The 127,374-nt window shown below is 34.5% G+C and overlaps 10 protein-coding genes, 1 long non-coding RNA gene and 1 other non-coding gene across 19 annotated transcripts; 3 read left to right on the top strand and 9 right to left on the bottom strand.

Moving 5' to 3' along the window:
* Window positions 1-12,956: 12,956 nt before the first annotated feature.
* Window positions 12,957-21,790, bottom strand: LOC129886004 (uncharacterized). 2 transcript variants are annotated; one of them, XM_055960509.1, is made up of 8 exons: window positions 21,447-21,790; window positions 21,120-21,258; window positions 20,824-21,019; window positions 18,364-18,437; window positions 15,023-15,172; window positions 14,358-14,643; window positions 13,680-13,913; window positions 12,957-13,591 (listed from the first exon to the last, which is right to left on the bottom strand). In XM_055960509.1, exons 3-8 carry the CDS (start codon window positions 20,968-20,970, stop codon window positions 13,220-13,222), a joined length of 1,263 nt encoding a protein of 420 aa, XP_055816484.1. In that variant the 5' UTR covers window positions 20,971-21,019; window positions 21,120-21,258; window positions 21,447-21,790; the 3' UTR covers window positions 12,957-13,219. The 2 variants fall into 2 exon arrangements, with proteins under 2 accessions (XP_055816484.1, XP_055816485.1); XM_055960510.1 differs by having other exon boundaries at window positions 20,824-21,012.
* Window positions 21,791-22,736: 946 nt separating this feature from the next.
* Window positions 22,737-23,915, bottom strand: LOC129884622 (pentatricopeptide repeat-containing protein At4g38150-like). The gene has a single exon (XM_055958903.1). It carries the CDS (start codon window positions 23,840-23,842, stop codon window positions 22,877-22,879), a length of 966 nt encoding a protein of 321 aa, XP_055814878.1. The 5' UTR covers window positions 23,843-23,915; the 3' UTR covers window positions 22,737-22,876.
* A 2,261-nt stretch (window positions 23,916-26,176) lies between these two features.
* LOC129886003 (NADPH:adrenodoxin oxidoreductase, mitochondrial) lies at window positions 26,177-35,572 on the top strand. Of its 3 annotated transcripts, none has more exons than XM_055960506.1 (14): window positions 26,177-26,307; window positions 27,364-27,561; window positions 27,655-27,759; window positions 28,758-28,871; window positions 28,981-29,034; window positions 29,244-29,360; window positions 30,592-30,701; window positions 30,835-30,908; window positions 31,071-31,132; window positions 32,351-32,549; window positions 33,905-33,968; window positions 34,186-34,253; window positions 34,531-34,673; window positions 34,769-35,572. In XM_055960506.1, the coding sequence occupies exons 2-14, from the start codon at window positions 27,448-27,450 to the stop codon at window positions 34,994-34,996; spliced, it is 1,452 nt and encodes a 483-aa protein (XP_055816481.1). In that variant the 5' UTR covers window positions 26,177-26,307; window positions 27,364-27,447; the 3' UTR covers window positions 34,997-35,572. The 3 variants fall into 3 exon arrangements, with proteins under 3 accessions (XP_055816481.1, XP_055816482.1, XP_055816483.1); XM_055960507.1 differs by lacking the exon at window positions 26,177-26,307 and adding an exon at window positions 26,774-27,095; XM_055960508.1 differs by lacking the exon at window positions 26,177-26,307 and adding an exon at window positions 27,217-27,231.
* Window positions 35,573-36,096: 524 nt separating this feature from the next.
* LOC129886002 (uncharacterized) lies at window positions 36,097-39,524 on the bottom strand. 3 transcript variants are annotated; one of them, XR_008766163.1, is made up of 4 exons: window positions 39,037-39,524; window positions 38,872-38,945; window positions 37,882-38,511; window positions 36,097-37,796 (listed from the first exon to the last, which is right to left on the bottom strand). It is a non-coding gene; the product is annotated as an uncharacterized LOC129886002 (long non-coding RNA). The 3 variants fall into 3 exon arrangements; XR_008766164.1 differs by having other exon boundaries at window positions 36,097-37,991; window positions 38,437-38,511; XR_008766162.1 differs by having other exon boundaries at window positions 36,097-38,511.
* Window positions 39,525-40,053: 529 nt separating this feature from the next.
* On the top strand, window positions 40,054-40,138 carry TRNAM-CAU (transfer RNA methionine (anticodon CAU)). Its single transcript is given in 2 exon segments — window positions 40,054-40,091; window positions 40,103-40,138. It is a non-coding gene; the product is annotated as a tRNA-Met (tRNA).
* A 1,440-nt stretch (window positions 40,139-41,578) lies between these two features.
* Window positions 41,579-45,564, bottom strand: LOC129886001 (uncharacterized). The gene is made up of 3 exons (XM_055960504.1): window positions 44,760-45,564; window positions 43,056-43,496; window positions 41,579-42,189 (listed from the first exon to the last, which is right to left on the bottom strand). Exons 1-3 carry the CDS (start codon window positions 45,256-45,258, stop codon window positions 41,966-41,968), a joined length of 1,164 nt encoding a protein of 387 aa, XP_055816479.1. The 5' UTR covers window positions 45,259-45,564; the 3' UTR covers window positions 41,579-41,965.
* A 2,268-nt stretch (window positions 45,565-47,832) lies between these two features.
* LOC129885999 (uncharacterized) lies at window positions 47,833-60,319 on the bottom strand. Its single transcript, XM_055960503.1, has 14 exons — window positions 59,939-60,319; window positions 59,779-59,863; window positions 57,328-57,367; window positions 56,987-57,235; window positions 55,628-55,727; window positions 55,453-55,527; window positions 54,089-54,187; window positions 53,312-53,428; window positions 53,116-53,231; window positions 52,914-53,013; window positions 52,125-52,483; window positions 50,202-51,948; window positions 49,180-49,317; window positions 47,833-49,046 (listed from the first exon to the last, which is right to left on the bottom strand). The coding sequence occupies exons 1-14, from the start codon at window positions 60,068-60,070 to the stop codon at window positions 48,162-48,164; spliced, it is 4,242 nt and encodes a 1,413-aa protein (XP_055816478.1). The 5' UTR covers window positions 60,071-60,319; the 3' UTR covers window positions 47,833-48,161.
* An 8,296-nt stretch (window positions 60,320-68,615) lies between these two features.
* Window positions 68,616-71,916, top strand: LOC129885997 (MLO-like protein 13). 2 transcript variants are annotated; one of them, XM_055960499.1, is made up of 14 exons: window positions 68,616-68,767; window positions 68,906-68,963; window positions 69,051-69,247; window positions 69,393-69,509; window positions 70,050-70,107; window positions 70,218-70,294; window positions 70,407-70,481; window positions 70,591-70,679; window positions 70,784-70,833; window positions 70,920-70,960; window positions 71,060-71,269; window positions 71,355-71,422; window positions 71,527-71,587; window positions 71,695-71,916. In XM_055960499.1, exons 1-14 carry the CDS (start codon window positions 68,651-68,653, stop codon window positions 71,914-71,916), a joined length of 1,440 nt encoding a protein of 479 aa, XP_055816474.1. In that variant the 5' UTR covers window positions 68,616-68,650. The 2 variants fall into 2 exon arrangements, with proteins under 2 accessions (XP_055816474.1, XP_055816475.1); XM_055960500.1 differs by lacking the exons at window positions 71,527-71,587; window positions 71,695-71,916 and having other exon boundaries at window positions 71,355-71,426.
* On the bottom strand, window positions 71,413-76,838 carry LOC129885998 (uncharacterized). Of its 2 annotated transcripts, XM_055960502.1 has the most exons (6): window positions 76,646-76,838; window positions 73,294-73,569; window positions 72,909-73,145; window positions 72,583-72,800; window positions 72,251-72,497; window positions 71,413-71,839 (listed from the first exon to the last, which is right to left on the bottom strand). In XM_055960502.1, the coding sequence occupies exons 2-6, from the start codon at window positions 73,543-73,545 to the stop codon at window positions 71,831-71,833; spliced, it is 963 nt and encodes a 320-aa protein (XP_055816477.1). In that variant the 5' UTR covers window positions 73,546-73,569; window positions 76,646-76,838; the 3' UTR covers window positions 71,413-71,830. The 2 variants fall into 2 exon arrangements, with proteins under 2 accessions (XP_055816477.1, XP_055816476.1); XM_055960501.1 differs by lacking the exon at window positions 71,413-71,839 and having other exon boundaries at window positions 71,952-72,497; window positions 76,646-76,837.
* An 844-nt stretch (window positions 76,839-77,682) lies between these two features.
* LOC129885996 (nuclear pore complex protein NUP160) lies at window positions 77,683-101,631 on the bottom strand. The gene is made up of 27 exons (XM_055960498.1): window positions 101,261-101,631; window positions 100,031-100,163; window positions 99,655-99,919; window positions 99,336-99,396; window positions 97,444-97,601; window positions 96,266-96,351; window positions 92,296-92,400; window positions 92,066-92,163; window positions 90,810-90,930; window positions 88,789-88,971; window positions 88,490-88,682; window positions 87,798-88,369; window positions 86,016-86,178; window positions 85,074-85,333; window positions 84,806-84,993; window positions 83,564-83,640; window positions 83,125-83,450; window positions 82,883-82,951; window positions 82,485-82,797; window positions 82,247-82,375; window positions 81,817-81,925; window positions 81,661-81,726; window positions 81,426-81,561; window positions 81,228-81,335; window positions 79,245-79,385; window positions 78,157-78,330; window positions 77,683-78,075 (listed from the first exon to the last, which is right to left on the bottom strand). Exons 1-27 carry the CDS (start codon window positions 101,455-101,457, stop codon window positions 78,034-78,036), a joined length of 4,473 nt encoding a protein of 1,490 aa, XP_055816473.1. The 5' UTR covers window positions 101,458-101,631; the 3' UTR covers window positions 77,683-78,033.
* Window positions 101,632-107,172: 5,541 nt separating this feature from the next.
* Window positions 107,173-111,161, bottom strand: LOC129885995 (endoglucanase 25-like). Its single transcript, XM_055960497.1, has 6 exons — window positions 110,467-111,161; window positions 109,574-109,884; window positions 108,769-109,224; window positions 108,488-108,623; window positions 108,230-108,402; window positions 107,173-107,924 (listed from the first exon to the last, which is right to left on the bottom strand). Exons 1-6 carry the CDS (start codon window positions 110,837-110,839, stop codon window positions 107,523-107,525), a joined length of 1,851 nt encoding a protein of 616 aa, XP_055816472.1. The 5' UTR covers window positions 110,840-111,161; the 3' UTR covers window positions 107,173-107,522.
* A 1,965-nt stretch (window positions 111,162-113,126) lies between these two features.
* Window positions 113,127-120,578, bottom strand: LOC129885994 (eukaryotic translation initiation factor 3 subunit C-like). The gene is made up of 4 exons (XM_055960496.1): window positions 120,473-120,578; window positions 120,307-120,369; window positions 118,287-120,068; window positions 113,127-114,247 (listed from the first exon to the last, which is right to left on the bottom strand). Exons 2-4 carry the CDS (start codon window positions 120,328-120,330, stop codon window positions 113,312-113,314), a joined length of 2,742 nt encoding a protein of 913 aa, XP_055816471.1. The 5' UTR covers window positions 120,331-120,369; window positions 120,473-120,578; the 3' UTR covers window positions 113,127-113,311.
* Between the last annotated feature and the right edge of the window lie 6,796 nt (window positions 120,579-127,374).

The raw sequence follows: 127,374 nt of genomic DNA, 5'->3' as shown, positions 1-127,374 counted from the left end.
AGCTTAATTCTTGTTTCTGCTAAAGATAATTATTAGTCATGACAAAATCAGAATTTTCTATATCTAAAAAATCACGTGAATTAATATATATCGGTTAGCCCATTTCAGTAGTTCCTGCTGCAATTGTTGTGTGCAAATACAAAAGTAGTATTTCACGAATGACGTTTTGTATTTTTAGCCCGCCTATATAAATATGTATTTATTCCTCTTTTGTAGTGAAAGCAGGATCAGTTAATTAAACCTCATGGTAATCAACCTACAACACAAAATCCAAAATAATTAACCGATTGATATCAATTTCATTCCAATATTTAATTATTTGAAACCATATGCTGCAGTCACAAAAATGTCCAACAACACTCAAACTGCAACCAAGAAATAAGAGGCATAATAATTATAGAGGTCCATTATCCATAATACTATGCTATTAGTATTATGTTCCCCGTTGCATATCTGCAAGGAAGGGGGAAAAAGTTTAAATAATGAAAAATTGAGTGTTCTGGAAGACAAAATGGGCCAAGTGACAAGTGTCATTTATGATCCTCACAAAATCTTTGCCAAAGAAATTGGGAACACTAGAAAATGGCCTCACAATCACTTTGTCAAATAAATCATCGGCTCAATTAAAACATACATGCAAAACAGGGGCATTATAAGCATAAAATTCATTCGACAGCTCTGGATTTACTAACAAAGCATAAAATCACATTCTCTCATCAACTTGTATCATCACATAGACACATACTCAAGAACAAAATAGCTACATAGGTAGGGAAAGGGAGTCTGACCTCTATTTATAAAGAGTACCTACAAAATTTCTTCAGGCTAGTATAATTACCGGACAATAGATAATACACATTTTAGCAACGGTAATATTAAACTTCAAAATGAAATTGTGGCCACGTACTTTAACACTATTTTTCTTGTCGTGCAAGTTTACAACAACAAACTAAATCATCCAATACCTCAATCCTAGCATCCAAATCTTCGGTAAAGGTTCTTTAAAATGTGAAATTTATAATGTATATATAGATATATATCTTGATGTATAAAAAAGAAAAAAAAAGAGAAACGTATGGAGGTGTGAATCCATACCCTGCTGTGAGCTGAAATATCGAACTGCAATTACACACACTATCTTAAACATTTAACTTCCCACTCTCTTGTAATATTATTAAGAATTACTCGTCCATTTTAATTTGTTTGTTTTAATTTTTTTAAGTTCATTTAAAAAGGAATATTCCTTTTTTTTCAGCAATTCTTTAATTTCAATTTTTCATAAAACATATATAAGATCACGAGATTAAATAATATTTTGATACATTTTACATATCTTTAATCTACAAGATTCAAAAATTTTCTTTTCATTCTTAGTTTTCGTGTCAAATCAAAATCAGACAAACAAATTTAGCATGGGGAGTAATAATTTTCCAAAGAAGAAAGGAAAAAATTTCCAGAATGAACTCTTCATTAAAAACTCTTGTCCCTATCAAAAGAAACACTTTGGGGATTTTACAGGGGAATGAGAGAGGACAGGGAGTCCCCATTGACAAGACAATACAAAATTAGGACATACATCTTCCATATTCTTCATTCTTTTCACTATCTCCCTATAAATCCTAGCAACCCTCCTTGGTAATATTACAAAAGAAGAAAATGCCTTCCAGTTCAACTTTTTAGACTTTGATAATTTGAAACCTCTAAACCTTCCATTCATTTTCTTGATAAGCCAACACCTTCTAGGCCTTATTGCAATTACCCTTTCTTCAACAAGTCTCTCATATCTTCCTTGAAACCCCATCTTCAAAAATACCAACAAAATTTAAAAATAATTTCTTAGTCTATGCAGAAACTAACATTCCCCTCAAAGTATTTATAGGAGAAGAGAAGGAATGCGAGCCGTTAGTTAGCACATGGAGAATCTTGATCTTTGTATTACTTCAAAGATAAAGAAATCAACATAAAAAGAACAGATTTTCTTAGAACAAGTGCATTGCATATAAGGGAAAAAATTAAAAGGGAAGTTAGAGAGCAGAGTAAGGTATGTTACTGACTGCTAAGTAGTTTGCATATATGTATATAAATAAGAAAAGATGCTCTCCTATTCATTTGGACACATGGCTAGCACAATGGATTTCAAGTTTTAAACTAACATAACAGCTCAATGTGCTGCATAGCCACTCATATTCTCTTACAGAGTTTTTGTTTGTTTCTTTTGGTAGTGTGATTAGCAGATGAGATGAATGGAATATCATTGCCATGTGCAATGATTAATGTGGAAAATTTGAAAAATAAAAATAAAAAATGGAATGCCAATGATTTGTTTGGAAGACGTAGAATTTTTGCAGCTTTATATTCAGAAACAAGACAAAGATCTAGTCTTTTTTTTAATGTATATGACAGGGTTTAGTTTGGAAAGTTTCAGTGTATGGACAGAGATTGGTCAAGGTGTAGGAGTTAATCAGTCTAAATTAGATAAGACAACTACATCTTAATTCTAAATGTTGTTTAGTTTAAGGGATTCACTTCTGGTTAAGACTAATAATGTAATTGTGGTCTAAATTACAAATGCAAAGTATGGATTAAAAGGTCATTAAGGGTGGCTGGTTTAGAGGTGAGTTATGCAGGTATTATATTAAGTAATTCCATGTTTGGTAGTTCGTTAGGAGATGTTAATCATGTAAAAAATTAGTATAGTGTTCGGTTTGCAATCTAGAAATCTATATAACTAATACATGTATAAGTTACGAGGGAATCTATGTATTATTTTACGCAAGACAGAAGTTGGAATAACTAAATCCTACATAACTAATACCTACATAAAATAATACATCAATTCCTTCGTAACTAATCTCTGCATAACTCTAACCAACTACCAAACGAGCCCTAAATATTTAAGCTGACTTAATTTGGCTAATGGCTAAGTGATGTCCTGTTTATCAGTGCTTTAGCTCTTCTAACTAGGTTAATCAAAGGCCAATTTGATGCAAAGATTGAATAGCCTTAGCTATATGATCAAGAATGGTCTTAAGTTAGCTAGTTATAAGACTGTCTGGACAAAAGAGTAGGATCCTAGTAATGAGTTTATGTCCAATGAACTGATCTGGAGGAAACTAGTGTAACATAACAAGTAGGTAAATTTCAAGATTTATTTGGTAAAACGAGCTATTACTTCTTGCTAGTTAATGAGGTTTAATTTGGCCTATATTTTAACTCATCCTGCTGCTACTCTCTAATTCTAACTAACTCCCAAGGTTGAGACAACTGTTCTGGTTCTACTCAAATTTCTTCTTCTCTCCGTATCTATGTTTGATACTGGAAATGAGAGTCCTGGTCAATACAATATTTGACGCATGTAATTTTAGTGGGTCGAGTTAAGTGACCCACTAAATTTAATGAAAAAATTATTAAATTGATTGGGTGACTTCGTAAGTGAAATATTAATAGCTGAGTGACATTTGAATTAAGTAATATAGTTATGTGACTTTCTAAGAAAATTATTCTTTAGTTGAGGAACCTTTTGAGTTATTCTCTCTAAAATTTTGATACCATAAATTTCATATGTCATTATACTTTAGACAAAAAGTCCAAAATTTATCCATGACTTATGATAAATGGATGTTATTTTTATGGATGTCAATTGTACGTGGGGTATACTTAAAGTGGGCAAGTTGTACACTTGTTATTTCACTTATCTTGTGGCTATAAAATGACCCTTATCAGTGTAAAAATGGGAGAACACAGAGATATTGCAATTTCTTCTATTTCTCTTTTTAATTAATTTTTAAAATTAGTTTATTTTATAACATCATGAACTTTTATTTTTGTTTTAAAATCACCAGTCCTTATGCTTTGATAGATTTTTTTTAATTTCTAAAGTTTTTTGAAAAGTTAAACTGTTGAAATGAGCTAACTTTTGGCTAACGTAATTGACTCACCATTTGAAAATGGGAGATTTTCCCATTCGACGATGTTTGTGATACAGTCAAAACACCATTTTCCTCTTATTTTCCCCAGTAGGTAATAGGGAAAAGAAGTAACTCTGTAAGACAGCTAGTTAATTATAGATTTTTAATTAACACAACTTTGACCATAAGAAAAGAAAGAAAAACAACGCAATTAAGTTTTTACACTGTCCTTGTCCGTAATGTAGAATACAACGCTGCTTAATTAAGTCTAGCTAGTGTAGAGTAGTTTCTATGCCTTAATTTTTTAAGTCAACTTGTTTGGTTTGATTAATTTTAAATAATATAGTACTCTATATATTAGTTATATTTGGTCAAAGTTACAGCCTGTACAATGGGCTTGATCCTCTTAATGGATTAAAAAGGTGAATAAAATCTTGGTCGTTTAATAAGTATATTGTGGCATTTAATCTTTTGCGTTATGCAATCATTCACTTGTAAATCGGCAAGAAATATATATACCTCTGAGGAATTATATTTTTGTTTTTCCTTATTATCTTTTTTTCCAATTTCATATGAGTTATATACTATAGTCCGAACCAAATCTTATTATTTGATTGTCTGAACTTGGTTCAAAAACAAAAAATAAGACTGAATGGTTTATTCGAAACCCTTTTAAATTAAGAGAACTTGCTCTATTATCATAGCTAATTGGTAATCTATCGTCAGATTAAGATAATTAAAGTAAACTTTAGGAATAAATGATTAATCAAAGAATGAATAGCATATAACACGTGTCTACGGTTAGATCATCATTATTGAGACCTCTAAATAAATAAATAATAATACTAGTATTGTACAAGAAGTCATTCGAGACTGCATGCCTGCATCTTGTTAAAGTCTATGCCAGCTATATTAAATTTAAAAATGATTAATGATCCCCGTCATACTATAGTCACATGGGACTGCTCACTCATCTCTTCTGCTAAAAAAGATACTTCTGCCCTAAAGTATCTTCTTTGTTATAGAACCTAAAGTATCAAACAAATATTGTTCGTTTCTTTTCAAGTCATAGATCATATGTAGGATTTTACATCGATTTGATTTGATTTTTCAGTTTGATTCTAAGTTTTGTAGAACACTCCTTCCTTCACCCCTTAAATCAAATGATTAGAGTTTGATCCTTGAGGGTGGAGAAAATCAGGATAGTAAATACTTTCTTCTTTAATGAGGCTGATGCAACGTGAATCTAGATTAGTCGGGTCAAATGTTAGATGACTATACCAAAATAATTAATATACACCAAACGTCAATTTTATGTGATTAATTATTTGATTAGCTTAGGAAATAAAGGTAAGAGTGATGTGAATCTATATTTAATTATCAATTTTTCACATAGAGGACATAAAGGTAGAAAGACCAAACTTGATTCAGCCTAATGAGCAATCTTTCTTATTCGTCTCACGTCACTCGTCTTAAATTTAATCACATAATAATCAAATCCCTAGAAGCAAACCACTGTCTGATTATTAAAAAATTAACTGCTGGCCATGTATAACTACTAGAATTAATATATAATATAATTATTGCAACAAAACAAATTAGTTCATTGCTTCTTTGGAATTTTTTAAAATAAAAAAATATAAGGAGTAGAGTAAGAAAATCAAAGAAAGAGACAGTTGAGGAATTAATAAGGTTACATGTAAGTTACATGTCCAATCTAGCATAATATAATGAAAATAATTGTCATGCAATGCAATGGAAACTTTGACACGAGAATGTCAACATTACAGTCCCCTCAAGTTTTTGTACGTGGAACGGTTTGATATAAGACATAAAAGTCTATGATCTTAGCCATTGAGTAAATAAATAATAAGTACTAGTTATAATTGAGATAGGTCAAAACCTTATGATATATAAAGTCATGTGCATGCTGTACCATGTGATAATTCCATGCACAATTTACTTATACTAAATATAATCTAAAGAGTGGTGCAAGTTCCAGTTTAGTTCAAGCCTGCTAAAAGAGCATATATCTGCTAATGTAACCTAATACAAAAGATTTCACTATTTGATTGGTAATTGTAACATCAATTATTTGTAACTTGTTTGATTTAAGACATAAACACAAGTCAGACTTACCTTGTCGTTATGCCAACTTTAAAGTGGGACAAGTAACAATTAGCAACTTCGTGTCATTTTTATAGAATACCAAGGGTGTGTGAGGAAAACATTTTCCTTTTCTTTGTTCGGTTGGTCAAAATTTTTAAAAAATATTTTATTAAAAATGAGAAAAATGGTTTATGACGTAAAGAAAATAAGTTCTTCAAATGACATTCTACGTTGACTGTATCATCTCTATCCTCCAACACACTATATCTTCACCCCAACCCGTGTAACCCCCATCCCCACCACCCCTCCCATATTATTTGTCTAGCAAAATGCTTTGAATAATTTTATTTTTCTTATCTATTAAACACAAGAAAATAAATAAAAAATAAATTATTTTAAAAATATTTTCTCAGAAAACATTTTCCTTTATATAAAACGCACGCACCCTAAATCATATTGGGTTTCTTATCGTCTTAGGTATTGGTCAAATCTACCCTAATAAGGTGAAGTAAGATGGTTGAATTTAGATGGAATTTATTAATTATTTCAATACCACATCCAACCTAAAGTCATGTAAATATGTTTGGTCAAAGCTATAAAGTAGAAGTAAAAGCAACAAATTTATCACACGCAATTTGGATGAGAAAAAGGAAGCTAAATGTAGACAAATGACACCACCTCACTATTTATCCTTACAGTTTCATGGTTTTTGGGGGGAGGAAAAATGGACTGAAGCAAATGAATGCCAAGAAATCAGCTAAAAAGACTTACATGGCTACAATTTTTTTAATAATTATGATATTCAAGTCAATGCATCTCAATTTAATTATCTCATTAGATACTTGTTATCTAATCGGCGTCAATACAAGTATCAGATTATTATTTTTCTACCAAAACTTTAGTCTATGAAAATAACTTAACTATTACCAACATTTTCTGTCTCTATTTAAATTTAAACCCTAATCTCTTATAATAATCACCTATTCTGTTGACCATTACGTTATGCTGGAGTTTTTGTTCCTACCTACTTTGTTCAACATTGTATACTAATAGTACTATTTCACTTTCCATAAACCCAACGGCGTTTTAATTTGGGTCTTATTTTCTTTCTTTTCAAATATGCATGCATCTTGTTTTCCTCTTTTCTCAAAGTCACAGAAAAGAAGCTGGGGTAGTGTGATAAATGTCTCCTTTAGCTTCAACCATGGCAGCTTTCCCTAAATTTATAGGAGTACTAAAAAATTTACAGAAACGTTTGGAAAAAGCCTAGATTCATGTGCAAACTTCCAAGAGTAATTAATGCACAAAACCTAACAGTTGGCATCAATCTTTTTCTTGATTCTTCAGCTTTTAACAATTAATTATCACTAATTATCAATTCTGCATAATGACATTCCATACATGATTAAATAATCACAACAACTACTCTTTACAGACGTGATTTTTATGGTCATATGTAAACACAAAAGTCAATCATCTTAACTGCATTTATACAATAGGAAAAATACTCAGCATACATACCTAATGCAAATGAGCAACTAAAGAATACATGAGATTACAGCCTAATTTAACTTCCCATTCAAAATTATGTGATATCAACCAAAAAAAAGAAGAGAACTTTACTAATGTTAATTTATTAAAAGGTAATCTATACAACAACAACAACCCAATGAAATTCACAATGTGGGGTCTGAAAAGGGTAAACTGTACGCAGACCTTACTCCTACCAAGGTAGGACGGCTGTTTCCGAGAGATCCTCGGCTCAAAAAAAGCATAAGAAAAGGTCAGATAAGGTTAAGAAGTTCAAAGCGATATGGAAAACAAATAACGAATAACGCAAATAACGAAAGCGACACAAATAAAATAGAATAATAACAGAAGTAAGAGCACAAGAAATTATAAAATGCTAATGCGCCTACTAATACGGAAGAATAATGAAACTATGTACTAGCCTTCTACCCTAATATGAATCCTCCATACCCTCCTATCTAAGGTCATGTCCTCGTTAAGCTGTAACTGCGTCATGTCTCGTCTAATCACCTCTCCCCGAATCATAAAAAAAATTGGTACCACTTGGCATTTATTTTTTGTGGTCCCAAAGTGTGAGGCATTTTAGTAGATTTCAGATTCTTTACCTACTTTTTCTTTCAAGTTGTTTTGCTTTAATTAATGGTACCATCTTCCAGAACAACTAAAACTGCTGCAGAACAATACATGAACACAACAATTAAGCCTGCGGCCAGAGATTTTGGATTAAATTTTTAAAATGTATGTTCAAAACCATCCATTTGAACATGAAACTTGAGTCCGTTTTTAGATTTTCGGAACTTCTACTCTTTCAAAAAATTCCAACTAAAATATATGCCCAAATATAACTTAAAAGTCTAAAAATGCAAATTTTTAAGTTTCAAAACGAGAGCTAAATTTACTTGAGGACTCCTCATATAAAACTAACACACCAAACAATTCAATTTTTTTGACTGTCCATTCAACTGATTTGAACTATGAATTCAATGCTAGAAATTTTAAAAAAAATTAAAATAACTGATAACGTAGTTAACAATAGAGCTGATCCCATCAATTTTGACTAAGACTAAAAGATATGTATACATACGTAAAAAGCAACTGGAGGAAAAATCAAGATATGGGCATGTTCTGATGTTCATAGTAGCCCATTTTTTCCTCCTCCAGTACTAATTACTAAAGTTAAAACACAACCCACTACATAATTAAATCCTAATTAACAAAAGTTCATAATCCTACCAGAAACAAGAAGATGACCACCCAGTAGTAGTAGTAGTACTATAGTAACTTGAATTTTGAATTCGACGAAAAAACCTTCTTCTTCTATACCCAAAGATTCCATATTTGAGCCTCAACCAAACCAATTTCCTGATTTTTCTTGCTGATCTGAGCTTTACCCATATTACCCTTTTGACTCTAAAGAAGGATTTCTTAATCCTTTCAGTTACACTCTTCTTCCTGCTGAATTGGTAGCTTCTCAAGAAAAGCTGCCTCTTTTCTATGTCTGTGTACCCTGTTTCTGTTCTGAATATGTTCACTGCCCCATAAGGCATCATCTGTTTTAGAGCCATATTATGATCCATACATATAGAGATATACTGCGGTTGAGAGAGAAAGTGTTTGATTTTGTAGTGGAAGAAAGAAGGAAGGCTAGTGGTGGTATATAATGGTCGTAATTTAAGGGAAGAGGGGGGTTGGTTGGAGTCTGAATGCTATGCTCTGTTTTTATTTTAGGTCATGCTCTGCTATCTATTTATTGTTTCTTTACGGATCATAACGCCGTCGTAACGATCTGCCTTCACTTTTTAGCAAGTCCACCTTCTTTTTTTACTTTTCCCATGCTTGTTTGACCTTTTTTTCTTTTTATAAAAGTTTTTAAACTAATGGTGGAATATATTCGATTGGCTTATGCTAATTTCAATTTGTTTTGGTTATTTTTATTTTAATTTGTGTGGCTTATTTTTTTTTATCGTATTTGAATTGGCCTAGTTTAGTTGTTCTTAAACCTAGAATAAACTTTTAAGCAGAATATTTAGGTAAAATTAAAAAATATTTTAAACATTTATTTTTAAATTAAAATAACAAAAATAAGTTAAAATTTTTGACTTATGACTTATAGCGTATAAGTCGTAGACTGTAATTCCATTTAGATTTTTGAGTGTGCGGACATTAATTTTACTGCTAATGTAAATATAAAAGTCCTTTAATATTTCTCTCTAGAATTTGAAAATTAATTTTACTAAATCCACGTCGGGGTTATTGAGAGTGCGAACAAAGTTTATTATTGATAGCTGGAAAAAAAAATACTACTTCCATCCCATTTTAGATGGACATCTTACTAAAAATGTTTGTCTCATATTACTTGATCATTTATTAAATTAAAATAAAATTAATTATTTTTTTCTCATTTCCCTCCTATAATTACTATGCTTTAAAAGTTTAAATAAATTTTGAAAATTCAAAACTTTTTTTTTAAAGGCTAATTAATATAAGCAAATAACAAAATAAAAAAACTAAATAATTAATTAATAATTTTTTAATTATCATGTAAAATAACCGTCTAATATAGGACGGAACTCGGAAGTAGTATACAAATACAATATAGTTTCGGGGAGCCAAAATTACATACACCCTCTTTTTAAGGAAGTCACGTGACAGTTGAGGGTATCGTGGGAAATTGAAAGAAGTATCAGAGAGAGAATCACGTGACTTTTTTGTATGTTTTTGCATGTTAGGCAATTTAAACAGCTAAGGTCTGTTTTTTTCTATTGGAGACGTGGCATAACTCACCTACGTCAGTTACTTTTGACTTACTTTATTTTGTATTTTTTTCTTTTTGTCATTTTTCGGAAAAGAAATATGAAATTTTGAGAATATATTTTCCTTTGTTTTGATTTATTGCAACAGTAATCAAAGCATGATATAGGAGGATCTTCTCCCATTTAATTTTCTTCATTTCATCATTTAACTGTAGCATGCAATTTGAGAATGGCACACGATTTTTATACTATGTATAGTTTATTACACAATAAATGTTCTAGTTCTTCCAAATCTATATTTTATTTTATTTTATTTATATCTGGATTTATACTTGTTCTTTGACTTTTGTGGATAGATTCGTAATTTTAATGCAAAGTTGGAGTTTTGATTATTATTGTTGATATGAATAAATTATTTTTGTTATGCTTATTTTATCACAGTAAATTTCATAAAAAATAAATGAAGTTTATAATTTAAAGGATAAAATAGTAATTTAGAAGAGTTGATCGAGAACAACAGTTGTATCGATCTATTGTTCAAAATTGAAGTAGAAGGTTTGATTTTTAAAATCAAAGTTGGTGACGTAATGAATTTCATCTCATTAAAAAGGAAATGAATTTTACTAGATTAGAGATAATTCTAATTTAATCTATGAATTAAGAACCAAATTTTACTTGTTGTAAAACTCGAGCATTATATGCAAATTTTCCACACGTCGTATCGAACACACCCTAAATGTCTTTTACGAAGTCATGAATTGTAAATTACATGGTCATAGAGGTTTAGGTAATCCAATTATTATTATTATTATTAGGATAATTAAGAAGAGAAATCTTAAGGAAGAATTAGAGTAAAAAGGATTCCTTAAACCAATTGAACTCATATATTTCTTGCAAAGAATAATAATCTAAGATACATAGCAACTCAAGAAAGACAGTTTGGATAAACAGAGAATTAAGATTTTATCAGAATAGGTGTAACCAATCCCTTACATTTGTGTATGTCTTTCAGTACAAGCATTTACAGCAAAACCAAAAATACTAACTTCTACACAAAGAATTGCAGGCACCACTTATCCTAAATTATTATATTTGTTATACCAAAATCAACATAACTTTGTTTGGTCATTTAAAATTCATAAAATAAAATACTATCACTTTAATAATCAAATGGTCACGATAGCCTGAATATGCGTCTTCAAATCCTAAACATGAAGCAATAAAATTAAGCGCTTCCTTAAGCTAATTATAATTAAAAACTAATTATAATATAAGAATATTGAGATCTCAATTTAGTGGGAGCTGCTAGTTTCCTTAAGCGTGAATCATACGATTGCGATTAAAAAGTAAAAGAAGATATCTTGATCCATTCATTAATAATATTAATAATTCAAGAGACGACAAATAGTAAGGATAATCATTAGTATATATAGTATGATGATTGAGGGTATTATAATTTGTTCTAGTAGTAGTTTGTCAATCTTTTGTTCAACCAAAAAGTAAGGTCATTTGTCCAAGTATATAAAATACTTCCATAAGCTTTTCTCGTGCTAGAGTGATGGTATCATCTAACTTACTTTTTCCCAAAAAAAAACAAACCAATGAAACATATAAATAAATCCTCTTGAATAATTGTTTATTCCGTCAAATTTCTAAATTAGCTTATTTTTAAAAGTATTTTTGATGAGAAGCAATTTGTGTTTAACTAATAAATTTAAAATGCAGTTACTATATGTATGAAGAAACTTTTTAAAATGTTTGTATTTTTCTCAAATGCTACTTTTTTTTACTTTTGAAAAGCTACTCTACATAAACACTTATTTTCTCCCCAAAAAACATAACCAAACACCTAAAAAAGGAAGCATTATTTTAAAAAAATAAATAAATACTTTTAGCCTTCTAAAAACTTGATCAAACCGACTATAAGTTGTGGCATGAAACTGTTTGTCAGACAAAAACAAAAAATACGATCTGTGTATCACAATTAAACTGTTTAATTCCTTGAGCAGACATCCACCATATATACCAGAAGATACTGATCGTCTTTCCGTTTTGTTATTCTTTTGATTTCCCACCTTAACAAACAATATGCTCAATTCAATGTGAATGTAAACATATAACCATTTTTCACTTTGATAATGTGTAGTGAGAGCCCTGTTTGGCAGCACCTAAATACAATTATTAAAAACATAAAAGAGGTGTGACGTGGTTACATTTCTGCAACCAAGTATATGGCGTGTGCTATATATTAGTCACGTCTTTGAAAAACAATAACGTGCAATAGAGAGATGAAATGGGTTCTTCTGATATAACATAACACGTGTGTGGTTGTGATGTTAGCTAAAAACTTTTTTTTATCAAAAACTTAGGACCATTTGCAATTCATCCACCTCCAATTGATGACTGACTATTATACAAGGGTTTGACCTAGGCCCTCGACTCCCAAACCATACGTTGAGTGTCTCATAATTCCACTTCTTTATTTTATCGAGAATTTGTTGGAAGGGGGTGGGTCATAAGGCTAAGCTGCTTAACCAAAATGTAAGTGGTACTTATTATTCATCTCCCGTTAGCTCAGAACAACAGTGCAACAATACCCCCACAGATCTAGTGCCCAAAAGCAATACTAAGTCCAATAAGCTAATCATTCAGAATCTTGAGTTAAAAAGCAAACAGTGGATAGATAAAATATGATGAGCTTGTGCTAAACCAAATGCAACATAACTGAGGTTTCTCTAATTACACTACATATGGAAATGGGAACAATCGAAAGTACATGGTAGAAAACTAGCTTTGCCTACATATACAAACTAAGTTACAACTATGAGCTTCACAGCGACATACTCAGGTCGCATGTAACGCTGGCCACATCTAATTCCCAACAAACTAAATTCACACATGGTTGAAAATTCAATGGCATCACCTCGACACGGGATTGGCTGCAGGTACCTTAGATGGATAATTTGAAATGTCTACATCAATCAGCGATAGGTCATAGGGTGCTGAAACATTAGTTGATGCATCCATAAGCAACGAGTAGTTCATTGCCTCCGCTTTCCCTGTTTGCTGGCCTGCAGCAGGATTTTGTGGATTGTTGTTATTAGCAGCAGAGGGAGAGAGACTAGATAATTGTACGTCTTCCTGTTTGTTTCCAAATATGTGCTTGTTTTTCCTAACAGTATCCATCTCTGGGCCAGTTGGGACGAAAGTCCTCGCCCTGTACTTTGTCGCACCCCCTTCTTCAGCATCACCATGATTATAAAGAACATAATCATGATAAGTAGGAGCAAACTGCATTCATGAAAGAAAATAGAATTTGTTAGGACACATGTGGAGTACACATACAGCACGAGTGAAAATGAGCAAGTGTCTATCTTACCTGGTGGACCGTGTCATGGTAAAAGTCATTTAGCATAAGGGCATGTCCAAGGCTAGCGGTAAAACCACGAGGAGGACCAATATTTGCGCCAGCATATTCCTTGTATGGGAAGGCATAAAGATGAGCAAAAGCTGCAATAAGCATCTCAACACAAATTATAAAATTCTGAAACTCAGCAGCTTCCTCGGTATCTTTAATAAGTTCTGACTTTGCAGCAAGAAACACCAGAACACCCTGGCAGAGGAAATTAAAAAGAATGAATATAATACCTAGAAACATCATTCTGTACAGAAAATTGTAATAGATGGAACAAAAACCAGTCAATTTCTGTAATTTCAGTAAAATTTCTGAAAGGAGAAAAAATTGAAGTGGGTCGGTCCCAAAAAGTTGTATCATCAAGTGTAAAATGGAGATGGTAAGATACTAAGATGTAATAGTTTCCAAAAAGTGCAAAGATTCAGTTTTAGGGTACATATTAAAAAGAAAAATGTACCACAGAAAACGGGACAGGGGAAATAATATCATTATTGTTGTTGTTATGGTAATAACAGAATTAAGCTGATATGCCGGATTTGGTGAAACCAAAGAGTGTTCAGTAGTCAAAAACTGAATAATATTTTGCTTACTCGACAGCAAAGTGAGAAAATAACATGTAACTGAGCAAATCTGGGGAATTACCTGCCAGTACGTAAGGAATACGACAGATTTTATAATGATAAACTTTGGCACTGGATTAAATGGACGGAGCAGATCTTTGCATGCCACATAAAACAAAGCCAAGGCATAAAGTGCCATTGAGTATGAGATAGTATATATAATTGTGAGGTAGAGGTATGATTGCCTTGGACTGAAATTTCCATCCTCATATTTTCCTTTTACATATAGTATGATTGTAACGAGCACTAATATGGGCTTGAGAATCACAAACTGCAAACACCCCTGCTTGCACCTTCGGATAAAGCGCCTGCATTGCTTTAACATTATCAGAAATACATTTCAAATAAATAAACAAAATAAACAAGAGATTTAAGGTCCAATCATTTAAATGAAGTAACAGCATTACAACATAGAGACTAACATAATTGAAATGTAAAACAAGGTGACAATAGTTTGGTCATAGATATCAAGGAAGATCACTAATTCAATTGAAATTTATGGAGTCATCTCAAATTCAAGTGTAGAAATGCAATGCATTCAATCACATAAACCATGAAAAATGAGTCTCCTATATAGAACTGTGAGTAATATATATTTTTTTAGAAATGGTTCATGCTGGAGAATTTTCAAAGGAATAGCTCTTCATTGACTAAATAGAAGTGGCTTCATGCATAAGCACAACTTACCCATCCAAAGGAAGCGGAGGAAAGCAGCAGGTCATCAGACACCAATTTGGCTTTAGAATTCGGCCACTCAAACTTAGAACAACAGCCCCTGGGCCACCAACCCATGCCAGGCAGAGTGATAGAAAATTATATATGACCCATGCCTCATATCTGAAAGGAAATTAGAAACTAAATAATCACAATTAACAAAATAATTTCACCATAGAGGTGTCTAGACATAGTTCAAAAATAAAAGATGCACACTCATATAAATCATTCACCAACTATTCCTTTCCACCTAATATATGTTGCGTCAATTTACTAGCACAGAGAACAAAAAAAAGGCTGAAGTTTTTTCCGATGTAGACCATCATATGCAGATGCGACATCATGAAGAATGAAGATAGCTTAAGAAAGGATGAGTAAAGGTAAAATCACATGGAAAACGGTGTGTCAAACAACCTATAATCTCTCGTTGGATTGCAAAAGAATAGAATGCAAGAAAAGCAAAAGGTCCATATATGCAATGACTAGTTGGAAGGAGAACTAGATATGTTGGTACATTTATATGAAGTCGAGTGTTTGCCAAGAATCCTTTTTGTCTGTTTAGAGATTCGTCAATCAATATAGAGATAAGATTGGGGTGTAAGGAACCTTCAGTGTGAATCCGAGTGTTTTAGAAAAGGAACTGAGAAAAACTTAGAATACATTGAAGACTGATGCTGATAATTGTAGTGATCTAAAGACGTGAATTAGACAATAGAATTTTCAAAACTCTTGGAGAGATGGTCTAATTGGATGAATGAGTAAGACAGCGAGAGTAGCTTATTGAAGTCCCAGGAGAGAGTTTTGTTGGATAATAATGAGTGGCAAAGACGCCTATGGTCATAAAGTCTCAGGTTAGATGGAGAAAGGTTCCGTGAGGGTATTTAATTATATTTTAACATTTTCAGTTAAGAGACCTTCTCCCTCAAAAGTTTCACTAAATCGATACTTAGCAGACATCCAGAAAAGTCTGGCTCACGAGTTTTGGATATTTAAGTCAATCTTCTGTCCGAGAAGATGACCCCTCTTCCAAGTCACAATTATTTTACATATCAGCATCTGTCAACTATATCTTGCGTCGTTTTGACAATGTTTAAGGCTTTCCCTGACATTCTTCAAGGTTCTAGGTTTGAGATGCATCAAGCTTCTTGGTTTTTGTTGACTTTATATATCAGTAGCAGTCTACAAGTTGGGTAATTAACTTGACAGCTCAAGTGAATCTTGGAAGTATGAATGCCATATCAGAAAATGTCAACACAGTGTGTGGTTGAACAAAGCATACAGTGAATTTATTCTTCAGCTTAAAGAAGATAAACATTGTGCAATCAATTCGATTTGAATTTGAATTTTCAAATATCATTCAATATTTTTGCAAAGGCTTTATAGCACACAAAGCCATAATGCAAGATAGACACGTATACCAAGTCAAGCAACTGGGCCTGAGGATGCATATCCATATTTCATTGTATAATACACTGTAGACTCAACATCTGAGCATGCAATCAAACTCAATAGGGGAAACCAGTTCCCATTCTACATATATAGGATAAAATGTAGATTTTTTGACATAAGGCACCCAAAGGTATCAATGAAGTGAGGTGAAAACCTTGAAGACCAGGTTCAAATTTTAGCAGTCAAAAAATACAAGGTGATTTCTTACGACCTGCCTAACCTTGTCAACAGAATTACTCGGTTCTTGTGAGAGGTAGCATATATCCGGTAGAATAGTTGAAAGTCTGTGTTTATGTAATTGAGCTTTTGACGTACAACAATCTTGTTGAACTCACAAAACTTTTAACTATTACCCATCTATGTGTGCTGCAAAGATTTAAAAAGTCAACAAATAGAAACTCGGTCATAGAAAGAGGATCTCATTAAGTTAAGAACGGAAAATGGCCAAAAATACCCTTGAACTATGGGAAAAGGTTTTAAAATATCCTCCATCGACCTTTTGGTCTAAAAATACCCTTCTACTCTTCTTTTTGGTCTAAAAATACCCTTCCATCCACCTTTTTGGCTAACTTTAAGCCTTGAAACTAACAATCCTCTTTTTATTTTTTAAAAGTATTTATCATGTGTCATTTTCTTATTGGATGAAATAAAAATCCTACCTCCACTAATTTTTTTCATAATTTATCTAAGCCAAAAATAATATACCTCTTCAAGACCCCAATTTTTTGAAAAATAAATGTAATAGTTTTTTATTGCTATAGCTTTTTCTTATTATTTTTTTATAAAGTTTGTTTTGGGATCATGAAGAGGGATATTATTTTGATTTGGATAAATTATGGAAAAAAATATTTTAAAATAGTTTTTTTATTTGTTGTAGTTTTTTTAAAAAAAAAATTAGTTTTTTATGGTCATCAAGCATGTATATTGTTTTGGTTTGGATAAATTATGAAAAAAGATTGAAAAACTTATTTAAAAAATCTTTTAGTTATACGTATTATTACAAAATAGTTTTACAATAACTATCTAAAAACTATCTTGTAATAGGAAAAAAAATTATTTATTTATTTTTAACTATCTTGTAATAACTAATTTAGTTTAAAATATTTTTTTTACTATCTTGTAATAACTAAAAAATAATTTAGTTATACGTACAACTAAATTTTTTAGTCATTTTATTTATATGTATTGTAAAAAATTTAGTATTATTAAACAGTAAAGAAAAATCAAGCCAAGAACTAAAAAAAATCTAGTCTTTTTATTTTCTGGTTAACCGGATAAAAAATATTCTAGTCTTGTATATCAATGTAGCTTTTTGAAAAAAACAAATGGAAGGGGGGGGGGGGGGAGTTTGTGAAGAGGTATATTATTTTTGGCTTAGATAAATTATGAATTTTTTTTAGCGGAAGTGAGATTTTTATTTCACCCAATAAGAAAATGACACATAATAAATACTTTTAAAAAATAAAAAATAAAAAGAGGGTTGTCAATTTCAAGGGCTATCTATAGTTAGCCAAAAAGGTGGATGAAAGGGTAATATTAGACCAAAAAGATGAGTAGAAAGGTATTTTTAGACCAAAAGATGGATAAAGGGTATTTTTAAACCTTTTCCTATAGTTCAGGGATATTTTTGGCCCTTTTCCGTAAGAACAAAAACATGTAGCTCCACATTATAGAGCCGATTCATGACTACTATTATCCCATCACTCATCAGTATTCATGGCTGCTACTTGTCACAAAAGTTTAGAACACAGAGAGAAAAGGCAGGGGCACCATTCCATAAAGCAACAATGGGCAGTCATATTATAATACCACCAAGGAGAAAAATATGCATTAAGCCGCAAAATACAAACTTGAACAGTACTTACATTTCACGAATGGAATTGAAATAGATGGCTCTCTCATTTAGGATGAGCGACAAGAATGACGTTAATGCATAAACCTGTCAAAGGAGACGTGCAGAATTTTAAACATTAACGTGGAACTTGAAAAAAAAGTATAGCGCAATGAAATATGCAGCTCAGAGTCAAGCTAGTTCAGAAACTATATTTGTAAAGGTCATATACGAAAAAAATTGCATTCTCATGTTACAGAAAAATTAAACACCATAACATCCAGATTTAAGCAAATATCTCTGATTTTAAGATCCATAAAGATTCACAACTTTAATATTCACTACCTGTTGGAGTACATTCAATGCATGAAGCATCTATAGTTTAGCTTTAGTTTGTACTAATCTGAAACAACAATTATAAAAAATTATACTTTAGGGTGCATTTTATTTAAATAAGAGTAACCATCATTTACATTTCAATAATAAGATAACCACCATTCCGGAAACACTCTAGGTGCTGGGGTTTTATTTATTAGTCAACGGCAACTGTTGATAGTACAAGTGCACATTTAGCGCCACATTCAGATTCTGAACTCCATTTAGGAACACTCACAAAATTAATTCCTCCCTTAGTGTACAAAGATCTATGTAACTTAACAACATTAAGTGTTGATGAATTTGAAATCCTACCATGCACATATTTCCTTCTACAACAACAACATAACCAGTCTGATCCCACAAGTGGGGTCTGGGAAAGATAGGTTGTATACAAACCTAACCTCTACCTTTGTGGGGTAGAGAGCCGTTGTTTCCGATAAACCCCCGTCTCAAAAGCCATTTCCTTCTACAACAATTTAACAAATACCACAAAGTTTCCACATCTTCAACACTAGTTGTTCGGCTTTTCCAGATTTAACTCACCTCTACTATCCTATTTAGTCTTTGTCAAAACCTATGGATGATCCACCTCCAGCAGAATGACTACTCTTTTAAGTTTTGTCTAATATTAACAAATGACAATATAAATATGCATCTGTTCACAAATCAACTTGATCCCTACTTTTAACCTACATAATTTAAAATACAATGAGGTTTATTGGTCAACTTGATACCAACACACAGCCAAATTAGGTAACTAGGAGCCGTTTGGATAACTTTTAAGAGAAAGCTTTTTGAAAACAAAAAGAGTGTGCAAAATAAACTTGTTTAGATACTTCTATTTTCTTGAAGACATGTGAGTATTTTATTAGTAGAGGAACTTTTCATTGAAAAAACACATTCAAAACAACAACATACCCAGTTAATCCCACATTCAACCACTTAAATAATTAAAATGAAAATGTCTTTTAAGCACACACTTCTTCAAAACACTTAAACCAGCAAGTTTTGAAAGTTATTCATTAATTCTATTATATTTTTTTTGCAAGATTTCAGAATTGTTCACAAAAAAACACTACTCATTATGATTGCCAAGTCTCAGAAAAGTGTCTGCATATACACTATTCACAGACTAAGCCATCACAGTGTTCAAGCTTCCCCAGCCACAAGAACTAGCTCTCCACAAAGATGGGATCTAGGTGCAGTCATACAATTACAGCCTACTATTTCCCTGTTGGTTTAGTTGTCCCCTCAAGCCCAGCGAAAATATTCATATAACTCTTCACTATTGAAGCCTGTTATAATTGATAGCACAGCAATATAATAATCAAGTCCAACAATTGGATAGCATATAACTTCACATGCTAAAAGCTGATTCCTAAGCCAGAAAACCTCAATCTCAATACTTAAGCACTTTATGCAAAGCATAGGGATGGCTTTTTGATATCCTATGGCTCATAACTACATGAGATTCACCAATCACATGTAGGCTTGTGAGATGTATCAAAAAGCCTAGAGGCAAAGATGAAGACTACATGTGAGGATGGTTATCATGGAAACTGATTTCTTCAAGAAAGAAAAACCTTTGTTTCCAACGATAGCTGCCCAAATTTCTAATCAACTAGGTAAGAAGATGGAGCTATTGAGTTCACATACAATAGATTATATGATATTGATTCATAAATGAGATTGTGGAAAAGAGTATTAAAGGTTGAAAGCTAGCTTGACGGAGAAATGTCACATTCAAAATTACAATTTGAAATCCTGAAAGTTGTATGAAATAAAATGGTGCTAAATATCTTGGAAGGTATGAAAATGAAAACACTGTTGTATAAATTGGAAAGGAGGGAATGATAGAAATAAAGTAAAACTAGTTCCACTGCCATGTGATAAAGAGCTACCATTGATGTCCTAAACATAAGTTTACTCCCATTCCTCGCCACTACAAAGAACTTCTATTGCTCCACTCATACACTGCATCAGCGTCATAGTGGACTGAATGATTAGAAACAGTACGTAGTCCACCCTTGCGCATTGGTTAAGAGTTAAGAGAAAAGAAACACACTAATTTTACTGGTTTGATCAAGAAGAAGAATAAAGAGAAAAAAACACTCACAGGAACCATAAAGATGATGCGGACAATGTATCTTTGATAAGTAGGCTCAGTGTAATTCAAAAGATGCCTGTATATGTGCAAAAGCGCCAGTCCAATGGCACCAACAGTGCAAGGCAGCGCAATGAGGATATAGTATATGGGAGCCATCTGTTCCACAGGCTACCGAGCATCAAACACAAACACCCTTCTCTGAAACCTTAGAAATATAGCGAAATCAATACCATTATTAAAATTTATTGAGTAAACAGATAATAAAAGAAAAGGAATATCCATCTGTAAACCAAGAATCCACTTACAGAACTGAAGAAAGAACTCTTAATCCCTATGTTTACTCACTTCTCTTCTTCCCCAAATAGCAGAAACTCTTGCTACAATTGAATACTTGGCTTTTTACCTTTGATTGGATGTACACCGACCTCGGGACATCGGGAAACCCTAACCCAATAACCAAATGTTAAAAATTGAACTTATCAGGAAACTATTCCGTAAAGAATTACACAACCCATTGAATGTCAAAGAAATTATACAAGATTTCAAAATCCCAACTGGGGTTTACCCGATATATGACCAAAAAAATTTAAAAAAAATAGCGCGTCCGCAGAAAAGGATAAAGACCCACTAACCTTATCGATGCAATCTGGGTAAAAGAAATCAAAGAACAGTGACCAATTGGGTCATTGGGGAATCGTCGGAGAAAGTGAAATTTGATGAATACGACGGAACTATATAGATCTGCGACTCGAAAAAAAAACATATATTAGGCGAAAAGAAAGCGCTGTTAGTGAAATGCTGATTGTGGGACAGGGAAGCAATAATGGCGGCCCGAAATTTATTTTATTAGTAATGTAAATGAAAAAACACAGATCGGTTAAAGCCACAGAAGAAAACTTGCGAAGAAAGGATAAATCTTTTTACAAAAGGATAAATCTTGTTTGTTTTTTTTCCTTCCCAACTGTTTAACTTTTGTTTCGTACAAAAAGACGAGTGGCAAGAGATATATTCGTTGAGTTGTCTCTGATTGGATAATTATATTTAACATAATAAAATCCATTATTAACAATCACTAATCATCCATATTTTTTGTCTTTTATGTTTCAAAGACTTGCTTATTGCTCTATTTAAATTGCAAGCATAAGTATAGAATATTGGGGCTATAAAATAGTTTTTTTTTAAGGGAGAGGAAAACGGTTGTATAGAATAGGATTATTCTTTTTCTTTCTTTTGCACCATTTCAGTTGATAAATTTCCATTCCGCATCATAACTACAGTAATTGGTCGTCAAACTACAAGGATTATGTTTTCTTCTTAAATCAAAGAAAAATATGATAGCTTGGGATCATTAAAACTGCCTACTATAATTGTATAGCAGTTTTAAAAGTGGTAGGGGTTTAATGCTCATCTTCTTATTATGAAAATCACAATCATGATGCGCTGATCAGTAAAGTGATTATATTAAACTTGATGATGTTATATTCTTATGGAAATGAAGAATAAGCAAAGAGGTTTGGATTTTCTTGCTACTTCAAATGGTAGTATAGTAACTATGAATAAGGAGAGGCTTTAAAAAGTCAGATGGGATTTTCAGATAGTGCTTAATTTGATAAAAGATAAAAATGCAAGTAATAACTATACCTAGCATATTAATGTTGTTAAAACTTAAGATTCCCATTGTATTCAACGAGGAAGACGAGTAGAGTTAACCAGCTAGACACTCTCAACTACTTTTCTAACTTTCTGAAACTTGTCTTTGGACAACAATCACAAATTGTGCCTATCCCCTTTGATTCTGACACTTTGTTTTTCCAATGTGTAGCTTTGAAAGTGCATCCGCTGTATTAAGCTCTACGTGTGGGATCAGGAAGAAAGAAAATTACAGCTAGTCTGGATTCTGGTCATCAGACAGTGCCAACAACTAGGAAATCAAATTTCCATAAGCACAAAGTTCCCAGCATTTCTTGTGACAAGCTGTTTCAATATGACAAATACCAAGAACTTTCCAACTACAACAATCTACACAGCAAATTAAATAACCATTAACCAAAAAAATCATCTTTTATTTGCCATAGAAAACCTGCATTATGGTCCTATAAACTAACCCTCTTTTATTCTTCAACACCTCTTTCATCTTGCTCTCTTCAGGCACAGCTCCTTTGCTCTTCACTATCTCCAGTAATTCTGTCCCCTCTTTCTCCATCCCTGCATTCACCAACCCTTCAAAACCACCCAAACAAGTAGCTGCATTGAGCTTCATTCCCCTTTTCTCCACCATCTCCAACACATACTTTTTCGCCTCTTTCACAAATTTCTCTTCTCCACTCTCCGCCAACGACTTGATCAAAACGCTATATGTATAAGCATTCGGCAGCACACCGGATGACAGCATCCGCAGGTAAACCTTGTGAGCCTCCTTTGGCTGCCCTGCATTGGCGTATGCCTCGATCACCGCCGTATGAGCCACTACATCTGGCATTTGGTTCTTGTCCTTAATCTGAGAGAATAGCTCCAAGGCCTCGTGGGTCAACCCATCCCTTGACAATCCGTCGAACATCTTCACTGCATTATTGATCATCCCATCTGAACGTATTTTCTGAAACACTTCTTGCAAGTTTGTTGGGTCTTCGGGTTCCTCAATTACGGGTTTCTTGTTAAATGGGTCGTATGGTGGTGGTAATTTGGATTTATCTATCTGCTTAGTCGACGATTTTGCTACCTCTTTCGTGTCCACCTCAGAATCAGAGTCTTCTGAATCAGATAAGGAGAAATTGACTAAAGTGTTGCGCTTCGGAGGAGCTGGAGTTGGGTTATTCAAAATGGGAGTTTCTGGTGTGGTGGTGGAAAATGGTCTGCTTCTGAATGCGCTAGTTGTGGAGACTGATAAAAAGGACCCTGCTTTAGGAATTCGGGTAGGGAAAGAGGAGTAGTGGAAACGAAGGGCATAAGGGAAAAGCAGTCGGCGAAGTAGAGAGAAGGACTGCGCTGGAGATACGGTGAGCCAACGGGTAATGGTTATTCCGGCCATCGGTGATGTGACTGAGTAGAACGTGAATGTGAATAGTTTTTGTTACCTATTGTATTATATATTGTACGGAAAATGTGTCTAAAATGTTTGAATGAAAATAGTATAAAAATGTCTCGTCTAAAATATCTTTGACATTTACCCTTCAAAAACCATGAGGGGCATTTTTGTATCTAAAAGTGAATGTGAAATACATTTTAGGCTCAATAAATGGATGAAAAACATTTTTGTATCATTTTCAATAGTTCGAGGGCATTTTAAGTCATTTTCTGTATATTTTATTGTTAATTTAAATATAATATTTATTTTATTTGTTATTTAAATTTTTTTGTATCGTAACGTTTAAATCCATCGTAAGATAACAACGAAAAGACCCATTTTATATAACGACCAACTTGGTGTGATTCCATCGTTATCTTAATATTTTCTTCTCATTTTGTCTTTATGTATTATTTAATACTAATTATATTTTATTTTTTATTCTACATTTTCATAATAGCTCTATTCGTACCCTACTTGTAAGTTTATCGTTCAAATCATGAACGCATAACATTATGTAACGACGGAAAACGATATAATCTATCAAAATACTCTATTCATTAAAATAACACAACACTATATGATACAATACAATACATTATGAAACAATACTTAACAACCATCAAACAAATTGTTATGGGCCATTTGGACATAAGTATGTTTTGCCTGATGTTTTAGTGTAAATTCAGACATAGAATTTTTATTTTTTTTGAAGGTGAAATTTATATATTTAGAAAACTACATAAAAAATATTATAAGTCACAATAATTAACAATTTAAAAATTGTAGAAAGTATTTGAAAAAACTATAATCAAAGAAAATATTTTTTAACTGTTCAAATAACGACGAATACAAATAAATAAAAACAAAAGCATTATTTTTTTCCTTTTACCAAAAAGAGGTTCAAGACATTGTTTGGTAAAAATATATGGAAAATACGTAGAGAATACACTTAAATTTGACATCAACTATCTATTTAACACTTAAATTTATCCGATGATCATTTGGCACCTTAACTTGATTATAATGCGTCTCTTAAACACAAGTATCTGATGTGATAAATTGGATCTCTTAATGGATTTTGAACACCTGCAGTCTTATTTTTATTTTGTATTTTTCATTTCTTATTTCGGGAAAAAACTTTAAAATTCAATCACCTCTTTCGACGAGTCATTCGATAAAAAAAAATGTTCACCCCGGCATGAATCCTCCACCTTATCAACAATAATAATAACATAATTAGTGAAATCTCACAAGTGAATTTTGAGAAGGGTATAGTGTAGGTAGACCTTACCCCTGCCTCGTAAAGGCAGAGAGAATTTTTTTTCAAAAGAAGTAACACATATTAAAGCAAATTGAAAAGGAAAACACGTGAGTAATGCAAGTCACAAATAATAAGAGAAGCATGTAGAGAATAAGACACAGTAACCACAACTTTATAAAAAAATAACCTACGCATAATAAACAACATGTAGTAGCAAAAATTAAAGGACCGAAAACTATGAGAATGGTGCTAATACTATTGGTATGCAGGTAGAAACCTATCTCGATGGATAGCGAGACGACACTAAATTACCACTAACCAACCACCCTAATCTGCGACCATCATAACTTTCTATGTAAGGTCATGTCCTTAATAAGCTGAGATGCATCATGTCATGACCAATCACCTCTACCCAATGTTTCTTTGATGTTCTTTTGCCTTTCCTGAAGCTCCTCATAACTAACATTTCGAACCTCCTACATTTGCATTCCTCCTTTTTGTATGTCTAGACTCCAAAATATTTTAATCTTACTTTTCTCACCTTTTCTACCACGAAAATTACCCATATTAATAACCAAAAACGAAATCAAAATCCACCTCAATTTCTAACCGACTGTAGTAGAAAATTCAAAAATATAAAATTTAATTTTACACAAATAGATTATCCAAATCGAAAATCAAGTTTCCAAATAAATTTTCAGACGAACTTTCAGAACCTAAAGAACTGAGAACACATAATTCAAGTTAAATTAAAGCACAAAGAAAATGAATTGAATCCATATATGGTAATTGAAAATTACAAATACTACTAAAAACAAACGAAAAATCGACAGACGAGTACATCTGAACAAAACCAAAGGACGCTTTTAGAAAGCTAATTATTTGTTTTAAAGAATACGACAAAAGTCCATTTATATTTATTTTTTAAAAAAACATACAAATTTCCCTCTCTTTTTTTCCTACTATATTATAGAAGAGTGGGTATATTTTTTGGTACCAAGATGTCTGTTATTAGTAACTTTTTTAATCCATTGAGGGCTTTCTGGTAATTTCAGTTCACAGCCCTAACTCCATCTCATCAATTGTTGAAGAAAGGAGGAGGACAAAAGCTTTTGGCCTCAACTCTTTGCCTTCCATCTCCTTCAGCTACTTCTTCAATCTTAAGGTAATTCGCCGCCTCTCTCTTTAATTTTTTGGATTCAATTTCTTAACTCTTTTCGAGAAATAATTCTTCAAGAAACATCGATCTTCAAACAATAGTCATAAATAGCTTGCTTTGTTTTTTTCTGCAACTTTAGACCTAACTTATAAATGTTATTTGGACATTTATTCGTGACATCATTGATGATCGGAAAGAATCCATAAGTATTGTGGCGGAGTAGTAATTTCATCTTTAATTAAAAATTTCGGCTTTGAGTCTCTCTAGTGCAAAGTATTCTTTGTTAGAGAATATTTTATCCGTAAGTGTAGGACTTTTTTAACACGGTTCTTAATTTAATCGAGTTTCAATGTAAATACTGAACTTCAAATGAAAAATCAGAAGTAATAGATGACTTGAAAGGGCTTCGAAGCAAACTTATTTGAATGACAACTTGATATATTATTAATGTTTTTATGTGCTGCTTTCCAGTTTTTAAATGCCTGCTCTTGCAAACTACCAACAATATATTTTCTCTTGTTACTAAATAAAAAATAGCTTCGGCCAAATCTTTCCTTCATTTGACACTATTCTGTGAGTTGGTTTTCTTGTTCTTTCACTTGGTTTGCCTATCATCGTTTATCTCCCCCAATTTGTCTGTCTCTCTTTCATTCTCCCGCACGAGTCTCATACCCCAACTATACACATTTCCATATTTAGTTAGCTAAATATTTGCTTCCAACAGACAACAGGAGCGAACAATGAATAACTTACATTTTTTCATTTCATCGACCTTGTATTGATAATCTCTTGTTGTAAGTATTCTGCCCCGTCTCTGGCCCCATTACAGCTCTTGTTTCCCTACCTCTCCCACATAATTTTTGACTTGCCTTCTTCAAAATACTTCAGGAGCTTTTCACTAACATGACTGATAGACTTTTGCCTTGAAAGGTATATATAATGCCTTTAAAACTGAGAGAGCAACATGGTAGCAACAAAGCTCAATTAGGTTGTTTACGATAATTTCCCAGTTTGTTTATATGTTAAGTACATCGTAAATGTTGGACATGTTTTTGTAAGCAGCCCTTAAAAGGCTCCTGGTGGGCTTAACTCGTCACCAAAGCAGACAGAGAATTTCTCCATTGCCGGCACAGATAAATTTGGAAGATGGCTGTTTCAAGAGCTCTCAATTTCTGCAGGAGATTCTCCACAGTGTCGTCGGAACCATTAAGCGTTTGCATCGTGGGGAGCGGGCCTGCTGGTTTCTACACTGCCGATAAGGTACAACTATCTCTGCTTTGAACTTTCTACTGTTTCTGATTTTCTGATAATTGTAAGAAGTTGGGGAACTTTATTTTTAGCTACTATTTCCAGGTTTTGAAAGCTCACGAGGGAGCTGAAGTTGATATAGTTGATCGGTTACCTACGCCATTTGGATTAGTCAGGTCCGGAGTGGCTCCTGATCATCCTGAGACGAAGGTCTTATACTTTATCTCGTCTCCTTTAGTGTCTTTTTTTTTTCGGAATAGTGATGGCAATAGGGCAAGATGGCTGGTTGGAAGGGCAGGACAAACCCTAAGAGGGGAGGGTAGTTTAATTCTAATATGGGACATGGTGAGGAGGGCAGAAGTACTTTTGAAAAGTTAATAGCTGGGCGGGGCACGGGCAGGCCAAGAGCAAATTACTGGTATAAGGTGACCCTGAGCTTTTGATGCACTTATTCCGTGCTTGTTGTACTCCAATAGCTGGGTAAACGTTCCACAGTTAGCATATATCTAAAGAAGTGTGCAAGTATAGAAGCAGAAGCAGGAAAGAATGAATAAATCCCCCCGGATAGATCTTGTCACTTGTTGAGACTTTTTTTGCCTCACTCTATACCAGCAACAAACTTTCCGGGTAATAAATTTAGTAATAACTGCTTAAAAATTTGATCTTTTTTTTTCTAAATGCACAAGTTTACATCTTGTTTATATTATTTGTGTAGGCATTATCCCTCTATTTTATTTACATGACATCTTACTATTTGGAGAAGGGAACAAATCTTTTCCAATATTTCTTAAATATTTTAAGTTATAATTTTTTCTATAGTACTTTTTATATAATCCTATCCAAGTATGCCAATTTTGTCTTGAAAAGATTGAGAACCATAGCTGAATTCACATAAAATATTAGACTTTGACCCTCATATTATAAACCCCGTCATTCTTTTCTGGAGACAAGGAGTAGCATATTTTTTATTTTTAAATAACAAACTACCCGTCTTGTGTTTCACTATACGAGTAAAGTGTATTCTTGAGGTGATTAACAGAATGCTTCAATTTGACAAAGAAAGCAACTAACAAGTAATACTCCAGCACAGAAAATCTTGTTGCACGAACCGGAGTGTTGTAAAATAACCTTTTGGAATAGTTTTCATTTTAAAACTTCCTGAAATACTGCTCTTATTAACTCTTAGTTTACCAGAATACTTGCAACAGATTGTGACGAACCAGTTTTCTCGGGTTGCTCAAAATAGACGTTGCTCATTCATTGGGAATCTCTCTCTTGGAGCCTCTGTAACTTTGGCTGAGCTGCGTGAATTATATGATGCGGTAAGACTCTACACAATGATGGGGATGCATTTGATTCTCTTACATTTTATACTTGCTTGGTGCAGTATGTATTATCCGCCAGATTCGAAGTTAATATATCATTTTGCAGGTGGTTCTTTCTTATGGAGCTGAAAGTGATCAAGCTCTAGGAATAACCGGAGAAGTATGTTACTCAACGTGGTGGCTTTGCTGAGTCCCCTTCCTTTATAGTTAGCGTCTTAGGGAACAAATAGTACTGATGATTCCTTAATAATCAATAAAATAAAATAATTACTGATGGTGTCATTTGATCAATCTTGTACCACTATGCTTCTGTTATTTCTTGAAGAAACATAGTTTCTGTTTATCCATCTATCGCTGCATTTCTTGTAGGAGCTAGCTGGGATACATTCTGCCAGAGAATTTGTTTGGTGGTATAATGGCCACCCAGACTGCCGAAATCTGGCACCAGATTTGAAGAGCTCCGATACTGCTGTTATTATCGGTCAGGTATGTCTGTATAATGCCCATAATACTATTTCACGTGTAAGCAGAGTTGCAATTGTGGTAAAATTGTACTTCTAGTCTCTAGACATGTGTATTCAGCTTTTAAAAGAAGCCACTATTTGCTAATAATTTAAATAGCAAATCGCGTGCACCCAAAGGTGTGGCCTAGTGGCCAATGAAGTGGGAGGAGAACCATGAGGTCTCATGTTCAAATTCCAGTGAAGTCAAAACACGCTAGGTGGTTTTGTCCATCTTCCAGTGTGTTGTTAGACAGATTTATCCTATGCCTATGTTGGTGGAGATAGCAGGTAGTGATGGAATAGTCGAGCTGTGTCCAAGCTGCCTGGACTCCATAATCATAAAAAAAAGATGTAGCAGGTACAGGGTACATTATAGAATTGTTGAGGTACACAAGCTGACTCTAACACTACCGTCATTTAAAAAAACTATTTGCTTAAATTTAAATAGCATAGCGAGTCCACTTTTTGGATTAACAATTGTTTTTGGTTAAGATTTAACCAAATCAATGAAACAAGTCCCTATGCCTCCTTTTGGCTTAAGAATAAGCCTACCAAATATTTTCCTCTATTTCTGTCTGTCTTCATGGTTTTGTATAATTCAATCACGACCAGAGGTTACCATGTAGATATCATTTGTTAATGTTTATACTGGGCTAAGGGATGACTTTTGGTGCTTAATTGATAGTTGATACCTACAGTATGTTGCTCCACATCGAATGCTTCACTGCATTAATACGCCCATCAACTCATCAGTTTATAGTCTGAGTTGTCTATGGGAGACATTGGTAAATGCATTATTGCCGTTTGGATTGGCTTATAAGCCGTTTTCAGCTTTTTTTGAGTGTTTGACTGGCCAACTTAAAGTCATTTTGTGCTTAAAATAAGCCCCAATAAATAGTTGGGTTAATTTGGATGAACTTATTTTAAGCAGTTTATAAGTTGAAAACAGCTTATAAGTCAAAAAAAAGAAGTTGGCCTGCACCTACTTATTTTTTTTAACTTATAAGCAGTTTTCAACTTATAAGCTGCTTAAAATTAAGTCAATCCAAACAGGCTACTTATCATAGAAGGTATCTTTCCATTAAATGTTTGTGTTACTTTGAAACAAAATCTTCTCTAGGAAATCACCCTAGAACTTATTTGTTTAGAAATTTGTAGAAGAGTAGGCACAGTGAAATGTAGTTTCTTGCTAAGTGTTTTTCACTTTTGTTAAGGGAAATGTAGCTCTTGATGTGGCGCGTATCCTTTTACGACCAACTACTGAATTGGCAACAACTGATATCTCCTGCCATGCTTTGGCAGCTTTAAGAGAGAGCTCCATTAGGTTTGCCTTTTGCCTTCTTCTTCTTTTTTTTTTCTTTTCGATTCAAGTGTCATCACATGTTGGTAGTTAAATATGTACCAAAAAAAAAGCATTTTGTATTTAAATGATGACGCTTATGCTTGAATATTGTCAGAAAAGTGTATTTGGTTGGAAGACGTGGAGCAGCACAAGCAGCCTTCACGGCGAAAGAACTGCGTGAAGTTCTAGGTAAGTTCGTGGAATTTTTTGTCTGTCTAAGATTGCTGGTTCCAGCTCTTCCCACTTTCATTGAACATGTTATTCATTTTAACTTTACTGTCGCAAGATAATTAAAGCTAGATATTATTTGCGCCAGTAATTGGTTTGTTAATGAAATTTATGTTGCTTCAGGGATCAAGGACCTATCCATTGAAATTCGGCAAGCGGATTTAAGTAAAACCCCAGCAGATGAGGTAAGCCTGCTATCTGTATTACTGTTTAAGGCTCCTAAGAGCTGATGTATAAATTGCAGCCCTTAAAATTTACTCTCTTGTAGCATAATTGTTTCCACTGCTTTTCTTTAGATAAACTCTTTGATCTTTTGAAAGATAAAAACTTGCATCTCCTTTTAGCTTCAACTACCATGTAAAAGAAGAAAGAAAAGAGATGGGGATACAACTAATGGTTCAAAAAGAGAAATAGACCTAATGGTTCATTAACTACAATGGTGAGTTTGATCCGTTAGTGTTTCTGTCTGACTTGTCTTTCCAAATGAAGTAAAAGATAAGTAAATAAAGTGCAAGAATGAGAGTAATGTGCCACGTTGGATCCTGTTGAGAAAAGCGAAGCCTAACTGGTTGAAAATTTGATCTGATGTGTTAGACTTAGGGTCCCAGATGGTGTGAGGAGTTGTCTTCTTACTCCCTCCATTATGATTTGTTTGTCTTTTTCTCCTTTTAGTCTATTTTAAAAAGAATGTCTCTTTCCCAATTTGACCGCTCTTTTCCACATCCAACATGACATATTTAAGGCCACAAGGTTAAAGGACATTTTTGTACCTTACACATTTCTTTAGTTTTAGATTACAAGATCAAAAATCTTCTTGCTTTCTTAAGCTCCACGCCCGGTAAACTAAGACAAACAAATTGAAACAGAGGGAGTATATAGTATTTGGCAAGTTTCACCTCATGAGCTAGTTTCCTCACAATTTCATTTGAAGGTTTGAATATTTCAAAATAAAGGCAGTGCACATCCGTAGAAATTAACTGAAAAAGCAGTCATCAAACAATTGTTCTGATTGTAGGCAAAGGTGGATGACATGTGATTATCATTAAATTTTATCCTGTAAGTTGGCTGATTTATTTCTCATTGAATATTGTATCCTGTATGCTAAAATTGTTACGATATTTAGCATAAAGAGCAGTTGCTGCACTTCAAAAGGTTAAAGGACTATAATGCCAGGGATCAAAATGCTGAACTTTCTAAAGTGCAGTTCTTTTTGGCTTGGATTGCATACGGAAGTTCCAACCAAAAGCTATTTTTTCAATTTTTTGAAGCTAACACCACTTAAGCTTAAGAGGGATTGGTGCACTTTGCTCCAAGAATTTCACATTACTTGTATGCACTATTGCTATGCATAACTTTGGTATCCCCCAAGTTGAGTATTCTGTTCTTTTGTTTTGTATGCAAAGGAAGAGCTAAAGAATAACCGGATTAAAAGGAGAATTCATGAACTGCTCTCTAAGGCAGCCATTCCTGCAACTTCCGTATGCAATCCAAGCCAAAAAGAACTGCACTTTGTTTTCTTCAGGAAACCAGACAGGTTCCTGGAATCAGATTCTAGAAGTGGTCATGTTGCTCGTTTGCGGGTGGAGAGGACAATTCTTAAAGGTAAACTGTATGCTATTTAAGCATGTTAAGAGAAAACTGTATGCTTATAAAATGTCTTGCACTTTTTTGTTTTTTTGGGATATATATGTTCAATAGAATTTTCTGCTTTTACCATTTGTTCTATTTAAACATTTTAGCATGGAGTTGACAGTGTCTGCTGAGGACATTAGACGTTAAGATTTTGTTGATATGATGGGGGAATCTCGCATACAAAACACACATACAAAAGGATTGTTTAATGAGGATTTATGTTTTGTTAGGTATGTATGTATGTGTTTGTGCAAGTCATGTATTTGACTGAGTGTATGCTTGTGTGTACATTTTTTATTGTAGTGTTTCTATATTATTCTCTTGAGATAGAATGTGAAATAAGTGTATAGCAACACATGGATAAGAGCATCTAATATGATTAAAATACTTTTGTGCCTTACATTAACGTAATGCACCATATGCCCTTTTCTTACAAGTTAAATAATTTTATTAATAATGGAAAATCTACCATATACAAGCGCCAAGCGGTATACCAAAAAGTATAGAATTTACACCGTAATATGATGAACGTCCTGATCATCTGTACAAATCCACCTCATGGATGACTAAAAAGAAACTAGAAATGAGTGGCTATTCGTCAAATGTACATAATAATTCTGTATCCCATCAGAAGCTCTCGTATTTCCTTCCTTCCACAGGACCTGCATGATTGCTAGGGGGGCAACATCTTAGGTTCACTGATTTCTCTTCCTATTTCTAAATTTTCAGTTGGAGAATGCCTCCGTCACATATCACAATAGATGTGAGACAGAGGCCAAGGTAATTAATGAAACATATTCGTACCCAATTTCAGATAAAACATATGCTTATACAATGTAAATTCAGTTTTAAATGTAACTAACCAAACGTCTATAAGAATTGCGCATGCACTAATTAACCCAAAGGCATTTTCCATTATTGCCATTTCTGTACAAGAACGCGTGAATGAGTAGTTGGGGCATAAGATAAGAGTAGTTACATGGAGATCCCAGGTCTGTTTTCTAGTTACAACATTCATTATTAGCATATTCCTTCAGCTTTGGTGAGCAGATTACATGTTTGTGGGTGGTTGCATGCTACCTGATGGATTGGTCGAGGTCCATGCAAGTTGGTACATGCACTATAATCTACAATGCTTGTGTGAAAACCAAATAACCCTTTAATGTTTTTTTTGTGTGTGAAGTTCATGCATAAAGCTGCTCAAAAAATGTGAAAGACTTGTCATAGTGTCTGCATTATGTCAGTTATATTTTATAAATGTGCATGTTGAAGATCTTGTTCATGAGAGAGAACTACTACTAACTCTGAACTTTTTCTTCATCCAGAAGATGTTGGCTCTGGGAAACAAATTGCAGTTGGTACTGGACTTTTTGAAGAAATGGAATGCGGGTACACTGCTTTAGTTTTCTTTGTTTCCCTGCATTTAAAATCTTTTCTTCCTTCTACCAAGTCATATAACATGTAAGAAATTGCTTCAGTTCTTGATTTTATTTCATATTGCTGTGGTGTAGGAGAACCCTTTTTTGATTCCTTTTTTATTTGCAGCTAAACCTATCTCTGTACTGAATGTTGATGTGTTGTACACTTGTACTGCACTTGTTTGTAGGCTGGTATTGAAGAGTGTTGGTTACAAGTCGATACCTGTTGATGGCTTGCCTTTTGATCACCGTAAAGGTATGTGATGAAAGCTAAATCATGGCAAACATGTTGGTTGCTCTTAAAGCTCCTCGCCTAAATAGATCTCTCTATAATTTTAAGTTGCCAATTCATCGTTTTTATTTTCTATTTTAGTGATTGCAAATACTTCCATGCACATTAGTGGTTTTGATTCCGTTTTTTATCCCATCCTGTGGAAAGGTGTTTTCATCATTCACATCAATTGCATGAAAGCTTTGATTGCTGTGTGGTCCATCACTCTTGTAAATTAAATGATCTGTGGCTGCTTTTCCAGGTATTGTTCCAAATGTTCGGGGACGTGTGTTAAGTGAAGCCTCTGGAGATGCACAAGTCGAGAAAGGCTTGTATGTATGTGGGTGGTTGAAGAGAGGACCAACTGGGATAATTGCTACAAATCTTTACTGTGCTGAAGAAACTGTAAGTGCATATCAATGACAACCTGGTGCTTTACTATTCCCATCATTATGACCAAGGAATTTTCATTCTAGAATATTAATCATGAGACATAGCAGGTCGCTAGCATATCAGAAGATGTTGAGAGAGGAGTGGTAACATCTGGCTTATCAAAGCCCGGTAGGGAGGGCCTCCTCCAATTGCTCGATAGCAGGAATGTCAAAATTGTTCCATTTGGTGGCTGGGAAAAGATCGATAGTGAAGAGAAAAGGAGAGGGAGTCTGAAAAACAAACCCAGGGAAAAACTTACCACTTGGCAGGATTTATTAGAAGTTGCCACCAAGTGATAAAAGTGTCTCCAGGATGGCAGATTTTACTTATGGTAAAACCTCAACTCTATAACTCTTTCAGATGCGTGCATTGTGATTGACCCTCGGCATTTAGAGGATTGACAGTGCATTCTTTCTAAGAAAACACGAGAAATAATTGGTTACCTTCCAATCAGCTCTGTTTTTATCTCTTCTGGTCCTGGAACCTTACATTGACATGGTGACAGATTCTAACCAGGTGGAGATTAGATGACAAGAGTGTTGTGCTTTTGTAACACAGCCATCATTTGTAAGTTGAGCACTGTAGTTGTATTCAAGGCTCAGCATATGCATTTCAGTTAAAGGGTATTGCAAGGATAGAACGATTCAATCATTCTTGTTTTTGCATTGCTTCCTCCAATTTTTGGTAGTTAGTTCAATCAGATTAAGTGCGCAATTTCTGGGCAACTGCCACAGTGGGAATTGAAGTACTTTAGTTATATAATCATCTCTTGGGCTGACAGTTCAAACTGATATCTTTATGTGTAAAATTGAAGATAATCAAAAACAATTTGTAAATGTAAATGGCCTATAAAATCAATTTTTGCTACTTTACCTGGTATTAACCACGAAAGCTACTTGTTTACCATACATCAACCCATTCAAGTGCATTTGCCTTTTTTTTTGAGCGTTACCCTAATTCTAAAATCCATAACACAATGGTTTCTTCAATTAAAATGAGAGAGGTGCGTTTCATGGTCATACCTTTTCGGATGTTCTTTATTTCATATACGTTCAAACATTGGTCCCTCATCAATTTCAATTTGGAAAAGAAGTTGTTCATATTGAGTAGAGCAATGGTGATCTCTGCAGTCACTTCTATAGGCAATCTAATTTCAACAATAGCATCATATCTTTTATACTAGTTAAATTTCCCGAGTAAGACAATATAAAAATGTTATTAGTCAAGATATCTACATTGTATTTGTATGTTCTTGTAAATTTAAAACTTCTTCAAATCTTAAATTAGTTATCGTATTTTGATTCGAATTAAAAATTTGAGGGGAAAATAAGGAATAATATGGCACCGAAGAACTCGTTCTTGTAGAACTCAATAGAAGATTATTAAGCACTATAGATAACGAGTAAAATTTTGTAGAAAAATATTAAAGCAAACGAAAGTGTGCACTAAAGATAAATATAACACAACACCTTGAATATAAACGGCAAAACTGAACAGAAACATTGGTCAACATGATAATTATTCAGCACGCAGGTAACTTATTTGTATCAAAATCTATTGAAACTCCGGAGCAAATCTATGGTTGGAAAGTTCTTATTATAATAACAGATAATGTTCTCCCAAATAGTGATGATCTCCCAAGGCCAAGCAATTACTTCAATATGTTTTTGAGATGTCAGTAAGATTACTCGCTTCAACTATTGATATGCCAATTTTTTTCTACAATAAAGAAAGGAGATACAAAAGTGGCACAAGCAAAATCATGGTAATGTGATATCATCCTTCTTTTCGAAGGACTCTATTTCATGTAAACATAAAGATAACCAAAATCCAAAATTATAATTATTTAGAGAAATAACACAAAACACTCATCTTACCTGCATGTTCAAGAGTATCTTTGTTATTCTTTTTAGAAAGAAGAAACTATATAGATTACTCGCCACACCAAATTCTCCATTAAATTTAAACAATATAACATATTATTAGATACGTATGAAGGAAGGACTCCTTCTTGGGTTTGTTTCTTCTCTTATGTGCCTTTTGAGCTTCCTTACGAACGTTCTACCCCATACAACGAACTATGAAAATATATAACCACCAATTAAAAAGGAAGTATTCAGAAAAATATTATGAGTATTTTATACAACTACAAAAGGTATAAATTTGTACACAATCATAACACTTAACAGTTAGAGATGCTAAAGTTATGGTATTTTCAAAAGAACTTTTAGCCTTGGTGCTTCTCAAATGTCTTTTCCTAGAATGTTTTTCCCTTGAGCCAATGATTTATTGAAAATAACCTCTCTCTCATTACCTCTGTGGTAGAGCTAATGTCTGCGTACACTCTACCCTCTCCAGACCCTACCGTGTGAAACTACACTGGGTATGTTGTTGTTGTTGTTGTCTCATGGAATGAAGCCACATTCATACATAGATACATAAATATGTAAATATATGACCTAAATGGCAAAATAGTACAATTCTTTTGAGTTGTTCTTAACATGATGGATTAAATTCTTTTCAGGTAAAATAATAGCTAAGTTCTTTAAACTTGCATGTATAACCAGTTGCCTCACACACTTCAATAGTTATTGGGATTATAATGGAAGACATAAAATTTAAATATTGCATCTAGATCATTAGATGAACAAAGCTAAACAGAAACATTGTTGGTTCAGTTTGTCAAATAAGCAATTTTGAAGCTTTTGAAAAATAAATAAACAATTTAAAAGATATCAAGGGAGAACACTGTCCAAGGAGCACCACAGTCGTTTCAAACTGAATACCTCATTTAGGAGCGGAGCATTGCCTCGTTATTACAGCAACTCTCTAAATCAGTTAGCTATGGTCTGGCTCTATCAGTGATTACCATACGGATATAAAAAAGGAGGAGCAAAAGTTATTTTTTGCTGACAGGAAAAGAGAAAGAGACGGAGGGGATACCCACAATGAAGACATAAAAATTGAGAGAAAAGATAAATAAGAATACCGATATGTGTGAGCGACATATAACCTGGCCTAGGAAACAGTCGTAGACAAACACATCAACAACCATTGGCATGACCTGTCTCATTTACAGAGCTTCTTTAATGAACCCTGCACATGCCAACAAATCAGTCATACACCCATAATATTTTAGTTCTTAACAAACATCATGAACCCTTCTATTTATTCAAAGAACCTGCTAGCTTCATGAATAAAACCCCCCATTGTTACATCCTATTAGCAGTGTCCAAAATATCACCACATCAGGTCTAAAATCAGTCTCCACCATTCCAGCGACTCAACATTCTACATTAAAGAAAGAAACAGAAACTAACTACTATTTTGTAGCAAGATGCTGGCATTTAAACTGATAATTGAAAAGACTTTTAAAAGATGGCAAATAAATACATAATGTAGCTTGATTTGAGTCTCAAATATGTGTACATAAACACATTACCCATTTTTCCAAAATCAAATTTACTATAGTTTCAAGAAAGTGCCAAATGTTTCAATCGTAAAAAGTTAAAACACCGCATAAAGCTTATTTTTTATATGTATCATAAATAATTACTGTGATCAAATAGCTACTTGATGACAAAAGTGATAAGAGTGTCGTGGCAATTACAACAATGTAGTGCTGTGAGGTGATACAACACGTCATGGCGGATTTGTGATCCTTACAATCCAAGTCAAAAAGAGATCAACTGATTAATTCAGAGAAATTCAAAACTAGAGCGATATCAACTTATACCTCATTACCCAAATGAAAGGATGGGCAAACCTCAACAGAAGGAGTAGGGACAGAGACATCGTCACTACCTACAGTCTACAATGTTATTTTGATTGTTAGACTTTGTCACAAATTAATATCATGCCTTTTTATCCCAAAATCAGGACAAAGGAATAACCAAAGTAATTTGTCTATTTCCATCTAAAAATTTGTACCGATTGAATATAATTAAGGGCTAACAAATTATGTAAAAAGACATTAAATATTCTCTTAGTTGGTGTACAAACATAGGGCGTCTACGAATTATAACAATTAAATATTTTATCATTAAGATAGCTACTGTTACTTTAGAAGCCTCCGAAAGAAATTTCGACATTAGGCATTGTACTTGAATAGAAGTAGATGTGGACACAAAAAGTTAACCTAGAAATAAAAGGGGGAGAAGGAAGGTATTACCAAGTAATGAATAGTGGTTGATCTTTTACTCCAGTTACTAGGAGAATTATTTTTCTTCGACTTTGAGAGCGAATCTACAATAAAGTGAAGCCAAATGGCCAAAACCTTGAAATTTTGAAATTTTGATGATGGCATGTAGTGATAATACTATACAAAATCGTTTACCTTTAGGAAAAATCAGAAGAGCAAAAATTTATTCCTTCATATGAAGTAGAAAGTTTGGATTTGAAATTTCAGAAGGAATAAACTTTTTACTGTTTGATGGATTTTAGAAAAAGGGGAAAACTTACCAGCTCCTTTTCCCCTTACTTACATAACTGATGTAAGTAATTGAATTCTGATGCAGATTACATGCATTGCAATTTTGATAATGACCTTGAAGTATCTTCAATGATTGGCACTAAAGAAAAGGTGCGGTAGGAAGAAAGGAACACATAAAAGGAAATGGAAGCAAGTTTTTTAATTTGTGGAAGAGAGTTAAAAGACTCCAGGGTTGAGAATTGTCGTTATCAACAGAGGAAGAAGAAGAAATCAGTTCGTAGAATCTGATGGGCAGTCACGAGAGAAGGAAAAATGGCTGTGTTTCTCAAGTAAGGAAAATCATGTGGTTGCTTTTTATTTTTTATCAGTGTAGTATGAAGTGGTGGGATAGTTTAAAAATAGTGACGCTTCAGAGAAAGTTTTATCATTTTAATAATGAAAAAGGGCAAAATTCTAATTTATTAAGAAGATAAATGTTATTCATATTTTGTGATTTGGGTCTAGAATCCTCTTATGTAAGATAAGATATAAGATTAGTAAACCAAATTTCCGTTCTAAAAATAAAATATAAACAAGACTATACAAATAACGTTTGGGGCGGTGGTGGAGTTGGCTAGCGCGTAGGTCTTATAGTGACTTTCTCTTTATTGAAAAATAAATTTGAAACACTTTAAAATAGTTGCCAACACCATTTCAGGAATGACCTCCATCATTGTTGTGCCCGCTCGATTAATGACGAGAAATTAAGAAAATCTTCTGATTTTTGTTGAATGGCCCCGAAATGTTAAACCAACACACACACAAAAAATTGAGAAAATCGTACGTTGAGTGACCCATTCCTTCCCAAGTCAAACTCTGGATAGTGAGTAATTTTTGCAAATCCTAGCTCCTTCATTAAAAACAAAAGGATCGAAGCCAAAAGGGGTGGTGGCGCAGTTGGCTAGCGCGTAGGTCTCATAGCTTCTGAGTAATCCTGAGGTCGAGAGTTCGAGCCTCTCTCACCCCATACTTTTTTTTTCCTTTTAAACTTTTGGCAAATTCGCAGCAACTCCCAAGTCCCACCTTACTCCGTGTACCAAATGACCACTGGGATTACTCTTTTTTTATTCCTCTAGTTCTTCAGGCTTTACCTTTTTCTTTTTTAAAATGTTTTTTGTCTCCTTGCAGCACAGCAAGAGGGAGTTGGGTTGAAACTTCATCAACAAGTTCTGAATATATTTTTTTAGAAATGTCAAGTTTCTGACTTGAAATTTCATTCTCCCTTCATCATGAGTTATATGTCTTTCATGTCTTGGAAACACCAAATTATTGCATAGCATGTCGATATTACAGGTTTAGATTATACGTAGATTGATTATTGATACGTCTTGACAAACATTCTTTCATTGAGCATATGTTACTCTAATGACTCACTTTATGCAATACAATCTTGTCATCATATGCCAGATTTTGCTTCTAATCTCTCTTTGAGCCTCTATTTATACAATCAATATTGCTTTGATATATATTACTTCCACTCCCTGTGAACCACTTATCCTCCTAAAAACTTACCCTATATGTAGTATATTCTACTTAGGACTCATGCATATGTAGCTTAGTCCTAGTCTAGCTAAAATATCTAGTAGCCAAAGTATCCTAAAACTCTACTTGCTTGGTGTGTTGTAGTTAGAACACTGCTAGTTCTGTATGTATAAATATAGGCATCCATGTACACTATATTATCAAGCAATATACGATCCTTTCTCCCTCTCTTGGATGTCTGCTTCTACACTAGAATTAGTCATTCCATTCAAATCACCTTATTCAATTTCGATTCGAGCACAATACAGTTTAGAGTTTCAACTTAAGATTTCCCGAGTGTTTGCCTGCTGCCAAACGAGAGCAATTTCCCCAAAACTTGCATATCGTCGCGTAAACATGAAAAATTGGATCATTTGCATTCAGACAAGCAAATAGATCTTGGCACAATCTTGTTCATCCAAATGGGTAGGATTTTTGACTTCCAAAGAAACAAGCATTTTTTCCTTTTCAGTCCCTCTAATTGGAAATGGTTCATGATTGGTTATGAGTTATCTCTGAAGGGTCCCATATATCATGATAAGAAATGGATGTCATTATACCTGCAGGCCTTGTGTTGCTCCACTATGTTTAGCTGGACTTTCTCCATGCGGTTTTTTCTTGGAAGACGTCTGATAATATATTAATTGGATGGATATTATCATGAAAGGATACTTCTCTTTTATATTTTACTTATATAGACATGAAAAGGCACAGAAGAAAGGTGCAGTTCCACTTTGCGACCAAGGAGCAGTCCTTTATTCTTTATTTACCCACCTCATCTAGATTTTTCACAACTATACTTACTGTACCCCGGGGGTTCCCTTCACAGACCATCTACAGAGATGGCATAATTTTACTTTCCAATGGTGGAACTGCCAAATCAACATTACAGAGATTCTCTTTAAAAATTAATAACTGAATAGAAACGTTACATCACAGATTGAAGCACGTACAACATTCCTACTGACCACCTAACGTATACAAACATATACTGATCTGATCATCTACCGAGTTGTGAACAGTACCCAAAAGAGAGATACCAACATGGGGTACAGGCAAAACTGCAGTACAAACTCATGCCACTATTATTAAGTGAACAAACTTAACAGCCTTGAAATCTGATCTGCACAGGCACTAAGCAAAACCTCTTCATTCAGCACCAACAACACCGTTAACTTTGAACAGTATTAACTAGATCATCCAACTTTTATTAGAAGCAAAACTGCAGCGTGAAGCCATGTTTTTTCCCGCAAGACCTAACCTATAACTCTTCTTAAAACCCTATGTGTGCATGTTGGCTGAGCAAATTAACCAATTTTGTTTTGTGAGTGCCAGCACCTGTTGATTCATTGGAGTATGAAATTGGTTGATGTTTACTTGCTTGTGGCAGGTACTTATAAGCAGCTACTGACACACCAATGACAGCAGAGAGCCCTATACAACTCCATAGCCACTTCTTCTGGGTTCTTTTCCTCTGTCGCTGCTTCCGAGCAACCTCTGCAGAATGTTTGAGGTGAAAATTGTCACTCTGATAAAGAAATGACATCACTTGTAGTGCAACATAAGCTTATATTTCAACTATCACATTCAAAATGTAGGAGCTACAGAGAGAGATTTAAAAAAAGTACTGTAGGGGTTATTACTAAAGCTACACTAAATGAAATGGCAGTTTTCGAAAGCTACAATGAACCAAGTAAAGATAATCCTGACCAAGGGTCTTTAAGCCAATAATAAATGAAAGTTACAGTTTTCCCAAGAATTGGTAACCGACAAGGTAGATTGTTCGAAAAAGTTTGATAAAAGTATTCCGCTACATTAATGCTGTAAATCACAATGTCACCGTCTGTACAAGTTGAATAAACCGGCGGCAGAAGCAATAACCCACTCCATTCAACTTTAATCAAGGCAGAGTCTATAACATGTAAGCCAAGCAGTACAGTATCTTTCTCATATCAGATGATGCAGAACCTTAATTGAATGATGGATCTCATCAAACAGATGTGCGTATGACAATAAATGAAGGTTTTGCTAGCTCATAAGAATATTACAACCACAAGTTGTTATATAGCATAATCTATGGAACTAGGGGAAATCGGACATACATTTCATCTAAGTAAAGATGCCTGGTTGATTGAGAAAGACGCCAGCCAAGTGTTTTATGCGAATGCAAGGCACACACTCATCCTAGATGTACTTCTTTTGAATGGGATATAAGATTCTCTCAGTTATAGGAAATTAAAGCTGAAGCAAGCCACAACAATATTAGATATTACGATGAGACCTGTCAGTGCCTGGATGGTAAGGGACATTTATCAGAGTTGTTATAACTAGCAACTAAGTAGAGCAAGAGAAGGAACACCTACCAATGATTTCCTGATTTCTCTGGGACATCTCATGATTTACAGCCTCGTAGTATCGGAGCCTGTCTCTCAACCTTGAAATCTCCTGGTTTTTTGACTCAAGAATTGATTCTGCAGCTAGTTCAGTTTCTGCACGAGCTTGACCTTTCCCAATTGCTTCAGTAACAAATCTTGAGACAACTACTTCCTGATAGAGCTGCTCAATTGAAGCATTATCAAGCTGCATATCACCAATGACATCTGAAGGAGAAGGAAGTGTTAACCCTGCCTGAGATAGAACAGTACTGATGTTCTGCCACTGACATCTCATCATATTAAGAGCATCCTCTGAGGTTTTTCTTCTTTCAATCTCCTCAAGGAGTTTGAGCCTTGTGGCGCGCAGTTCCGATTCAATATTAGGTCCACATGTAGATCCATTCAGAGATGACCCTTCCACAGAGAAATCTGAGGTACCATCATAAAGAAAAGACACTCATCAGACTGTAGGAATTACCTAGGAAACATGATTTTTTGTCTGACAGCTATCATAATAGAGCAATTACATTCATAGTAGTATTGCAGGAACTATCTAGGTAACATGGAATATTTTGTTTGACAGCTGTCAAAATAGAGCATCCTGTCATCAATCATCAGCTTAACTTGGAAAGCATAAACATTACTAAACTGAGCCACAATCATAAGAATATTTAGGATACAACTACATGGCATATTTTGTATGACAGCTGTCAAAATAGAGCATCCTGCCATCAATCATCAGCTTAACTTGGAAAGCATAAACATTACTAAACTGAGCCACAATCATAAGAATTTCAAGGATACAACTTTTAATTTTTTCCAAAGTAATTGAAAGCAAAACATCACTCTCTATTTCATTCTAGTTTTGATTTTTTATTTGATAAAGCACCCCAATTCCAATCTGATACTTAAGTCACATTAGGGGTTCTGTAGAAAGAACAGCTATCATATCAGGATTGTCCTTACACAGCCAGTCTCTAATTAAAACAAATGACTCCTGACATAAATCAAACCTCATCTAAGTGTAGCAACAAGAACTAAGCCTTGAGAACAACTAGTTGGTTTCACCTACATCCATTTTTTTCTTCAATCTTCTTTTGCTCTCAGCTATAATATTGAAAGACTACGCTACGCGTCTGGAGAAAATTTCTCTACATCACAACCTTTCACCACTTTCAATATATTGCCTCACCCATGGATATGCATATCTACACAGGACATGTCCAAATCATCTTTGATAACCTTATTTTATTTTACCCTCTATGTATGCCAGATGCACCTTCGCGAAATGTTCTCACTTCTGTAAATCTTCGATATGTTTCAGCAATATATATCAGGTAGCTGTGACGTAGGCTTAAGGGGAAGAGGAAGGAGGCAGTTGAATTGCTATTCTAGTCAACAATTCAGATTTAGGTGGAAAGATACAACAATCCATTTCTTCTCTTTAACACCCTGTTTATAAACTAGAGCATGTGGTGACAATTTAATCGGAGGGACTAGGCAGAGAGAATAAGCTTTACCTCAAGAATCCTGCTGCCAATGAGATTAAAAAAAATTAAAAAATCCAAGGGTCTCAACAAAAAATCAAACATGTACTTGTAGTTTATTAGTGATATCAACAGATCAACACAGATTTGCTTAATAAAACAATGGAAACAAATATTAAACTGCAAAACAGAATCAAATTTATACCTTCATCTGCATCAAAGAACTCCCCTTGAGCAGACACATAGCTCCGGCAATCAAGCCCTTTCACCTCATTAACACTTCCAATACTTGAAGTATCACATCTCGGATCCAAAAATTCCTCATCTTCCTCAAACAAATTTTCTCCAGCTAACTCCTCTTCCAATTTCAAATCCAAATCAGTCTTCTCGTTAACTTGTTCAACTTCCTCCAATCCATTAAGTTTCTGTTTCGCAAATGCTTCTCCACCTCCACGTCGCTTGTGGTTGACTACATAGGGAGAAGGAGACAGCGAGCCAGAAGAAGTCTCCGGAATCGGAGCTGGTTCAGGAGTTATATACAACGCCGGTGATATAAATATATGATTCGCCGGCGGCGGCGGTGGCTCAATATCCTCCACCACTTTTTCTTCTTCATTTCTCTCGTTTAGCTGTTGCTTTCCATAGGATTTTCGAACACGAGGTTCAAGTAGATTCTCAAAGGCGATTGCTGTATAAGTCGGCATAATATCGATGGAACAGAACAAAACGGAGATGTCGGAGGTGAACAGCTAGGTTTTGGACATCGGAGTTTATTTTTAGAGGGAAAGGAAGAGAAATGTTTCACCGCCGCAACAGCCAACAAGGGTTTGTTTTCTGGAAAAATGAGGGAACAAAAAGGTAAAAAGAAAGAGCAACGTGTTATATGGCGTTTGCTTCAAGTCCAGCGACTTTGGAGTTATGGGGACACGTTTGGTTGTTATATTTACACTAATTTGGCTTCTTCTTCAAGAACAAGTTAGCTTATTCAGAAAATCGTTTTCAAAGATAAATATAAATATTTGTAAAAACTAATTTTTGTTTTCGAAATTGAACCAAAAGATACTATTTTATTAAATTAAAAAATAAGTCAGTTTAACTTTTTACGTGCGTGACAAATTCAGATTTTTCATTTAGAAAATATGAAAAATAAAAGTATAGTGTCTAGAATTTGAACTTAGAATCTCAAAATTTATTTGACGATTCAAAATTATATGCACTAAAAAGTAACAACTTTATATATACACAGTTACTTTTTGCTCGATTTGGATGAACACCTTCGCTCCTCTCTTAAATCCGCCCCTGCAAATAAAATTTTAGGGATTGCTCGATTGGTAAGCACCCTCGTACCTTTAATCTTAAAATCGTTGATTTAAATAACTAAGAAAATAATAAAAAAATGTGACCTCCTTTAAATAAATAAATAAAATGAAACCCATAAATATTTTCTTAAGGACTAATTAAGTGTGGTGAAAAAGCTAAGTAATTAAGTATGCTATTTTTCCTCGATTAATTTTCCAAAGACTTGATTATTAAAAATTAAAGCACACCTAATTCCAGACGCAATGTTTATTTTGTTCTCTGTCTCCACTTCTATTTCTATTTTTTTTTTCAAAATAAAACTTCTATTTAATGTGTCACCGTCTCTTAAGAAATAGGGACCACGGAATACATTTGAAATTTCGTTCATAGTAAAGAGCACACATTTAGGAATTTGTTTCACTCTATTTTTTGAACAAGTAATTTAGCACAATAATATTTACTTTGATAAAGAAAAATTATTAGATCATATCCTTGGACGTATTTATTTATTATTTTTAACGAAAAATAACTTTTTGATATATAATTTAAAGACAAAAAACAGCCTAATAACGCGCTATTAAGCCATTCTGCCCAATCTTTACATTTCATAAATACGATTAGCATTATGCCCAATCTTATTCTCCGCCCATAAAAATGCGATAAGATTCTACAACTACTTTTGTGTCATAGAGTAAACTTTTGTCCCCATTTTGTGCTTTCCCACTTCCCTCTTCCATCCAACTTGAAAGTAAAATTCTCCTACATTTTGGAATCTGTTCAATTTAAAGTTCTCTTTTCCTTATTCTTTTGTCTAATACTAGCTTCTTTGGTGCTTCACATGGGACATCGGGATTTCTACATCCATTTTAATTTTAATGACGAAAGATTGTTTATGTTTATATAAAAGTACGACGTTTTTTTCTATTAAATGTAGAGAGATATGGAGACTGCATCGTAGGCGGAATTAAAATTTGAAGTTTATGGTTCTATATTAATAGTTTACACATATTCATTGCATTTCTTAAGAAAAATAAAAAATTTAGACCAAAGTTACTGAGTTCGACTGAACCTGTTACTCCTATACTAGCTCCGCCCCTCGACTACACTATATTACGTTCCACTAAGAATGAAGATTTTCTCGCTTTTTTGGTAAGCATAAATACGATTGGCAGATAATTCGCAACATTGATTCTCTAAAATATGGAAACAAATGATTAAAGATTTTAATTATTATAGAATAGAGAGATTGATTCTGAGATATTTGAATCACTTGGATTTATTAAAACAGGAAAATAAGCCATCGTAATCATATAACTTTAGTAGAAAACGATAATGGCATGACCAAATTAATACCTGAAATCAGTGCAAGAATACGACAGATGAGAAAGTATTCAAACGTAATCAATTAGCTTAGAACTCAAATTTCATAGTTTGATTGTTTGGTTCAAATTAAAGAAACTCGCATTCAACGTTTGACGTCTATTTTTCCCGTGTACTTAAAAGGAAATGCGCAAGTAATTAGTGCAATGTTAGTTGGAAGACAAACCATAAGGATTCAAAACTGAAGGCCATTTTGAAACTCCAACCTACTGCCTTTTCTTTATTGGGGTCCAACAACTGGTCAAACTTGACCAAAGGCTCGAAAAATGTTGATTAGTTGTGACTTTAATAGAAACTTCCCCATCCAATTTACCAATTTTTGACGATGTCTCTCTTACTTTTTTCCTTTTTAGATATTACTTGACTGGTTCAAATCTCAAACCACATTTTATCGTGATAAAATTGAAATCTGGAGTTCAACTTAAATACCATGAAACAGACAGTGAATAAAGAAGCAATGAAATGCTGAAAAAGTATGCCAAGCTCCTGGAATAGAGTGTCACAACTCACGAGCATGTTTATCCCTAAGAATTTGAACCAAATCAAAAATAAGTTCATCCAAGAAAAAGAAACAGGAAAAAGGAAGCCGCAGCACGAAATAATGAGGGGAATAATCAAATTACAAGAAAACAAAAAGGTTATAAAATCAAGGAAAACGGAGTACAAGATAATGTGGATATGCATAATTCCACCAAATCAAAGAATAAGGATCATACAGGACAAACTTATATTCACAAAACAAACCTAACACCTAATATAATATAACAATCCTATCAACTCGCAGATTCAACTGCAGCATGTGTAGTGCTTTAAGCATATAAACGAGTATAGATATTCTACTCCACAATCAGAAATGTAATGTGAGGAATCCATACCACTCGTACGGCAGAGAATCTGCATGGAAAGGTGAGCTTGTAGTTAGAGAACGTCAAGAAAAATCAATCATTAGACGTTCATCAGGAACACTTGGTTTCTTGTTATCTGTTGCAGGTGGTGGACCCGTGGCTGAAGTTGATGGAACAATTGCGCCAATTGTAGTTGGTTCTACAGCAACTGATGTTGATGAGACTAAGGCCAGATAGTCCGACGGCTTTTCATTCAATGCTAGTGTAGCAGGCACAATTGCTTCAGCAGCAACTGAGGTATCCAAGTTTGATGCTTGGGTTGTACTTGATTCTGCAGGAGCGGCACCGGTTTCTGTCGCAGGTGCAGCACCAGTTTCTATTGCGGGTACAGCACCAGTTTCTGTTGCGGGTACAGCACCAGATTCTATTGCGGGTGGTGCAGCGCCAGTTTCTGTCGTGGGTGGTGCAGCGCCAGTTTCTGTCACGGGTGCAGCTCCAGTCTCTGATGCGGGTGCAGCACCAGAATCTGAGGCAGGTGCAGCACCAGAATCTGAGGCAGGTGGATTACTTGATTCTGGTGTAGTGGAAGCCCCATTTTCTGATTTAGGAGGAACACCTGATTCTGATGTTGCAGCTGTGTTGCTTCCAGCAGGAACAGAAGCAATTGGTGCTGTCCCTTTAGATCCTTCCAGAAGTAGTGGTTTGCCAGGTTGTGGCAAGCCCTGCTTCCCCAAAAGAGGCTTGGCTTGACCGGGATTTGGACCGTATAGAGATGCCATACCAGGTGGCAGTATTTCAATTGGTGGCTTCTTTGCAGCATCTGCCAGACTTGTGAGCTTAGGCCCCTCGAGAGAGGCCAGAAAGGCAGCTGCGGCATCAGTTTTCATTGATGGAGTGTGTTCCATCTCCTTCTGCAACTTTTGGTTCCATGACTGGACCAGGGTTCTCATTGAAGGTCGGCCATGAGCCTGAAAAAATGAGACCATAAGTAACAAATACTAAATCAAGAAATTGAATCTAAAGCAGAAGATGGACACTACTAATTGAAGCACTAACTCATAGGTCAAACACAAATCAAACATTTAGAAAATGAAATTTTACATGTGCATGTAGTACGGCCTCAGCAAGCATCCCAGTTTCCTGCCATGCTTTCTCCATAAGTACATTGTCTCCCAAAAGTGCAGCAGCAAATGCAGCCTCCCGTCCCGCACCAACTGATATCAAGTTGTTTACCAAGCTCTGCAAAAGATTTATTTGTCACTACATAAGGAAATTATACTCTTAAACTCATTTAGTAAATCTACACTGAACCTTGTTATGCAACTGATCCAATCAATCTCAAATTTCACAAGGAACTCCTATCATATAGCAGAGTCGAGTGGAGGGGGGGACAGAATACACTAGAAGCAGAAAAACTGAATGATCCTTTGAGTTTGAATGCTTTCTTGATTCCTTAAGACCAAGAATTATTGCAAAATAATATAATGCAGAAATGTAAATCAATGGTTAATCTTCTAGGTTAAATTAATTTAAATCTGATAGCATATATGATAAATTCAGACATGGGAAAAGTTATTATCAAGGGAAAAGGTATAAAGGAGCCAAGAGCCAGCTAGAAAAATTCAAATGCATATGAGGAATCTGAAACAAAAGCAGAAAAGAAGCAGGTAACATGCTCAATGGCCAGCTGGCCACAGTCAAGAGTTCAAGCTGCCAGAAGATGATGACGAGTTCACAATCAAGCTATTTGTTTGTCTAACTCTACTGTCCAGTTTTGATCCTGTTAGAACACACTTATGCCACTGCCCGGAATTGAAGTACTAGCTAAGGTCCAGTGTTGGTCAATGGATAGGTCACATATTCATTATAGATATGATAGCTCATTCATGATTTACTTAGCTAATTTTAGACCATTTACAAGTTAGGACACTCAATAAGTCCTAACTTAGTTGTAGCTTTTATGTTTTGCACCTCCTTTTATTTCCACATTGTAAAGAGTTTATTTGAGAAAATCAATAAAATGAGCTACTAGGTACCCTGCCTAGTAGATTTACTTAAAAAAGAAAAAGTCAAGTCAATAAAGCCAATTGGAAACAAAATCAGAAACGAAGCAAGTGACATACACTGAGTCGTGTTAACTCCCCATGATTTGCAAGCCGTAAAGCAACACCTCTTAATTCCTGACCTCGTAGAGCTCCCTTTATAGAACCAGCAGCAGCTAATCTTTTAAGTGCTTCACGAGCAATATCAGTTTGTGCTGTAGCATCTGCAGCATCAATGAGTTCCATAAACTCCTTGGCAAATTTAACTACTCCTTGAACAGCTTCAACAACATTTTCCTTTTTCTTAGTCATGTTCATAAGATCGTTCAGATCCAATCCAACAGTTTCTTGCCCAATATCTCTGCTGTTGCTCATGGTTAGAAGGCACTGAAGTGCTCTTTTCAAATCATTACTCTGCAGGGCCAGATCAAACTCTAACCTCTTGGATATTCCAGGTAAATGAAGTGCTTCAGTAGCATAACCCATCCCAAGCATAAATTGCGCTAAATCATCATGATGTTCTCTGCCAAGTCGACTGGCCCATTTTACAGCACTTACAGCATCTCCATAAGCTGCCAAACATCGACAACGGATACCAGGATGGCTAAGGGATATTGCATGAGCACACATGTATCGATCAATTAGCCAAAGAACACCATCTCGTACACCTACAATAACAAGAGGTCCAACTGGACGTGTTTGCTCTGCAGGAAAACGAGTGACAGCTACTGCAACCCCACCACCACCAACTGCCACCTCATTAGCTTTACGAGCTTCCATCTCCTTGAGTACACTCGATGCATCACCATCAACTTTTGACTGTCTAGGTAATGACAGAAATGGAGGAATAGAGGGTGCATGCTGAAAAGAAGCCAATCGCACAACTTGTAGCATTGGGGGTCTCAATGCTATCCTCTCTTGTGGATTTGATTGTTGATTGTCGACTGTTATCAAGGCTAATTCTCCATGTTCAGCAATAGCTCTTGACTGTGCTTCTTTAAGTTTCATTTCCTCTTTTCTTCTTTTTGTTTCTATGTCAATAGGCGCAACCCCGGCATCCACAAAAACACACTCAACGGTAGTAGGTGTAGCAACAAATAATTGCCTTCTCTGCCAAACTGCCCCCGTGGCAAAAGGAATTGCAACGTCCCCCAAGTATCTAAACTGTGGACGCAAGGAACATATGACAATGTGCTGTGGATAACCAAAAGCACAATACTCAACTGTTTGATCCCATGCGGTCCAATCTGGTTGAGGAAGAAGATCACCCACTGGTTGAAATGTTTCCCAGCTGTACAATTGGAAGTTCTGAGGTGCTGCTTCAGCTGCAGATTTTTGAGAACTGTCTTCCATAGTGCTAAATGAAGATACAGAACTACCTCCATAGCCTGATAATGGCATAGATTGAATTGTTGAAATTGCTGTAGCAGCAGCAGCACTAACCCTTCGAGAAGTTCGATAGGCCACACCAAGTAATGCCCCTCCATGCAAGCCAATAACTGGTTCACTCCGGCTTCCCACTGACTTCATTAATACATTTGATGTCCCGTCATCCAGCAATATACGAACTTGAACAGTGGCAGAAGAAGCAGCAGAAGCAGCAGCTGCTGCTGCCTGTGCTGCAGCTGCAGCAGCTTCCTTCGCTTTTCTAGATGAACCTTTTGGAATGATGGGAATTCTAGGAGGAAGTGCAGATTCCAACAAAGCAAACCTATCTCGACAAGTATCCCAAGCCAAAAGCCTTGCACTTCCAGAATCAACAACTGACCAATCGCTGACTTTGTAGATAGAGAAGTAAGGAATATCAGGCCATACAATTGCTAGATACCTGCAAAACATTACCATTCAAAACCTTGTAAAACAGGAAAGTAGAAGTTTAAGAAAAACATTATAGAGATGATGGATGAGGCTTTTAACAATATGAGGCAACAAGACAAATAAAGAAAATGTTGAAGATACTAGATGCCGGCTGCTATGCTAAGCCTGAGTCTGGGAACCACTTACTTCCCAGAACTGCTGACAGAAAGAACTGAGTACGAATCGTGCGGAGGTGGAGTAGTAATATGCTTTTTGGTTTGTTTGACCTGGAGTTGTTCAGGAATCTCTCCTCTGAACCTTCCTGTGTCACTCAAAGACCCATTACTTCCAAGTGCTGGAGCAGTGGTGTTAGATAACTGAAATTGCAACAGCTTCAATTCCCTTTCAACAACATAGACGGCAGTATGTTCACGACTTTCTGTTGGTGTTGGCAGTACTGCTACAGGAGGAAGAGACTTCTGATCAAATTCACAGAGAATAATGCCAATATTGGTTCCAGTAGCTACAAGGTGTGGCTGTAAAGGATGTGCAGCCATAGAATAAACCTACAAGGCCAGAGAGGAAAACATAAAAAAATTGTAGTCTAGACATCTTCAAAATTCAAATAGTTAGATGCCTTCCGATATAGAATCTTAACCCTATAAGACATGATGGAGTGCATAAACAATCCTCAAAATCATCCAGTAGAAGAAACTAGCATAAATTCTTCTTATAAAAGAGATACTGTAAGAATCACTTCTTTTCCATTACAATAGCCGAACTTCGAACAGGAAGGCTTTGCTCATCCAAAAATAATAAAAACATTTATTGGTTATTCATTTTTCCCGTCATCATAGAGTAGATTTAACACTTCAAATTATCAATCTTCCAAAAACTAAGAAGTTGCATAAGGAAAAATAGGTAAGATTTGACAGACAAGATTTACAGCAAGGAAATATTAAGATAAACCACATTGTTTATCTATAGTAGTTTCACCTTCAGCTTCTTGTGAGAGACAAGTAATTGTGGAGGTACTAGTGCAGAAAGTTCACACAATGGCCTTGTAAGAGCAGAATAGGTGGGGTGCTCGACAGCCCTGCAAAGTTGCAAGAGAGTATCATGTTCCTGCCCAAAGAGGGAAGAGTACAAGCAGTGTTAACAATATTCCAACCAAGGGAGGTCTATGAAGTATGCCTACCATATATGGGAATCTTTGACACACGTCAAGATATCAAGGTTGGGAGCCCGTGGGTGGCACCACGATGCCACACTATGACAAGCTAGTTTGGGAACAGGTTTTATTCGACGCAATTCCTGCAATTGGGTTGAAATTAATATTATCAAAATTATTTCCGCTGTGTAAAGCAACAAATCCAACAGATCTAGTACCATACCTTAAAAGAGACGGTGTCCCAGATTGCTAATGTTTTATCAGCACCAATAGTAATGAGCTGTGGTGCATTACCAATCACTCTGGAGAGCTCTACAGCAATAACCCCACCATCATGAGCCTATAAGATATAACACTGGAAGGTCAAGACAAGCTTCAAGGATCTGATAAAAAGCATGCGAGGATTTGCAGTTCAATCAACTGTCATCTATCATTGACTTTCCAGATGCAATCCATGCAAAAGGACCAAGTGGTTAAAATAACGAAATAGAAAATAACAGAATAAATTTTTGAAATATAAAATGACTATGAATGCTATGAAAGATAAAGACTTCTGATAAAATGCTGTTTCTGTGTTAAAAGAGGCAGGGTTGGGCACCAGGAGACCAGTCTTTCTACTCAACTCTTTAAAACTTTTGTATTTTTTGGGATAAAGAAATAAGTTCTATTGATGTTAGGGCAAGAAACACCCATATACAAGAAGTATACCAAAAATTAGTAATACGCTAGGTTTGTTTATGCTTCCTTCTCGTGTCCCTGTGTGTGTGTGTGTGTGTGGAGGAAGGGGGGGGGGGGTCTCCACATCTAATACTAGGAACTACAAGCTGGTAAATAAATGCATTCACATCAAATGGAACGCCAGCCCCATTTATTTGGTCTATTCTTCCACAGACCAAATTTTTTCATTTGTGCTTTTTGCGTCGACAATGAAAATCAATCTTGGTGCAATTAAATTGCAGTAGAAATTTAAAGGATAAAAACTAAAGGAATAAGAAGATACTTTTAAGCTGAGCTTAGGAACAAGCTCTCTTGAATCAAGAGCGTTGTCTGCACTCCAAAGTACAAGCAATCCGTCACTACCACCAGAAACTAGAAGAGACTGCACATACATGATAGCAAAGGAAATTGCAATGAGATATCAAACAGAAATTATTAGAAGTGCAACAGTCCTAGTCATTCGTTTGTGTAAATTATACAAGAACACAAAATTGTCACTTCCAGCAGTTCTGTTTACAGTAACAAATCTCAAGAGTAAAATATCCATATTCATTGTAACAACAATTCGTTTTCTTTTATGGAACTTCAATTTCTTTTTCTCAATTTACATAATGAGAACGGGAAACACAAGAGGCATTCAGATGTTGAATGGATGGAGAAGCAAGCACATATACTTCTATAATCCAATTTCATTTTTTGAGAATGGTAACTTTCTGTAATCCAGTTTCATTTTAAAATGTATTAACTACAAAGTGAACTAGGTACAGAACCATGCAAGCCAAGGACCTTAGATGCATGTTTCCCTTTTTCCCTTACTTCTCTCTGACAGAAACCAATATTATCCTGACAAATTATTTGCTTCATTTAAGATTTTTCTATCTGACAGTAAATGAATTGCCAAGGCAAGAAATACTCAAGAGAACCTAATTCCACTTCAATTGAAATGTGTGAACCACTACATCAAAAACTTTAAGTTGTTACTCGTCAAAACAAATGTCTAAGTTGTTAGATAGAGAATACCCTTCTTCAAGTTGAACTACTTCATTGTAGCCTCAAATTTACTTTCAGCTTTCTGGATTATATCATAAAAACTGGAAAACATACTTTTCACAATCAAGATCTATTCTTATTTTTCTGGGGTACTAACAAGCCTTCGAAGTCTAAAGTGAGATGTGATTCTCAATCTCTTTTGGCTGATTCCTTTGCACAAAGAGGATACATGCAAGCAAATTCCAAGTTTAACTCATACAAAAGCTGCAAACGATGCACTATATGTTGGCCTGAATAGTACCATCTTTTTCTCGAAATACACATTTCAATATCTGTGAGAACTGAGGAGGAAAATTTCAAGCACACCAAAAAAAGGAAACCAACTAGACCAAAACTAACAAAAACCCCTTTCTAACTTCAACTTCAAATACTCTTCCTTTTTTTCAAACTTCAACTAAATCATGTCCAAATACCTACAAACTCCATGTAGTCAAGTATAATCAAGGAGTCACTTTTGAAACACAGCCTATATCTTGAATTGTAGATGGAAACACTAGGTTCCGAATAAAAAGTTGAAGTCCTAAAAAAATTCAAGTCCTACATAGTGTAAGGTAATAAAAAAGGGATCTAAATATCCACTGGAAGCATAACAAGTACCTCGCCAGAAGCAGCTATGAAATTCATCAAACAAGAAATTGCTCCCTTGTGACCTCCTGTGTATCTTCGTGCAAGCTACAGAGAAGAAGCATGGGAGTTATTCATCTACTCATTTTGACAATGAGTGGAACAAATATCAGAAAGACTTGACAAACCAAACATTCTAAAATGAGACCTTCCATGTTATCATTGAAAGAACTCTAATTACACCATCTGACCCTCCAAAAGCCACAAGAGGGCCATCAACAGCAGTTGTTTTAGACAGGAACACCATACTGCAAGAGATTCAAAAGACCAAGCAAATCAAGATAATCAGATATGCATTTTTCCAACATCCATGACCCATAGAACAATTTTTGTAAGCAGAACACTAAACACTAATATGACAAAGAAGTATACATTTTAGCTCAAATCAAAAACCAAATAAACTCTATCATTTATATGATTTATTATCTTTTCGTAGCAATCTCAGTTTCTTAGCAATTCTAACAACTGGTCTGTCATACAACTGGAAGGAATTCCACCATTTTTCAATCAATTCAATGAACCCCTTGACACCCAGCCACATGTTTACAAATTTGAAGAAGACATTCTTCAATTCACCTCTCTCTGCATTCCAAAAAAATTGGGCAACAATCTGAGATGGTTCTGGGAAGAACTCTCTATTTCATGTACTTGAATGTCTCATCCCAGTTACGGTCGATAAAAAACCTATTCTTGAAGCTCTATCGTCAGAATTGTCTGTAAACCAAGTAATTTATCCCCCCATGAAGAGGCAAATCAACTCAAGACAGATCTGGTATCATCTCAGTACACTCTTTTTACTGATTTGGTAATTTAGCATAAAATATCCTACTGATCAGCCATGAATGATAATGCCAAAGTCTTCTTTTCACAACAACCTCTTCCCATAAACATTCCTGGCAGTCCTTGTACCAGGTCCATACACCCCAGTAAAAACCAGTTAAATCATGTTCACCCCGTCTAGTCCCACTGTGTTTATGTGATAAATCATGGATATATAGGATTTTGTTCTCTCCATTATCATCTCTGAAAGTTCCATCCAACTACACAGTTTCATAGTAAGCACATTTAGTGAACTGTTGATTAAGCAAGACGAAGGGGAGCCTTGGAGTAACTGGTAAAGTTGCTGCCATGTGACCAGGAGGACACGGGTTCAAGCCTTGGAAACAACCTCTGGCAAAAATGCAAGGTAAGGCTGCGTACAATAGACCCTTGTGGTCGGGCCCTTCCCGGGACCTTGCGCATAGCGGGAGCTTAGTGCACCGGGCTGCCCCTTTGATTAAGCAATACAAACTTGAGATGCTCTAATTGACTGGTAGTTGGCAACACTGATTCAATCAAATAGTAGCCGAGAAAACTTGATTTCGTAGGAAATGGTAGTCTTAAAAAATAGTTGGAAAAGATAATTTAACTTTTGGGCGGATTCAAGAAGATTAAATTTGCTAAGAACCGTAAAAGTCCAAAAGGCTGGATAACACACAAAAAAGAACTTGATGGATTTAAGACTTGCCATAGAAGTGATCTGTTGTCAAGCTCCTGCTTTGGTACATCGCGACCACGCATCGTCACCAAGTCCAAAAAAATAGCTTTGTTCTCACAACAAATAACAAGAAAATGGCGCCCTTTGGTTGATGCAGCAGGAGAGGTAAAAGTTGAAGTGACATGACCAGCAGCTGCTGCAGACTCGGCAGCAGCAGACCGATTACGCCAGAGTTGCCAAAAGCGTACATCATCATCGTAAAAGCTAACCTGCTTTACACTTGAACCATGCACCAAAATGACATAGTAAGATTCAACAAAGACACTAAGGAAGCTGGAAAAATATGGAAGACCAAGGTAAGCATCCATTACCTCCCACCTCGTATGGCTTCTGTAGGTTTCCCTCTAGGCTCTGCATTCAAATATAAAGAGAAGTTTCAAAAGATAGATGACTACAGACTGTATGATATTCTAAAGGACTACTCTTTTGAAAATGTATCATGCAATATAATTCACTAACATGAATAAAGTGAGGTAATGTGCAAAAAAGATAATGGACTCCTATAGGGTTAGTTAGCCCACTACCCACAACGTGCATTGCGCCTCACTGATTTACTCCAATCTTAAAAGCTCAAATTCATAGAGTGAATATACATTTAACCAGCACCACTACCCCAAGCCACTATAATATAGAATCTCAACTTTCTCAAAAAAAAAAAAAAACATTCTCAAAAAGCATTTAGAATCTCAACATATTCTCACTGATTTACTCCAATCTTAAAAGCTCAAATTCATAGAGTGAATATACATTTAACCAGCACCACTAACCCAAGCCACTATAATATAGAATCTCAACTTTCTCAAAAAAAAAAATAATCATTCTCAAAAAGCATTTAGAATCTCAACATAACATCCAACAGGAAACTAAAACAATAGCATGATCAGCTCATACCCCCCTTACCAATCAAATGCAGTAGGATAAGAGTTCACATTTGCAACATTCACCACTCCTTATGAACATAACTTCTAGTGTATATCAGTTCAGGCTGAAGGATATCAAGTTCTATTACATCAGACATCAATACCTTTCATATGACCTCCTTCCTAATTCCCACTTGAATAATATGTTAACGTATCACCTCTTAAAGAAAATCATATATCAGTCTTTCAAAAGTGAAAGCAACCTTCTCATGAATCTTGAATTCTCACACATTCAAGAGATTTCGATATTGACAAGAATGTTGTTTTCTTCCCACGGAAACCCCACCCTTTTTCAGGCTATCGACCTTCCAAAAGTACTATTAATATCATAGATCCGTATGTCAAATTACTTCCATGGTACATCAACCAATCAACTATGCCTCAATATCAAATTGGCTGGAGTTAGATCAGTTGGTTATATGAATTATATGTATTCATTCCGTTCTTATTAAAATTGAAAAGATTGTCATAGTTAGACTATTTTATGTTGATTCTCAACCTACCGAACAAAACCGACTACACTTTGTGAAGTCACCTGGGCGGAATAACTTGCAAGGCATTACTAAAAAACTAAAAAAGGGAGAGAAAGAGAGGCGTGTGCACACACAAAGAGGGAGATATTGGAGAAGATACTCCCAATACAGACGCTAATGCTATTAAGGCAATGCAAATGGACCATTGAAAAGCCAAACCTTAATCTAATCGCCATCCCCTCTATAAATAGGCCAGCCTAAGGTTTTTCCACTTACTGTATATAATATACAGGTCAGCAAGGATTTGTAACACATGGAACTGAGCATATGAAATGATTCCCCTTAAATATGTATAACCAATCAAAATAATTTGAACAAAAAGTATAAAAACAATTGAAAGAGCTCAGAGAATTCTTTGTACAGTTCTAGGATAGTATCAACAATGATAATTAGTCGAGGTATGTGCAAGTTGGTCCATACATCACAACTATTAAAAAAAAGATATTTTAACACCGGTAGTCTAATTGATCTCCTTTATAGGGCATCATGCCCACGAACCAGGCTATGCTAATCTCAAAAGAAATATCACGTTCTAGTGTATTTGCAACTCTCAAGGGGCAAGCTCGACCTCACCTTTCCCTACTTATGCCAAAATACAAGGAGCTAAGATTTGCCCAAATTTATTCCATCACAATTGCTTACTCTTGCTAAAGTGTTACACCTGAAAATTTAGTTTAAATGTTCGAGATTTGACTTAGGTCTGTGTCAGCATTCAGCTTATCAAGTAAAGGTCTATCTGACACTCCATCAATAAACAACTGAATCAAAACTAAACTACTAAATTCTCTAAATAGAGTGTGATTCCTCTCACTCCCGTAAAGACTACCTTCAATTACTTTTTTTCCTACTAATAGTATTTTAGCTTTCTAACTAATTTGAATTTTGCAAAATGCGGGGCATAATCTTATAGCACTAATAAACTAAAGTCATCAATTTGGTGACTGCCACTAGTCACTTCCCAGCTCCCAATTCCTTTGTCATTATACAATCTGCAGCATACCTGCATAACAATGAGTTCACCAGCAAAATTTTCTTTTGATTGTTTACATTTATGCATATCATTGACATGTCAATCTAAATTGTACCCGTTTTAGCTTACCATCCTATGTTATCCCACATTGTCAGTCCCAAACCCGATTTAAGGAGGAGAGTCAAGTTAAGCTGACCTTCGGCAAAAAATAAATTTTTTAAAGGTGATGCATATACCTGACCCCAATAATTTGGGATTGAAGCATAGTGGTAGATATTGTTAATGCTACTGACATGCCAATCTAACAATAACTAGCAAAAAAAAAATAAGCACACTAACCTGATTCACCCTCGGCAAGCTTTTCCAGTTTGGCACCAACCAAGCGCCGCTCATCAACACCTCCAGGTTTCAGTTCATAAATAATCTGGCAACCAACTTAGATTTATCAATCCAACAAACAGAAAGCAAAATAGCGAAAAAAATTCACGAGAAGAGAAACCTGGCGATGCTCCCAATTCCAAACGGAGACGTGATCGGATGCATCAGCGGTAACAAGCCAAGGATGCGTCGGATGCATCTGAATCTTCACGATCTTGTCATTTGTAGGGCGAAAAGCCCTTAGACGCAGCATATTTTCAACTGTTCCGACAAAATGCAAGCAACAGTGAGATGGATCTGACTATATTGATAGATCTTTTCCGGCGGTTGCTGGTGGTTTTTGGAGTGTTTAGCCGGATCAGTGAAAATGAACAACTATGGTTTAAAAAGGGCCGATTAAAAGGCGTCTTGGACCGGCGAGCGAGAAAGAAGATGAAAATGCACAGTGTGTGTAATTAAAAAAAAAAAGAAAGGAAAATCAACTGTTTAACTGTGCTGCGTGTTAAAAGTTTGCAATAAAAACTTAGTAAATGTTATTTGGATTTAAATATAGCTTTGGTCGTTTGATTTACATATGAGAGGATCATGATAATATAGAGATAATTTATATATGAATTAGTAATGAAAGAATTTTTTGTTTTTTCACTTGGCGTTCATGGATGGAAGTTACTATTATATTATGAGGAGGAAAGTGTAATGCAAAAAGATTTTTTTTTATATATTTATTCCTCAAATTTGAGACTTACTATTAAAGAGAAAAAATTGTTTTAAGTAAGTTAGTAATATTTATAAAAGAATATTTTTGTTTTTAAATAATTTAACCAGACTAATATATGTATTGTTATTTCATATTTTATCATACATAAATTAATTTTATATAACTTATTATATATGAGTTATTTAATATTGTAAATAGTACATTATTGTGCAACGATTAATTTTTCTATGTGCTTTATCTTAAGAATGATGCTGGATGCATAAGTAATTTAGTGTAATTTTTTTTGGATAAGAGGTTAATAACATATATAATTAAGTAGTTACAGATGAAGTACATAACACACTATTCCTATTCGAGTAAGTGATTATAGCAATGTTGTCAAAGCGGATTAACTTATTATCCTATTATGCCTAGAAGGCTTAATTAGTCTAGTAGACATTATTCTATTTATTATCAACCAAGTAAAATGGTTGTCCATTTTATAATAGTGGATAGTCCATTTACTTTTTTAAGTGGGTAAATTGCTCATTAATATTTTCCTCCACTTGTATATATGACTATAAATATAGTCTTATACTTCAATGTAAAAACACACATAAAAAAAAGAGAATCACTACTACTCTCTCTATATTACTACTCTCTCTATATTAATACTTTCTATATATATATATTCTCTTGCTCTTCTTCCTCTATAAAATTGTCAAGTTGGTTAGTTTATAACACATTATCAGCATGAAGCTCTAATTTTTCAGAAAATTAACTTCTATATCAGGTATATCTATTAAAGAAATTTAATTTTAAAGTTGTCTTTGTTACTTTCAAATTAATTTTCATCATGTCAAACTTGTCAAAATTGGAATTTGTGGCACTTGATATTTCTGACAAAAAATATTTGTCATGGGTACTTGATGCTGAAATTCACCTTACCGCTAAGGGTCTTGGTGATGCTATAATTGAAGAAAATACAACATCAAGTTAGGATAAAGCAAATGCTATGATTTTTCTTCGTCATCATCTAGATGAAAGCCTGAAAATGGAATACTTGACAGCGAAAGATCCACTTGAATTGTGGAAAGACTTAAAAGGGAGGTATGACCACCTCAGAGCAACGGTATTGCCAAGGGCTCATTATGAGTGGATGCACTTACGGTTTCAAGATTTTAAAATCGTAATTGAGTATAATTCTGTTGTATTTAGAATAACTTCCCAATTAAAATTATGTTGGGAAACTATAAATGATGAGGACATGTTAGAAAAGACACTAACTATTTTTCATGCCTCTAATGTAATATTACAGCAACAATACCGTGAAAAGGGGTTTTAAAAAATATTTTGAATTGATCTCATGCCTTCTGGTGCCTGAGCAACATAATGCCCTTTTAATGAAAAATCATGAAGCCCGTCCCACTGAAACTGCTCCGTTACCGGAGGTAAATATGGTAAAAGCACATGGCCAGTCTGAAAGAAGACAAAATAAAAATTATGGCTACAATAATGTGCGAGGACGTGGCAATGACAGAAGATGATTTAATAATCGTCGTGGTGGTGGTCAACATAAAAGGGAGAACAATATCAGTTCTCAAAATGGCCCTTCAAGAAGTAACTGTCATCGTTGTGGCATGAAAGGCCACTGCAAAAATGAATGTCGGACACCTGAGCATTTTGTAAGACTTTATCAAAATTCTTTCAAAAGAAAGGCAAATAGAGGTGGTACCTCTTCTTCTAATGCTCGGATAGAGTTACACTTGGCATTCGAAAATAATGTTGAGGCAAGGCCTTTGAATAATGATAATATTGAAGCAAATCTAGCTTTAAGGGATGATGATTTTAATGACCTCAATGATATTACTCATTTGGAGGTTGAAGATTTTTTTAAGGATCTTAATTGATGTTTAATTTCATGTTTTTCAATATGTTGTCATGTACTTCGAATTATTGTGTTTTTACGTTCATGTATTTGAAAAAAAAAATCAGGGCCACATTTTTATGATAAATGTATATTGTTTATTACATTATGCTATTTTATTACATTATGCTATTTTACAATGTTGTAATTAATTACTATTAGTGTGCTATTATTTAATCTTAATATCATATTGTTACTAAAAATAATATTCACCTTATTTAATGTCATTATACTAATTATTTATTCTTGTTGATGTTTTAGACATTAATAATATATAATGATTGTATTATTTTTGCCAATAAACAAATTATCTATACATGATGAATAATATTATATTAATGTTTTATAATTTTATTTATTTTATATTTGTTTTAATACTTATGTATAATATTTATTTAATGTTAATAAGTATATTCTGCCATAAACTTTTTGAATCTCTTTTTAATTAATGAATGTGTGATATTTTGAATCATCATTACTAATGGATGACTAATTCACTAGTAATTATTAATTTATATAAAATTATGTTTATTATTAACGTGTTACACCTCAGTTTGTTAATTCTTATAATTTGATACGTTGGGTTCATATTATCAATCTTTTTTTTTCTGTGTTACAAATTCATTAAAATATAATTTCATAAACTAAATTATTGTAACATTTATCATAATTGAATCCTATAATTTTTTAAAAATTCTAAATTATCATAATTTAACTTTAAAAAAAAGGACTTATGTTTTTCTAACAAAATTGCTACTTATTTTATTTCTTACAATGCATTTTTATTTTATGAAGATAAATAAATTTCTCAGTCTTCAATTGGATTCAAGATGAATAATGGAGATATGTGCCTTTTTGGATAGTGCCACAACTCATACGATATTAAAAGAAAAGAAATATTTCTATCATTTGATTATGAAAAAGGCCTATGTCAATACAATATCTGGTAGTACAAAATTTATTGAAGGCTCTGGAAAAGCAGCTTTATTACTACCTGGAGGAACGATATTGCTAATTGATAATGCATTGTATTGTAGTAAGTCTCAAAGAAACTTGTTAAGTTTCAAGGTTATTCGCCAAAATGGCTATCATATTGAGACTGCGAATAAAGAAAAGGTTGAATACCTTTATATTACTACAATAAATATGGAGAAGAAAATTGTGCACGAAAAATTACCTACACTTTCTTCTTAATTGTACCATACAAATATTGGTACTGTTGAATCACGTGCCATAGTAAACAAAAGATTTACTGATTCTAATGATTTTATCATTTGGCATGACCGGTTGGGCCATCCCGGTTATAATATGATGCGCAGAATTATTGAAAATTCATATGGAAAAATTTTTCAATCTAAGGAATTCTCTTGTGTTGCTTGTTCCCAAGGAAAACTGATTATCAAACCATCAGCAACTAAGGTTGGAATTGAATCCCCTGCATTTCTGGAACGTATACAGGGTGATATATGTGGGCCAATTCACCCTTCATGTGGACCATTTAAATATTATATGGTCTTGATAGATGCATCTACAAGATGATCACATGTGTGCTTATTATCAACTCGCAACATGGCTTTTGCGAGATTGTTAGCTCAAATTATAAGGTTAAGAGCATAATTTCCAGATTATGCAATAAAGACAATTCGTCTTGATAATGCTGGTGAATTTACATCTCAATCATTTAATGATTATTGTATGTTGGTTGGAATAAAAGTTGAGCATTCGGTCGCTTATGTCCATACTCAAAATGGTCTAGCAGAATCATTGATTAAACGCCTCCAATTGATAGCTAGACCATTGCTAATGAGGACAAAACTTTCTATTTCAGTATGGGGGCATGCTATTTTGCATGCAGCAGCACTTGTGCGCATAAGACCAACAAATTATCATGAATTTTCCCCATTACAGTTGGCGTTTGGAAGGGAGCCAAATATATCTCATCTTAGAATATTTGGTTGTGCGGTATATGTCCTAATTGCTCCACCGCCCCGCACAAAGATGGGTCCCCAAAGAAGGTTGAGAATATATGTTGGGTATGAATCTCCTTCTATTATAAAATATCTGGAACCTATGACTGGAGATTTATTTACGGCAAGATTCGCTAATTGTCATTTTGATGAATCAATATACCCAACATTAGGGGGAGAACATAAGCAGTTGAAAAACGAGATAGATTGGAATTCAATGTCGCTATCTCATTTAGATCCTCGAACAAATCAATGTGAGCAAGAAGTTCAAAAGATGATTTATTTGCAGAATATTGCAAATCAACTGCCGGATGCATTTACTAACCTTCCACGGGTTACTAAATCGCATATCCCAGCTGTTAATGCTCAAGTTCGAGTTGATGTCCCGGTAGGATAACTTGTTCAGGCAAATGAGTCTAGGTCGCGCTTAAAATATGGAAGACCATTTGGTTCCAAAGATAAAAATCCTCGAAAAAGGAAAGGAATAAATGATCAAGATGATCATAATTTGGAGGCGAGTGCTCAAGAAGAGCCCAGGGACACAACAAATGGTGATACCACCAAAGAGGTCCAAGTATCTGAAAATAATGAGAATAGAGAAATCTCAATAAGTTATGTCTCGACAGGAAAACGATGGAACCGAAATGATATTGTGATCGATAATATTTTTGCTTATAATGTTGCCACTGAAATAATGCAACAAGATAAGAATCTTGAACCAAAATCTGTCGATGAATGCAGACAGAGAAATGATTGCCCAAGATGGAAGGATGCAATTCAAGTAGAGTTAACTTCACTTGAAAAACGTGAAGTTTTCGGATCAATAGTCCGAACACCTGAAGGTGTCAAGCCAGTAGGGCACAAATGGGGTTTTGTGCGTAAACGAAATGAAAAGGGTGAAGTCGTAAGATATAAAGCACGACTTGTAGCCCAAGATTTTTCGCAAAGACCTGACATTGACTATATGGAAACATATTCCCCTGTGGTGGATGCAATTACTTTCAGGTATCTAATGAATTTGGTAGTTCATGAAAAGCTTGAAATGCACTTAATGGACGTGGTCACTGCTTATTTATATGACTCATTGGACCACAACATCTTTATAAAAATTCCCGAAGGGTTCAAAGTGCCTGAAGCATACAAGGATTCTCGAGAAAATTGCTCAATAAAGCTTTAGAAATCCTTGTACATGTTGAAACAATCAGGGCGAATGTGGTACAATCGTCTTAGCGAATATTTGCTAAAAGAAGGATATAAAAATGATCCAATTTGCCCTTGTGTCTTTATGTGAAGGTCTGGATCTGAATTTGTCATAATAGCAGTATATGTTGATGATTTGAATATTATTGGAACTCCGGAAGAACTTTCAAAGGCAATAAAATGTCTGAAAAAGGAGTTTGGAATGAAAGACCTTGGAAAAACAAAATTTTGTCTTGGTCTACAAATTGAACATTTTACAAATGGGATATTTGTCCATCAGTCAACATATACTAAAAATATTTTAAAGAGGTTTTATATGGATAAAGCACTTCCGTTGAGTACCCCAATGGTTGTGAGATCTCTTGATATTAATAAAGATCCATTTTGACCTCATGAAAATGATGAAGAACTTATTGGTGCTGAAATACCATACCTTAGTGCAATTGGTGCATTAATGTATCTTGCCAACAATTCCAGACCAGATATAGCTTTCGCAGTAAACTTGTTAGCAAGATTTAGTTCTTCACCAACACGCAAACACTGGAATGGAATTAAGCATATATTCAGATACCTTTGAGGTACCATTGATATGTGATTGTTTTACTCAAATGATTCCATACCACAATTGATCGGTTACGCAGATGCGAGATATTTATCTGATCCCCATAAAGGTCGATCGCAGACAGACTATTTATTTACATGTGGTGGTACAGCTATATCATGGCGTTCAACAAAGCAAACTATGGTTGCCACTTCCTCAAATCATGCAAAGATAATAACCATTCATGAATCAAGTCGAGAATGTGTTTGGTTAAGATCAATAACTCAACACATTCAAGAAACATGTGGCCTTTCTTTAACAAAAGACGCTCCAACAATATTGTATGAAGACAATGCTGCATGTATAGCTCAACTGAAGGGAGGATACATCAAAGGAGACAGAACAAAACATATTTCACCAAAATTCTTTTTCACTCATGATCTTCAAAAGAAGGGTGAAATATATGTCCAACAAATTCGTTCAAGTGACAATTTGGCGGATATGTTCACCAAAGCATTGCCAACTTCAACCTTTGAGAAAATGAGATACAAAATTAAAATGCGTCATCTTCGAGATATTAAATTATATTTTCATCAGGGGGAGAAAAATACGCGCTGTACTCTTTTTTCCTTAGTCAAGGTTTTGTCTCACTGGGTTTTCTTGATAAGGTTTTTAATGAGGCAACACTCAAGGCGTATTATCAGATGTGTGTACTCTTTTTCCTTCATTAGGCTTTTTCCCACTGGGTTTTTTCTAATAAGGTTTTAACGAGACACAACATCTATGGATGTTCAGAATAACAATGTATATTATTTTATTTTATTTGTAAAGTTTTAATGAGACACATTTCTCGTAGACATCCAAGGGGGAGTATTATCAACCAAGTAAAATGGTTGTCCACTTTACAATGGTGGATAGTCCATTTACTTTTTAAGTGGGTAAATTGTCCACTAATATTTTCCTCCACTTGTATATATGGCTATAAATATAGCCTTATACTTCAATGTAAAAACACACATAAAAGAAGAGAATTACTACTACTCTCTCTATATTACTATTCTCTCTATATTAATACTTTATATATATATATTCTCTTGCACTTCTTCCTCTATAAAATTGTCAAGTTAATTAGTTTATAACACTATTCCTGTCTTTAACAAGTTGCTTTTTAATTTGTTTGCCTAAAGCTATAATGGACCACTAGATTTTGCAACTTCTTCAATAATAACCTGCACGTAAGAATAATAGTTTCTTAAATTCATCATCAATACCTATTTAATTTTATTTTTTTAAAAAATGAATTCATACTTTAAATTATAATAGACATAATCAAAGCCGATAAAAATAATCTATACACTACAAATCTTAAATTTTTAATCAATGTAATTATAGTCTCCGCATATTTAATTATTTCTACGGCAGATAAACCCAAATGTTTAAAAAATTTGCTTTTTTTTAACATCTATTTTACTACGTATGTATATATGTTAAAGCTCCAAATGTCACGTGTAAAATATGTCAAAATTATTTATATTTACTTAGAATTTAAATTATATATATTGTCAAAGTAAGTAAAATTTTTACACATCACGTTATCCAAATATATCTATGAGTAAGCCTCTTTTAAATGTGCTAATTATAATCTAAAAATAAAGTACGTTACGTGCTATAACATGTAATAATAATCTAATTTGTTAAAAAAATTCTTACAATAACTATGTATTTATACCCTCTTCATTTTCACCCTTTGATTTCCCCTTTGTCTTCCATAAACGCTCAAGAGAGAGTTTTCATCCTATTTTAAAAATTGATATCTCATTTTATTATGTGTTTTACAAGAATAACTTTTATTCTTGCAATATAACTGGCTTACATGTCAACGTAGACATACAAATTTACCTTGCTTTTTGCTAGAAAACTCTTGTAATTTTAATATGATAATGTTATTATATGTTTTATTTGTTTACTTTTTAAAATATCGATATTGTCTACAAAATATCGTGTATGTGTTCCTGCATGTTCAAAGTCTTATTTAATTTTTTAAACTCTACACTAAATTTATACAAATTTTCTCATAAAATGAGAGGAAGAAATAGTACCTTAGGCCTTTGTTTTAAGCAAAACAAAGGTGTCATTTGCTTTTTCTCAAGAGAAGTATACCTTTTTAGAAAGATTTGGTGCAAAGCAAAAATATGTTTTACACACTGTCAGTAATTTCTTGTAGAAGAACTTTGTGAATAATCCAACCTTTTTTAGTTAGCAAATAATATTATTCGAATGAGACTTTGATTTTCTTTTCATTTCTTCTGAAAAAACTTAAATTAATGAAACATTTGTTCTTTGCTTGGTGATCACCTTTAGGTACTTTTAACTTCCTTTCCTGACACTTATGCTTTGCCTTATTTTCAAAAATGCATGTCCAGTACAGTACAATTTCTCTTATAATAATGCTATGAATTTGCATGACTTTACTTCATCAAGGCATGCGTTAAGGTTTAAAAATGGCAGAAAAGTCTGAGTCTCTGGAGTATACACCAACATGGGTAGTCGCCGTTGTCTGCTTCATCATCGTTCTCATTTCACTTGCTGCTGAACGTGGCCTTCATCGTCTTGGAAAGGTTCCTTAGCTTGTCTCTCCTTGTTCGTGTCATATAACAATAGTAATGTGATTATTCTGTTACAAAATAAAGAAATGTGATTTGTTAATTATCTATATTATTGTGTTAATATATATGATATCATGTTGTTGCATACAGTTCTTCACGGAAAAGAAACAAGATGCCCTATTCAAGGCCCTCCAGAAATTAAAAGAAGGTTTGACACATCTGCATTTTAGTCACCATTTTTTTTAAAAACAAATTGAAAATTTATTTATTTATTTATTTGGTGTTGAATTTGCAGAATTGATGCTTTTGGGATTTATTTCATTATTATTGACGGTGTCCCAAGGGGCAATAAGCAAAATATGCGTTCCTGAAAATATTTCAAAAATAATGCTTCCATGCAATCTCAAAGAATCTACCACTTCTAATCATCTCTTCATTGGAAGACATCTTTTAGCTGGATCTAGTGGCGCAGATCATTGTAGCCGCCATAAGGTAATATATATATATACGTTAATAATTATTTCCCTTATTTTCTAAGGAAGAAGATTATTGTTATTTCAATTACAAATTTTAATTGAAAAGTTAATTAGGTAATTTGTGTCTTTTGGAGTAATTATTTTGAGTCTCTTTTGTGTAGGGAAAAGTTCCACTATTATCGTTGGAGGCATTACATCAACTGCACATTTTCATATTTGTATTAGCAGTCACACATGTGATTTTCTGTGCCACCACCATGGTTCTTGGAGGGGCTAAGGTACCTTTTCAAAGAAAATAATTAAGAATTAATTCTTTTTCAATTTCTTCCCCAATTTCCTGAGAGAAACATACTGAGAATACATCTATCAATTCACATTACCAAAAAAAAACCCTAAATTTCTAACAGATATTCAGTTTAAAATTGGCTTGTTCTTAAGGGGGTTTTGAAAAAAAAATCATCGGAAATATTGTTTATGGTAAGGAAAAATACTTTTTCACATCAAATGTTTATATCAAATAAATTGAAATTATCATGATTAAGTAATTTAATTAAGTAAAAGTATCCAGTAATTAACCATAGTTAAGTACTAATAGAAACTTAGCTTATTAAGTCTCATTAGTCAAATTATGTTCATGAATCATGACCTTACATTGGTGTTGACTTTTATTTATTTATTTATTTTATTCAACACTAGTATTGTACTATTGTTTCCTTTGTCAATAGCAATTACATTAATATTCGACCGTGTAATGTAAAATTAACCACTTTAACATTAATTCCTTCTCCTTTCATTTTTTTTTTTTTTGCCTAAAATAGATACAACAATGGAGACACTGGGAGAACTCAATTCAAAAGCAATCGAAACCACATCATGGTATAATTATAATTAGTTAATTATTGTTTGTTTTATATACTTTAGTCTGTAATTTTCCTGGAAAAAAAATTATTTTAACGAATTATTACCATGACATTTTCTATGTGTAGTGCATATTCTCCATATTCAATCATTCGTGGATAGAGCTGGCAACCGTTGGAGGAAGTACGCTCTCGTCAGTTGGACGGTAGGATATTTTATTTATTAAAGATCGATAATAATTATTTATTACTCAGAGAGAAATATAGAAAAAAGTAAGAATTAATTAACGTTTTTTCATGTGTATAAATATAATATAGGTGGCATTTTTCAAACAATTTTATGGTTCAGTAACAAAGTCAGACTATGTTGTCTTGCGGACTGGATTTATCAGGGTAAGCAATATTTAATTCTTTCCATTTATCTTTCATTTTTATAATAAATTACTTTGTGGCAATTCTATGGTTTTAATATGTTGCAGTCCTTTTTTATGTATGATAATAGAAACATTGTCCATCCAATCCTAAGTATAATTTTCACAAATATATATTGAGGACACTGGAGCATGATTTCAAAAAGATTGTCGGAATCAGGTAAATTAACACTATATATACTTATTATAGATAGGATAATAACTTGGTAATTTATATTCAATTATCTTTAATCAAGCTAAATTTTGGAAATTGATCTCGAACAGCTGGTACTTGTGGCTTTTTGTTGTTCTGTTTTTGTTGATCAACATTGCAGGTATTAATTTTTTATCTCAAGTTTTTAATCCTATTATATATGTTTCACTTTGGGAAATGATATTAATGTATGGTTTAAATATGCAGGATGGCACTCTTACTTTTGGATGTCATTTTTACCTCTAGTTGTAAGTGGTCACTTGAATTGAATCGAGTATATGAATCACCATTGTCTGTCCATATCGATTCATTTAACGATATATATATTTTTGACAAAATTTATGCAGCTACTACTTCTAGTGGGAACAAAATTGGAACACATAATAACAAAATTGGCTCAAGAGGTTTCAGAGAGGTCGTCAATAGTAGATGATACCACACCCGTTAGACCTTCTGATGAGTTGTTTTGGTTTCACAGTCCAACTCTTGTCCTTTACCTAATCCACTTCATTTTGTTCCAAAACTCATTTGAGATTGCTTTCTTTGTCTGGATTTGGGTAACTTGTAACTTCTTTCAACTTAACTTAAGAGTCAGTTTTCTTCTTTTCTAACATGAAACTATGTTATTTGACAATTCTGCAGTGTACTTATGGATTCAAATCATGCATCATGGAAGACTTGGGTTTCATTATTCCAAAACTTGTTATTGGGTAAACTCCTCAAATCCCATAGAGATATTTGTTATTCCTCGAGAAACAGTAGTAGTAATATGTTTCTGGCTGAAAGTGACCATGTAAATTTTGTGGTGTGACAGGGTGATTGTTCAAGTTCTTTGCAGTTACAGTACTTTGCCCTTATATGCTCTTGTCACACAGGTAAATAGTTCTTCCACACCGTCTTCTAATATTTCTATCCCAAAATAGAAAACATTCTAATTCACAATGATGATTCTTGAACATGTGCATATTTGACTTGGACACAGATGGGAAGCACCTTTAAGAGAGGAATATTTGAAGAGCAAACAGAAGCTTCTCTGAGAATGTGGGCTGATACTGGCAAAGCTGGTTCATCAACCCAAAATAGAATGGTCACAGAAACACTAGAAAGCATCAGTGTTTCTAACAGACCTGCATTCAATGAAATTCAAGACATCTCATCAACTGTTGAACTTTCTTATCCAAACAAGCCTCATACTACTACTTAATTGTACAGTTACTGGTTTTTCTGAGGGTAAAAGAATAAGGACGAACAATACATTAGTATTTTTTTAAGAGTAAACATGGTTTTCTTTGCACTGATAGAGGGATTGATGTTCATGCTCCCTAATCAAATGTTGTCTTCATTTTCCAATATCAATTAGTCAGGCATCAGCACTAGTTATACAACATTTTTTTTTTTACAATAAGCATCTTACAATTTTCTAGTTACAAATACGGAGGGATACATAAAACATTTCCCTCTCTAGCTCAAATTATTTACACTAGTATCCTCGACGAAGTCCAAAGATAACATTCCTCTTACTACAAAGTTGACCAAACCTTAGGAATTTTGGATTTTTGCATTGGAAGAGCCTCCAATTCTAACCTCCCATGGTTAGAGGTAGGGACTTCGCCATTGTTTTCTTCTTCACTTTCAAGTTGCCTCAGAGTCCTCTTGGCGTAGACTGTGAAAGCCACTGTAGTGACGACTGCTATAATGAATGAAATAACATTATAGACAATCTCAACTGTAGTCAAGTGATGGTTCCCATATTGTACATCCGCAAATGTCCTAATTAGGCGACCACTGCAGACAAATTGCAGGAAAACAGAGTAAGCAATCAGCAAATAAATATGGAAAAGAAGGGAGGGGTGAGGTCTTGGGTATCAACCTGTAGATGTAAATGAAGGATTCAGGAATCATTCCTGCAATAGATCCCCAAAAATAAGGCCAGAACATCATCTTTGTCACCACCACTGCATAATTGAAGACTGTGTACGGAAATGGCGAAATCCTAAATACCGCAACCACACGGAACTGATGAAACCAACTTCCTTCTCCCACCAGTCTAATCATAGCCGCCATGTGAGGCCATCTCTTCAACCATTGCTGCAGATGTAATCAGAAAAACAGTATGAAGTACGATACAAGAAATTACAATACAAGTCCAGAAGACCAATGAAATAATACACTAGACAAGATAAGAAGGTATCTCACATGAATTCTATCTCTGAAAAGCAAGCCAACGAAATATGGCAGGATCATCCCAACTGTTGTTCCAGCCATTATAATAACAAATCCAAGACCGTATCCAAAGATCATTCCAGCGAGCCACATTGATGGTCCAGAAGGAATTAGGAATACTGGAAACAGTGCCAAAGAACCTACAAGTACGAGAGCAAGAACTGGACGACCAAATGCAGTGGCTTCCCAATGTAGGATTGGAAATAGAATCTGTAAAATTTAAGAATGCAAAGATTAACAAGGAACCTAATTTATGCATCTTCTATCACTAGGAAACAGAAGAAGAAAAACAAAATAAATATTGCAAGAGTAATGCACTGGTTAGGACATATGGTGTATATAGATAGAGGCATGATACCTTCTCAAAAAAAAAGGGCGCTCCCCATTTTATGGAAACTAGTATAATTATCACAGTGAAAATACACCATATAATGGCCTTGATCCACCATACAATAGCCTCTTTTCTGGACTGTGATTGGAATTGTGAAGTTCCAACTTCATCTGTTCTTTCATTTCTTATGACAAGCCTCACATACTCACTGTCTTCCTTTACATGACTCTCGTGGACAATATTGGCTTTCTCTGAATCATCAGTTGACTCTGTCATCATTGTTTGACACCAGAAACCTCTGAGCTGAAAAGACAGATACACAAATTAAATATCTACTCACATACACTTAAGATATTCTCATACTTATTCACAATTTTGAAGCCCATATTGCATCATAATAAAAAATAAAAAAGGATGAAGAGGACAAAAAGTTCCATTACCTATCAAGGTAATCAAATGAAATGGTAACTATTAACTAAATCGCAATATGAGCATATTTTTTTACTCAACATGATTCAGATTAGTTCAATTACAATAAGCCCAACAAAATGAGCCGCCAACAAATAGCTGGAAATATGAACAATGCCATTCCACCGAAAAATCATGCGTACATCTGCATAGACAAAAGAAACATACATGTTTCTCTGCACAAAAAACAAAGGGACTAGTATTCTGCTCCATAAAATCCAGTAATGGAACTTATCCAGAAAAAGGAATCCTTTGAAGGAATTCACAGTAGCACCAAGATAAGAGGCATGTCCTAACAGCCTCGACCCCCTTTTAGGAAAGTTGCCCTCCTATTCCCTTAAGAGATCAAGAATAAATAGCAGCACTACGTCCCATAAGTTTAAAGTAGTTGAGGTGGAAAATTTTGGTTTGATATTTCCCTTTCAAGCACCTTCAAGTTAGGTGTTAAAACAGACCTGCTAACATTTACTTGACCAAGAACCAAGAGCATATCATTTCATTATTCGTCTTGCATTAAATAAGTAAGGAAACTGTTAAGAGTGTGGAGACCAATAATTTATACAACTGATTCCTCATGATCTAATGACATCCAACTTTTGAGCCCTCCACACCCACTATCCACCACAATACATGCCAATAGAATGGAAAGGAGGAAAGCTCACACTGAACTTAGCTTATATAAAGTATCATATAAACGAAATGTCCTACACACATATTTATACTTAGCAAACCATTTAAGGTACTATCAAGCAGTCACAATAATTCAGACTTTTGAACAAATTTAAAGATGCTGGATTTAAATGACTTGCTGATTAAAGAATCGTTTTCCCGGAGTCTCTGCCTGAAAGAGAATCAATTTAGCCAAAGCTAAAATATTCTGGACTCCACATTCTATATTCCTTTCTTCTTTTTTTGATAAAGTAAGTGGTATTAATAACAACATCAAGAAGATGCAAGAATTACAAGATATGGCATTTGACCTTACAAAACAAATATGGCTCACTATACAAACTATCTAAGCCAGAACTAGTGAGTTAACAAAATCCTGAAGTTGTTCAATTTGTTTAGTTGATCCAACTTGTATCCTGCTATTAATGCAGAACAACATTCTATATTCCTATAATCTAATAAAGGTACTAAGAAAAGGTGATAACAAAATTTGCTAGGAGGAAGGATATACACGAAACCCTATTTAAAACTTTGACAGGTCAACAATTAGAAACTCTAAACCTCTCAGACTTTAGAGTCCATGGCTCCACGAAAGGCATGTCTGTATGAAGTGGAATGACTAACCAACAAAGAGAATCTGGAACCAGAACAGAACACCAATTGTCCTATTTGAGAAAGTCCAGTGATCATCACATTGACTCTAGTAAGAAACTACAACGAAATGATACTTCAAATTGGTGGACCCTTAAGACAGGTGGGGTTAAAACTAAGTAGGCATTCGGTCATAGGATTTGGGAGCCTGATTTCAAGTTTTGATTTCAAATCAGCGTATGTGAAATCTGCACAAAATTTCAACTTCCACTTCAAACCATGATTTCAAATCCCAAATTCTCCAAAAAGTAGGATTTGGAATTCCAAATTGTGATATTTTAAAGATATAAAATTTGACTCATAAGTTTATATTTTACAAAAGAGGACCCATAAATTTAAATTTTGCAACAGAAAAAAAAAGACTCATGTTCGACGTGAAGAGATTATTCGTACCATCTGGGAGGATTTCAACAAAAGAATAGCTAGCTATTGATTTATTGGACTGATTTTTTGTAAAATTATTTGCATTTGAAAGTTTGTAATAAAATGTAATTGCAAATATTTATTTGTAAAAGATACATGGAAATATGTGATCTATTAATTTGGCACCTTAGCATTAACAACTCTTTAATTCCAAGTACAGACTTTCCACATGACATGTTTAAGACAACAAGACCAAAGGATATTTTGGTACATTAGACATATTTTTAGTTTAAAACCACAAGATTCAAAAGTTTTCTTTACTTTGTTAAACACCATGTCATTTGAAGTGAATTCTTAGCCTATTTATGTATTCTTTCTAGATTCAAAGACCAAGCATAAAATCACAGAAAAAAATAGATTCATAAGTTTGATACCTTGGATAAAACTCGTGTGTAAGAAATATTCGATTGCATATGGGTTGATTAACAATTCACAGATGAAAAAATGGCAAAAAAGAAAGCGTTCACGTCACACCTCTTTTCTATCTTGCATCTATAGTATTTTTACCCTCGTGGATTTCTTTCTCAGTCAATAAATGTTTGGAATCTTGGGTTACTAATTGGTGGAATACTGGGCAATCCGATTTTTCTTGAATAATATTCAAGAAAAGAGTCTTCTAGAAAAGTCAAAATAGGACAAACAAATTAAAACAAAGGGAGTCCAAGAGTTTGGGAAGTTCTGATAGTTTTCACATATTATGCGATTATCATGTTTATAAGCAAAAAATACAAATTGCATCTTCAAACGAAATCTCAACTTCAAATCAACATGATTTCAAATCACTGATTACAGATCATGATTTGAAATCATGTCCAACACTTGTATTCCTTTTAATACTGAATTTCCCACATGATGGGGGAACAATACATAATTTCTGAGCTCCTCTGTACTCATCAAACCAATAATGGAAGTATATGAAACCCCACTCTCTCTAAAATTCATGTTTACCAAAACCCACCAAAAAAACTCATGTTTTAAGTGGCAATTGTAGGATTTCTCTTAATTAATAACTTTAATTTTCACTAAACAAACACATATGCAAATAAGCAGAACCAAAAGACAAAATAACAAGCAAGAAAATAAAAATTAAAAAAAAAAAGAAGAAGAAGTGATTAGAGTGAACCCAGAATCACTGGAAAAGAGTAAAAGGGTTTTCAAGATAAATTACCAGTGACCAGAAAAGGTAAAAGTTTTCCGGCGAATAGTATTTCTGTGAGGCGCCCCTGGTGGAGAAATGCTGGTACAGTGTGTGTGTTGTTGTGCTTTCCTAGGCTTCTTTATTATTCTGCTTTTCGGGAATAAATTGGTTCCGTGAAGGAGTTCCACCAAATATTTTCTTTTTGACTATTTTTTGTTTTCTCTTTTGGCTGTTTAACAATGTTTAATAAATTTTGATAATTAGTTGGTTGGAAAAGTATGAGAGCGTGTATAACGGTAAATAAATTAATTTATTTTTAAATAAGAAAACAAGATACTCCTTGTTTATCTACCATGCATTTTTGTACCCCTTTCACAAATTATTAATTAAAAGTATTTATTTTACTAAATTTTTACCAAGTATCTTTTAGTTGAGCAAACTTGTTAATGATGTAAATGTGACGTCCAAAGAGTTGGGTAGCTTAGTAGCAAAGGTAGACAGCATTTTAATTATTTTTTTTTAATTTATTGGTGGATAATGCTTCTTTATAAAAGGGCATAAGTTATCAAATAATCAAACTCAATTTTGCATCATTCTTTTGTGGCCTACACTTTTTTGCATCCCATTTAATTTAGATATTATAAACTTCATTATTTATGGACTTGGTTAACATATTATATTTATTACATCTGAGATACAATTTTTTTTCCAATTTCTTAGTAATTATTTATATTATAGGTCGTGTCAAAATAATGCTGCGGCTAGCATACTACGCCATGTCATTTGTATTCTATTCAACTCTTCTAGAAGTTGAACGCATAACTTCCACGCCTAGTATTCTGACCTTCAAGCATTATCATTCCTTTCGTGTTAAATATTTAATAGTATTCCAATTAACACGCCTTAATTCTAAACTCAAATTAAGGTGAATTTCTTCCTTCCTTTATATTCATTTTTTTTCAACAAATATATCAAACACTATTGCTTAATAGGTGCAAAACCGATTGGATGTTGAAATAAAAGGCTTTGATTGCATATCTTCTTGTAGAGCTAAGTAAACTTGGAAATAAGTAATCATTTTAAAGAGAATTCACGCACTCGAACATTACATACTAAATGTTAATTTTACAAAATTACATTCATTGAATTAACTATGAGAGGCTGATGAGCTGCCCCAAAATTGGAATTTACACACAGCTTCTTATGTTAGACCAGCAACAAGAATACATCTTTTCATATTATCCCAAGTTTTGGGGAAGGTTGGGGATACAAAAGCTTCAATTTGAACAAGTACATCTCTTCTGCAGATGGAAGAGGTCTCTGTGATTTCTTCAAAATTGTGTCCACAGATTTTGGGTGACCCTTCATCCTGCATATAGCTCACGCAAGCTAACAGATCGGAGAACTGACAGCAATGACTAGGAAACAGAAGACATCACATCATCTGAATCCACTTTAAGCTGAGGATAAGAAACCAAATGGAGATAAGTCGATGCAGTGACATTCAATCTTAAAAAGCTAGTTTCAAGAGTAAAGCATACTTGATGTAGATGATTCATGAGAGTGCCCTGTAACAACTTTTTAAGCTTTTCACTTTGATCAACCATGTGGCCTAGTTTGATAGATTGTTGAAGTTGACACCATAAACGCTCAATCAAAGAATAGGGAAACCAAACTGCAAACGGCCTCTTACGACGAATAATATCAGCCGGTCTCTGCAGGTAATAGAAACAGATGGTGCTGTTAAGAAATGTGCACATAGCCAAGAATAATGCATAAATAATACTAGTGGACAAAGAATCAATGTCGTGAAGTGGTGTTGGTATATAAAGGTGAAATAAAGTGTCTTAACATTTACTATCTTTGTTCACTTTTACGTGTTCATTGTAGACTTTGCACGTCCTTAAGAAACAATAATTGATATGAGTGTTTTACCATAATACCCATATGAACCATTTCCCCTACACATGTGTTCTTGTTGTACTTGTACATAGAACTTTGGATGTGTCATTTACTAATTAAAGTATAAACATTAATGAGATTCAGAGATCTCTGCATGTTAAAAATTCAGTTAAATTTATCCATTAAGGAGTCGTTTGGTGTGAGGTATAAGGTATAATAATCTTGGGATAAAATGTAGGATTATTTTATCTTGTATTGGTTGGAAGTATTAGGTACTTATTGAATTATTTATCCCACCATTTATATCATAGTGATGGGATAAGTTATCCCATATACATGGTGGGATAACTTGTTCCCAACCAAACGACCCAAGTGCTTTTGATAATTTGGAAATTATGTACACAAGAATGTGTATAGCCATCGTACAGAACGGGTGTTTGAATAAAGCCCTACGATGGGAACCTATCTTATCCTTTGGCCTATACTATAATTCAAGAATGGAAACCAATAGGACAGAGAAGTCCTCTCAGAGAGGTGATACCAGTACAATGTTCTTCAGCGTCATCACTAAGTACAGCAAATGACCACAAGTGCTATAGTCTTATACTGAACCTATGCAGGTTACTTGACCGAAACAGCAGCCAAAATTCCAAGAAGACAAATAATAAAAAACCTTACAGCAGCCATTCACAGTCAACTGCTTTGGGGATAAGGATGAGAAACTCACCAGTGACGCGAAAGATTCAAAGTACTCCAGAAGCAGATTAGTCGCTTCAGTATAACGACCATAGTCAATATATAGACGAAACAAAGAAGCAGGGTTTGACTCACTTCCCGCCATTCCCCCACCACTTTTTGCTGGCACAACCTATGTCCAAATAGAATCATCAAAATAAATATTAGACCTTGACTTCACATTGAAGAAATCTAGAAAATCAGCAACACATATTACATCAAAATTACTAAGCCAAAAAAAAGGGCAATTCCGAATCATGTTGCTAAGAATTCCTTGCCACATCCGTGTCGATCAGATGTGGGTGGGGTTCACAAAGAATTTAAATACACTAGCTTCAATTTAGTAACTTCAATAAATGTCGAAATATAAACTTATATTGCTGTAATATACATTTATTTGTTTATCTTATCACCTCTACTCATAATTCTATCATATCCCTGAATCGTAATACAAAATAAATACTACTCTTTAATCAATTTATGATAATGTAATAGTTGTTTTTTTTAGTAAGGTAGCATTAAAGGAGGGATGAAACTCGGATCCATACTCCTGAATCCTAAACTTTATGTGATGCGAAATCTGATCCCTAGATCCGCACATGTATAGGACTACCTGCACAGGAGCAACAAAAGTTCTCCCACACGAGAGCACAAAAGATATTTACTTTTAGGAAGGGGTGGGCAATGTTGCACCAACCAATGTATAGCACTGATTGTGTTACTTGAAACAGTGGTTGCTTTATTGTAGAAATATAACAATTTTTAGACCTTCTTTTAACAACAAAACAGTTAAAAGTGCAATATTAGAAGGTTTAAATTAAAAAACTAGGCCTTAAATTTTTTATTTTTTCTTATAGTTGCAAATAATGCTTCCGAATAAACCAATTTAATAATGAAAACTTATTTTTACCTTTTCACGGCTTTGCAAGAACTAATCTTGAATAAGAAATAACCATGTTAATACATTCTTTTTTGATTTATTTTGAAAATTCAACATGCTTTTATTAAGACCCGTCTTATTCCCTTCTATTGACAACATATTCTAGAAGTTTTTTTTTGGTAGATAATAATTTTTTATTATAATCACACCAAGTTGATGAGAATACTACAAAATGATTCAAAGCAAACATGTATTAGGCACAAAAATTACCTCAACTACACTTAATTTCTTCTTTGTACAGGTAAAACAAAGGAAATTTTCTGAGCCTTTTGAATCACATTCTCGACTATATCAAAAGCCATACAAGTTTTGATGTTCCTTATTGAGAAGCCAATGAACCTTGACTGTCCTTGAGGAGTTAATATTGTTCATGATCCCGTGTTACAAACTCATCCCACGCATATATGTAATTTTTGAGAACCATCCATGATAGCATTCATATTTTACACTAATCACCTTCCTCAATGAGTTTTTCTCAAATGCAAATCTTGATACCTCCTTTCAGAAAAGCTCAATTAAAGGTACAAACCTATGTGCAACCAACTGGCTAGTTTGACCAGAGCTGTGATCTTTCCCAACTAATCAGATGTTTTTTTCTTCCGTCCATCTCATCCCAAAAAAGTCTCTCATCATCTTAATAATAAATAATAGCAATGATGGAAGAATTATAAATGTGGTCATAAAGTAAACACAAATACTCAAGAGTGCTGTCTTAACCAGAACAACTCCACCCCAACCCCCTAACCCCCTCAAAAACACCTTTTTTGACAAGTATTACTTCTTCAACCTTTCTGATCTCTTCACGAACTTTCACTAGACCAGCTACCAAACATCTAATCCCTTGAATTTACCACAAAATATTTTGTAAGAAGGTCAATAATTTTACATCCTCCAGATGATAGGGCTACTTTAGACAACAAAGAAAATAACGGAAAAAGAACATTATACTATATGCAGAGACTAGATGACACTGATATATAACACCTTTGAATATTTGGGCTTAGGCACTCATTTATTAAATGAGTTTGTACTTACCTTGAACATTTGAACCAACCAAAGAGGTAACTCAATTTGAGAATCAGCAGCAAGAAGAGTATCAGCAACAACAACAGGCAATTTAGCATGAAACTTTATGTATTTTTCCTGCAGTGACATTACGGACATCAAAACTGAAAGAAGAGTATATTTGCTTTAAACAGGTAAAATTAGTTATGAAAGAAGGACGAAACGGACGAGATAGAGCTCAAGTGCCTCCCAATGGCTACTGCCTTTAGATTCCTGTGCAGGTGGACCAACATTAGGCGATCCACGGACAACAATCTCATTCAGTGATGAAGTCAAAAGAAGACTTGGCATCCTCTGACCATTCCTGAGTAATAGGCATCAGACACATGTTAAGAAAAAACAGCTGGCACCGAGAGGAATGAGAAATGATCCATATAAAAAAGCAGAATCAAGAATAGCTCACCCAACTGATGGGGCTTTCTTTGGGCAGCATTTCAATGACATAGCTGCAAAAACTCTTTCAAGTTCCCTGAGAGACAACACAAGTATTGCAAGTCAAGAAACCTATGAATCACGGAGGGTTACTCACTTCTCTTGAAGCTACCCAAAAACAATATACCTCTTCAAAGCTGACCCTTTCCAAAATTTCAGAATTACTGTAAATGCCATATCATACAAGCTTGATTCAACCAAAAGGTCAATCACATCATTTGGGGCTGCCTCAATTTCTGAAAGAAGAAAAGCTTTTCAAAGGAAAGTACACAACAAAAGGGAATATTAATTTTGAATCTCATTGTGTTGAGCCCTTCCATTTCATATAAACTGACTAGTGACACAATCTCCCTAGTTTGCACACTCAAGAAAAAAAATTCAATACGATATATGTTTCCCAAAATGACATAATAGCCAGCAGCAAATGAATGAAAATATCAAGATGTAAGCCAGAGAGTATCTCAAGACCTAAGCTTCAAATTTGAAAACATTGAGGTCAGCAAATAAAAAGCGAATTTAAAACTTAGAAACAAGGGAAGACATGGCATCAAACTTACTGGCAAAAGTCCAAGAGATATTTGCCAATGACAGAAAATACTCAGCTGACGTTAGAATGAACTCATTCTCAAGTTTATCAACATCTAAATATGATCTTTGCCTATGAGACTGAGCACCATTACCAGGAGCTGGAAAAGGAGGCAACAGGTGAGACATAACCAAACAAAAGAATGTAGTGAAAGTTTGAAAAAGAAAATGATCTTTAAGGAATCAAATAAATCTTGAAATAGTATTTACACTCTTCTTCCATGGTTATCCTAGCCTTTTTACTTGGATACATATTAGAATAAGTTTCCTCAAGTGGAGAATCAATCCAAGCATATGCAGGATGAACCAGCTGTAGAGCATTGATAGCAGCAGAAAGCCCATTCAGCCTCTCCTGCAGAATAAAGGAACGTCGGTGGGGATCTCGCATTGCACCATGGATTCTTAATTGTGCTGAATACAAGTAAATATAGCTCGCTGCTCTCCGCCAATTATGTCTCTGCATTGCAAATGCATAGAGTAACTTGAACGGGTTTGGCTTGGCTGAAACATCTGAACGCTCAGCCTACAAATTTTAAGATTTAATGTGAGCCTTGTGAAGTTGCAAACCATGCATTAAATCACTTATCGTTAATGAAATGATTACACACCTTCCAAGCAAGCTCTCGCTCCACTTTCTCTGACAAGCCAATAAATGGTAGCTGGCCATCACAAAGAATCTGGATGAAAGGAAACGTAAAAAACAGCTAGCATAAGAGAGCAAGTAATCATTTACAGCGTAAACGGGAAGAATATAGTGAAAAACACGTATAAAAGTAAGGAAGAGAACAGGCGATATAGAATGGTTATATAACGATGGAACAGGAAAGAGAAAAGACCAAGGATACAGAACCTTCACAGCTCCTCGCTCATATAAAACAATTATAAATCGCCTCAGACAAATGGTTTTGCTTTCCTCATCTGGATTTGAAATGATTGCACAATACGCATCATAGTAATAATTTAGATCTAAAGTGAACTTGAAGACATTTGCCCAGAGACGTCCCTTGACAGCAGTTGCTGATTCATCAAGAACACCAGATCCAAGAGCTTCATCAACTTGCTCAAGTGCAGCAAGAGTAAATTGGCAGGCAGCCTCCCTCATGTTATGTTGTTCAAATATTTGCATTGCCCATTGATAGTAATGAAGCTTCCAAGCAGCAGGTGAGACTTGTTGAGCTAGGATACATAGCGGTATGAAGTAAGATCACTTCCTTTTATTTAAAGAATCAAAGATACAGATGAAATGAACAGCATTCTTCTAGAATTACAAGATCTGGCAAAAAACATACAGAAACCAAGGTGTAGCCATCCTGCTTCATTTGGCAAATTTTGCAAAGCCTTGGCAGCTCCTTCCACAGACGCAGCTCTGAAAGCATAAGCATAAACCAGTGAGATCATAAAAGAGCCACTTCAAGAATTTTATTTTATTTTATTGCTAAGTACACTTAAAGAATATTTCCACACAAGAACATGAGAATGTACAAAAGTCATGGCAATCCAAATTTAAATAGGGCTCTAACTTTTTACTTTGTGTGAGCATGTATCTGTGTATCATTTCTTTTATCTTCTACTTCTTCAACTATTGGAACGAGAGAAGGGACAACAAAGATGAACATTATTACCAAGAACAGTGAACCCAACCACAATAAAGGAACGAGTCCGAGTGAAAAGTATATGGTTAGCTATACCCAGAACACCACTCGCGATATGAACAATGTCCAGGAATTCCTTTTGTTTTTTGCTTTCCTGAAAACGGAAGAAGAATATGCGAAATAATAGAGTGTTATAATTCTCCAAACCTTTTTCTGTTTAGATTTTTCTACACTGTTTGTTTGAGTTGTTGGTTAAAAAGTTGACATGTCAGAATACCAGACCAAAAGTTATGGGGAATAAAGAGGTTCTACTCACTCTAGCATCTTTCACTACAACTGCCTATGCTGCCTGCATCAAAAAGTGCACTTAAAGGTCATTTAATTCAAACTTACAGAAGCTAGTAGACATTATAAACATCTTTTTTTACTTTTTGTCTGACAAGACCTGTGGAGGCTACTATAAAAGAACAAAAGTCTAGATTCCCACTGTTAGACCATGATATCCATTTCCTATCTGTTCTTTTCTTAATCAAAATGCACTCTAGCTGTTTTTATGGTGATGCATCGAAGAGTCTTAAATGTCTTCTAGCAATGCCAAATCTGTCAGGACATACTTTACCAAGCAGCAACAAGCCTCACCACAGTTAATGTGAGTATCAAAAGTTGCCTTTGGATAATCTCACTTCTGATTTTATCACACCGTCATGCCCTCAACGTTCAATCTTCTATTTGGCTACTGAATTTGCTTCGTGACCACAATTTTCTCCTATTTTCAGTCACAAAAGTTCACCCTTTGATCCTTGGCATACCATTTATGCCCTCCCCAGACTAAACGCTAGATCTGACCTGTAGCTGTAAAATCTTCTTGCAGATATTCCAATTCATAGCTGTAACTATAAAAGTAACAAGAAGATACTTCTAATTAAAACCTACACATACCTAAAAAAGCACCGGACTGCTTCAGAAATTTTCCTATCTTTCTTTGTTCCATGCAAACCACGTTGGCTTTGTGCAATAAAGCAACAGCCAAGAAGATGCAACAGAGTGGACCACTCCCCACCATCACTCTGAAGACTTTGGCAAATCTTCTCCTTGCGAGAATAAGTATCCACCAAACCAAGTACATACTGGATAAGAGAACAAATTGTTTCAGTAAGATCTTAAGAAGTGTTTTGGATAGCGTAAAATGAAAATGACGGCAACCTACCTCAACAGCATCATATTGCCCATGCCTAAGCAACATCAGAGCAAGATCAATCGAATGACTGAAGAAAACAGATGGTTCTGCTCCTGTTCTCCCCCATATTATCCAGCTAGCAAATTCTTGTACTGATTTACTTAGACTGTTGGGATCAGGAAGATGTCCAAAAGATGGCCCACTATGCCCTCCAAGTAACAGAATAAAGGCCAACGTGAATTCAGATTTACCAAGTTTCTCATTCCATGATCTTCGATCAACATTTCCATCTGAAGACATAGATAAACAACATGTAAGGCCATAACAATCAATCTAGACGTGTGAAAAAATGTTATCTCCATGCCAGTTAAAGAAAGGGAAACTAAAAAACACATACACAAATAAAAGTGTTATAAATGTGGGACATAACAAAAAGGACAAAACAAAGCTAAAACCTCCTTGACTTCAGACCTTATTTCTCTACTCGCAATGATTATATATACTGCAGAAAAATAGGCAGCAGAAGTCAACAATCTTACTCAAAAATTAAGATATTAAGGAACACGCTTATTTATATCGTAACACTATCACTAAATTTCTTTCCATTCCACGTATAACACTCCGATATAAGAAGCTATAATACTAAAATAATAAGTGACACATTCACAATTCAGTTGCAACCATCCTCCCACTGAAGGTCTCCCTCTAGTTTTCGCAATGCTCCTCAAGATGGTACACCCTTTCTGCAAAGCTTTTTTACAGCTTTAAACAGCGCCCACTAACGAATAATATTGGCATCGATTTTTAGTCAAATGATGGCCCTTTAAATTTCCTTTATGATTGCCAGGGCCACATGAGAGATCCTAGAAGTTTAGTTGAGTCTGCTTAGACATATTCTGACATGCAATAAGTTTTCAGTAGACCTAAGACAGTCCCATAATTGATTTTCATCACAATAGAAGTGGCACCTACCAAGCTGTAGAGATGAAAGTTGACTGCTGAAGTCTTCAAGAAGAGGAGATTCAGATGGTGTGGTGCTGAAGAAATTGATGATATGCCACTCAGTAATAACCTCTTGGATCATTGGAATTAACTCAAGTTTTACTCTCGAAACCTCATCCTCTGACATGCCAATCTGCAAGAAGAAACATTTGAAATCCTGATAGTCAAAGACAAATTGCACCATAATCCTATTTGATATCAAAAAGCCTCCAACAGCTTCATAAGCTTATTTTTCAAATTAACACTAAAGAAAATAAGAATGTCCATACAAACACAAAAATGATATTGAATTGTTAACTTCTCTGTGGAAATACTTGGAATTGGGAAAATTATTATCTAATACAGAAAACAATATATCCAGTTCATTATTCTTTAAGCTATAAGCAGAGATATATGGAGCTTCAAAGACCACAAATAATTCTGTTTAATGACTACTTAAACACTTCAAAAGGTATTTTCAAATCATAACGTTTGTTGTGAATTTCATAAAAGGGGTTGCAACGGTTCCCGCAACACTAGTTCTTCCATGATTATGTTGATCAGCAGTATTTAGTGTCACAAAATAAAATATACACTATGCTTGCACAAAAAGGAGGTAAAAAGCATCACAGTATACTCGTGCACATGAGCATCCCGTATTTATTACTGTATGAGCTAAGAATTGCTAAATTCGATGTAATTTTTCAATACTTCTATCCAATTGATTCAATAAAAGTCTCTAAAGAGGTCTTTACCAAAAAATGGGAACAACAACAACCTCCTATACATACAACTTCTTTTACAAGCCAACAAATTTCCTAAAGGTTGCTGTGCCCTTTTAACTTTTTTCCTTTCTTATGCTTTGCCCTCACTTTTTTAATCTGACTTTAAAAGATGAAAAGAATGCGAGAGAAAATGGAGAGAAATAAGGCCTTATGCTACTTTGGTACAAAGATTTCTCTGAAGGTACAGTTCAGACTTCATATTTTCTTCTTCTTTTTTAAAAATCTATTTTGCAACAACACTTCCTCTATTACTTGTCTCTCTACTTCTCTAGGTTTTGTCTTTCTTCCTGTTGTTGTTCTTCAATGTAACACCTTACTGATAGTAATCAACCTTGTCTTCTGCTTCTTCTCTTGTGTTGCTCTATTTCACACTATCTTGCTTTAAATGATACTTGTCCCTTTCCTTCTATGCCTCAACTATGTTTTCGTTCTCGATTTTTTAAATACAGGCTGATTGTTCAAACATAAAAGAATGACTATTGCAATTGAAGCTTATTATCAGTAGTAAAATTGCCAATGCTATTAAAAATGAGACTGAATAATGCAACTAATTCTTTTTCAGAGCTGATTAATTGAACAACATACAAGGGCTTAAAAGGGAAATCCCAATCTTCAAAAGGTTCAAGGGCTCCAGATCACTAGCTCCAAACATTTAGGTCATGGTCACTAATTGACCCATATTCAACTGAGTGCAATTTTAGAGCAAAGAATTATTCTAAAATTTTACATCACAAGGATATCTTCAACTTACTCCCTACACAAACAGCAATAGCCAATTGAATAAATATTGGGAAGATGTGTTAGCATTCAAGAAATGGCATTGAAATAGTAGTTCAACTTGGTGTTTCAATATTATAATGTACTGCAAAACCAAGACTGTAGAATATGGAGCATAGACAAGAAATAACAACAATTGGAGGATATTAACTTCTACCCAAATAGCCAATTCTGGATATTGATGATTTCCAAAAACAAAAGAAACACACACCTGACTGCTACTGTTAACCATGTAGCTTAGAAGCAAATGCACGTCCAATGCAGATTCAAACATCACCTTAGCAACCTGAGAAGTCGCCTGCACTGTAAGGGCAGTGTTGACTGTGAAGAGTCCTTCAGAATCCAAATTATGTTCATATTTTCGAGGCACGAGAAATTTCAAATAGCTTTCAATAACACGCAAAACGCTCCTCCATCTGATAGCTCTACTGCATAAGTTGTGCAGAGATAAAAACATATCTACTGAGAATTTTCTGAGTCTTTTGTGGTAAGAAATTTCCTTATTCAATGCTACATCAGTTCCAAGTTCGGATACATGGAGCGCTGCCATTGATGAGCTATATCCACTTCCTAAATTTTTCAGCAACCGAGGAATGACTTCTTCTGATGATAAATTTGGTGTTCTAAGAAGAGACTCAAAAAATATGGCAGGAGCAGCTTTGCTCAACTGTTGACTGAGAGTATTGACACACTGCAGTATCTCCAAAAGAATTTCCCGTTCAAGATCACTATCAGAGGAGTCAAACCTAGAGCATATTATATTTCCATGTTCATCAGAAGATCCTGAGAGTGTAAAAATTAAAAAGCAATTGAGTAAGGAAACTTTTTAATGACCGTACATTTGTACAAGAGTAAGACGAAACAAGTAAGAAGATTAGAACTAAATACATATGTTTGACGCACCAAAAACAAGAAGCTCTATGTCCTCCAGACTACGACACATGGAGACTGAGCTTTTTCTAATTACACCCACAGCTTGTGTGGCAGAATCAATAAGCAAACCACACGCTACATTTGTTCTGCGCCAATTATTGAAATAACAGGTACAAAAGGTTTTCCAGCTCTGAAGTACTGAAATTGGACTATCAGCTCCCACCTTGAAAAAGGAGAAAAAAGTACTGAAATCATGAAATTTATACAATACGAGAAACCTGGAAATAACAATAATAGCACTCCACTAATCCACATGAAGGTGAAAATACCTCGTGTTGAATGACTGACAGAATTTCATTTTTCAGTCCGTCCACAGTCAAAGAGTCAAATTCGGAATCAGTGAAGTGCTTGCTAAAATCTTGTAATGTTACCCGAAGAACATTTCTATGATAAACACCCGGAAGGAGCAACCTACGTAAGAAAACAGAAGATACAAACGGAGAAATCTGATCCTGCAATAATTACAGAAAGTGGCTATTAACTCCTTTTGTAATAGTGTAATGATACTTATGATAGCATCGGCTTTAACATAAATGATAAGCTTGTTTTTTTATAATGAATATAAATGATAGGGACTACACTGGGTTAGTTGTTGTTGTTGAACATAAATGATAGGCTTTTGCAAGAACTAGAGCTAAATATACTTTTTATAGGTAAATGTTTTGGTAGACTAAAAGTGCAAGAGGCTATAGATCACAGATTATATTAACTGAGTTATCTATCAAAATCAAAAGCAAAAGAACTTATCGATCAAGGGAAAAGATGCCTAGATTATTTTTCTAGTCAGTTCCACTTCAGGAACTTACTAATCCGGAGCAAAAGTAGCCCAAGCTAAAAAGTACTTGTGTGGCAAAACTAGAATTACTGATTTTCAACAAGCTTTGGCTTAGCAGTTAGCACTTAAAATTTATTTTTCTTGGGGAATTTATTTTTCTTGGGGTAGTTTTGACAAAGTTGGGAAGCTTTAGCTGACTGGTCTAGCAGCAAAACAAGTATTATTAAATAGAGATGGTTGTGACATTCACTTGCAGATAGGTATATTTGCACGAGGAACCTTTCTTTTTATTAATAGTGGTATCAGGCCACCTTGCGCGAACCTCGACTATTCCACCAGATATATGCTAGCTCTACAAGCACAGATTCTGCCCACCGGGCTTAGGCACATAGAAAGAAATCACCATGTTTTTTTTTCCTTGCTAGGATTTGAAACCTGGCCTCCAAGGTGAGCACTCACTTTATTGACCATTAGACCACACCCTTAGATGCCCATGAGGAACATTCCATAAGCTACAACATAAGAAACTTGGGAACTGTATGCTTCTATAAGAAAGTGAAGCCTAAATCATAATTTCTTGAATTACCATCAACTGACGACATTATTTCCAACATTAGCAGAGAAGGTTGACTACATACAGATACTTTTTGGATTCAAGACCTTTGCCAACTGCCAAGGCAAGTTTCTCCTTTGAAAGAAACTGTCAATGCTTCACTCTGACTCTTCATTCTATATTATTCATCAGCTTCTTTCTGTTTGTTCTTAAGCTGCTAGCTTTTTGCTACAACACTTGCCTAATAAGCATTGTATTTGTAACACTGGTAATAAGCTATCTAGATCATGAGATCACTCATCTGTATATGTTTAGCTTAGGAATCAATCAAAAAATCTCACCCTTGCAAAAAAATTAGGGAAGCTATATAGTGAAATATCATTTATGATATGATCTCTTACTGATCAATTATGCAACACCATGCAGACCTCAGCATGAAGGCAGGAGTTTTATAACACCACAACAGAATCTTCAGGTTATACGCAATGTTAAAGTGAGCCAGCTTACCCACTTGACTCATATAAGGTAGTTTCCCATTCATGCAAAAGTGAGCCCAATTGACTCGTTAATACTCAACCAATACCAGTAAGCTGGTTAGCAGGTGCAGAACCATCAACTGGTTTCACAAGAACCCTCTCCCTCTGCCCCCGCACATCATAAAAGGTAAACAAAAATATAAACAAAATAACAATCAAGAACTTGAAAATAAAAAGGGGTAAGCACTAGGCAAAAGGAATATAGCTCACTAGCAATAATATTAATGCTTAATCTGACAGATCAATAACAATATTGATGAAATTAAGGTATTGTATAACTTCTAAAATTATGTTGCAATGTTTATACAGAAAATAAAATTTAGCTCCAGAAGAAGTTTTACCAATTACAGGTGGAAAAGGCAAATAACTCCGAAAAAAAATGGAACATATCAACATGGAGAAACAAAAATCATGTTATTAAAGCACCTTTGAAGATGACAAAACTGTGTGAGAAAGCCAAAGTAGATCATCTGAAGAATTTTCAGAGCCTTGAAACAGCTGCTCAGCAACAAATGCATCCTGTAAAGAATAGCGATAAGCTAATTCCCTGAAAATAAAAATCAGACAATTAGTTGCCCCCAAGACAAGATGCAGAGTATGTAAATCTAAACAAGGACTAACTACAACACTGAAGTTAACATTTGCAGCTGAAGCATCATGATGGTCTAAATTGCCAAAACCATTGAAAGCAGCAGAAAATGTAAATGTACCAACATGCATCTATTTTATTTTGATCGGTAACCAGTATGTCTATTTATTAATATCAAAGAAACTATGAAACTCATAGAAGATGACAATCCTAAGCAAAAAAGCAGAAACCATTAGAAAGACAAACACTGGATGATCAGAATACAACAAGAAATGCAAGAAAATAAGAAAATCACTTCAGCAACCAATCCTCTCCTGCCAACAACAGCCTCTCCAAGAGAAATAGTCAACCTTATAAGCAAAATAATCAGCACACTTTGTACTTACAATCTAAATATAAATAATGAGCACTCTTTCTTCCCAAGGAATTTGTTGAAGTGTGTGATCCTCATCTAAAAGCTCAAGTTGTTGAAGAGAGCACATTTTTCTCATAAAGCTTTTAATTTTCTATTCTTATCTAACATTTTTTTATGCATTTATGCTTTTACTGAGCCGAGGGTCTCCAGGAAACAGCCGTCCTACCTTGGTAGGAGTAAGGTCTGCGTACATTCTACCCTCCCCAGACCCCATGTTGTGGGATTTCACTGGGTTGTTGTTGTTGTTGTTGTTGTATATTCTCAACATACCCGCTCACTTGCGGACCTGTTTCTTTCTTTTTAGGGGTCAAAGCATGTGAAAATTCTTTTTGCTAATGGGTGGCACTGAGATTCGATCTTCAGATCTCTACCTGCTCGAATACCATGTTGAAGTGTGTAACCATCTCATCTAAAAGTTTAAGCTGTTAGAGAGAGCACACTGTCATTTAACTAAATATGTTCTCAACAGAATATGTAAAACTGCTCAACTAAAAACAATCTCTTCACCCACTCAAGAAAAAAAATATTTTTTCCTGAAGGCAAATAATTATATTAATATTGTGAAAAGCTCCTGTATAAGAAAATCTACATCGAAACATAATCCTCTGCAAAAAGACACCCAATCATCTTCAGACTAGGCAACGGAAAACTTACTCTTTCAAGAAAAAGAGAACTTACTCTTTCCTATTTTGACAAAACAACTCCTTCATGACCAATCCATTTTCTCTGAGTATCCACAACTTGTTTGGAGTAAGTTTTATATCAATGAGGTCCCCCTGAGGCCAAACAACAGTAAGCAAACATAATTTGCAGTAGTGATTCCCTAAATAATCAACATTGAAATTAATCAAGTTACTTAAAACAAGCTGCTCTTTTTCAAAAAAAGAACCTACAAGAAAACTGTTTACCTCTTCCAATGAGATGCTTTTTGTCGAAGGATCCAGTAACAAGCTAACTCTGTCCCCGGTACTGAAATAAAGGCTATATAAAGAGATCACTGCTGCGCCAACTTCCTTAGATAACCCAAATAAACAAATCGAAGTTAAAACTAAAGTTGTAGGCATAATATAAGGGCAGAAAAGTGAAAATCCAACAGTACAGCACATAGCACAAGTCAACCAACATTACTGTGGGCCACACTGAACAATCTGCATTCAAAACATCCAATTTGAGAAGCTAAAAAGAGGAGGAAAATACTAAGAACTTGCAAGAAACAAGAATCAGTCCCAGTTATGATGAACAAGTACAGACCTAATAGCTTGTTCAGCTGGTCGATCGATTCAGGATGTTATAAATGATGAGAATGCATGAGAAATCAGATAGAACGTGTAGGAATAAACTCCATTTATAGGTGGTAAGAGCCACCTCTACTCTATATGGTCCATCTAAATCCTCCACCACCTAGTGATCCACTAGCCAAGACCATTTAAATTGCTTTAGGAACCCTTACACAACTAATGAGAAACAAGTGTAGCATTTCTAACGCCCTGCTTTTGAGATCCGTAGACACGTCAGAATGCTCACCATAGAGGTAGTGATGCCAAATCTTTAAAGCAAATACGGTACATGTAACCCAGCTTTAGGGTTTGCAAGTGGACTTGATTTTTCTTTGTGCTGCCTTTTTGTTTTGTTTTACTATTATTTTATTTATTCTACAAGTAGGGAGCGAGGAGGCTCAACAGGAACAGAACTCAAGTTGGAGGGGAGAGATAAGGCTCAACAAGCTAATGAGTTGACTTGGAGCAATATTACCGACAGAAAAAAAATCCCAGAGCAGCTCCATGGATTGAGTTGAGGGGAAAAAATGTAAGGCAATTAATATGAATATTGAAATCATTGTGCAAATGTCCTCAACAAAGTCTGGCTCCGATACCATGTAGTAAAAGAATATGAGCATAATACCCAAAACCTTTAGACAATAGTGGAATAGTAGCCTAAACCATTAATGTTCCTAGGGAAACCCTTCCACAATCTATCAGGGACAAATGTAGTAATCTCTAACAAGTACTTTCCAATTCAAGGATACTTGTTACCAGTCAAAATATCAAAAGAAAAACTATAGTCTATAGAGCTCATGATGACTACCAAATAATCACATTGACGGAAGGTTACATTACATACTAACCACCGAAAAAAAAGGTAATACTATATCAACTACCATAGAAAATGATGGAACTCCTCTACAATTCAAGGAAACAAGATACATATTTTGGTAGTTATGCTAGAAGACTCCTAAATACTTGGACATTGAGAAGGCTTTCGATCATGTCAATTGGGAGTTCTTGTTGAAAATCCTTAAAGACATGGGTTTTGGTAACAAATGGATAAACTAGATAAAATTTTGCATTTCTAATGTCAAATTTTCAGTATTGATTACTGATGAGCCTGAAGGTTTTTTTCAATCTCAAAGGGGGCTTAGACAAGGTGATCCTTTGTCACCTTTTCTATTCTTGATAGTCATGGAAGGAATTAATCATATGATTAAGGTCGCACAGTTGAATGGTTGGATCAAAGGCTTTAGATCTCAACCAAATGCCATTGAAGGAATGGAAATATCTCATCTTTTGTATGCCGATGACTCTCTAGTATTTTGTGAAGCCGATGTAGTACAAATCAGAAATCTCAGAGCCATCCTAACTATTTTTGAAGCTTTGTCAGGTTTACATGCTAACTGGCAAAAAAGCTTTCTTTATCCAGTCAATGACATTCCAAATTTGCTATATCTGGCAGGTAACCTTGGTTGTCAGGTGGGAGCTCTCCCTACAACTTATTTGGGGATGCCTCTGGGGGCTAAAAACTGTTTTGTAGAAATTTGGAATGATGTTATAGAAAGGTGTGACAAAAAATTGTCAAGGTGGAAATCTCAGTATCTTCCCCTAGGTGGGAGACTGACTCTCATTAATTCAGTGTTAGATGCTCTTCCTACGTACATAATGTCTATCTTTCCATTACCCAAAGAGGTCAAAAAAAGAATTGACAGATTGAAAGAGACTTTCTTTGGCAAGGCAACAAAGAGAAGAAAAGCAGTAATGTAGTTAAATAAGAAGCTATAACCTTGAGCAAGAAACATGGCGGTTTGGGCATAAAGAACTTAAGCTTGCATAATAGAAGTTTGCTACAAAAATGGCATTGGAGGTTCAATAATGAGGATAGTGCACTTTGGAGGAATTTCATATCCCACAAATATGGGATGCTAAACCAATGGACCACAAATGAAGTTAATAGTCCCTATGGTAGCAGAGTGTGGAGAACTATCGGAAACCAATGGCAAGACTACTGGAAAAATGTGGAGATTATTGCGGGAGATGGAAGAAAAACTGATTTTTGGGCTGATCACTGGATTGGGCAGAGCAATTTGAAGTCTATGTTTCCAATTCTTTATTCTATAAGTCTCCAACAACATGACATGGTCAACCAAATGTAGAGTCAACAAGGGTGGAATCTAATCTTTAGAAGAACTCTTAATGACTGGGAAATAGAGAGTTTCGTCACACTGCTTCAAATATTGGGAACTTTTGGTGGATGCACTGATTCTACAGACAGACTAAAGTGGAAACTGAACAGTTAAGGGGCCTTCTTAGTAAAGTCAGTGTATTGGCAGTTGAATCAAAGAGGTCTTGTGAAGGAGAATTGGCCTTGGAAACAAGACAGGAAAGTAAATATCTCTATGAAGGTGTCATTCTTTGTCTGGTTGGTGATTAGGAAATCTTGCCTGACTCAAGATAAGCTACAAATTTTTTCAAGATGTCTCTTGTGTGAACGAGAGGGTGAAAACAATGAACACTTATTCCTACACTGCGGGACAACTATAAATCTGTGGCACATGTTCTTTTGTATTTTGGGAATAACTTGGGTAATAGCTAGTTCTACTTTGGCACTGTTGAACAAGTGGTGGAGTAGTGGGAATAGAGGTGGGGAGGAGGACTGGTGGAAGATCATTCTTGCTTGCATTTGGTGGACAGTGTGAAAAGAAATGAATGGTAGACATTTTGAAGGCACTAGCAGTTCTATCGAGAAAATTAGGATAAATTGTCTTAGTGTTCTTTTTTTTGGTGTAAACAGAATATGTGGGGGGAAGTAGGAGAGTTAGTATATTGAATTGGCAATACATAATTGTATAGGGTTCTGGGCAGGGGTTTAAGCACCCATTCGATGCTTGTAAAGTTTCCAACTTAGCACCTTTTTCTAGGGTGGCTAAGTTTTTATTGAATAGAACTATTACTTGTCTCAAAAAAAAGACACCTAAATACTTTTTTCGCAAATCATATTGCAATTTTACAAAAGGAGCTATTACTACTTTGCTAAATGAAAATGTTTGTGGTGCATGACCAATCCCATCACAGTAACCAAGCATGATGACATAGCTACAAAAAACTGACTTGCTAAATCAGTGAACTTCATGTAGCCAAAATGGTGAATAGGCACCAAATCAGAGAAAAGATGCCCAAAAAAATGAAGGCAGACAACCCCACAACCCAAGAAGTACACATGAACAATTTTGATTTCTATGACAAAAAGAAACACAATAGCAAGTGATAATATCACAATATTGTCTTCTTGTTTTACTTGTCAAAGAAAAGCACATATCTGATGTAAGTTGGAGGTTATTGCAGAATTATACATGCTATGAAAATCGCCTAATAAAGAAATGACAAGAACAACGCAAATGAAGTATGAGACAGGAAAAATGAGTGCTATCTTAATTTGAGTAGCTGTTTGCACTGTATTTATTCAATCATATCTACACTACTATGCAGAAGAATAGGAAAAGGTCTTCAGGGTAACAAGCAGTATGTAGTACCCAACTGATACAAAAGAAAGTACAAAGAAAAATGAGGATTTGCAGAAAGCACGTAGATAAACTAGGAAATGACATACCGAATCATCTTTTTGTAGTACTGCCATAGGAAATGCATCAGGATTGCTGTGGTCGTTTCCCACACATATCCTTGCAAAAGTGGATCCTAAATGAAAATGAAGTAAAGAAGTTCTTATATAAAGCTGAAAGCATTGCCAAGAACCCTATGTAATAACAAAAGAAAATGGAGAGACTGCGCCAATTTAAGTATGTAATAGCACGACGTTCACAATTTGGAAAGAAAAGACTTTATACTTTAAACAACTTCATGTTCCTCTCCCTCTAAATTCTCGACATTACATTCACAGAATCCAAAGTTCGGAGACACGACTTCTAATGGCTATGGCTTCTCTTGTATGTCAATAAAGTAGCTAGAAAATATACTACTTGGGACATTTGCAGCAAAGCAAAGGAAAAGGAAAATAATTTTCTTGCTTGTGCTTTTAAAAAGGAAATGAGAGTAAAAGTAAGAAACAAACACCTCCCCTCAAAAACCCTGAAAGTTGTGCAAGGCTTAGAGCCTGTTTGGATTGGCTTACTGTTTTGGCTTATTTTTGTTGTTTTGACTTAAAAATAAATTTTATCCAAACACTTCAAAAAATACTTAAAAGTTATTTTAGCTTAAAAGCACCTAAATAAGCCAATCCAAACAGGATCGTAGTAGGGACGCTTTTGGCACTTCTTGCATAGCTATCTGGCTTTAAAAGAAAAAAAGAACAAAGTTAACTCTCCTACACTTTCTTTTTCCTTTCTTTTCTCCCAAATATACCTAAAGGAGTATTGATACTTAAATGGATACCAGTAGATCAGTGGTGCATTTATCGACCTAATTTTGGGGCGACTGGGAAAGCACAATAACAGAAATTGTCTACACAATAACATATTCTTAATAGGTCATCAACAAATAAAACCCTGATCTGTTGAGTATATATAGTAATGTTTTCTTATTATATGTAGTCCATGACATGTCTTCCCATACTGTGCATGGGATGTAAGACACATCCTCTTCTACCTCCCTCCACCACTCTATTCCCTGGAGGAAAATTTGACCTAATTTTGGGGCAATGGGAAAGCACACACACACACACATACCCCAAAGGAGAGCAACAGTGACGCTGAATTAAAGACAACAATCCAAATGCTCACGGGAGAAACTGAATAAGAAAAATAACGAAATACAAAAGTAGATATAAATTGCCTGCTGATGGTGAAACGCTTAAAGAATGACTGAAAATTCTGGAACGATTTGGAAGGTCCCACACACGTAAACTCCCATCAGAGTGAAGCACAAATAGAAGCTTTTTTTGGTGGAACTCCGATATGACTAGATCCTGCACTGCAGCATTTGACCTTCCCCTGAAAATCATAGAGAGGGTAATGGTGGGGAAAACCAGAATGCACTAGACAAAATATGTTGTCTAGAAAAATATAGTCAACAGCTGGATTGGTCTCACTTCTCTTGGGTTGGGTTTGGGGGGACATCCACATGCTTCATATGAATGGGCATCAAATGCTGTTTTTCAAGTAAAGCCATTAGTTTTGGTATGTAAATAAAAATCATTACAGCATCTTTTGCAACACACCTGGAGACATTTTAGTTCCTCTTTAATTTTCTCACATTTTGCTCCAACACTACTTTTCGCCCAATATACAAGGAGGATGACTGATAACTTTAAGAAATAGGGATATGTTATCTAATTAATTAAACTTAAAAAATTGGAGTTATTTATCTTACTTCACTTATTAAAAAATTAAGTCTATATAGTTTGAGTGAAAATTGTAGTACGTCATGCTAGCTATGATTTAATTGACTATGTAGTTCTATAATTGATCTTATACAAATTTTACAGTTATTTAGGTCAAATAATGATTGGAAATCCAAGAAATTTATGTCTACACAGTTGTTTTGCAGTTACAAGACAACATTGAGAACCTCAGTAGAGGCTGCAGCTTTCAAAGACCTCAAGAGTTGCACAATTTCCAGCAAGTAGCTGCAGACTCAGCCCTCTGAAGCAGCAGTGCAAAGACGAGAATGCCACAGGCAGAAGGCTGGCACTGCAGCACCAGGTGATGATCTTCATCTACAACTTAAATAACCCAACCTGAAACTCCATTGCCTATGTCACGTGATCTACTTTTGGGCCATGGGATTTCAACTCTTGTACCTTTGACCACATCTTTAATAACAAATACATTTTATGTCCTTAAACTATCCTGTGGTTTTTTCAATTGTCACCTTAGCTTATGCAATACTTAGTTACAAGAATAGGTGGAACTAATTCTCCTCCTTCACTATCTTTAACTTCAATTTTTTTGCACCGAGATGTCCATATATTTATTAGTACACTAATCAAAAACCTCAATTGTTCTGTAATTTCATTTCATAGTTGATTCTATTTTTGGGTAAAAAAAGAATGCAAGGTAGATGATTGAAATAGAATATGAATCACAAGGCTTGTTTCGGCTAGCTAGTCTAAAGACACCTGTTACTTTCACTTCATCTGTCCCATGTTCTTTTTCATGGTTACCTAGGACATTCAAGTATTCCAAATAGTAGAATATAATTTCAAGTTTTTTAGGATGTCTTCTTTAAAGTGTGAGTCATGTCAGCTACACTATTGTTATTTGTTCCACGAAATGAGTCCACTCAGATACTTGAGTATCTTGAGTTGCCTACTCAGTTATATAAGGGTTGTCGTATCATTTCTACTTCAAGATTTCATACTTCATTTTGTTACTTTTGTTGATGACGATCTTTTCTATAAATTAGAAGTCAATTATTTTTCATCCTTCTAACCATAAATTTTAATGATGCAAACCCAACTGGAAATAATTGAAGTACATGGACACTGTGCATTTGAACACCATAATCAGAAATTAAGGCGAGCTACAAACGACAAAGCTAACCAAAATATAACATTAAAAGGATTGAACTCAGAATAAAGGATGCAAACATTATATCCTTTGCAAAAGGATACAAAATATCGCATGGACAATATCTGTAAACATGCAAAAGAAAGAGAACCGAACCCAGTTTCATAACTAGGTTTCTATGTGAAACTAAATTTCCTTATATGAGATAGTAAATACCTTGACAAAACGCCCCACAAACGACCAAGACCAGAATCTTCACGCAGTTCCTGCACAAAGCCTATCAACTTGCAAAGTGTCAGCATGAAGAGGAGAAAAGAAAGATCAAACCGTAGGTGCAACAAGATTGCAAAAGTAAAACATCTAGATGCCACTCCTATGCTAAAGTAGCGGCAGTGATAAGACAAAAGGACAAGAGAATATACTTTTAATCATAAAGTACAGCCCTTAAGATGCAAAAGATCCAGGTACTTGCCCAAAAAAACATCCAAAAAACACAAAATACATATTGAAGGGAAAGTTTACAAAGAGTTTCAACCTGGAGCTCGTTGGTCAAGGATGCCAAGCTGGAAGCATCCAACCGATCCATCACTTCTTCCAACTACCATCAGTTCTGCTATTCCTGCCACGGCTGTTGCTGCTCCTTGATGAGGATGAGTCAGAGTGTTGAAGTCAACAAAATCATCAGATTGCAAATTGGAGCTAGATACATAATTGGAGATGTTTTCAAGCTTAATAAGGTAGGCAACCCCAGACACTGTCATGGCATGAAGCGAATACGGTTTGACAGAAGAAAATGCCATCTACAAGAACCAAGAGTGCATCAACAATTGTTAACGATTCATGAAAATCTTTGCCAACTATTAAGCAAAAAAGAATACTGATCAGCATAAAGCCGCCACAAAATGGCATACTTCATTTTTGCAGATTACTGCAAATGGCAATAGTGCTTGTGGGAATACAATTTGCAATCCTGTTTTTGGGAACTCCTTATGACCACAGAACTCCATTATTTCCAGCACATTTGGCTGACTTCTGCAAATTTTCCTGAAGTAACAGAACTCAGCAGTTATAATTAGCATGTGAAGAAGAATACCATGGTGATCAATAAATATGCTACAGCGAACACATACAAGGGAATATGTCAAAAAAAAATTGAAGAGATGGACATGTGAGAAGAATAAGATGAGGTGTTGTTAACTCCTACTACAAAAGCAGGCAAAGCTTTAGTACAATAAGCGGCTGATCAGATAGAATCATAGAAGCTCCATCACTTTATATTTTTATGACACTATATAATATTTAATTTTTCATCTTCTTGACACAAGGAACTACATAACATCCCTCACCTAAGAAAATCCTCTCTGTCGTGTTGGACAAAGCCCACTGCCCATCAGGCTGGGCTCAAAATATACCGAACTTTATTCTCACAGTCAATTGGATCAGAAAAATATGTTCTTCTTTCAAGAATAATAAACACACAGAAGTACTTAAGTTTCATAATTTAGTTCCAATTACAAGTATGAAGAAACTTGTTTGAATAAACTAAAACAAGAAAGACTGATTCACTATTCAAGAAATTCAAAATCACTTGTCTTCTTAACACCATACACAACCCACTTCAGTTGACACTCAAAACCGTACAATTGTCTGCACATGTCAAGCAAATTACTTTACACTTAACACCATACAGGCTCCACAACTCCAAACCACACTCAAAAGGGTGTGGTATGCATATGAATGGCATAGATCACTTTTCTTTTAACACACACAAATATGTTCTTTATTCAAGAAAAATATAAAACACGAGTATTTAAGTTTGACAATTGAGTTCTAATTACAAGTATGAAGAAACTTCAAGAAAGGCTGTATCGCTATTCAAGAAATTCAAGATCACTTGTCTTTCTTGACACCATACACAACCCACTTCAGTAGACACTCAAAAACCGTACAATTGCATAGATCACTTTTCTTTTAACACCAAATGAACTTCATATTTCAAATCCACACTCAGAAAGGGTACAGTTATACACTAATTCAGAAAGAAGAAAAGAAAACAGTCAATTATTCCAATCCACAAGGCTACACGTGTATTCATATTTGTAATGTGAGATGAAGAGAATGAGAAAGGTCAAGTCTGTTACCAAGTGAAATAGACGGGAGGGTTCCCAATGATGGAGCAAGAACCGACGTCTCTTGTGAGATGGGCCACCGCTGTAAGGGGAGTTGCAGAAGAAGCAGAATTGGAAGTAGAAGAAGGGAGGGAGAGTTGAACAAACTTGACGGAATCGCTGCCAGTAATGGGAACCTCCATACCTACTAAACACGACCGACTTCCCATTGTTCTTGCGAAGCACACAAAATCAAGAATCAATCAATTCTTGATTTTGCTACTGGGGTTTATAGTGAAGAAGACGCGGAAGAGAAAATGGCTACAAGAGAGACTGGGGGTTTTGCTACTGGGGTTTATAGGGGAACGCCGGAGGAGGGAAAATTAGGGGGAAATTAAGCAATAGGAAACCATTGGGTACCGTTTGGACAATATGTTTGGTCTTTTATAAATAAATAGGTGTAATTACTAGGGTAATAATTAGGGTGGCAAATAGTTGAATTGGATTGGATTTCGATAGATTGAATATGTATTAAGCCAAAATGGATTGGATTACAATCCACCATATAAAATATAGGTAAATATGAATTTGGTCAAACATGGTTTGAATAAAAATCATCTAACCCATTTTAATATCATAAAGCAAAAAAAAAAAATTAAATCAAAGCAAAATTGTTATTGCTCTAACCCATACACCCCCCAACCCATCCCTAAATTATTATTTTTTAAACAATTAATTTTTCATACAAAAATAAAATTTAATTTTTCTTCTGCCCCGTAACCCCCACCTCCTATCTCCATCACCCTAATTTTTTTTGAAAGAAAAATTTGCCCACTCCCACCCCCCGTCCCGCCCACCCCCCACTCAGACCCCATCCACCCCCCCATAATTTTTTTTTAAATTAAAATAATTTCACTAAAAAAATATTTTTTTTGATCCTCTCTCCACCCTACGCCCTATCGGACCCCTACCCCCACCTCACCCCAAAATCTAAAAAAAAAATAATTAAAAAAATAAAAAATTAAATTTTTTGCCCACCCCGACCATCACCCTACCCCAACCCCACCCGGACTCCCCCTACCCCCACCTCATCCCCATTTTTAACAAAAACAAATTGGCCCCCTCCCTCCCACGCCCCCCTCACCTGGATCCCCTACCCAAACCCCACCCCCACCCAAAAAAATTAAAATTTTTCTTAAATTTTTTTTTAAAAAAAAACACCCATCCTCCACCCTCCCACCCCAATTTTCTTTTTTTAATTTTTTTTTTAGTGATATTAGAAATTTTTATTATAAGTGGGTGATCTAAGGGTTTACCTGGATATCCATAGTTTACCCACTTTGTCCATATTTGTATGAGTTTTTTAAAATAGGTCAATTTATATTTACCCATTTAAAAAATATGAGTGATCCATTTAAATAAATATGGGCTAAATAGATTTATTTTACTTAAACAAGCTGAAATTGTCACCTTTAGTAGTAATTACTACCCAAATAATTACACAGTCTACTAATTGCGATGACCTGTTTGTTTGCCACAGTGTATTTAATGTAATTACAATTATTTTATTTGGTTGCACAATTACAAGATTATATTAAATTTTAAGAATAAAAGTTATTTTTCTAAATTTAAAATTTATATTAGACAAATAAGGATCTTTATAACTGATATTAAATTAAATATTAATTAATAATCATATGTTCTTAACTAATATTATAAAAAAATATTTATATTTTTTAAATTAGTATATTTAAATAATTTAATCAAATAAACTAAAAGTGTAAGATTTTTATGAACATCGTGAATTGTATGTTAGACAAAAATGTTAATATTATAAATATAATGTCATAAAATTATTAAAATGTTTGACAAAAAAAATAATCTATCAAGTTTAACTAAAAAATAAATATTTTGTAATGTGAAATATCAAGTCAACAGTATTAAAACAAATGAAATTAAAAATATGAAATAAATCGTAAATTCAAAATAAAAAATTTAACATAGTGCTCTTATATCAAATTTTAACACAACGTACATAAATGTGATTTTAAAAATTAGAATACTAACAAAATTATTTTTAAAAAGAAATTAAATAATAAATAAATAAATAATATGAAAAATTGCATGAAATAAAAAAGTAAATTAAAATGAAATATAATAAAAATATATATTTAGAAAACATTAGAATAATAAAATATTTTTTAAAAAAAAATAATAGAAATAAAAAATAAATTAAAATGAAAAAATGAAAATATAAATAAAAGAAATTTTTTTAAAAGCTTCATATAATTACATGATGTAATTATACAAATTTCTTACCGTTCCTTAAGAATTGAAGAGTGTAATTACTCTCCTTCATTACACCCAATTCCTCTTTTATCAAGTTATTACTTGGTCTACCAAATATTTAAAAAGTGTAATTACACCAAATCTTAATTATATTGTGGCTTTTCAAACATGCTCTTAGTGAGAAAATATGCGAGGTTTACAATGATAGGTCTAAGGAAAGGTAGAAGAAGAATTAATGTAGGGTAATCACACATAAATGGTTCATCTTCAGCTAATCGAGAACATGATCCTAAATAGAAAAGTATGAAGATCGAAAAATAGAATGGAGGGCCGGACGATTTCCTCTTTCTTGTGAGAGAGCATGGTTCTAGATTTGAACATTTTGTCTTCTCCCTCGTACACTTAACATTATCATTGATTTTTCTATCATTGTCTTATTTGTCGAATAGGTTTACTACTAAAATTTCTTTTTACTAAAGTTACCCTTCTGATTTTTGATGTTAGAGGTTTCTTTTCTATAATATTTTCATCATTTTTTTTTACTTTTACTTTAAAAATGCTTTTTATAATAGAAAATCTATTAAAAACAACTTTTTTATCCTACAACGTAGGAATAAATTTGCGTACTCTCCCAGACCACCATATTGGATCATAATTCATATTGAATATTTTATTATCAAATTAAAAACCAAACTAAACTTATACAGAAAAGAATATTTATGGAGTTATTTTTATGATCATTTAAAGAACACCAAAAAATAACAACAAAATTTATCCATGCATTTGATTGAAAAAGAGGATAATTTTTTTTTGGATGCTTATCTTTCAAACTTGTACTAAAAAGAAAATGAACACAAACAACTAAATAAAACATACTAACTATTAACAACAATTTTCTTGCATTTTAAAAACGTAAGTTATTTGTAATTTCATTTAATTAAATATTTTACTATATAAAAAAATCTCATTTTTACCTTAGTTTTTAGAAATTTTATCACTTCAAAACTATCTTAAATATAATTAGATAAAGTTTCGTTTGTATCAGTTTATATTACATAAGATGTTTAAATTTAAAAAATTAAAAAATAGTGAAAATATAGTAGGAGGTATACAGGTAGGATTTTTATGGTATTGGGGGTGCAAGTGTTTGCTTTAAAATATGAGGTGTCTTTCTGTAGATCATAATTAAGTCGTGGTACAAGGGTGTTTAGTGTAATTAAGCCTTATTTATTTCTTAATTAAGATTAACACGTCTCAATCTAAATGCAAATTTGAATATTAAGATATTGTATTCATATTTAAATACCAAATACTCGAGATTGTTTGTTCTATCAATATTAAAATGCATCTTTATTTTATAATTAATGAAAATACTACCTTAATCTAGCTAATACTAGCTATATCAACACAAAAATAATACGACAATTGATGGGAGTGATAACCAACGATAGTGGTTGCTAGTGTTGATTTGGGTGGTGGTGAGGTGTGTGTGTTGGCTAACTGTTATGTTCTAGCAGTAGCTAGAAGTGATAATGGTGTTTGATGGTGCTAGTTGGTGGAAAAGTTGATAGTTGTGGTGGATGATTGTAATAGTTAACGGTGATGATAAATAGTGATGATGGTTGACAATATATAATGGTGATTGTTGGTGGTGCATGTCGTTATTTATTGGTGGTTGATGTGACAATGATGATTGGTGGCAACTACTCTAAATGGTGGTTAATGATGTGATTATAATGATTGATAATGATGGTAGTTGAAAATGGGGGATCCATTTTTATTCAGGGGGTTCTAAAAATAAATGTTTAAACGTGTGAAAATAACAAAAGCTAAATGTAAAATATAATGTAGTTGGTGAAATTCAAATTCTGGACGTAGTGGTGCATTTGGAAGGCCTTATACTACTGAACTATATTTCATTTCTTTTTAAGGGATTCAAATTTAATATGTATGTAAATATAGAAAATCTACCCTATATATAGTGTAATTTTTTATCGAGGGAGTTCTGGTGAATCCATCCCGCCTCCCGAGATGCGCATTGGGGATAGTGGTTATGAATGGTAATAATTGATAAGGTCAACTCATCGCTGGCCCCTTAAAGTTGACATTAAGTTTCACTTAGACACCTTAACTAAGCGATGTTCACTTTAGACACCTATGTAGTGTCCCATTGTGTCATTTTGACACTTTTTTAACAATTAGCTAAAATTATACAGTGTGTGTAACACACTCGCGAATGACCTGACACTACGATTAATTAAAAAAGAACAAGTGGTATTTGAGTGCAAAATAATATTTAAAAAATACATTATAAGAAAAAAAACTAAATTTCAGCCATAAATAATAATAATAATAAAAATATATATTTCTAAACCCCACCACAACTACCCCACCCCTCCTTCCTCCTTTCTTCCCAAGCTTTTCCAGCACCTCCTTAACCCCCAATTTCTCTCTGTTTTTTTTTTATTTTAGGATTTTCATTAGATTTAGATTTTTACTTTTTTTTTTTCATAATTATAATTGTTGGATTTAAAGAAAAGAAAGGAGAAGAAGATGATAGTGGTGCGATTTTCAAATCTAGAAAAAAAACTTAAAATATTTTTATGATAGTGATAAAATTAATGACGATGGTGAGAAGAAGAAATAAAGAGAGAAGAAATATAAAATATGGGTGTTGGTATCCAATTTTCCGGCGAAAAAAGCAGAGGGGGTGATGGTAGATTTAGAAAAGCAATACATGAAGAAAACAAATGGCTTAAAAACAGATTTGAATAAAAAATTCGACCTCCATTGAAGGAGTTTAAGCTTGAAAAAAAAGTGGGAAATGGTGGCTTGAGAAATGGAGAAGAAGAAGAGAAAATAAAATAAAAAACGGCTAAATAAAGCCTTTCACGCGCTATTGTTTAGTGTATCACATTTACTTTGCCATGTCAGCAAAAAATGTCAAAATGATACAGGGGACCTACATGAAGTGTCTAAAGTGAACATCGCCCACTTAAGGTGTTTAAGTGGAACTTGGTGCCAATTTTAAGAGGCCACTGATGGGTTTGGCCAATTGATAATGGTGGACAAGGACAAGATTTCATAATGGTGGAAATGGCGGCAGCTATATGAATGGATTGAATTGATGAACTTGTTATTTTTATAGAAATCTTTGAATAAACATCTTAATTATATCAAGATTAAACAACTACAATGTCTAACTTGGGATATGTGGGTCTGCTGTCTTGACAGATCATACGAGTGGTGTTACTTATGTTTTTTGTTGGGAAGATTGTATGGGAATCAAAAGCTCCATATAAAGACTCTATGTTGACTCCATGGGAAGCTTGATTCGAACAAACTTGCAGAGAAGAGGCACAACAGATTTGCAGCGGTATCATAAAAGACTAATTAAACAACTGGATTTGCAAGGCAACAACAAATCCAGATTGTATATTTTGGACATTCTGCAGAGGAAGGAATCAGAGATGCCTTGAGAAGGAATGCTTCAATCTTATTGATATATGTTTAAGCTCAGCACCATTCCTTTGGCGTGTGGTCTGTTAGATGAAAATATGTTAGATTTCATTAGATCTTCACAGGATATAGAAGCTTAGCCCAGCACTATCCTGCCGTTTGGCAAGCTACTTGCCCTATATAATTTTCACAACACAAAACCGAAATAGATGATGAACATTGCGTGAAAACTTGTTCCGAGGAAATTGAGGTTCACGTTCAGTTACATTGTTCAAAGAATACATGATTGGTTACGTTACATACATACTGTGTGTAGACGATACATTCAAAGTAATTAACAGACATGCCATTGGGCTTTTTCTTCAAGAATTCCACTTGCTAGTCCTAGTAATGCCCAAACTACTATGTTCAAGGTGCACATCCAAGTTTCTTGTCTTTCATCTTTCTTCTTTTGTCTCAGAATCTAATATCAAATCACAGTATCAAAAATAAGGAACCTACACTCAGACAAGAGAGAGGCTCATACGAAGTTTTAAAGATCCAAAGATCATGGTTTCCAAGGAGCTGGGGGAGGTGGTGGAGTGGGGAACATCGGTGGTACTGCAGAGAATAAAGTGTTCTTATCAACTCCGACGTCTCTATCTCCAGATAGAGCAACAAGAGCTGCAACTAAACCAGCATTTCCAGCAAGAGTAGGCTCTGTATAATTGTAATTAGAACGGACATCATGGAAACCGTCATGCTTGTCTGGTCCAGCAACCATGGCTCCAACAATAGTATTTGGATTAGCCTTGGATGAATCTCTATATTTCCATCCACCTTTACAGTTATACTTGACCTTGTTTTTAGGAATTGATGCCCCTCTGTGGTGGACCCGCTTAGGGTAGTGATTGCCAAAGCCAACAACATAACTCATTTTCCTGGGATTCTTGCCAAGGATGTAGTCAATCTACAAAGTCAAAGAAACGGCCAAGTTAAACCAAGAAATTATTTTCAACTTACAACAGCATAGGCAAAAGAAAAATTGCTTATACCGTGTCTCTAATATTCTACACACTCCAGCAGCTAATTATCATTCATTTATTTGTCCCTACACCTATATGAGGCCAATCTAGCCCATTCATCCCCAGAACATTATGAAGAGAGAAGTGAAGTTGATCGTGGAACAGCCCATTGACAAGATAGAGAAGAAGAGAAACCCAAGAATAAGAAAAGAGACTCTTACTAACTTAGAAGTAGGAGAGTTTCGTTTACCTGGGTCTCCGCGAATTTACGCAGGACATCAGTGGAGTAGAAATTTGGTCCACAGTACCATCCAGGAGTGTCGGCAGCTGCAAGATAGTCACTAAACAAGGTAGCCAGGAAGGCTGCATTGACTACATACTGGAGAGGCTGAGGCCTTCCATGGTTTAATTGGATTAGCCCTCCTGGAAAGGTCAAAAAGAATTGGTTTAGATTTCAAACAAAGAATTTCAAATTACTTTACATGCAAACTGGATAAAAGAAGGTTACCTTTTGTGCGATTAAAAGAAGTGAAGATTGGCAAGTAGGAGCACATGATTATGCTAGTCTGGTTGTGAAATGTCCTTAAAATTTCTTCATAAGGATATCCAGGGCTCAGAAACAGCCTCATACGGCTCAGTAGCACCTGAAGTGAAAATGAAAAGCAGTGTTATAGCAAAATATCAGTCCCTCTAAGAAATGAAATCTTCTAGCTTATAAGTCTCAAGAACAATAACTACACAGGAATACTAGAAGAGGATTCAAGGAAAGCAGAGGTAATATCAACTGACCTGAGCTCCAGTGAGCTTGTTATCCCAGCTGAGCACACCATAATCAGGACCTCCCCAGAAAGCACCAGCATGTCTGACAATACCAGGAGTTGTAGCAAGCTGAAGATATGAAGAATTTCCAGTTGCATAATACAGCCAAGCTGCACCCCATATAAACTCATCCCAATAGCCGGTGGAATTGTAGAAAGTTTCAGCATCATTGCCGACACTGTATCTACCACGCTGGTCTCTAGAAAATTTGAAGAGAGTTCTAGCACCATGTACAAGTTTTTGTGAGTAAGCCTTGTTGTCCTTAAAAACAATGGATGCAGAAGCCAGCGCAGCAGCCATCTCTGCAGCAAGGTCCGAGCAGCCGTGACATTCAGTCACAGGCCGAGCATAATCAATGTCTTCTGGACGCACCCAGCAATAGTGATCATTGGGCTCAGGCCCTCCGGAGGTATCCCCTTTTCCAACCTATATAAACATAACGGAATTTGTCCAATGAGATCAACTAGTCCAAATAAGTTCAATTTTGACTCAAACATTCTGAAAACAAAATTTCGTGCAGTCATTGATGCTGATCTGATTTACACAAAGGAACCAGAAGGAGACTTGGTGAAAGTCCAAAAGTCAGCCAAGAGATTATAGTTATCTTAAATGTGTAAAAAGTAAATGACAATCATGATTCGTGACTCAGACGGCCAAGGCGATGATAACTGGTTAGAGTTAAATACTAATTACTGATGATAGAACAAAACTATAACCTCCTAGTTGAGAAAATTTGTAATTTACACATTTATAATGCAAAATAAATGATAGTTACCTGTGCAGCAATCCGGTCTATGGTATCAGCAGAGGAATTGAAGGTCTTCAGGAGATAATCAGTACCCCACTTAATAGTATCTTTAACATGAGCGAGCTCCCCAGCAGCTTCATATTTTGCACTGTACTCAATCACACTCCAACTCAACATGGTGAGAGCAAATGACTGAGGGAAATTAAACTTGATTGCATCTCCTGCATCATAATACCCCCCAACCAAATTTTTGAACATAGTTGAATCATCTGACTTGCCATCTTGCAAACATGAATTCCCCCTCCATGACACATTGTTGTGCTTGGGCAATTTTCCAGCTGTAAATTCCAATAGAGAATTAGCAAAATAGTTGAACTATCATCAAAGAAGACCAAAACATCGCATTCAAACACTAAATTTTAAAAAAATTATATTTTGCAGCTCAAATCAAGTAGCTGCTGATGCAGTAATCTTCCAATCTTAAGTCAAAGGCGCTTGTCTATTAGCACGTAGATCAAATCCCCATATCATATATAAAATAGATAGAAAAATAACATATTTTTCATAAAGTGACCTTGATCAACTTAATGCTAGCTTCACACTTTACCCTCTTCAGACCCCACTTTGTGTGTATGTTGTTGTTGATGACCTTGATCAACCAAAGTAACCAAGAATTTGGGGAAAATAATAAATATTTCCAAATCAAAGCAAGCAAAACAAGAAGATTAACACAGAGAACTGAATCATACATCATTGAGATCATACAACTTCCAGCTATTACTCTATCACAAAACTAAAATCCAGACAAAAACCATAATCAATAATAGATCTAATATGCAATGAGATAGTAAAGTAAAAAAATGAGATTTTTAAGCACACAGAATGAAGAATTCAAGCAAATAAATAAACAGATAGCTTACATTTCTGGGCATTGAAGAACATAAGGGCTTTACGGAGAGCAAGAGTATAATTATCAGGTGGAGGATTGTGGTTTTTGTGTCTAGGTGCAAGCTTAACAATCATGATGATGAATCCAGCTAAAACCGCAGCTGCAATAATACACCCCACAGTCCACTTAAAAATCTTCCTACTCACAATAATACAACCAAGATCCACATACTTCTTCTTCTTCTGCTCCGTTGGACCCAACAGCCAACTCTGCTGTGTCTCATCCAGTGACCTGGACAGCGCCGCCCTATCGAAATCTTGCAAGTTCCTGCTCCTGTCATCGTCTGTAGCTGAATCAGCGGTGTGGATCTCCAACGGTCCACCCCATGGATCCCTACCGTACATACTGATTTTGGGTACTCAAATTAGAGCTGAAAAGAAGACCCCCACAAGCTCAAAACATGTAAAGCTTGAATCTTTTTTCCAAGATTCAAGAAATGCTGAACTGGGTAAGTCTTGATCTACTGTTTTTTTCAAGAAAGTTGTGGTGGAATCAATGTGGAATGAGAGGAGAAGGCAGAAAGGGGGTATTATGGAGGAAGGAGGAAAGTGGGGCTGGAAAATCTAGTGGAAATAATGGATATATGAAGCTGTGATGGTGCTGTTTTTTTGGCTTTTTGATTATAACACAATATTTTAAATACTGTTAATATTACCTAACTTCAGAAAAGAAAAAGAAAAAGTGTGAAGTAATGTAGAAGAAAAATACACACACAGAAAAAAAGTAGTAGTAGTTGATGATACTGACAAAACAGCTAATGGACAATGACAACCTGTCCAATTCCAATCCTCCCCTTAAATGGTGTTTTACTTCCTAATTTCCTAAAGTATTATACTTTACATGCGAGCTTGTATTAGCCGTTGGGACAAAATATTGATTAGTGTTGATGAAAGCTCCCACTTTTTTTCTTTTTACTTCGTCGATGATTTCGAACCACAATTTAAGATTGAAAATAACAAAAAATATTTATTACTTAAGCAATACTTGCGAATAAATACACATTTAACCATATGTACTGCTCATGAATCATATTTATTTATATGATTTATAAGCTATTGCACATACTTTATGGACATCCAAAAATGGCTATTGAAAGTTCCAAAAAGAAATAAAAAGATGCATGTGCAAGAGAAAATTAAAAGTTTGGTGGTTCTTTTTTATAAACTTTTTTATTCAGTGGGATTGCTTAATTAGTTGACTTTCACTTCAAGGCTTTTGCTATTATTTTCATACCCAACAACTAACAGATGGCAGATGAAAGAGGCAGTTTCTGGGAGGGGCTAAAGTGTAATTTCAAAGAAGGAACCAGCTGACATATTGGGTAGCGTTTAGCCACAGCATGTTCAAAGAGACAGAATATGAAAGATGATAATAAAATTGTCCGAATATTTTTTATAAAAATGACATTCTTTAATAAATTGGTCTGTACTTTTTTTTTTTCTTAAGCTGGGAAAAGACAGTAACACAAAAATCCTACTCCTACATTACATCCCCATTCACCACTAATTTTATGATTTATGGAGTTTTGTTTTCCTGTCTCTAAAATAGAATCTCCACAGTGGAAGTTGCTGTTTTCAAGGCAAATCAAATCCTTACTTCTCTTAACAAATTGTTTTTATTTAAGACTTCCCTTTTTTTAAAAAAAAAAAAAAAAAACTCTTCTTCTACTTTCTTTTATATTGTTCTTTTCTTGATAATAAATTATGACTTATAATACTTTTCATAAACCTAATGATTTGCTTGTAAGATTTATGACAAGTACTATTGTCAATTTATTTTATTAATATTAATATTAATATACTAAACCAAAAGAAGAGATCCCTGTCTGTAAATCTGTTAGGCCAGTGCATATCATGTTTAGTTTGCAAATGTTGACATCTATTATTATCATAAAGATAATGACGCGGCTGCATGTGAAGGAGTAATACAAAAATAAACAAAGTCATCATCATGTGCTGTATCGGCAAAGGTTGTCTTTTTTTTTTCTTGAGCTGGATGGAGTATGGTTTAGTTACAGCTGACTTTTCCTCCTTTTTTTTTTTTTTTTTTTTGTCCATTACTCTTCCATCATTCAGATCCATTGAATGATCATGAAAGCAGATGCTGCACGAAAAATTCTCTGGTCAGTAGACCACGTTTGTTAGCACTCATAGGAATTCTGTATTTTCAATGGAATAAAATTCAACTGCAAAATATGTATAGGTTACATAATAAAAGGAAGATGTCAATACCGAGTGTGAATGAGTTTTTTACCGGCCACACAAATCAACAAAACTACTTTGTACCAAGAGTATATACATCAATTGGTAACAAAAGTAGTTTGTACCAGGGTGTACTCCATCAATCTGTATAATGGACACAAGTTTCATCTGCTCAGTAATATAGAGTATATACTATTAGTTCTTCCCTCCTATCAAATGTTATGTACCCCTGTATAAACTGAAATATCCAGACTGCAATGTTTACTCTCACCAACTTGCTGAATAACGAGCATATTAGGAGAAACAGCACATAGAAAGGAATAAAAGAAGAAAAACAACTTTGAAGGCAACAAAATTCTAGTGTATCTACTACGAGCTAGTATTCGATGCAGACAGCAGATTAATTAAATTTAAAAAGAACGCACCCAACTTAATGAATGTCATTAAATGAAAAAAGCAGTACAACATTGCCAAAAGAGGCTAGAAAATCAGAAAACAATGTAGCACAATGAAACTTGGTTTATAAAATAAAGCTAGCTATTAATACTACTACAATCAGGAACACTAAAAGCTCTGTGATTTTCTCTCTATGCAAAAAATTGTGCACGGCTTTCTCTAAGAACGGACCCCTCTGTTAAGATTAACCATGCGGCCTGATCCATCCATCTGGCTTCCCCTGGAAATTGTACCACTCTGATATCTTGAGCCTTGAGTCCCTCGTGCCTGATTAGTACGGTCCCTCGATGTTTGCCCAGATGTTGATCTACCACCGACATACCCTGATCGGCCACCACCACCACCTTGCCTGCCTTGTGAGAAGGAGAAGTCCTGCCACTTACCAGCACCAGCAGCTGCAGCAGCATAATCCTGGCCATCCCTGCGCCTTGGGGGAAGGCCCTCCAACGCACCACCGCCAATCCTTGATTCTGTCGCTCTTTCGTTACTTTCTGCTAAAACTGACAGCTTTTCTGTCAACTGGAATGCCAAAGCCTGCAATCTTGTATGCTCAACATCATGAAAGACCATGCATTGGGATGGTTGATCCCAGCTTGCATGAAGCTCCTCAGAAATCATCATTTTGCTCACGATGCTATGGATCTGTGAATCGGAAAGGTCAAACATCCCCGCAAGCTGATCCAAACTAAGAGAATTATAAGAAGAAGAATATGTGAAAAGGTAGGTCCTCAGTGCCTCTTCCTTTATTTTGCCCCTAAGCATCTCAAGAACACTATCCTTGTTGCGAAGCATCCTCCACACATCAAGGGAGTTGATAACATCAAAAGCCTTCTGAAAGTCTCCTTGCCTGAGAGCCCTTGTCGCTGCCATGACATGGTCCCTCACATTTTCAGGTGGACCGGTGAAAGTTTGCCTCTCACTGTTTTCAAAAAATCTCCTGAATGTCTTGCTTATGACCCTGCGCTTCATGTCAAGGCTATTAGCTGCCATGTTTGGCACTTCAAGAAGCATTGCACATGTCAGATGGACAGCCTCAAGAAGCTCAAGATTTATATGCATATGATAGGGCATCTGACGCCTCCTCTCCATCCGCTCCTAAAAGTGTTAAAAGTGTTCAATATGTTTAGTCCAAAAGTTTTGGTAAGAAACATAATAAAGAATTCCAGCCAAATTACTATTGTGATGTATGAGTCAGTTGAATGAGTCAGTTGAAGGTGCAATCTGATATAAAATACTTGATTATTTGAGTTACTGTGAATTTGTTAGGAAGAGTTTCGCCAACTAATTGTCCCATGTGCAAAAGTTCAATCAAGTGACTGGTGCTTGGTCCCCACTTTGCAACTCACTTTATACTGCCAAAACTGACGGAATTAATTTGAATTTCTCCAATCCCATGCATCAACGTCCTTTTAATTTTACTATTACTGATTAACGAATTAATTTGAATTTATCTAATCCCATGCATAACATTCTTTTAATTTTACTATCACTGATTAACTCCCTAGAATCCTCTCAAATAACAAGTTTTAATAGTTCTGTTTCTGAGACAGTATGTTAGCATTTAATATCAAAATCTTTTTAAACAATAAAAACTAAATGGCCTCTAAACGAGCACATATATCAAGAATTATTTCCAACAGGTTCCTCCCACCACACGTGGAGAAAGCAAAATAAATAACAAATGATTCAATCCTAAGTTATTCAAGTATAGGTTACACAATTTGATAGCTAAAACACGATCTGTTTACAACTCCACAACTGTAATATTTGATTGCTCTATCATTGACAAAGAAAATAATTAATTATTACCCTTTTTGGATAGTTCTCAATGTATCATGAGTTACTTCAACCAAACATGGGGAACACAAAACAATAACAAATGCTTCAATTCAATGGTTCAAGTCACATTTGATAATAAAAACACTCAGCAACGCTGCACAACTCCATAAGTGTCATATATGACTGCTCTGTTATATTTAAAGCGCACTGATACAGCAAGATAGATTCACTGGACAGACTTAAGGTTTAGAGTTTGTTTTGATCTCTTTCCCTTTTTTAGAGATCTATCTCAAAATTTCAATAAAGCAAATGAACATAGTCAGATAAAAGAGGTAACAACTTCTGTCCACCTTATTCTAGTGCTCCAGAAGTGTGTGGAGAGGATGCTGAGGACTTGTGAATCAAGTAAATGGAAGAATATTATCAGAAGCAAAAGTCAAGACGGATTAGGCATCAAGAACCATAAGTACCAGAGCAAACTCCTAAGGTACAATAGCTATGGAGATATTCCCAGGAATCTCAAACACTTTAGAGTAGTGTTATCAAAACAAATATGAGGAGCTGGACAACTGGATTTCTAAAGAAGTTACTACTTCTTACGGTGTTACCCTCTGAAGATCTATTAGTTCCTATTGGCCTTTCCTCAGGAGTCAGTCTACTATCCACAATGGCAACAAGACTCTTTTTTGGGCAGACAAGTTGATGGGTCCTGTCAGCTTACAAGTTCTGTTCCCTGACATCTATGCTATGGCCCAACATCAACACAAGACAGTAGCTCAGATGTGGACCCAGCAGGGATGGGGTTTGATCTTCAGAAGACTCTTGAATGACTGGGAGCTTCCAAGATAGACTGAAGAATATAAGCAATTGGAAACTTTTCAAGGACTACAAAATGGAGTAGATTGTTTAAGGTGGAATGGACATAGCAAAAGCATATTCAAGGTCAAGCAGGGTTACAACAATTTAAATCAAGTTGAACCACAGATCACTAACTGGCCTTGTAGGCACATCTGGAAAATCAAAGTGCCTCAAAAAGTGACCAGTTTCACTTGGATTTTATCTAATGAGAGGCTGTTCCAATTCATGATAATCTATCTCATAGGGGAGTTCCCCTAAGCTCAAGGTGTTTTTTTATGTGGACGGGATGCTGAGACAGTTAGACACCTTTTTTTACATTGTAATATCAGTGGTCAAACAGTGGCAGATTTAAATCAACCTCAGAGGCATCTCATAAATGCCTAGTAAGATTGTTGACACTCTGTTCAGTTGGGAGGAAGCTGGAGTTGGTGCCAGAAGCAGAGATAGATGGAGGATTATCCCAGCATGTATTTGGTGGACCATCTGGAGAGAAAGAAATGCCAGATATTTTAAGACATGAGTAGACGTGTGCAGAAGATTAAACTCAATTGTATATTGTTATTCTGCTTTTGGTGTACAAAGGTTTATTCAGATGAGACTTAAACAGTCCGAGATGTCTTCAGAGTCTTTTTAGGATTGTAGCCTCAGTTCAGAATTTATTTGCTTTCCACTTTTTGTAAATATGGGTTTTCCAGTACTACCTAAGAACTTAGGGGTCGTTTGGTGTGATGGATAAAAGGGGTTCATCCCAGAATAATTTTTAAGTGCCCTTTAATTCCTTGTTTGGTTGCAAAGGATGAAATAACTTATTCCAGGATTAACAATTAGTGCTGGGATAAGTTATCCCTTCCTGGGGATGGAATAGTAATCCCAAGATAACTTATCCTGGGATAAGGTATATTAAATAACTAAAATACCCACTTAAACTCTCTTTTATACACCACTTTTTACATTAATATATATTAACATAATTTTTAACAACATTTATAATAACATTCACAAACTTAATCAATTGTTGTTTTTATGATAATATATTTTTCAATTAAAAAAATTACATTTTATACATAAAATTTCTATTTATGAATAAATTATAAGTTGAATTTATTTGTCTAATTCTTATGTTTATTTATATTTTGATTTCTCTTAAAATATTCACTTCACTACAAAATTACATATTTTCATTAAATAGTTTATTACTCACTTAAAAATTATATTTTATATATCAATTAAAATGTAAATAACTTTAAAATGTAGATAATTTTAATAATAAAATTTATTTTACTTTAATAAGCTTAAAATGGTAATTTTATTTTTAAACTAAATAAGATGGAAGTTTTATTTTTAAGCTAAATAAGATGAGAGTTTTATTTTTAAGTTAAATAAGATGGAAATTTTATTTAAAGCTAAATAAGATGAGAGTTTTATTTTTAAGCTAAATAAGATGAAAGTTTAATTTTAAAAATACACTGCACAATCATGGAAATGCATACACAAAAATATTTTAGTTAAATAAGATGAAAATTTTATTTTTAAGAATGAATAACTAAAAGCTTGCTAAGTAAATGAAAAAAATGAAATAAGCTGGAGGGTATTTTTGTAAACAAACAACTTACTCTTAAATTTATGCAATGAATATAACTTTGAATATGGCAAACCAAACAAGAAATAAAAACTACTCTCCGCATAACTTATTCCAGCATAATTTATCCATCATAACTAATCCCATCATAACTTGTATCCCAACCAAACGACCCCTTTAATACAAATGTTACTAGGTGACAGAAAGAAAAGGAAGGCCAAATGCCAAATCATGACAAGTCAAAAAGATTTCATTAGAAATACAGCAAAGATTGTGTTAGAAAGCACAAAGAAAACCACCATATTAAACGGACTTCTAGAGGCCGTTTGGATTGGCTTATTAGCTGTTTTCATCTTTTTTGAGTGTTTGGCTGGCCAACTTAAAGTCATTTTGTGCTTAAAATAAGCCCCCAATAAATAGTTGGGTTTATTTGGATGAACTTATTTTAAGCAGTTTATAAGTTCAAAACAGCTTATAAGTCAAAATAAAAAAAGTTGGCTTGCACCTACTTTTTTTTGTTAACTTACAAGCTGTTTTTAACTTATAAGCTGCTTAAAAATAAGTCAATCCAAACAGGCTACTACACTGTCAGATCTATCTAGCTGTCAAAGAAAGGGTATCTCTTCATTACAACAATACATGTTAAACAAAAAAGATCTTCTAACGCCCCCTCCCCTACTATGCGACTGAAGAACTTCAGTAAAGATCTTTAACTGTCCTGATTATACAAATTATGGCTATACACTAGCCAAACGAACACTCTGAAATAGATACTAGCAGCTACTAGCCTACACCAATTATGAAGTTCAATAAAGAAACTAATCTCAAAACATAATATATTAGCAACACATAATGGCATGTAATAAGAATAAATTTCTTGCATAAAAGACGAAACAATGAAAATTTCCGGTTAGATACCTGTTCTGGGGTCTTCTCATGATATCGGCTTTGGGAGACACCTTGGGCAAGTAACTCCTTCACCCTGCCAGCAGAATAGAGTTCAGAAAGGCAACCATGTGCTTCTGCAACAAGTCCCATCCTGAACGCACAGAGCCCGAGCTGAGCCATGGCTCTATTAAAAAGTATCTGGGTTGAAATGTCCATGTGCTGGATATTTTCCTGCAAGTGACTCATCAATAACAAGTCACGGGATGTTGAAAACTCATCCAAGATAGCATGGTGGTATATATCACAGAGCATTGCACGGGCCTTGGTTCGTTCGTCCCCATATTTATATATGAGAGAAACAAGACTGTCCATCAATGTCCTGCTGTTCTCTTCAAAAGCAGGTTTCCTAGGCACAAGCTCAGGAGTCGCAACAAATGCGGTTGGACCTCTACTCTCCTCAACCACTTTGTTTTCTTCTACAGACTCTGCCTCTCCACCTTCCGTGAGCTCAGCCAACTTCCTCATAGCATCATACACTCCTTGTGGTTTATAATAGATGAATTCAACCTGTTTAAGAGCCACTTTGGCAGCGCCCTTATAGTCTCCCGCCTGTTCTAAATAATGCTGGACATTTTGAGCAAGAACCAAAAACAATGGCTCATCCCTCAGCCTCTCAACATACTGGCTGGTATGTGGATCAATTACCTGCAAGCTCTTGAAAAACTCTACATCTATCCTATCAACAAAGGCAACCAAGTTTCCCCAGATCCTTATCGTCCCTGAGTGGTCTGCTCCTTTCTGGGTCTCATTCTCATCAGGCTCCACCATGTCATCAACCACAATGTTTGAGTATTGGGTCAAAACATCAAGGATGGTAAGCATATTCTGCACACACTTTTTCCAAACATTTATAGGCATGTGTCCACTGAGTCCTGGATTAATATCAAACTGGGCAGACACAACACCAAACAGAATTTCAAGTTTCTGCGCTGGAGTCTTGGCCACCTTGGTCAGGAAGGTGAGCTGTTCAACCAATTCCATCTTCCCTGTCCCCTTTCTCCCCCTAGCAGCAACAATTTCCTTGAACTTCTTGTTGACTGTCTCCCACGTGATTTGACTTGGATCCTTGAACTGTTTATCCAGAAGTTTGTCTTTCTTGCTCAGCATCTTCTCCCACCCGTCCTCTTCCGGTCTATCGTCATCTTCCTCGTCAGATGCAGCTTCAATCTTTGTTGGGTCCTCCTCAAACTCCTCTTCGTCATCTTCTTCTTCCTCTTCTGACTCTTCATCATCACCACCCTCATCCTCACTCACAGGAGGATTTTCCCTATACTTATTAATCAACTCCTCATACTGCTTATTATTCTTTTTCAGTTTCTGTTTCATCGAATTCAAGGCTTTAGCATTACTACTACTCATCTTCTTCCTAGTCTCCTTATTGGCCAAGGCCTGATTCAAGAAATCCTCCAGCATCACTAGAGCTTTGATATAGAGATTAGGTGGTTTAATCGATTCTGTTATGCGCATGACCTTCTCCAGCTGCTTATTAATCTTGTCAAAGCTCTCCTGCAAGCTGACCCAGTCATTAATCTTCATAGCATTCTTCATCTGATCAACTGTAGCTGATAACTCCTCAAAGCGCTTATCCTTGGCTGACCGGACCACTCGTTTCTGTCCATCCGACTCATCACTGTCGCTGTCATCAGCTGCAAGATACCTTGACCCAGGCCCAGCCACTGCATCGGCAGTGTCACCCGGCTCATCCTCCCGCTCGATATCACTCAACTCCTCCTCCTCCGTATCACTATCGCCCTGCAAATATCATGTATGAATAAATCAGATAACACATTCCCTAACCCTCCCATAGTTTAGGGCTTTAGGCAATAAGGACAATGCAAAGAAGACTACCATATACAAAAACAAATCACTCATTCACAGCACCTCTGTTTCGTCCATAGATTTTGTTACTCATCCAAATAAAAAACGCAAATACTTATCCAGTGAAAATACCCGGAAAAAAAACCATTGAATTATATGAAAAGTAAGTTACCTGAGTCCAAAAACGGGACGCCATATCTTCAACACGTTCTTAGAGAAACGGAAATAGAATAAGCTGCAATTACACAAAATAAAATTGAGATTGTAAATAAATTTGTTTTATGCTGGCAAGATTCAACGTTTTACAAAAGAGGATATTGAAGGAGAAGAGATCGAACCTGTAATCTGGAACTGTGGTTTACAGAAAGGTAGTAGAGGAGAATGATGAAGATGGATTGAAGTTTTCCAGTAATAACCCTAGAAGATGATAAGGGTTTGGGCCGACTAGTTTTGGGCCTTAATAGAATATAAAAGGAACGTATTCACATGTCCTGTTTAAAATTTAAAAATTACATAAACCACATCTTATTTTATCATAATCGCTAAACTTCTCTGCCACTTAAAAAAAGAGGAACTTACACAAATAGCTACATTTAAAGAGTTATTGGAATTAAATAGCTATAAGTATCATATTTACTAAGGAAAAATGCATAAATTCTTCTCTGAAGTTGTACCGAATAGTTTCACTTTTAGGTAGTTTAGGTATGTAATTGGTCGCAATGATAGTGTATGTGTGTAACTGACTTTTCGTTATAACTTCGGAAGAAAATTTAAAAGCAGTCGTACTTTCTATCTAAAAGTAGTTGAATGTATGTATATATTTTTTTCTGTTGATTTATACAGACATACAATTATTAATATATTATGCATTAAATGAGGTAATATCAGTTACAATAACTAATTCCCTATAATTATGTCCATAAATCTCTCTAACTTCCAATGGTTAATAACTACTACTAATATAAAAATATACGACACATCCCATTAGATTTACACAACTTAATGAATTACACTTGTGGATACTACTATACATGTAAATAAACTGATTTAAGGAATACTTTAAATTCAAGTCTCCACGTATATTCTAATGTATTAGTATATCAGATATGTTAAAGTATAAATATATCAGTTTATCAAACAAGTTAAAGTATCAAAATATTAAACAAGTTAAAGTATTAGTATAACAAACAAGTTAAAGTACAAGTATATCAGCGTACCAAATAAGTTAATGTATTAGAAATAGATGATAAAGAGACGAGAGGGAGGGTGGATAGGTCGGAGATCTGATGAGAAAAAGAATCGTCGGCGGCAACGCCGAAAAGGGGAGAAGAGAAAGGGTTGTAGGAGAAAAAGGAACAAGCGTGTGGAAAAGGAATCCATAATTATTAGGCACGTAGGATTAATTTTTTGTTTTAATATTTGATTACCAATATATAAAATTAAAATAAATAGTTATTATGGAATATTAATTGATTTTGCTATTTATATTATAAGTGTATCCTTATAATTTTAAAAAGGTAAATTATATCGTTTTAATTTAAATGTGTATTAATGTTTGTTGGATCCTATAGATTTTTCTTAAAGTTACAAAACTCCCCTCTCGCTGAAAAATTTCAATCTGCTTTAGGATACACCCCTACCCTTTCTGATACATTCATCCCTCTTGGATACATCTCTCTCCCTTCAGATACATCCATTATCCATATCCTCTCTCCAATACACCTTCCCATCTCGAGTACATTCCTCCCACATATATCTGCATGTCTGCTGATGTATCCACATGTTCGTTGCTGAAGTATTCAAAATTCTTTAATTTTTAGAATTTTTATTTATTTGAAAAGAAAATAGAAAAATATTGTAATTAGCTCTTAACACTATGAAATCTATGTAAATATTACGTATAAAATTGGTATCTTTATAATCCTAAGTATAATACGTCTAAAAGTATTAACTATAATTAGTCAAAAAAAATGAAAAAATTGGTGGTTTTTATGGAAACTGCAACATATATATTATATTTGCTTGTGTACATAAAAATATTAACAACAATTATAGTTGCAATTATTTGATTTAAACATAAAAAATTTAATATACTTTATGTATACATAAAATTTTATTCATAAATGTAAATTTAGTTAACTATACTATAACTTTAGTATGGATACATAAATTAACCCCCTGTAGTGCGCGATCCTATAACGTACCAATCCACCGGATTGTGTGGGCACCTACTCTAACACCTAGATAGGAGAATTTTTACAAAAATACATGCGGAAGTTTGACAAAAAGCCATTAATAGCCAAAAACAGTAGTGAAAACATCGTAAATGAAAATTTTAAAACTCTAATTTTATTACAAGAAAACACTTTAACACCCCAAGGATACTAGTATAAAGGGGTACAAGAGCTTCTAAAGATATAGAGTATAAATAAAAGCAAGACACAGCTCCCACCATAAAGAATGAAGAGTAAAAGCTATTGGAGACTTATCTTTGTCTTCACCTATGAAATATCACTGACCCTGCAACCAGACTATACCAAGTGGCATAGCAAGAGTAGTATCAGTACAAACAACACGTACTAGTAGACATAATCGGTCAACCTGATACCCACCGCATAATATAAAGGAATCGACAAGAAGAAGACATGCTCTTAAGAGATTCACCGTCAAATCTTATGCAAAACTCTTATCATTTTCATTAACCTCATTAGAGTCATTCAAGCCTAAGTTTCATCCTTTCTAGTTGGTCCGCCGCCAATTCTATACAGATCAAAGCCTAGTCCTTCTATCACATAGAGAAGTTTCCAAGCTACGGGCCAGTACTAACTCTGTCTAACCCATCTACTATATTTAGTTTCACACCATCACATGGCCTTAAGATAATTAACATCTCACTTTGAAGAGGACAACATTAGGGGGACTAAAGCTCACCTCCTAACCGCTACTGTCCCGCTATGGCGGGACCTATCCCGCTCTGGCGATCTCGCCACAGCGGGATTCCTCATGCTAGGGTGGCCTGCCTTGAGACAGAATCTCCGAAAACCTTTGTAATCCTCTTTTTAATCCATGTGCCTACAGGACATCAACAATAATTGACTTTAAGTCATTAAACTCCCTTAACAACACACTGACTTCTTTCCATTAATTTACCCACAACCTCATACCTACTATGTGGATGCATCTAGCACCCATAACATAATCCAATCAGGCATACAAATAAACACATTATCAATTTACCATTTCAGGAGAAATGTACATTTTCACAAAGTAAATCTCAATTACAAAAGTAACATGATAACACTAGGACCTTCGGTCCTTTCATATCAGTTATTACACAGGCTGGGCATGCTTAGTTATAATCTGATCAGTTTCTCTATCACCACACATATAGTCAAGATCAATTCACAGATGATAGTCACACATTGGTTCTCTCATGGAACCCATACCCAAATCATATATGTGTCGGAATGTGACATCTGATCCTATATATGTGTCAGAATGCGACATTTGATCCTATATACGTGTCGAAACGTGACACCCGATCGTATATATATATGTGTGTATGTGTGTCGGAACGTGACACCCGATCCAACATCACAATCATAACCATAATCAAAGTCCACAATGAATAGTTCATATACTTGCACAATCAAGTAACATGTTCATTGTATGTAATTGTTCACAATAGTCATTTCATTAATTACATTCTATCTTTTCCTTCATTAGCAATATTTCATCAATCCTTCTTTATTTAAGACATCACTTTGGGTAGAGCAAATTTAAGATTATGAATATCACAGTCCTTGGATTGTAGACCTATTACAACAACATATCAACCATTCAACCACAACAATTACAGTTATCAACCAAGAACTAGACTATCATCACTAGTCACATGATAATCATACCCACATGGTACATTCCTATCCTAAATAACAATAAAAATATATTTAGCCATCCAAATTCCGTGTCCGAAGGCCTAGGCATGAAATCTCATGTCAACTACAATATAAAATGCGTGGGAACAGATTTACAACTAATCAATTGGAAAAAACTAGCCTACCTAAGCGCCAAGCAACTGTAGAGAGGCATTGTGACTTCAATCCTATCTTCCAGACAACGAGATGGCGAAAGTGGACCTGAATTCCGTCGATTGGAACTTTTCCTGTGCTAAAATCTCCTTGTCCCTCCTTTCCCAAGCCTTAGGGACAAGAGGAGAAAATAGGAATTCGTGACATTAAGTTCTGTCCCGACCATCCCGCTCTGGCGGCTCACATCCAGCTGGAGTGGCGTAGCCGTAGCGGGATTATGTCTGCTCTGGCGGGATGGTGCTGGTCCAGATGGCAAAATTTTACGGTTTCCCGTCTCCCTTAGTAACGACGGTTCGGATCGTTACAGATCCAAATTTAGTCAGGGCTCCACGGGGTCCGAACGCCGGGTGAAAAAACAAAAAAAATAAATTATATATATATATTACATTTGTTTGTATACATAAAAAAATTAACAACAATTATAGTTGCAGTTATTTAATTTAAACATAAAAAATTTAATATACTATATATATACATAAAATTTTATTCACAAATGTAAACTTAGTTAATTATACTATAACTTTAGTATGGATACATAAATTATATTTTGTTTATACACGTGAGAACATTAACAACAATTATAATACAATTATATAATGTAGACATAAAAAAATGCTATATGTATACATAAAATTTTAACCATGAAAATTTATGTGTAAATTGAGTTGACGTATACGGTAATTGTAGTATGTATACAAAAAATATATTTTGTTTGTGTACATTGTTAATATACATGAGTATATTGCGCAGCTATTTATGTGTATATCCAAAAAAATTTTTACCTTCATTCAAAATATATTGATACATGGGCAATCAACTGGTGTATATATAATATCAATTTTGTATAAATTCAACTTGAAGACGTATATATAAAGTTGTTATGAAGTTCTACATCAATTTATACAATTTTATGTATCATAGATATCAATTGTTGATAGGTTTCTTAGAAAAATCACTCGTACCCATTGAATTTAGAACAAACAAGAGCACAAAAAATTTGTAGAACCAGAGATTTTAGAGGGAAAAAAAATAGTAGAAGTTTTAAAATAGAGAACAAAGAAAGAGAGATACGTAGATGGGTCAGAAGTTTTAGGTAAGAAAAAAAAGTAATGAAAATCATAAGAAAAGAAAGAAAGAACAAAAAATACTGAAAATCACAAGAGAGAATAAAGAGAGACAAAATTGGAAATTACCTCCTTAATTTTTTTTATTATCATTTAACTCAACTTAATGTGTCAATAAATACTAATTTAACGGACCCAGAAATTATATAAAGGACATTAGTTACCAAAAAAATATAACTTAGCTATTTTTTATCAATTGAATGTACAAGTTCTCATACAGTGCCATTTATTTTTATAGAATTAGGTAGCAGTCGATTTTAGGGCTGGTTAGTTATTATCTGTTCCAATTTCATTCGTTTATTAAAACTTTTAGAGATAAAACATTTTCTTATTATTTTCTAATCTGTAGCACACTCCTTTATATTCTTCTAAATTTTTGGACAAACATGGACCTTATTTATTTTATCTTGGTTTGCGTTTTATCAATAATAGTTGTCTGAAAAGAGAAGACAAATTGAAAATTGGATGATAAATTAATTGAGACGTACCAAAAAAATTGAATTTGAAGTGTTGAGGAAACACGAGTTAATTCGAATGTCTAAATCAAATATAGTGATTCAACTCTTTTTACTATCATCTAGTTTAAATTTTCGGATCAACATGGAGTTTATTCATTTTATCTTGATCCCATGTTTTCAAATGTTGTTATCAATAACTAATATATGTACCCGCGTGTTGCGCGAATATTATAAAATGTAATAATTTTTAAAATTTAAAATAACTAATAATATTTATTATGCACTTGAGTAATTAGTTACGAATTCAAAATTTAAACTAATTCTTTGTACTTGAATAATTAAATATATCACTTTTGAATTAATTTAAAAGTGATATATTTAATTATTCAAGTACAAAGAATTAATTTAAATTATGAATTCGTAACTAATTATTTAAGTGCATAATAAATATTATTAGTTATTTTGAATTAAAAAATTATTATATTTTTAACCTTATTAATTCAAAAGTGATATATTTAATTATTCAAGTACAAAAAATTAATTTAAATTTTGAATTCGTAACTAATTATTCAAGTGCATAATAAATATTATTAGTTATTTTGAATTAAAAAAATTATTAGTAATGTAAAAATTTTATAACTCACTTTAAAAAAATTATTTAATCTTAAAAATTGTTTTCTTAAATATAGCACTTTTTAAAGTTCTTTGCATGATTTTTTTAAATTGGTAACTTTCCGATTAAAATAGAATAGGTTTAAAATAAAATATGTTTTAAATAACTTAGATATTTAATTATATTTATATGTAAATTTAATAACAATAACTAATTATTCAACTAACTATCTTTTATTCTAAAACTTCTTTAATTTTTGATGCAACAAAACTTCTACTTTCAGCAGCATCACGCACAAACAAATGGATCATCTTCATTTATATATAGTAGCTCTACTGAATTGTAGATGCTTTACAACTCTATCTTGTCCTCAAATTCAACAGAATGTGTAGTTTAATTATTCATTTCATCAAATAAGCATAAACTTCTTCTCCATAATTAAATATGGATTAGTTTTAAGTGCTGAAATTAATTTTCTAAATAAGCAACTATGTATTTGAATGAAAATGGCACCGGTAAAAGTCTTTTCCTATATGCATAGACTTCTACATTATTCATGAGATTCAACTCAATTTAATATTTAAATAGATTTCGACATCAATAAATATGTTATTTGAAAATACATTAGAATTTTAAATGAACCAAAAATAAAATAAATACAAAAAAAAATTATGGAGAAATAAACTTAATCTAAAAAACTTATTTGAGTTTAATAAAACATAATTTTAATCTAGTAATTTCAAATCTGAACAATTCGTTTAAATTATTATCTTAGACTTTAAGCCATTGAAATTGATCGTTACTCTTGAACAAATCTTAGAATTTTGAAAATATATATTTTGTTAAGAATTTTTTATTGGGAATACATTCAAAATGATAATTATTATTTTTTTACATAATTTAGGGGAAAAAAGATATAAAAAACTCATCATATTGCGAGTTCTATTGGATCAT

The sequence above is a fragment of the Solanum dulcamara genome, chromosome 4 (assembly GCF_947179165.1).
Source record: "Solanum dulcamara chromosome 4, daSolDulc1.2, whole genome shotgun sequence".
Lineage (NCBI taxonomy): Eukaryota > Viridiplantae > Streptophyta > Magnoliopsida > Solanales > Solanaceae > Solanum > Solanum dulcamara.
Note: the sequence above shows the minus strand (reverse complement) of the source record. Positions and strands in the feature narration are given on the sequence as shown.

What these genes read in the sequence shown, in the direction of transcription:
- LOC129886004 (XM_055960509.1), bottom strand. Translation starts at nt 20,970, where the DNA reads ATGGCTCCCATATACTATATCCTCATTGCGCTGCCTTGCACTGTTGGT. An exon ending in TTCAATTCCATTCGTGAAAT is followed by an intron (nt 15,173 to 18,363) that starts GTAAGTACTGTT and finishes ATTTCCTTTCAG; the next exon opens with ATATGAGGCATGGGTCATAT. An exon ending in TATTCCTTACGTACTGGCAG is followed by an intron (nt 13,914 to 14,357) that starts GTAATTCCCCAG and finishes TTCCTCTGCCAG; the next exon opens with GGTGTTCTGGTGTTTCTTGC.
- LOC129884622 (XM_055958903.1), bottom strand. Translation starts at nt 23,842, where the DNA reads ATGGCCGGAATAACCATTACCCGTTGGCTCACCGTATCTCCAGCGCAG.
- LOC129886003 (XM_055960506.1), top strand. Translation starts at nt 27,448, where the DNA reads ATGGCTGTTTCAAGAGCTCTCAATTTCTGCAGGAGATTCTCCACAGTG. An exon ending in GTTTCTACACTGCCGATAAG is followed by an intron (nt 27,562 to 27,654) that starts GTACAACTATCT and finishes TACTATTTCCAG; the next exon opens with GTTTTGAAAGCTCACGAGGG. An exon ending in CTGCTGTTATTATCGGTCAG is followed by an intron (nt 29,361 to 30,591) that starts GTATGTCTGTAT and finishes ACTTTTGTTAAG; the next exon opens with GGAAATGTAGCTCTTGATGT.
- LOC129886001 (XM_055960504.1), bottom strand. Translation starts at nt 45,258, where the DNA reads ATGCCGACTTATACAGCAATCGCCTTTGAGAATCTACTTGAACCTCGT. An exon ending in GTTCTTTGATGCAGATGAAG is followed by an intron (nt 43,497 to 44,759) that starts GTATAAATTTGA and finishes ATGGTACCTCAG; the next exon opens with ATTTCTCTGTGGAAGGGTCA. An exon ending in GAGAAATCAGGAAATCATTG is followed by an intron (nt 42,190 to 43,055) that starts GTAGGTGTTCCT and finishes AACATTCTGCAG; the next exon opens with AGGTTGCTCGGAAGCAGCGA.
- LOC129885999 (XM_055960503.1), bottom strand. Translation starts at nt 60,070, where the DNA reads ATGCTGCGTCTAAGGGCTTTTCGCCCTACAAATGACAAGATCGTGAAG. An exon ending in GGGACACCGTCTCTTTTAAG is followed by an intron (nt 53,232 to 53,311) that starts GTATGGTACTAG and finishes ACCCAATTGCAG; the next exon opens with GAATTGCGTCGAATAAAACC. An exon ending in GGGAGTTAACACGACTCAGT is followed by an intron (nt 49,318 to 50,201) that starts GTATGTCACTTG and finishes AATCTTTTGCAG; the next exon opens with AGCTTGGTAAACAACTTGAT.
- LOC129885997 (XM_055960499.1), top strand. Translation starts at nt 68,651, where the DNA reads ATGGCAGAAAAGTCTGAGTCTCTGGAGTATACACCAACATGGGTAGTC. An exon ending in ACGCTCTCGTCAGTTGGACG is followed by an intron (nt 70,295 to 70,406) that starts GTAGGATATTTT and finishes AATATAATATAG; the next exon opens with GTGGCATTTTTCAAACAATT. An exon ending in AAAAAGATTGTCGGAATCAG is followed by an intron (nt 70,680 to 70,783) that starts GTAAATTAACAC and finishes GATCTCGAACAG; the next exon opens with CTGGTACTTGTGGCTTTTTG.
- LOC129885998 (XM_055960501.1), bottom strand. Translation starts at nt 73,545, where the DNA reads ATGATGACAGAGTCAACTGATGATTCAGAGAAAGCCAATATTGTCCAC. An exon ending in TTTTCAGAGATAGAATTCAT is followed by an intron (nt 72,801 to 72,908) that starts GTGAGATACCTT and finishes TTACATCTGCAG; the next exon opens with CAATGGTTGAAGAGATGGCC. An exon ending in TCCTTCATTTACATCTACAG is followed by an intron (nt 72,498 to 72,582) that starts GTTGATACCCAA and finishes ATTTGTCTGCAG; the next exon opens with TGGTCGCCTAATTAGGACAT.
- LOC129885996 (XM_055960498.1), bottom strand. Translation starts at nt 101,457, where the DNA reads ATGGGAAGTCGGTCGTGTTTAGTAGGTATGGAGGTTCCCATTACTGGC. An exon ending in TACTACAAAAAGATGATTCG is followed by an intron (nt 92,401 to 96,265) that starts GTATGTCATTTC and finishes GGGTTATCTAAG; the next exon opens with GAAGTTGGCGCAGCAGTGAT. An exon ending in GATAACCATGGAAGAAGAGT is followed by an intron (nt 82,376 to 82,484) that starts GTAAATACTATT and finishes CTCCTTTTCCAG; the next exon opens with CTCCTGGTAATGGTGCTCAG.
- LOC129885995 (XM_055960497.1), bottom strand. Translation starts at nt 110,839, where the DNA reads ATGTACGGTAGGGATCCATGGGGTGGACCGTTGGAGATCCACACCGCT. An exon ending in ACAAGCTCACTGGAGCTCAG is followed by an intron (nt 108,624 to 108,768) that starts GTCAGTTGATAT and finishes TTTTCACTTCAG; the next exon opens with GTGCTACTGAGCCGTATGAG. An exon ending in TTCTTTTAATCGCACAAAAG is followed by an intron (nt 108,403 to 108,487) that starts GTAACCTTCTTT and finishes TGACCTTTCCAG; the next exon opens with GAGGGCTAATCCAATTAAAC.
- LOC129885994 (XM_055960496.1), bottom strand. Translation starts at nt 120,330, where the DNA reads ATGGCGTCCCGTTTTTGGACTCAG. An exon ending in CGTCCCGTTTTTGGACTCAG is followed by an intron (nt 120,069 to 120,306) that starts GTAACTTACTTT and finishes TGATATTTGCAG; the next exon opens with GGCGATAGTGATACGGAGGA. An exon ending in ATGAGAAGACCCCAGAACAG is followed by an intron (nt 114,248 to 118,286) that starts GTATCTAACCGG and finishes TAACACTTTTAG; the next exon opens with GAGCGGATGGAGAGGAGGCG.